Source organism: Primulina eburnea, chromosome 14 (genome assembly GCF_022965805.1).
Source record: "Primulina eburnea isolate SZY01 chromosome 14, ASM2296580v1, whole genome shotgun sequence".
Lineage (NCBI taxonomy): Eukaryota > Viridiplantae > Streptophyta > Magnoliopsida > Lamiales > Gesneriaceae > Primulina > Primulina eburnea.
The window spans coordinates 2776216-2896598 of NC_133114.1; the positions used below are offsets into that span (position 1 = coordinate 2776216).

At 34.0% G+C, this 120383-nt stretch overlaps 13 protein-coding genes and 1 long non-coding RNA gene across 28 annotated transcripts; 9 read left to right on the forward strand and 5 right to left on the reverse strand.

Annotated features, from left to right (window-relative positions):
• Positions 1-1882: 1882 nt before the first annotated feature.
• On the reverse strand, positions 1883-4198 carry LOC140812375 (L-type lectin-domain containing receptor kinase IX.1-like). Its single transcript, XM_073170623.1, has one exon. The coding sequence runs from the start codon at positions 4102-4104 to the stop codon at positions 1978-1980; it is 2127 nt and encodes a 708-aa protein (XP_073026724.1). The 5' UTR covers positions 4105-4198; the 3' UTR covers positions 1883-1977.
• Positions 4199-14686: 10488 nt separating this feature from the next.
• On the forward strand, positions 14687-17496 carry LOC140812083 (uncharacterized). Of its 2 annotated transcripts, XM_073170280.1 has the most exons (5): positions 14687-14830; positions 14947-16147; positions 16491-16570; positions 16674-16938; positions 17008-17496. In XM_073170280.1, exons 2-5 carry the CDS (start codon positions 15400-15402, stop codon positions 17268-17270), a joined length of 1356 nt encoding a protein of 451 aa, XP_073026381.1. In that variant the 5' UTR covers positions 14687-14830; positions 14947-15399; the 3' UTR covers positions 17271-17496. The 2 variants fall into 2 exon arrangements, with proteins under 2 accessions (XP_073026381.1, XP_073026380.1); XM_073170279.1 differs by lacking the exon at positions 14687-14830 and having other exon boundaries at positions 14837-16147.
• An 887-nt stretch (positions 17497-18383) lies between these two features.
• On the forward strand, positions 18384-25154 carry LOC140813112 (uncharacterized). The gene is made up of 8 exons (XM_073171545.1): positions 18384-19195; positions 19529-19654; positions 19724-19921; positions 20199-20423; positions 20512-21630; positions 22031-22318; positions 23148-23592; positions 23923-25154. Exons 1-8 carry the CDS (start codon positions 18575-18577, stop codon positions 24783-24785), a joined length of 3885 nt encoding a protein of 1294 aa, XP_073027646.1. The 5' UTR covers positions 18384-18574; the 3' UTR covers positions 24786-25154.
• A 736-nt stretch (positions 25155-25890) lies between these two features.
• Positions 25891-26928, reverse strand: LOC140812829 (uncharacterized). Its single transcript, XR_012113763.1, has 3 exons — positions 26738-26928; positions 26317-26398; positions 25891-26159 (listed from the first exon to the last, which is right to left on the reverse strand). It is a non-coding gene; the product is annotated as an uncharacterized lncRNA (long non-coding RNA).
• A 3891-nt stretch (positions 26929-30819) lies between these two features.
• Positions 30820-33777, forward strand: LOC140812657 (protein TUNICAMYCIN INDUCED 1-like). Its single transcript, XM_073170988.1, has 4 exons — positions 30820-31102; positions 31202-31549; positions 32528-32885; positions 33142-33777. Exons 1-4 carry the CDS (start codon positions 30947-30949, stop codon positions 33609-33611), a joined length of 1332 nt encoding a protein of 443 aa, XP_073027089.1. The 5' UTR covers positions 30820-30946; the 3' UTR covers positions 33612-33777.
• A 10374-nt stretch (positions 33778-44151) lies between these two features.
• Positions 44152-62197, forward strand: LOC140812377 (squalene monooxygenase SE1-like). 4 transcript variants are annotated; one of them, XM_073170625.1, is made up of 8 exons: positions 44152-44588; positions 45402-45513; positions 45635-45812; positions 46020-46188; positions 46312-46530; positions 61212-61487; positions 61581-61859; positions 61984-62197. In XM_073170625.1, the coding sequence occupies exons 1-8, from the start codon at positions 44349-44351 to the stop codon at positions 62086-62088; spliced, it is 1578 nt and encodes a 525-aa protein (XP_073026726.1). In that variant the 5' UTR covers positions 44152-44348; the 3' UTR covers positions 62089-62197. The 4 variants fall into 4 exon arrangements, with proteins under 4 accessions (XP_073026726.1, XP_073026729.1, XP_073026727.1 ...); XM_073170628.1 differs by lacking the exons at positions 44152-44588; positions 45402-45513; positions 45635-45812; positions 46020-46188; positions 46312-46530 and adding exons at positions 59093-59422; positions 59794-59908; positions 60067-60241; positions 60324-60486; positions 60612-60830; XM_073170626.1 differs by lacking the exons at positions 44152-44588; positions 45402-45513; positions 45635-45812; positions 46020-46188; positions 46312-46530 and adding exons at positions 59096-59422; positions 59794-59908; positions 60067-60241; positions 60318-60486; positions 60612-60830.
• A 13-nt stretch (positions 62198-62210) lies between these two features.
• Positions 62211-69742, reverse strand: LOC140812476 (LL-diaminopimelate aminotransferase, chloroplastic-like). The gene is made up of 9 exons (XM_073170744.1): positions 69526-69742; positions 69363-69433; positions 68775-68842; positions 68402-68518; positions 68024-68095; positions 64144-64206; positions 63743-64063; positions 63395-63601; positions 62211-62651 (listed from the first exon to the last, which is right to left on the reverse strand). The coding sequence occupies exons 1-9, from the start codon at positions 69609-69611 to the stop codon at positions 62358-62360; spliced, it is 1299 nt and encodes a 432-aa protein (XP_073026845.1). The 5' UTR covers positions 69612-69742; the 3' UTR covers positions 62211-62357.
• A 2067-nt stretch (positions 69743-71809) lies between these two features.
• LOC140812228 (uncharacterized) lies at positions 71810-86063 on the forward strand. 4 transcript variants are annotated; one of them, XM_073170451.1, is made up of 4 exons: positions 71810-71959; positions 84381-84597; positions 85026-85299; positions 85569-86063. In XM_073170451.1, the coding sequence occupies exons 2-4, from the start codon at positions 84429-84431 to the stop codon at positions 85900-85902; spliced, it is 777 nt and encodes a 258-aa protein (XP_073026552.1). In that variant the 5' UTR covers positions 71810-71959; positions 84381-84428; the 3' UTR covers positions 85903-86063. The 4 variants fall into 4 exon arrangements, with proteins under 4 accessions (XP_073026552.1, XP_073026551.1, XP_073026554.1 ...); XM_073170450.1 differs by lacking the exon at positions 71810-71959 and adding an exon at positions 83711-83903; XM_073170453.1 differs by lacking the exon at positions 71810-71959 and adding an exon at positions 83711-83903 and having other exon boundaries at positions 84405-84597.
• Positions 71872-78282, forward strand: LOC140812227 (uncharacterized). Its single transcript, XM_073170449.1, has 9 exons — positions 71872-71991; positions 73241-73316; positions 75483-75649; positions 75767-75879; positions 76584-76662; positions 76742-76975; positions 77107-77196; positions 77286-77478; positions 77663-78282. Exons 3-9 carry the CDS (start codon positions 75506-75508, stop codon positions 78013-78015), a joined length of 1206 nt encoding a protein of 401 aa, XP_073026550.1. The 5' UTR covers positions 71872-71991; positions 73241-73316; positions 75483-75505; the 3' UTR covers positions 78016-78282.
• Positions 86064-86780: 717 nt separating the features above from the next.
• Positions 86781-92563, reverse strand: LOC140812226 (DUF21 domain-containing protein At2g14520-like). The gene is made up of 11 exons (XM_073170448.1): positions 92196-92563; positions 91293-91369; positions 91126-91209; positions 90217-90330; positions 90048-90134; positions 89703-89842; positions 89537-89624; positions 88400-88473; positions 87696-87823; positions 87110-87375; positions 86781-87019 (listed from the first exon to the last, which is right to left on the reverse strand). Exons 1-11 carry the CDS (start codon positions 92371-92373, stop codon positions 86975-86977), a joined length of 1281 nt encoding a protein of 426 aa, XP_073026549.1. The 5' UTR covers positions 92374-92563; the 3' UTR covers positions 86781-86974.
• Positions 92564-94672: 2109 nt separating this feature from the next.
• On the forward strand, positions 94673-98978 carry LOC140812641 (probable pectin methylesterase CGR3). Of its 2 annotated transcripts, none has more exons than XM_073170962.1 (7): positions 94673-94864; positions 95507-95642; positions 95953-95992; positions 96269-96310; positions 96896-97270; positions 97751-97806; positions 98633-98978. In XM_073170962.1, exons 2-7 carry the CDS (start codon positions 95523-95525, stop codon positions 98783-98785), a joined length of 786 nt encoding a protein of 261 aa, XP_073027063.1. In that variant the 5' UTR covers positions 94673-94864; positions 95507-95522; the 3' UTR covers positions 98786-98978. The 2 variants fall into 2 exon arrangements, with proteins under 2 accessions (XP_073027063.1, XP_073027064.1); XM_073170963.1 differs by lacking the exon at positions 94673-94864 and adding an exon at positions 95397-95419.
• A 1502-nt stretch (positions 98979-100480) lies between these two features.
• Positions 100481-102605, forward strand: LOC140813283 (uncharacterized). Of its 7 annotated transcripts, XM_073171786.1 has the most exons (4): positions 100493-100637; positions 100890-101003; positions 101144-101236; positions 101347-102605. In XM_073171786.1, exon 4 carries the CDS (start codon positions 101415-101417, stop codon positions 102444-102446), a length of 1032 nt encoding a protein of 343 aa, XP_073027887.1. In that variant the 5' UTR covers positions 100493-100637; positions 100890-101003; positions 101144-101236; positions 101347-101414; the 3' UTR covers positions 102447-102605. The 7 variants fall into 7 exon arrangements, with proteins under 7 accessions (XP_073027886.1, XP_073027885.1, XP_073027883.1 ...); XM_073171782.1 differs by having other exon boundaries at positions 100489-100735; positions 101144-102605; XM_073171781.1 differs by having other exon boundaries at positions 101144-102605.
• Positions 102606-102736: 131 nt separating this feature from the next.
• Positions 102737-104824, reverse strand: LOC140812988 (uncharacterized). Its single transcript, XM_073171384.1, has 2 exons — positions 104032-104824; positions 102737-103670 (listed from the first exon to the last, which is right to left on the reverse strand). The coding sequence occupies exons 1-2, from the start codon at positions 104628-104630 to the stop codon at positions 102965-102967; spliced, it is 1305 nt and encodes a 434-aa protein (XP_073027485.1). The 5' UTR covers positions 104631-104824; the 3' UTR covers positions 102737-102964.
• Positions 104825-115075: 10251 nt separating this feature from the next.
• Positions 115076-117954, forward strand: LOC140812477 (uncharacterized). Its single transcript, XM_073170745.1, is given in 4 exon segments — positions 115076-115376; positions 115542-115840; positions 115843-117696; positions 117874-117954. Coding segments are annotated over 4 exon segments (2427 nt in total). The 5' UTR covers positions 115076-115183.
• Positions 117955-120383: the final 2429 nt, after the last annotated feature.

Below are 120383 nucleotides of genomic sequence, written 5' to 3' on the forward strand. Positions count from 1 at the left end.
GGTAATAACAACACAATTTGTTTCTGGATGTTCGGAGACTTGAACAACTCCTACGTCATCCCTTCTTTCACGCAGATAGGATTTTCACTAAAAGAGTTTGATCAAATACAAATCAATGTACTGACCCACTTCAGTTTGAACTTATCACTTTGCCAATACTGAAACTCTTACAATACAACACTTTTACAGATCGTAACTGATCTTAGCACAATTTAGAAATTCTATCAATCTATTACAAGGTGCTATGAAAGCTCAAGAGCGTAGTCTAGAATACTACTGATAAGCGTGAGCTTGATTCCTGAGTGTGAGCGGATATTTTTGTAGCGTAACAGCAAGTAAGATAACTGAGAATGCGATAATGCTTCAGCTGCTGCCTTCGACTATTTATAGGCTTCCCTCTCAACGGTAACATTAAAGATATTTGAATATTCTAATCGTTGATTGCCACGTCGATATATCCTGACAATAGTACACTGTTCATTTCTGAAATACCGCGAGCCACTACCAGTTGCAGATGGCTGTACTATATGTCGGTTGTCGCTGTCAACTGAAGACGTGTACAGCTGAGAGATCAGCTAGTAAAGATCAGTTGACGAAGAAATATACTTTAGTTGAAGCGATCAGTTGACTGATGACGTGTTCAGTTACGTCGATCAGTTGGTCCAATTCAGTTGCTAGAATCAGTTGGTCAATCTTTTGTCAAACGCCGGAATTTCGTTTCCAACATATTTGTTATATGTTTTTTAATTAAAATATTTATTATGTGTTTTCAATTTTATATAATTATTTTAAAATAATAATTTTTGCATACTTGCATATTAAAAAAATCATATATTTTTTTTAAAAGAACTTTTTGGGTTGGTCAAGTTGTTTTGAGCTTGGGTTTATATGTTTCGGATTGGTTAGGGTCGGGTAAGGGTTGAGAAAATTTTGTAATGTCCATGCTTCAACCTAACCCGAACCCGCCGAATTGACACCCATATTGTTGTCAATAAAAAATAGAAAAAATCATATTTTTGTTTATCAAAATTTTAATTAATAAATAAATATTTTTCAAAATTTTTGGCAAACCCATATGTGATACAGATGAATAATAAGGATAGTGCCCACATAGGTAGGATCTCATTAACCGTGAATAAGCTATTCTCTTTTAAAATTCTGTTGACCACTAAAATTCTCTTTTTAAATTATGTTTGCCACTAAAATTTTTGAATGATAAAAATTTTTTGCCACCATATCAAAAATGAGTTTAATTTTAATTAATAGAATACATGTTTAATATTTAAATTTTTTTAACACATTTCACACTATTTAAATTTTTTGATTAGCTCAAAGTTCTCTCAATTGTTTTTTTTTTATTTAAAAAACAAATACATTTTACACTATTTAAATTGACAAATCACACACAATTACACAAATATGAACTTTTGAGTTGAGGTGACATACACTTGATTTGAGTTGAGGTGACATAACTGTTTTTTTAAATAAAAAAAAAACAGTTACATTTTATACTATTTAAAAGTTTTATTGTTCGTATCTTGTGAGACATATCTCTTATTTGAGTTATTCATTAAAAAGTATTACTTTTTATTGTGAATATCGGTAGGATTGACCCATCTCACATATAAGGATTCGTGAGACCGTCTCACAAGAAACTTACTCATAAATTTATTGTGTTTGGATAAATTGATTTCAAATATATTTTTTAATTGTGGAGGAGTAAGATCATAATCTTTAAATCCACTTCTTTCATTTTTATTCCGATGAATTTCAAATTCAACCAATGTCTAAATACAACCTAACAGATTTTGATAATTTGAACATTCATGGAATGAGTTTCTCGAATGTGTGGCAATGTCTATTACGACCAATTCAATCAATATGGACATAATATATATTTATATATTATTATAATCAAGCACGGGGTTTGACAACGTACTCCAAATAATTAACAATTTTTTTAAAGAAAATTACACCTCAAGCAGTTTTAAGCAACGCAGTAGATGGATGATCAGAACCTGCCGAAGAAGAAGTGGTAAAATTTGAAGAATTACTGTATTGACTGTAGTCCAGAGAATCACTCCCGCTAATACTGTAATTCACACCAGAATTCGTAATCATGTTCGTGGAAGGACTGTAATATATCGGCACCGGCATCATTGCTGGAAGAGCGGGCAATTGAGCCTCAAAATTCAGCACATTCATCGCCTGTCGTATTGTGGGCCGATGCCGATTATCTGGATGAACACACCATAGCCCCACAACCAGCAATCTCTCCATTTCTTCACCATTTTGCTCGATTCCTAGATCTTGATCCACCGCGTCGAGTATTTTCCCGGCACCGTAAAGTTTCCACACCCATTCCACTAGTACAACTATATTATTTTCTTGAAATCCGACATCAATGGCCTTTCTACCACAAGTGATCTCTAACAAAACGACCCCGAAACTATATACGTCGGACTCTTTGCTGGCCCTGCCGGAGATCACATATTCGGGTGCCATGTACCCTCTCGTCCCTGCCACCATCGTTGTTTGTGACCCTTTGTCGTGATCTACGAGTCGAGCTAGACCGAAATCACCGAGTTTGGCATTGAAGTTTGAATCCAACATGATGTTGCTTGACTTGATATCTCTATGGACTACACATTGATCCCATTCCTCGTGTAGATACAACAGAGCCGAGGCTAATCCCTGCGCAATTTTGTATCTAACTTCCCATGTCAACACCGAATTATGTTTAAAGAGATGTGAATCTAAGCTCCCATTTGGCAAGAACTCGTAAACAAGGAGGAGTTCACCTTTTTCATGGCACCAACCGATGAGTTGGACGAGGTTTCTGTGTCTTAATTGACTAATGATCTTCACTTCTGATGCGTACTCTTTTAGCCCTTGTTGGGATCCCCTTGATACCCTTTTTACAGCAACATATGAATTGGTTTCTTTCAAGAAACCTCTGTAAACTCCACCAAATCCTCCTTCTCCGAGCTTCAATTCCTCTGCAAAATTATGTGTTCCACGGGCCAATTCAGCATACAAAAACTTCTTGGCCCCGGTGCCTCTTTGAAATTCGTTATCCATTGATGGGTCTATAGAGTATGCATGTGTATCTCTAGATTCCTTCTCATACTTTTTCTTCTTCAAGAAACAGCCAACAAATCCCAAAGCAAGAATTAGAATCGGCAATCCAACGCCTAATCCGATAGCTAGTCCCAGGACTCCACGCTTCCTCTTTTGCTTTCCATCTCCAATATTGTTGATCATGGGATCGGGTAATGGGCTCGGGGCTGGCACATTAGGAGTAATATCAAGTGTTAAACTTGAATAAAAATCCCAAGACTTAACAGTATTTCTCTCAAATAATCTTCCTGTTGCAGCTGAAAAGCCAAACAGAACTTTTTCAGGCATGTAATCTCTAAGATCAATCACGCGGCTGAGGCTACCATGTGCGACTGTGTTGCTAAAAGAATTTGTAAAATTAACACTGAGAGTCTTCGAACTGCCATTGTAGCTAATCCAAGCTTCATTTTCCCTCCCAAGAGTAATATTATTCTGCCAATCAACGGTTGCAATAGACACCATGGAATTTATATTAATCCCGACATGTGGGACAGATGGATCGAAATAATTTTGAAAAGTATCGAATTCAACTGCAAAAAATGACTCCGCAGATGAATTTGAATAATCATTATCTGTATTAAGGCCTATTCTTCCACCACCAGCGATAGTGTTTATGGATGAATACGAGGGAGCAAGAAAAAATGTGATCCCATCCGCAAAATCTGATCTCCCATTAGAATCTATCACAAAAGAAAAATGGGTCGAAAAATCACACAAATTCCCCGACCTCTTGTCCCACAGATGCAGTGGCTCGATATAAGTGGCGCGACCAATTCTCGATGCCTGTGAAACATTGAATTCATTCGGGGTGAGCTGAATCCCTTGGGGTGAGATGTAAGCATCTCCTGTGGTGTTGATGAAGCGATTGTTCTCGTGAGACCCGAAGCTGGCGAAGTTGAATGATAACGAAACCGAAAGAGTTGCAGGGATAACGGAGAAGAAGAGGAAGAAGATGAACAAGATTTCAATGGTTGCTGGTTTCATTCTCTTTTTGGGAATCTAAGCTTCACCAATGGCGGAAATGGGCATTGTTTTGTTGCTGATATATTACTTTGTTTTTGGTTTGATATAATATATAGCTTGTGTGTGTTGATATGAATTCAAGCTGTAATTCGTCTTCTAAGCTTCATCAAAAGGCAGTGATTTTTTTTAATTAATTAAAACAAGTTACTATTATTTAATAGTATATCTCACGGTCTCACGAATTTTTATCTATGAGACAGGTCAACTCTATCGATATTCATAATAAAAAGTAGGCAAAAACTTGTGTGAGACGGTCTCACGGATCATATTTTGTGAGACGGATCTTTATTTGGGTAATTCATGAAAAAGTATTACTTTTTTATGCTAAGGGTATTACTTTTTATGGTGAATATGGGTAGGGTTGACCCGTCTCACAGATTGAGATCCGTGAGACGATCTCACATGAGACCTACCCTAAAAAGTAATACTCTTAGCATAAAAAGTAACGTTCTTTCACGGATTACCCCAATAAAAGATCTATCTCACAAAATACGATCTATGAGAGCATCTGACACAAATTTTTATCTTTATTTAATTATTAGAGATGTCTCTATATTTTGATAAAATATAGTTTTATCACGACTTTTCATAAAGTCTTCTAAAATATCCACATTGGTGTCTTTGAATGTTCAAACCAGCGTTAACAAACCACTCGTGATCAAAAGTTTGTACACTTAATTTTATTTTTATTTTTATTTTTAAACGTATCATTGGCGAGTGTTTTGCGCGTGCTTCCGGTCTTCCTGAAAGGACACCCCATTTTATTTTATTTTTTTTCAAAACAAAATTTATATTCATAATAAAAATAATAGAAAATCTAAAATTATATAAAAAAAAAAGTAAAATTTCAAACGATTAGCTAACAATTAGTAATAAAAATAATATATATATATATACACTCATCAATTTTCACAAATTATTTCATTCAGACAAACATATTATTACACTCACAAAATCTTATATCTATTATCTTCATCATCTTAATTTTCTTTGTAATATTTATTTCTATAATATTTTTTTATCTGAAATGAATGAAAATATTAGATAATTTTCTTAGAAATTTTGTGAATTTTCCAAACATGGAGAAAATAAAATATATTTTCTCAAATTTCACCAATTCCACCAAATTATCAATATTTTCGATTTGATTATTCTATGCAAATGCAATATCCACATAATTTTCCAAATTAGTTTGTTTCATCATTTTTCATATCGTCTTCTTTTTCATCGATTTTCTAATCTACGACTCACCGATATGCCTAATACATCTCTGACGGAAAACGAACCGTCAACTCCGACTTCTATCCCGAAGATTGAACTGTCTGAACGTGAATTCTAACTTAGCTCGCACATTTTGAGAAAGCGCATTTGAGATGTTCCAAGCTCGATAGACAATTGTCAGATTTCCAACTTGTTGTGGGTACATAAAAAGTTAAAACATATAATGTTAGTATGCATTATTTTGCACAATATGATTGTTGAATATGAAGGGGATCGCGTGACAAATTCGTACAAACGATTAAGGAGACGAACCCGCACAACTTCTCCAAGGCTTAAACCGATGATTACATGATTCTCTCTAAAAAATTCTGAACTACGTGAAAGTCAAATACATCACCAACATTGTACCAATTTAGTTCAACATATTTGAAAATAATAGAAACAAAAATTCTTAAATCAGTATTTTACATATTTCGGACGTTTAATTTATATGTTGTTTTTTGTTTTATGCAATTGTGATTTTTTCTCCTTTTTTTGTACTCTTCATTTCAAATTTATGATAAAAGTTTTAATTTTAATTAAATTACACTTTTAAAATAAGATGAAATAATTTTCAATTGTAAAATTAAAAATTATATCAACATATATTTTAAATAATAATAGTTTAATGGGTGTAAATAAAATTGAAAATGTATTTATTTAATGCAGGTTTTTTTTAAAACTGGGTCGGACGGATAGTTCTAACCGGTTTTACTGGGAATCGGTCACTAGTTCGATCCGACCTACTCTATAAAAGTTTTAACAATCAAAACTGATAATGTATCTGTCGGATCGGTCATGAACTTGTGAACCAGTTTAAAACAATATTTTTTAAATTTTTTTCTTATATATATTTTTAAAAAAATTATTTTTTATATTTTAAATTTTGTTTTTGTTATATATACATATAAATAATTATATGTGTATATATATACATATATATATATATATATATATATATATAATTATTTGGGTTTTGAAATTAAATTATAACATTTGTTACTTCCTCATGGGCATAAATCACACAACCCAACTACCCCTGTATAAAAAATAAAATTATAACATTCGTTAAATAAAATAAAACATAACATTTGTTAAGTGGGGCCTCTTGCGTAAGCGCGTTAAGAGTTATGTTATTAATTAATTAACATAATTGATTAATTAATTACTGAATAATAATTTTATGATTACCTTTCCCAACTCTAAGCAACTTTCCTTAAAATAAAGTAAATAATTGAATGATGAGCGAGTTTCATGTGAGACCGTCTCACGGATCTTAATCTGTGAGACGGGTCAACCCTACTCATATTTACAATAAAAAGTAGTACTCTCAGCATAAAAAGTGATATTTTTTCACGGATAACCCAAATAAGATATTCACCTCACAAATACGACCCGTGAGACCGTCTCACACAAGTTTTTGTCTTGCAATGATACTCACGAAAGATATAGAAACACATCTAGAAACACCAAATATAACCTTATATCGGGAATGTTTTTATCTTTATTTAAATATCACATGAATATCTCATATTTTTATGAAATTTGACATATATATTGATGATACAAAGAATAATCATTGATCACTTCATACGAGAATAAATATTTTAAATGTAACATAAAATAATCCAAATATAACTTTAAGAGATAAATTTGTAAAATATTTTTCTTTTAGAAATGATTAAATTAATAAATTATGAAAAAGTAATAAAATTAAAAGTCATTGTTTGAAAATAAAAGTGAAAATTTGAATTTTTCTAAATGAATGTTTATGATAAATAAATTATTGTAATACTATTTTTTTAATTAAACATAAAAAAATATAATTAAATGAATAAGACTACTCTATCTCTTCAAATATATTTATTTACCGAAATACCATAATCATTTTTGAAAAATTAAAATCAAATGAGAACAACTTTGATAGTTTGATTAAATTAAGCAAAAACTAACACATACTCTAAAGTTAAATAACTCGTAAAACTGATTATTTAAGTGATTATTGAATAATCACTTTTTATAGGTCGCAAAAGCTCTCTGAATAAGGAGTCTGTCTTTTGTGAGACAGTCACACGAATATTTATCTGTGAGACGGGTCAACTCTATCGATATTCACAATAAAAAGTAACACTCTTAGCATAAAAAGTAATGTTTTTAATGGATGACCCAAATAAGAGATCTGTCTCACAAAATAAGATCCGTGAGACCATATCACACAAGTTTTAGCCTTGAATAAGTTCAAGATTATATATTAGTTTTTGTTTAATTTAATCAAACTATCAAAGTTGGTCTCATTTGATTTTAATGTTTCAACAATGTTTCCTTATATTGACTCCGAGCCTTGAGGTGCAAAATGTAGTAGCTCACTTCATTCAATGCCATAAAAATAAAATTAAAGTAAATTATAAATTTTTTATAATATTTGAGCACATGATCTAACTTGTAAATTAAAAAATATTAAAAATTGGGGAATGGGATTTGTATTTTGTTATCTGAAATATATATCTTGTATTTACACGAGCTAACTTGTATTTTTATTTATATGATTTCTTGTTTGTATTAATAATAATGAATAATTAAGAATAGGGTCCCAGCATCATCACAGCGGAAGTTACATTAAGTTAGCGCATGACCATTTTAATTGTATCTTCTAGCTTTTCTAAAACAATATAATTTAATATTTTAAAAATTAGACAATGTTTAATTTATTAAAAATTTTGAGTCTTTAAATTTTAAATTTTATCTACTATTTGTAATTATTAGTATTTTTTCGAGTAATACGAAATTTTGACGACAAAAGAAATATTTTCTTAACCTAAACAGCTTAATTAGTCAGTCATACATTTCAGCTTATATTTTACATGAAAATTTGAAAACTATAACATCATTAAAAAAAGAGAGAGAAGGAAAATCACCTAGAATATGTCTGACTCCCGATATATTTAGGGGGTGTATTCAATCTAAACTTTTAATGATTTTTTTTAAAATGTGGACTTTTGTGGAGTTGATGGTTTTTGATTGACTTTTATAGAATCTCATGGAATTGTAAAACATATTTCATAAACTTTTTTTTCTAAATTTTTGTAGACTTTTGTAAACTTTTATAATTGTGAGTTATTTTTTATTAATTTCTTTTAAATAATTATTGGACATGTATAACCTATTCAATTTTAATTTTTTTTATTTATGAAAATGTAAATGAATTTTACTTATTTAAATGTTAAATAAATTTAGTTTGTGAAAAACGACAAATGAACTATCCAATTTATTGAAATCAAAATTTCAATTCTTTATGTCAATTCAACATATTAATGAACAATATTTTTATAAGTTCATAATAAAATTTTATTAAAATGAACAATCAAAATAATAAGTAGTTCTTGAGATAGCGTATTAGTTCTTGCTCGTTGTTGTTCTTGAGTATCAAATAACTGATCAAAGTTGTCATCTCTATAAACTTGTGCCGATGAAGACAATTGAGCTTCATTATCTGGTTCAATTTTTTTTAGAGAAGTTCAATTAAAGGACCATCTTAATTAATTTGGGAATGACAATCAAGAAAATAAAACTCTAAAATTAGATCCTACACTGAGAAAAAACTATGGCTCTTAAATCATTTACTGTATAGCATAAGAAAGAATAATATGAATGCTGAAGTACTCCTAAGTTTTTTCAATAATCATACTGATTCAAGAAAAAACACAATTCATCATATGTCGGATCATTCATCATTTTTATGAGATGAAAGAAAATTTATGAAATACAATAATCATAATGATTCAAGAAAAAAACAACAATTCATCTATTTTTACACATAAATATTGGCAATATAATAAATTCAAGAATGACCAATCATACCTTTGAATAGAAGAAATTTTTTTGAGAGGGTGAAGAACCCTAGAGATGGCTTGAGATAGAAGAGAGATAGCGTATTTTTCAAAAAAGAAAGTCCATCAAAATCTTTGGTATAGGTGGAAGAATATTTTAGATTTTCTGCAATTGTACATAAGGCTTCAAGGTTTGTACATTAATAATAAAATAAGAATCCTTGAAAATCTATGGATTTTTTGGATACCTCTTGACTTTTGGAGAGTTTTAAAAAGTCAAGTTTGAATACCACATGACTTTTTAAAACTCTACCAAAATCCATGTTGAATACCACTAAACATATATAGAGTCATTAAAAGTTTAGATTGAATACCTCTAGATTTTAAAATTCCATAAAAGTCATTAAAAGTTCATATTGTAATTTATCTGTCAATGTAGATAGATTTATGGTTAAGATTGGAACTTGGACCTAACTCAACTCCAAAAGCTAGCTAGGGAGGATTTTCCAAGTCAATATATGTAACTCCATAGTTATTTATCCAAACGCCGATGTGGAACAACAAACACACACCCCTCCCGCCCAGGAATGAACATCTGGAGCGTGAAGTTTACAAATGACCCAATTATGGGCAGAACATGTGACCCAATTATGGACAATACAACACATAACCGTGGAACCTGGGCTCTGATACCATGTTAAGATTACAACTTGGCCATAACTCAACTCCAAAAGCTAGCTCAAGGGGGGAGGATTGTCCAATTTCATATATGTTACTCCGAGGTTATTTATCCAACCGATGTGGGACAATAACATTCATAATCTGATTTTATGATTTCTCTGGGGAAAATCACAAAATTCAAGCTATCAAAATGACACCAAATTTGTCGTGAAACACCATCCATCCAAAGCGTTGGTGGCGGACGAAGAAATGTGACCAAAGGAAGCATAGGTCACTATTCGTGCGGGCCAAACTTCAGTGAACAATCCATTCAGAGAAAGAAAAAAATGATTTCTCACTTCTTTATTCGTGAGATTAATCAATTCTGTTTATATTTACGATAAAAAAATAAAGTTTTTCACATAAAAGTAATTTTTTTCATTTGTGACCTAAATAGAATATTCATCTCACAAAATTAACCCATAAAATCGTCTCATATGAGTTAGTGTGAAAAAGAAAAAACAAACAAAAAAGACAAAAACTTGTGTGAGACGGTTTCACAGGGTCGTGTTTTATGAGACATATCTCTTATTTGGATCATCCACGAAAAAGTATTAATTTTTATGCTAAAATTATTACTTTTTATTGTGAATATTGATAGGATTGACCGTCTCATATATAAAGATTTGTGAAATTGTTTCACAAAAGATCTACTCATGAAAGAATGCCCAGCACCAAATTATGTACATGCAATATATTATTGTGTCGTTTAAAATTTGATCAAAATTATCCTGTCAACTTCGAGTCCTCTAAAATATCTTTCGTGGTAAAAGGGAAAATTGTTTTCTATTGAATGAAGGATCCAATATAGACTTTCCCCAATCAAGGCGGCTTCAAAGTGCTTTAAGGAACAAAATAGAATGTATTCGTTTCATCCAATGATGATTTTAGTTACTTTGACGACATCGAAAGTTGTTCTCGATTAGATTTAATAAAATCACACGTGAATGTATTTGTTCCATTTCATTTTAAAAAGAAAATAACAATCCATAGCCGGTGTAAAATTCGAACCTTATTTGAACTAAGAGTAGGTTTATTATGAGAGAATCTCATTAATTTATATCCATGATACATCGATCAGTTCCATATCTAGAACAAAAAAACAATGTTTTTATGATACTTTTTCATGGGTCGAATCGGATCGAAGAATCGGCTAAGAAAATTGATTCATGAGACGATTCAACGAGAGTTTGTGTGTTTAATTAAATCAAAGTAAAAAGCATGAACTAAAAAAAAAAAACAAAACAAAAAACAAATCCCGGGTTTTCGCAGCGGATTTTGGTCCAACAATTGTCGAGGAAGATTTAAAAACTAATTAGTATGACAATAATTAGTCTGCGAATAATAAATATCAGAATTAGAATAAATAGTGAAACATTTATTTATCTGTATATTTTTCATAAATTTTTTGACAATTGTGGAGGGCCTGAAATTGTATATGACTTCTGACAATTCGGACAAGAGAAATTAACTTTGACCAGCAAAAGTCGACAATATATTTTTAACGAGAAGTGATTAAAATGATATGAGAAGTTGATCACCTTAAATTTCTATATTTTGTTTATCAAATTCGAAAATGATCCTGCTTAACGAACCGCTGAGCTCGAGCTATTATCGAGTTTAATAATATTAAAATTAACCGAGCTTGAGCCTCGTAATAAAATCCCGAGCTTGTATATACATTAAACCACTGAGATGGAGCAAGATATTGTTCAGCTTAAGTCAGATTATTTACATCTTAGTTGGAGGTGGAAAAATATGGGGATACCGGTGAAGAGAAAACTGAGTATTGTTGCGAAGTTGAGTCTAAAATGGGGTAGATGAGATTTTAACTATGTGGGTATTACCTTAACTTCATTTCAACGGATAAGATTTTGTCACACATACAATTTCTAAAAAAAAAAGTGGGTCCTATATATATATGGACAAATCTTGGCCATCCATCCTATCATGAGGACAATATCGACATAGGTATGATTAAATAAACCCTCAAATAGATGGTCAATATTATAATAATGTCCTTGTCTAGATTTTATATACAAATAAAATTGAGTGTATTTAAACCCACTCATTAAAATGACTAAGTGATTTTTTTAAGAGGTTAATATATTTGATGCTCACTGAAAATTTAGGGTCTGATTCCAACAAGTGACACTAGTCCAGACACATGCTTCGAATTTGACCTGAGCCTGAAATCGCGAAAAAGACCGTTAGAAGGGGGCCAAGAATGTGTCCCGGCATAGCCCCTCCAACACTCAAGTTAACTGGGCCTATCATGGACCTTCTATCTTAGTTAGGGATGGGCCAGAACCCACGATCCGGTGTGGGCTCGATTGGGATGGACTCATCCATGATGCATCAATATTATTAAATGATAGAGATTTAACTACTCGTGGTCGATGAAAAAAATTATAGTAATTAAGTTACCCAATTTGGTGGTTAACTATGGAATTCATTTTAAGATATGGTTATACAAATACTTGTGAACAAATAAAATCAAACAATTTTAATGTTAATTAGGAATCAAATATACCATTTAGTTACGAGGCAGCAGGCGTATAAGGGGTTCATAGTTAATATTTTAAAAGTGGGTCTCATGTCAATTTTACTCATATTCACAATAAAAAGTAGTACTCTTAGCATAAAAAGTAATACTTTTTCATGGTTGACCCAAATAAGAGATATGTCTCACAAATACGACTCGTGAGACCGTCTCACACAAGTTTTTGCCATAATTTAAACAATAAAATAATATTTTGAAATCTAATTACAAAATTTATACCAAAATAAATTTTTTTTGGAATATAAGTAGAATTGACATGTCTCATTCGTGATATTGTCTCATAAAAGATTTACTTATACTTAATTGGCCTGCTTCATAGACTTATCGGACATACCTAATTTTTAGCATCAAATGCTCGTGCAATTAATCTATACAACACACAATTTAAGTGAAAATAAAAAATCCACAATGCAAAAACATTTTTTTCCCTATAATTCAATTATACAGAGAAAATTTAGATAGAATTTTACTAATATCCTTTTACATAACACTATATCTTTCTGAAAAAATATTCACCATTTTGCTCGGTTCATAGATCTTAATAATAATTTATATTTAAAATCATACGAGCTAAATATTTTTCTTTTAAATATTTTTTCAGTTAAAGTAGGTATAAAACTCTAACAAAAAACTATCCCAAAAAAAAAAAATACTCTACAAAAAATAGTTTATCAAAAATGGATGATCACATAGTAAGTTTTTAAAATAAATACCATGAAAAAAATTTAAAAATATATATATATAAAAAGCATTATGAAAAGCCGGCTCCGAGCCCCTGAATTCTCACAAATTTATTTCTATTGATTGGAAATATGATAATTTGATTTCAAGATTATTTGTTTTCTAACATTTAAAAAAACATATTAGAGATCGACCAACATTACGATTTAGTAGACTACATAGATTTTAGAATAGGGAGTAGAGACTTTTTTTAAAAAAAATCTGAATTCGGTAGACCCATAAAAAAAACTTTAGAGGAGAGGTCCTCTGAAATATGCGCAAAGGGTCTATCTAAATTATTGGTGGAAAAAAATATCGAATTTTCGGTATACTGTGATTACCGTAATGAAAAAAAATATCGAATTTATCGAATTTTCGGTATTCCGAAGATTTCGGTACGATACGGTAGCAATACCGAATTTTTCGGTACTATAATAATATGCAATTTGAAAATTTCAGTGTATATCAGAATACCAAAATATTGAAAAAATATACAAAAATTTTAAAATATATAATATTTTAAAACAATAAATTTATAAACATTTTAAAATGTAAAGTTTTTTTTCGGTATAAAACGGTATATACCGATATAATACCGAAATGTCAGTATACCGTACACTTTCGGTATAATGAACATGCTAGTTATATGTATCCAAATTTTCGACATGATATCGGTATGAATTTTCTAATATCGTAATTTTCGGTACGGTACGAGATATCACCCCTAATCGAAATATAGCATGCTAAATTTCTTGTTTGCTGAATTTTAACACTTACTTATTTTTATGATTTATAGCATGTCAACAAAACTTATAAATATACAACATTTTATTTATGAGTAAAAATATTATATGGTTAATTTTTTTTTAATTCTTTAGAGGTGAAATTTTTTTAGTTAACAAAATTACACTTTTTATATTTATTAATGGAAATACACCTCTACATGGCGCCATGACAAATTAAATTTATACATTTACTAATACTTTATATATAAAAAAAAGAGTAGGTCTCTTGTGAGCCAGTCTCACTAATCTTTATCTGTGAGACATGTCAACCCTACCTATATTCACAATAAAAATAATATTCATGGATGACTCAAATAAGAGATCTCACAAAATACGACTCGTTAGACCGTCTCACACAAGTTTTTGCCATAAAAAAATACAAATTGAAAAGAGTTGAAGCATGGTTATGAAACATAATTTACCTTATCTTCTTGTTATTAAAAGAGTCGAATGACTTTAAAAAAATATATATATAGTCAAGGGTAATTTTTCCGATTATAAACAAAAAAAGTAGAAAAAATATATATATATTTTTATCACAAATTTATATGTAAATCTTATCCCGAAAATAATAGGGAAGTTATTAAAATATTTGTTGTAATAATATTTTTTTAAAAAGTTTTTAGCTGCGTATATAAAACGTGAGCATTAAATACAGATCTGAGGTTGGGGGTGTGAAGAAACTTCGAGGAAATAGTGTTTCTTGAGTCTAGAATATAATTGAATCTGTCCTAGTCCCGTGTGGATAGCAGTACTATTTGTCCCCCGGCCAGAAAATATAGAAATACAACTGGGTTTTCGTATTTTCGGGGGTATGTCTGTCTATTATTGATTGGAAATAGTCTATTTCAAGATTGATTTTTTATTGTTTCGGATCGGTTTTTTTGGTGGGTTTTCGATCGTTCTCAATTGGGTTCTCGTTTTTCAGGAGTTTTGACTTTTAAATTTCAAGTCGTGGTGGCAACTAAAAAGGTAAATCCTTTGATTTTCTGCATTGAATTGCGTCGACAAAAGCTGAAGGATTTGGCTTTGTTAAATTTATCTTTGATTGTTGCTGAGGTTGCAAGTCATTTGGATGGCCGGTGGTTTCTTTTTCTGTTAAAGTGATGATGGAAGCTTGGGCTTGAGTTTTGAATTATTTATTTGCAGATGTGCTTTCTGGACTTGATATTGGTATATCTTGGGGATTTACGGTTGTTTCTTTGATGATCTAAAGTTTTTGTTCCGACATTTTATCCAGAAGTTGGCATATTATCTTGCTTGTTAAATGCATATTAATTGAACTTTGAAATCGGGTGCTAAGGTTGAATAAGAAGAGTACATTATTGGAATTCTTTGCTAGTTTCCTGTACTTATCAATTAGTGATAATTTTGGAAGATAATGGATCTAAACCATATGAATGGAGAGGGGGAGGATCCAGATAGAGAACCACTAGCGGGCAGAAATTCTAAAGAAAGCCATTTTAACCTCTCCCGTTACCCCGGTGCCGTGAGACAGAAAGCTTATATATTCGATGGTGAAGGGAGTTATTATAACAAGGAATGGGATCTTATGGAGGGTAGAGGCAAAGAATTCTGTTGGTATCATGTCGAGCTTCCGAAAGGAAACCAGAAACTTTCACAATCAGCACAATATCTTATTGACGTTCTTTGCCCGCCCTTGAAGCTTCAAGACATACTCTCACTCGTTAGCAATGGACCCTTTTGTGGGTACGTTGATGGTGCTCTGGTATTCCGAGTTAATTCACCTGGTCCTGCTTCTAGTAAATTTACGTTTAGAATTGCTGCAAGAGTTACTGAGCGTTCGATTATTACAGTTTCTTTGGGTCGTGTTCCGAGACTGGGATTCTCGCCAGTGTACGAGTCTTTGCTGTCGGAGATTCCGGTTGTGGAGAGTCCTGGTTATGGGAATACAGAGCAGAAGGATAGGGGTGGTGGGATGGTGATTCAAGAACATGTTCTTGATTTTCTTTTGACGATGAATCATTCTGAGGAAGCTGATAATCCTGTTCCTAGAAATGTTTCAAATCTTGTTGTTCATATAATCGATACTCATGTGGATCAACTTCAAGATGTTGTTTCCAAGCTTGAGATTGAGATGAACTCGATCGAGTTCGAACTGGACAGAGGTACATTTTTTTCGAATGCAATATGTGAACTGATCTCATGAAAATGCTAATCTTGGTCTGTCTGTGGAATCAGTAAATTATGCATATTTTGTCGATCTTCTGCCGCTGGAGTATGTAGATGAAACTAGTTCTCGTGACTGCATTTGGAATTCGATTAATAATGCTGCATAAAGTTTTCAATGTTCTTTTTTCTGCATCTACGTGCACCTAACACACACACACACACACCCTCTCTTGTAATTATATGAAAACTTTCACAAACAATAAGATGGAAATTCGATTTTCATTTCAATTTTTGGAGTATCATTGCCTTTGTAATACATAATTTTTGATCTGGTTACAGGTGGTTTTGCTTTGAAGAAACAAATGTTAGATGACAGAAAATTTCCAAAGTTGCATCTCGACTTGCAACGACTATTACAGGTTCTCAACATTTGATACATGGTCAAATGAAGTTAGTGAAGAGGCCAAATTCTGATTCATATTCTAATTTCATTGATCTTATCCATGTTTTACCAAACTACAGGTGATTGCACACGGTGAGCAAGTATTCCCTCGAGTTAAGGAGAAATGTTCATCAAAAGAGTGGTTTGCGCACGAAGATGTAAACGCCTTAGAGGAGTTGATTGGACGTATAAGGAGACTGAAGGAGAATGTTGGGTTTATCGCAAACCGTATAACAGCAATTCAAGCCGGCCTCGACAGCTGGCAATCCGAGCAAATAAACAGAAAACTATACTATCTTTCTTTCCTTTCCATCATATTTCTTCCATTATCAATAATCACAGGAGGTCAGTTCTTCACCTAGCTCTCCTTTGTATCTTTTCCACACCCAGTAATTAGTTTCTTTTCTTTTTCAGTCTTCGGGATGAACGTGGGAGGAGTTCCATGGACCGTGCAACGAGATCCAGCTTTGAAGGACGGCTTTCGCAACGTGATGTTTCTCTGTTTTACAATGCTAGTGATTGTTCTCTTGTGCTTCATTTTCCCAGCTCTCTATAATCGTATAACCGAGTGGCGTAGAAAGGAGGTCTTGAAAAAAAGTTATTCTTTAACTAAGAAATCCTACATCAGGACAACTGGGGTAGAAAGATCTGAAAAGGAAGGATACTTGCGGCTTTAGGCCTTAAATTCATCAGCCTTTGTTTTCTGGTAAATTTGTGTGCAGATAGCTTCCGTTCCATTATTTGTTCTTGAATTTCTTTCCATTTTTTTCAGAATTTTCCAGAATTTGGAGGAGACTGTAAGATATTTTAATGCATGAATATATATATATATATATTTCTTCTGGTTGATCGAAAACTTGTTAGAAATTTACTTGAAAATAAGAAGACAGTGGCTCGTTCATAGACTCATCCTCCCAGTATTCCAGTTGCCAGCCAGATTCTGTCATGAAAATAATAAATAATTTTAATAACACTCTCGTCAAGTTTGTTTAAATATAAGAAAAGTACAAATTTTAGAAAGAGGTAAAAATTTACGTGAGACGATGTCACCGTTCGTATTTTATGAGACGGATCTCTCATTTGGGTAATCAATGAAAAATATTAATTTTTTTGGTAAGAATATTATTTTTTATTGTGAATTACAGTGAGACCTTCTGATAAAAGACCTACTCGTAGAAGTATATGGAAAGCAAAAAGTTTTCATATTTATTTATTATTTTATATAAATCGCAAGAAATATATATTATTTAAATATAATTGAGTATTTTTTAATATGACAAACCTAATAAATGTAATATAATCTCTATTATATATCTTAGGTTGAAAAGTTTGATGATTAATCATGGTTCAATTTACCAAGGATCAATTAATTTTTTATTTTATTTTTTATTTAAAGGGTCAAAAAAATATTAAATCTAAGTCATGATGAATAATAAAACGTTTCATCGATTTAGAGAGTGTTAAGTTCAGCAAATACCATAAAATTGTTTAATGAGTAAAAAAGTGTTGGACGATCGAGAAATCTTATCCGATTGAGATCAAAAAAAATGTATATGGATAATAAATCATAATATTTTGCTTAAATAGTTATGAAAATATACTATTTTTTTATGAAAGAGTTTAAACTATTTAAATTGAATTCGAATAATTTTATGTGATTATCAAATTAAATATATGTTTAATGATAAATAATTATTGATAATAATAATATTTTATTATTAAGTATTAATTATTATTGTTATTATCATTAAAAATATATTATAATATTTGTTCTGAAGAGCATATAAGTTCATCCCTTTGGCCGAAACCCTCAATTTTCTCCGAAGACCCTCGACCGCCACCCTCTCCAACACATCTCTCCTCCACTAATCTTCCCCCCGCCGCCTCTGCTTCCGCGTAAGATCTTTTTGCCACATTTCACTTATTTCCACTTATCAGAAACCCTAATATCTACAGATAATTGTAGTTGTGATTAACGAGAATGGGTAGCAAAAAGAGGGAATCGAGTTCCATGGAAGAATCTGGAATGAAATTAACTCCTGAGCGGAAAGTAAACTCAGGAACTGAGAATCCCAGTGCAGAGCCATTAAAAAAGAGAGTCAAGATAGGAAAGAAGGGAAGTGAAGGTGTTGAAAACCATGGTCAGGATGAAGCTAATGCTGCGTTAACCTCCCCGAAAATTCACAAACCCTCTACGAATTCAATGGAAACCAAAAAGAAGAGGAAATCTTTGGACAAGGAAAGGCACATGGCCGAGAGGAATGGCGAGTTTGTATCTGAAACGACGAACTTAGAATCAAAAAATGAAATTTTTGAGAATAATAGTATAAGTAATAGTAGTGGCGGGATATTGCCCGAGTTCCACATTGGGGTATTTACTGATTTGGCAGCCGCGGATGCAAGCATCCGGGAAGCAGCTGCTAAGGTATTGGCTAGAGAGTTGAGTGAAATTCAGAATGCGTACGATAAGTTAGAGAATAAGGATGAGGTGGAGGATAAGTCGAAACTGGAAGCAGAGAAGGATGATGGCTTGAATAACTGCGCCCCTTCATTGAGGTATGCTGTCCGGAGGCTTATTCGCGGAGTATCCTCATCAAGAGAGGTTGGTTGTCTTTTATTATGTTTCTCATTTTGTTTCTTGTCTTATTGATTGTAGTCCTTTTTTAACCATAGCAAAGCCACAATCTTTGTGTAGGATGGACAAAATTGAAATCCTTAAAAATGAGGGAAATCCTGGATTTGCATAAAAAATATGAAGTTGTAGAAAATTTAGGAGTGAAGTTGGCACTTCTTGCCTACTATGGCTCTGCCTCTGAAAAACCATATTTCTGCCTTATGGATGATGTTTGAAAGCGAGGGAAGAACCATATAACCTATCTCCGGATGAAATTATGCCCTTTGTTTAATTACTTGTTTTTATTTTTTTCTTTTGCAGTGTGCAAGACAAGGATTTGCGTTAGGCCTCACAACTTTAGTTGGCACAGTTACTTGCATTAAATTGGAGTCATTGTTAAAGCTAATAATTAACTTGTTGGAGGTCTCCTCGTCTATGAAGGGGCAGGTAGGTTAATGCCCTTGATTTGGTAATTGAGATTTGATTTCTCCATGTAAAATTCTCTTGGTTTTGTAGGAAGCTAGAGACTGTCTGTTGGGTCGTTTATTTGCATATGGGGCTCTTGCAAGATCAGGAAAACTTACTGAAGAATGGATTCTGAATGCTAATACTCCACACATCAAAGAATTTACTAGTTGCCTTATTGCACTTGCTTCTAAGAAACAGTATCTACAAGAGTCTGCCGTTGCAGTTATATCGGAAATGGTTGGGAAGGTACGTCATCATTTATAACTATGAGGAGCAATGTGTTTCTCGATACAAGAGTAAACTGTTTCCCTTGCACGTTGTTTATGTGATATTCAATTCTATAGGTTCCTGTAATATGGTGGCTCATGGTATGTCTCATGAAATTAAATCTTAAAATGTATTCTTCCTTTTTAGCCATGCTACTTTCGAATTTCAACCCTTTGCCTTTTCCCCCCTCAAATTTAATCAATGACAGGTTTGTTTATATTTCCTCCATCTAATCATTTTTTTATATGTTGTTTAGCTACCCGTTGAGGCACTGTCGAATCATGTTGTTGATGCAGCAGGAATTCAGGAGTGGTTTGACAGAGCAACTGAAATAGGAAATCCAGATGCCCTGAATCTAGCTCTTAAAATTCAAGAAAAAGTTAATGTCGAGGGTAAATTTGGAAAGCTCCTGCCGTCCCCCTACTGTAAAAGTGCATTCTTTGCTGCCGATCATCTGTCCAATATTTCTATCTGCTTAAAGGTGGTGTTCATTTTCATTTATTTATAATTTTTATGCCTCTGAGGCCAAATTGAGTGTATATTAATATGTTATCCATTATACATTGTAGGAATCTTCCTTCTCTCAGCCACGGGTGCATAGTGTCTGGCCTGTTTTGATAAGTATTCTGGTACCTGACTCTTCTGATATAGATTCAGCCTCAGGTCTGAATACTGTCAAGAAGCACAAAAGAAGTCGCAGGGGTAGCTCTGTGGAAGAAGATGTAAAAAGAAATCTTAGGTGTTTCTGTGAAGTGATTATTGAAGGTTCACTTTTACCCTCATCCCATGATCGCAAGAAGTTAGCCTTAGATGTAGTACTGCTTCTATTTCCAAAAATTCCTGCTTATTGTGTCCATGTGTTGTTGTCCTACAATGTTGTTCAATGTCTAATGGATATACTTATGGCAAAAGATTCCTGGCTTTATAAAGTTGCTCATCATTTTCTCAAAGTACTGTCAGAATTTGTCATTCATGATGATGTCAAGAGAGCTGAGGTTATTTTGGCTCTTCAAAAGCACAGCAATGGGAGGTTTGATTGTGTTACCAAGTCAAAGACAGTAAAAGATTTGATGGCAGATTTCAAAACTGAGTCTGGCTGTGTTCTGTTTATTCAGAATCTGATAAACATGTTTCTGGACGAAGGCAACTCTTCAGACGAACCTTCAGATCAGAGTCAGACAACTGATGACAATTCAGAGATAGGTTCCATTGAAGACAAGGATGCTGTAGGGTCACTAGGAACTTCTGAATTTCTTAAAAGCTGGATTGTGGAGTCCCTTCCTAGTGTTTCAAAACATTTGAAGCTAGATAAAGATGCAAGGTTCCGTGTACAAAAAGAAGTACTGAAGTTTTTGGCTGTTCAGGGTCTATTTTCATCATCACTTGGCACTGAAGTAACATCGTTTGAGCTACAAGAAAAGTTTAGGTGGCCCAAATCTGCAATTCCTAATACTTTGTGCCAGATATGCGTTGAACAGGTACAACTGTTGCTCGCTAATGCTCAGAAAGGGGAGGGACCTCATTCCGTGGCAAATAGTATTGATACAAATGATCTTGGATCTTACTTTATGCGGTTTCTTAGTATACTATGCAACATCCCTTCAGTTTCTCTGTCAAGGATCATGAATATTGATGATGAAAAAGCTTTCAAAAAACTGCAGGCCATGGAGAGCCAACTATCAAGACAGGTACTCTGTCCCCGTAATAATTCATATTGTTTCACATGATAGCATGATATTCAAGAGGATGACTTCACTTGAACATTTTATTTTTACTTGAACTTGTAGATTTTGTAATATTGTGTTGGGTTCTGTAATTTCTCTTTCCATTAATTTTATTTTTTCCTTTTCCTTCTTTTTGGGATGCGTGATTTGGGTTTTTCCAACTTATCGAACCCTTCTCTTTGTCTATTTTATTTATTATTTATTATTTATGATCAGAAATGGAATTTTCAATGCGTTCCCAGAACTCCACTCAAGTGGGTTTTGATTATGTTGAATCCTCATTTTGATTGCTCGCATGATGTTTGAATAGATTGGTGACGCCATTCATCACATTTATGGTTGTTCACATATTCCACTGTTGTAGGAGCGAAATTGTGGTCTTGGCATGGATGCAAATAAATTGCATGCTCTGAGATATTTGCTTATACAACTGCTGCTTCAAATCCTACTCCATCCTGGGGAATTCTTTGAAGCGGCCTCTGAACTTGTCATGTGTTGTAAGAAAGCTTTTGGCTCTTCGGATCTTTTAGGGTCCTCCAGTGAGGACGAGTCAGATGGGGATAATGCTCCTGAGTTAATGGATGTTGTTGTTGATACAATGCTTTCTCTATTGCCGCAGTCATCAGCTCCTTTGCGATCTGCTATTGAACAGGTGAGTAGCAGCAGCACAAACCATGTCTTTTGACACTTTCTTACTGCTTAGTTGGTGGAAGTTTCAAGTTATTCTCCTTGTTTTCCTTTAATTTTCTTGGAAACTATCGGTCTAAATTTCTTATCACACGGGAGATAACGTGTCAATATTTTTTAGGTGGAGCAGTATTATTCAATGAATTTATCTATTTTTTATTAATACTGTAATATTGTCTGTCACGTTTCAGCCCCTGCCTACCTGCAGTCATTTTTGTTTTCCAAACCTTTTTTAGCTCATTTATTTTATTATTCAAGCATAAATGCTGATTAATAATAATTTTCGTGGAATACACTTCATGTGTGCTTATATGATGCTCCACTTGTTTTACTGTCAATAAATGTGTGCAATGTATGTAGAGTTATCATATAGTTGTAGCATTTGCGGTAAACGATAAAATGATTGACATTACAATGAATTATTTGTCCAAACAATCACATGTTTCTTTTAATGATACTTCATAGTCTACGTGTGAAGTTGGCTGAAGTGAACCGATAGACATGGTGAAGAGGTACAGCATTGCCTGATAATTATGCTATCATGCTATCATATTCCTTGAATAATCTTTGATTTCAGTATATAAGGAACACATTGACCTGAGCTTTTCTGAGAAATGAAAATCTTCATATATTTGCATTCCTCTAGGCTGTGCGAGTATATGACCGTAGGCTGGAGTATTATTTGATGTTCTCTTTTTTCTGTTGCTTGGCCTTGAATAAATTGGCACAAGGATATTCAGCCTAGCCTTGTTGCTTTTGTTATTTATGGAATAATAATTGTTATCACTTCACAGGTTTTCAAATACTTTTCTAGTGAGGTCACGAATGATGGGTTACTGAGGATGTTGAGGGTCATCAAAAAAGATTTAAAACCTGCTAGACATCAGAATACGGATGATGATGACTCAGATGACTCAGATGAAGAACTTCTTGGTGTTGAAGATGCGATGGAATCTGATGAAGCTGAGACAGCCGAAACTGTAGACACCGATGAACAGACTGACGATTCTGAGGCAGTGGTAGGGATGGAGACCATTCCCAATAAACTTCCCGAGGCTTCTGATGATGATTCAGATGATGGGATGGACGATGATGCAATGTTCGGGATAGATATTTATCTTACAAGAATATTGAAGGAACGGAAAAACCAAGCTGGAGGTGAAACAGCCCATTCTCAGCTGGTGCTCTTTAAGCTTAGAGTTCTGTCTTTGCTGGAGATTTATCTACACGAAAATCCAGGCAAGCTTAATTATACATCGTTATTAAAACTTTGCGTTTGCTTGGTTTGGCCTTACCATTCTTCTTACTAAGACTTCTTTCTATTTATTTTATAATTCATTGGTTGGTGATTCGATTATACAGAAATAGTTGTCTGGATTTGATCGATCTCTTTGTTTTAACTTTGATTTATCCTGAAGAGCTGTCGTATAAGATATGGATAATAGAGATCATTGGGTTGATCCAAAGTATCTTTTGATCTACATCCTTTATATTTTTTATCCTGTAACTTGTATTACATGAATGGTTGTGGCGTAAAAATATTGACATCTTTCACCTTCTATGCCACAGGTAAAACAGAGGTATTGAAAATGTTCTCAAACCTTGCTCAAGCATTCATTAATCCACAAACAACAGAAGGTAGCGAGCAGCTTGGTCAGCGCATCTGGGGAATTATACAGAAGAAAATTTTTAAAGCCAAGGACTATCCCAGAGGTGAGACAGTGCAGCTTGCAGTGCTTGAATCACTTTTGGAGAAGTACTTGAAATTGGCAGCAAAGCCATTCAAGAGGAAAAAATCTGCTTCGAACCCATCAAAGAAGAAGCAATCTGCTTCCTGGAATCGGTATAAAATGATCAATTCACTTGCTCAAAGTTCGACATTTTGGATGCTAAAAATAATTGATGCCAGAAACTTCTCAGAGTCTGAATTGCAAAAAGTTGGTGATATATTTAAGAATGCTTTAGTGGCCTACTTTGATAGCAAAAAATCACAAATGAAGCCGGACTTCCTGAAAGAAATATTTAAAAGACGGCCGTGGATTGGTCGACACCTGTTTGGGTTCCTTTTGGAGAGATGTGGTAGTGCCAAATCACAATTTCGTCAAGTTGAAGCCCTGGATTTGGTGTCCGAGATATTAAAGTCACTCCATTCTACCAATGCTGATGAAGATGGAGCAGAATCCACAAAAAAGATGTTGAAAAGCCATCTTCCAAAACTGTGCAGTTTGATCAACCATATGGTAACCAACATGCCCGAAAAGCAGTCAAGACGAGCTGATGTGCGAAGATTCTGTGGCAAGGTCTTCCAGATTTTAACTACTTGTAATCTGTCCTCTAGTTTCCTCAAAGCTTTGGAACCAGACGGTCATGTTTCCTGCGAATCCCAACTTGGCGACGTGTTTCTTGCTCTAAAAAAACGAGAACAGCAATAAAAATGGTATCTTGGCGGTGGCGAAAACTGTATTCTTGCTATTTCTCGGATTCATTTTTCGGGCTCCAATAATTCGACAAACGTATGCGCTTATTGGGATAGCTCTTGAGAGCAAAAGATCACACAAATGAATACCAACTTTCTGAGAAAGATATTTAAGAGACGGCCGTGGATTGATCGTCCCTTGTTTAGGTACCAATTGGAGGGATGTGATGGTGCCTACTTTGGCATTTTTGTTCTTTTAAGGGCCATAAATTTTGATTATTTGTTTTCTCCTGGTGAACCTTTTTGGTTTGGATTTGTGTGTATCTCCTGCTGATACATAACACTTTTGGATACTTGTGTTTTCTTATATTTAGTTTTATTTATCTTTCAAGTGTGTTGGGCTTGGGCTGAAAATTAACACAGATTTATGACTCGTGTCTAAAAATTAATATTAGAGACAATATTATAAAGATTGAGTTCATACAGGTATAATCAATTATCTTTCTTTCGATATAAATACTAATGTTAAAATAACGATGATAAAAAACAAAAACTTGTGTGAGACGATCTCATTGGTCGTATTTTGTGAGATATATTTCTTATTTGAGCCATGAAAACATATTAAATATTATTTTTTACTAGGATTAATCCATCTCACAGATAAAATTCGTGAGATAGTCTCACGAGAGGCTTACTCATGATAAAATAGAACAACAATAGGAAAACATATTTATGTTGATTCCCATTATATTTGTTTTATTACATATCTAGTCTCATATATTGTTTGAATAATTCTGTAAGGTTACAAGTAAATTTGAATAATTTGATAATATTGATGAAAATATCATGTAATAAACATATAATGTAATTAGTGGCTTTATGATACAAGTATCTACATATCTACCAAACTAAAATTAAGTTATTTAAAAAAAATTCTCCCTTAATAATATTTTTTTTAGAACTTTGTAATCTGTGGTACTTTTGCCACTTTGTTGGATTTTTTATTTTGATTATTATGTCATGTTATAATAATATATAATTCCACATGCCTCATCTATTGACATAATTCTTAAGACATGTGATTTTTATTACTTTTATTGTAAGAAAATATTTTTGTAATTATTTCACTTGGTCTATAATTTTTTTTATTGAACTATTTACACCATAAACCGATCATACAAACAAAAGTGAGAAACCAACCCATCATCCATTCTAGAAAAAAGAAAGAAGAAATACATAAGAATTCTAAAATTATTTATGTATTTATTTATTTATCTGCCTTATAATAATATCAATAATATAAGAAAAATTATGGTCTTCGGATCCTCAACAAGAGCCTAAGATGTCACAGCACTCCTCCACGCAGCAACAGCAACATAACGCCGCGAGGCTGCCAGAAGTAAATAAATGTAATGAATATATTTTTAAAATTAAAATAAAAGATTAAATTATTACAACAAGAATTTATTTTAAAATACTAATAACTATTTTTTTTTTTTTTTTATAAAAATACAAACAATCAACCCAAAAAATTTCGATCAACCTACCAGCCTTGCAAAAATCCCATCTTCCGCCTCGGCGGCGCAGCTGCGTACTGCGGTGCCATCATCGGTTGTCCATGATAACGACCTGTTTTAACACACCATTTGCATGATTTATATCCCAAGAAACATCACAGAACATAGAAGAATATTCGCAATTCTGTGCATAAACGCACGAAATAACGCACGAGAACTTCACAGGTCTTTCTTATATTTCTCATTAGCAAATTTAGTATTTTTCATCGTATATTGCTAATCGTGCTACAATTAAAAGGAGCCAAATTTAGCTGCCAACACTACATTAGTATTCGATCAATTATTACTACAACCTAAAGGTATAAAAATGTAATCTTGTCTTGCATAAAACAGAGCCCAAAACACCAAGAAATCAAGAAACAACAACCGAAAGGGTGGATTGAAAATATACCTTGAGCAGGGTATGGATAGCCATACATCGGTTGGTCCTTCATCTTCTTTCCCATGATCAATAGATATAGATTGCAGTTGGATAATGGTAAATCCCGATCAAAATCAAATCTTTTCTTGTTTTCTTACAATGGAAGAAATAAAAAGATTATCAAAATTGTCGTATCAATGTTAGGGAAGGATTCTAATGTGCATATATATATATATATATATATATATATATATATATATATAGGCATAGATGTGACAAGAAAGCTCTAGAAAGAAGTCGTAAATGCGTGTGTATATATCTATATAATAACAGTAATAAGTCGGCGAGACAAGTGGAAATGTGTGCGTGTGGCAACTAAGAAAGATTGGAAATGGGTCGGTCTTACTTTGCACCTAAGGTGTCAATTTGCATTTACTTTTTTATTTATCATGTAAGAGATCATCGCCAATGGGAGCTTATTTTATGTCATATCCGAGATGTTTCCCTCTCAATTCGGTAACTTAAATAAATAATATATAATATTTTAAAGACGTGTTCTGCGTGTACTTTCATTTATGTAAAGAAATATTTTTTTATTAACTTAATATGAACAATAATATAGAATTCAAAATAATATATCAAAAATTATTGTCGAATTATCATATAATATAAATAACACTAAACTCACTCACCAACCTTGAAAGTTAAAGAAATGTGATTTTACCTGCTTCAATTGTCTATCTATTGAAATCCAGACCGATGTACGTTGTACTCTTCTGTAATACGTACGTTACCAGAAAGCTTCCTCCTTTTGTACATTTCCAATAACTGGATTGGTGCTTACAGTGATCAAGCACCTGGTCTTCTTCTAGTGACCGAGTAGTCTTCTTCTTCTTTTGATCATCTTCTACATAGCACGTCTCTGTATTGCTATCGAGAGTGATGTTATCGAGACCAAATGGAGACGAATTTGACACTCCAGTACCGAAGATGGCGTTGCAGACTCATTCTCATTGCAGCAAAAACTTGTGTGAGACGGTCGCACGGGTCGTATTTTTATGAGACGGATATCTTGTTTAGGTCATCTATGAAAAAATATTTCTTTTTATTGTGAATATCGGTAAGGTTGACTCATCTCACAGATAAAAACTCGTGAGACCGTCTCACAAGAGACATACTCTCTCAAAACCAAGATCCTCTAAACTGGCCCTTCTTGATTCGTCTGAATGGAATGTGGATGCTTCTGGATTATGAAATTCACAAGGAGAAGGAGGCCCCATGAAAAATTGATCGTCTATCATCGAAAAATATTCATGAGGATAATATATGGAGGTCGATGAGCATTTTTCAGATTAATTGAAAATTTTGGAGGAATCTGAAAATTATGGGTACGTCGTGGTACATATTGAATATTTGAGAAATTTTGAGAGTATTGGGTAGGACGATAGTTAAAAACCCCAAAAGTGTAGATTGTGATAGACTAAGGCAATGACATGATGCTTTCATGTTTAGTATATTGATGTCGGCCACTAATCTTAATACAAATTTAATTCTTTAATTTTCGAGAATCAGTATATTTTTAATTTTTTACATGTTAAAAAAATATTTTTAAATCACATTCAATAAAATTAATGAGAACTAATTTTTTTAAATTCAGTAATTTCGTCTAAATCTACATTCACAAGCAATTTTAAATATGTTATTCAAAATTTAAATATGAATTCTGAAATTTTGAAACATGTTTCAAAAATTGTGCTCCGCTGAAATTATTTTATTAATTTAAAATTAATGACACATATATATAGATGTAAAGTTAGTATAATTAAAAAATTTCATCTATATTTTAGATGAACTATTTTTAATTTGGTGTTATTTTTGAGATCTAATATATTTATTTCAATGATAGTATAAAATCATTTTTCTCTTCAATATATTAACTTTAATCTTAGACCAACCATTCTCGAATTATTATAGATTATTATAAAATAATCGTAAGTCAATTTAATATAAACTATCATTTTTATTATTTTTTTATTCATGCAAAATAATATAAACAAGAAAAAATTGTTAATTAACATATTTAGAATTAAAATATATATATGAAATTTGACATACTTAACAGGAAAATTTTGTTTGTTAAATTACTTCAAGGCCAAAATTGATTATGGAGTTGTTAGTAGGCTATTATTAATAATCCATGTTAAATAAATTTATATTAAATACCAATTACTATTTTTTTTATACTTGAATAAATTTATCTTGTGAGTTATCATTATAAATGTTTCTTTTAGAATTAATACTTTATCTCCAACATAGATCATTCTCTTGAATTATGCAATAACATTAGATTGATCGTGACAAGGCTCGGAAATCATGTTTGGAAGGAAAATTTCTTACTGGAAGTAATGCATGTCATAAAGTGTTTATTCCAAGAATGTCATTGACGCCTTCTTATCTAAGGCTTCCTTTTAAATTTCAACAAAGATAGTTCAGTATTCTTTGATTGTATTATATTCAATGATAATCAACAAAAGTCAGGGGCAATCATTGTCTCATATAGGACTTTTTTTAAATAACTCTGTTTTTAGTCATGGTCAGTCGTACGTTGCTGTATCCAGAGTTATGAATCCTAAGAGTCTAAAAGTTTTGATATGTGATAGTGATAGCAACCCGAAAATTCAACAACAAATGTTATATTTAAGGAAGTTTTTCAAAATTTGTAATTTCTTTTTGTTTTCTAATTGTATGATCTATAATCCATTTAGTTTATTGATATTTAAATTTATACTATTTATTGAAATTAAAACCACATTAGAAGTTTGTATCATGTTTATCATTTTATTTTGTTACAGTTATTGTTTTCTACATGGCACATAAATTTATTGATAAACACATTATGTCATGTCATTCATTGTCTAATACAAGCGTGATATTAATTTTCAGCCAAAATACAATAATGGCTCTTTTATTCAGTATTTAATTGTTAAGATCTATATATTTATGAAAACAATAAACATTTCACTTTGATAAAAAGTCAAGTTATAGAGAAAGTAAACAAATTATCATATATACTAATTTTAATAATCAATTAGATAAAATAATTGTCCGTGCATCGCACGGGTGAAAAACTAGTACTCTCTCAAAACCAAGATCCTCTAAACTGGCCCTTCTTGATTCGTCTGAATGGAATGTGGATGCTTCTGGATTATGAAATTCACAAGGAGAAGGAGGCCCCATGAAAAATTGATCGTCTATCATCGAAAAATATTCATGAGGATAATATATGGAGGTCGATGATCATTTTTCAGATTAATTGAAAATTTTGGAGGAATCTGAAAATTATGGATACGTCGTGGTACATATTGAATATTTGAGAAATTTTGAGAGTATTGGGTAGGACGATAGTTAAAAACCCCAAGATGTTGGGATCGGTTTATAAAAAAATATTAAAAACCCGGTTGCAGGGGTTTATTTCATCCTACTCATGTGTGCATTGCCCTCATGATAGGATGGATGTCTAAGATTTGTCCATGCATATATAAGACCCATTTTTTTTTGAAATTGTATGTGTGACAAGATCTTACCCGCTAAAATGAAATGAGAGTAGTGCCCACATAAGTAGGATGACATCTACCGATTGCAGGAATGAGGTTTAGCGGGTGATTTATAAAAATATAAACCCTTCAGTGTTGATGCCCTTATTTGAAACACCGATGAAGTGCTAATTACTTATTAGATGTCTAATTTTTTTTACGTCTAATAGCTGATTGTCACTTCATCGATGTTAATATAAATATCATATAAAATATATACAATGTTCAAGAGTAATATTATATATACGACCAATTCATGTGAGACCGTCTCACGGATCTCAATCTGTGAGACGGGTCAACTCTGCCCATATTCACAATAAAAAGTAATACTCTTAGCATAAAAAGTAATACTTTTTTATGGATTATCCAAATAAAGATCCGTCTCACGAAATACGACCGTGAGACCGTCTCACACAAGTTTTTGCCATTAATAATTTTTAAATCATAGAAAATTGAATACAAGTTTCCATTTATCAAAATGTGACATATCTCTCGTTAAATAATAACAAAATTTCTCCGTAAGAAACTTATAGCCATTGGCTTAATGGTAAACGTGGGTCGGTGAAGAAGAGCAAATCACACAATTCCTCTGCTCGTATTTGATCCACGGTAGAATTTGTGCGAAGGAGAGGAAGACAATTTTTTGATGTTATTACATTATAAGTTTTCCATGGAATCGCGGTTTCGATCGCCGTATCTTGCTGCATCGTTTTGTTTGGTTTTGATTTTAATTCGAGTCTCGTCATCTGCTGCCTCGGTTACCACCCAAGATTTCGATGCTGTGTATCCTAAGGCTATTAAGGTAGGAAACTTCTGGATTTTCGTTAATTTGATCGAAATTTCCTCCTCTCATCGGAATCCCATTGAGTTGATATTTATTTAATTTTGTTGTTTGGTATAGGATTTGAAGGAAACCATCGTGAAAGGATTAGGGTTCCAATCCGACGAAATTAAGATATCAGGTTTCGATTTGAGGGACGCTTTGGTGGGGAAGTCAGTAGCATATGAATTCGACGTCGAGATAGATAATCAAGTTTTACCCTTTAAACTGTTGGAGGATGTGAAGCGTTGGGAATACGTGGATCTGCCCATTTTTCAAATGGAAGATCCGAGAAAGCCCGGGTACGAAAATAGGCTAGTGGACAGGCGGCGACTGGATGATCAGATGCCAGTTCTTGCTCCTTTTCAATTGGCGGGTCCAATGGAGCTCTGGATTCAGGATGCCAAGGACATGAGAATTTCTTTGCCTGTAAGTTCATGTTTTTGGGGATTGACAAAAGTTGCTTCTATGAAATTTGATCACTCAGCTTTGAGCAAACGTGCATTGTGTTTTATCTTGTAGGACTAGGTGTGACCTATATACTGACACTGTGGTTGGCAACCCAATTTGTGGGATTGAGGGATGGGATTCAACTTCCTATTTTTATGTTTTTTGGCAATTTGAGTCAAAATGGAATTCGGATTTGCTTAGATTTCATGGGAGTTCATAGGATTTCAATAAGAATATCCAAATCCCATCAAATTTGATAAGATTTGATGGGATTTGGAATTTAAAAACACAGAATTACTCTTTTATCCAAATGAAATATAATATTTCATTCATCTATCATCACTGGAGAAAAGTGTGACACAACAATCAAATAAACAAAAAAAATACATCATGATATAAATTCAATGCAATTGACACAAATTTGAGGAGATTTACGTGTATAGTCGGCGGGAGGAGACTTATTATCAAGATAGTAATAATATAATTCATTAACTTGTATAATATAAAACTAATTATCATGAATCATCGTTTGATTCTTCAAATCATCTTCCCTTTTTATTTGGTTCTTGGGGATTCCACATCATGCTCGTGTTCGGTGGTTGAATTGGAAAATGAACAACTCATCTTAGGATAAAATATGATATTTGATTATGCATTAGATTCATTGATGAATTTATTGATGTTTTAGATTGTTTTGGTTTCTTTATTGATAATTTTTCCGCATTTGTGGCTAGAGGAATCGATTTTTCAACTCGATGACATTATGAACACTCGAATTTCCGTTTTTCCTATTCTAGATTTAAAGGTTTTTCAAATATGGAGCTTTAGTCATTAAGTTGTTGATTGAATATTGTTTAATATCTGTCACATTTATGGATATCTCTTGCAATTCAACGTTTCTTTTCCTCTTCATTATACTGACTTCACTGTGATCTTTTTGGTTAAAATTTTATGCAGCATGATGTGGATGCTGGTGTTCTAAAGAAAGTAATCCTGGCAGATGGTGCGGTGGTCACTGTAACGGGTGCTAGATCAGTAAGCCTGCGGAATCCTCTCGAGCTTCCACTTCCATTGAATCGAACAAATAATGCTTTTGCTTGGGGCCTTTTGACTCTGGCAAAGCATCTGCGACATGCTGCTTCTTCCCCCAATGGTCCTCTCGTTTCCCTTCGAATTGTTGGCCCGACATCACTCACGTCCCCTTCTTCATCGTCCTCGTCTTCCACTAACAAACTCAAGCTTAAGCGCCTTGCCCCTGGTCTAGTTGAGCTTTCCTCAGCATCAAAGAGAAACTTCATGGAATCAAACAATATGGGTGAGTTTGGATGTAAAAGACTCAACTTTAAGAAGTAGTTATTATTGAAGGTGACTTTCTTAACTAAAGTGGAACCAACCGCGCCTATATTTAGATATAATAGTTACCAAACATTTTAGAAAAGGGAAAATGAGGCACAAGCTGGGAAATATTTTTTGGCTGCTAGATCTCCAATATTGTAACCAATTTTACAAGTTGCGACATCTTAAAGAGCGCTCTCGAAATAATTATGCTAACAAAATGCACTCTGTATCAGGCATTGATCTCAAAGGAGAAGCAACTGCTCTTCTCGCACCTGACCAGTTTAGCACATTGTGGCCTGTCACATCCATTAATGGCTCGAACTCGAACTTGCTTGGTTTCGAAGCGCTGCTCTCTTCTGTTTTGGGCTCCAAAGCTAACAAGGAGGGTTCCTTTAAGCTTTTGAAGGCTGATGTAGCTGCCCAAACTTTTGTAAAGATAAGTTTTGGAGTTGAGAAGAAGATAAAAGACGGGAATGAATTCTCGTTTGAGGGATTCCCAGAATGGAGAACTAAGCCTAAGTCTGTAATGATGCATTTTGAGGTGTTGGCTAAGGTTGATGGGAATAAGGTTGTTCCAGAGAAGGTCGTACAGGTGAATCCTGTGATAGCAGGGGATTCTGTGGCAGCCAACATCCTTAACGGTAACACCTCCATGTCGAAGATTCCTATAGTTTATACACCTCAGAATCCGTTCTCACTTTGAATTCTTATGGAGGATGAGATTTTGTCGAGGAATGTAGTAAATTGTAATGTTGTTTTCTACCCCTTTTTATGTGAAATGTAGGATTTATAAGCCATACTCCCTTGTATGAATTTTAAAGGTGTAAATGAAAATTTTAATGGCAAATATGTATATCTTGTGGTTTGTAAAGCTGGTGGCGTAACTCTAAATCGTTATTTTGATAATCACAATTGGTTGTGTTGTATAATATATGGGAGTAACTATGTGTCATACAACATTATAAAAAAAAACTATTAAAAATTGACTTAACATGAATCTCAACCCATATCCATGCACGACTATTGATCATGAGTCATAGGTTGGTCCAGATCATAGCTCATGCTCATACATCGCCATTCACATCCCTGGGAGATGGTTTTTTCTCTCTCTCAACACTCGAATGCAGGACTTAGATTCTTAGAGTGTTGGTACCAATTAGAAGTGGTTTTTTTTTTGTCTCCTCCAACACTCGAACTCAGGACCTCCAGCTAGGAATTTATGTACTTAAGTTTGAAGGTCCTGAGTTCGAGTGTCACGGAAGCGAAAAAAACCACTTTCCAGTTGTAAGATATTTTATGAGTGACAATGCATGTGTATGAGATACTGCTCATGGTTAATAGTGGTACATGAGTACGAGTTGAGACTCATGTTGAATCAGTCTATGGACCATGATCATTACAATCCACTTGTAGAAAAATTAAGAAAGTGATGGAGTAAAATATAAATCAAACAAAAAGAATAAATCTATTTTCTGCTATATATCTTGTTTATTGATCAACGAGCTTTTTATAGACATACACACCAACGAAAATAACCATAAAAATAGAAACAATACTTGATCACTAATAATAAATATGCAAAGATAAGTATTTCTTGTAATACTTTATTGCTAATCAACCACAACTAACAGACTTCATCTGACTAGGCAGATGACTAAAACTTTAAAACAAGTTTTTTACAATTTCAACAATCTCTCCCTTAAATTGATAAGGGCAACACCGATTTAATAAGAGCACCCTCCCTCAAACCTCTTCTGTAGTGCGTTAGTACCAACTAGCTCTGTTAGTTTCTGAAATACATGCAGATTGAGAGACTTGGTAAACATGTCAGCTACTTGGTCTTCGCTTCTGCAAAAGATCAGATCAATTGTTTCATTCTTTGTGATGTCTCTTAAAGAATGATATTTCACATTAATGTGCATGCTTCTTCCATGCAGGAACGAATTATTTGATAGTTTTGTCTAAATTATTATCATAATAAAATGCAATAGGCTCGTGATTCTTTAATTTAAGCTCTTCAAGAATTTTTTTCGACCAAATAGCTTGACATCCGCATAAAGTTGCTGCAACAAATCCAGGTTCAGTTATTGATAAAGTAACGAATGATTGCTTCTACGAAGACCATGAAACAACTCTCATACCTAAGAGAAAATCATATCTTAAGTGCTTTTTCTACCGTCTTGATCTTTTGCATAATCACTATTACAAAAGCCATCAGATCTGATTGTTCTCCTTTCTTATAGTAGAGACCAAGTTCTGTTGTTCCTTGCAAGTATCGTAAAATCCTCTTGGAATTTAAAAGATGCATTTCTATAGGATTTTCTATGTATCTTTTAAAATCCTCTATGGGAGTACTTGTACAATTGCATTTTTTTTATCTTTAATCTTCACAAAACTTCTCAAACATAATTTTTGGGAAACAAAAATCCTATCAATAGATTGAACTACTTCAATACCAAGAAAATAATGTATACATATTAAACTCAACCGTTATGGACTCCTTTAAATTTTCAAACATGGCATTATCATTACTAATGAATATAAATCAACATATAATCAAACAATGAGCATTTTTCCATCATCTTCAAATTTTGTAAAAAAAATGGACATTTTTAAAAACACACCTTAAAAAATATGTCTCAATTCGACTATATCATGCTCTTGAGACTTGCTTTATCTTATACAAAATCTTGTTCAATTTATACATTTTATGCTCATTTCCAAACATAATATAACCAGGAGGTTGATCGATATACAATTGTTCTTCCAAGTCTCTATGTAAAAACGTCGATTTCACATGCAATTGGAAGATAGACAATGAATATTGCGCTGCTATGACAATTGTCAATCTGATCGTATCATGCCTTGCAACTAGACCACAATTTTTATAGTTGACTCCAAACTCTTATTTGTAAACTTTTGCTACCAAATGTGCCTTGGATTTGTCGATTTCTCCATTTTCTTTCAACTTAGTCACTTCATACTTATTGTTTTTTGACATTTTGGAAGCTTTCTCAAGTATTATTTTGACATTTTGAAAGCTTTCTCAAGTATTATTTTTCTTGATGACTGCGATTTTAGCATCGTTGCTTTTCACCATTTTGATTCTTTGACGGAAACTTCGAAAGCTAATGGGGGTCAAAATATGAAAATAGAGCAAAATGAAAAATGGATTTTCAATTTGATTAATAATTGTTACATCATAATCTGTCATCCATGTCGTGCTTCTTCTAACTTGTAAAGAGCTTTGTTCATTTTTTGTCTCATTGGCTGAAATGTGTTGATTGATTTTTGATTGTTGCTTGTTCTCTACAGATTGTGCATTATCTAAAAGATATTGCATTTCTTCTCCATTTTCTCCATCAAAATTAACTTTAATTTGTCGTCTAAAAATATTTTGATCATGAGTCCAGCATTATTCTTCATAAAAAATGACATCACGACCAATAACAATTTTCTTTGTGATGGGATTGAATAATTTGTATGATTTCGGGTGATCACTAACACAAAGAAAAATACAATTTTCTATTTTGTCATCAAGCTTTTCTCTTTTGTGATATGGAACATGAGAAAATGCAATACATCCAATTATTCTGAAATAATCTACACGTGGTTTCTGCCCAATCCATGCTTCCTATGGTATTAGGCTTGTCAAATTGGGTCAGGTCCGTCGGGCGGCCCGGCCCGTACTACAATAAAATTGAGCGGGTTGGGTTGTTGATAAAATAGCAGTCCGTTTGGAGGCAGACCATACAGGCTGAGAGCCCGTTTGGGTTGTTGGCAAAGACAGGGCGGGCCTAAACGGGGCGGGCTGGCCGCCAAATTAGGGTAGAATTTTATACTTTTAAGTTTTATATAAAAATTCCTATTTCTTCCTTATTTTTTCTCCTGCGCCTGACCTCCATCACTCTCGTAAAATCTCTATGCTTCTATTTTTTTTTGAAGATGTTATCCTTTCCAGGTTCCTCCATTTTCTCTAATGTTTAACTCGAACTAATCCAGCTTTATCGAAATAATATAGTAAATAAAGTAATTATGTGTATTGTTGAACACATAATATTTTCTGAAATTTACAATCGTCTGTTTCCTCGACTTTCTGTTATTTTCCAATGTTTCTCACTTTTTAAGAAAAGGAGGATGGTAAGACCTAGGTGCCTTGTGCGGACAAACTCTTAAGATCGTTAATTTTTGTTTTTTTGTGAGGACAAACCCTTAAGAAACTGGGGAAAGTGTATACTAAAAAAGATTTGAAATTCACCTGTAAAGGTTTCATTGTATTTACGGTTGATGAGATTACATGAGTTAATTTTAGTACATGTGTACGATGAAATCTTATATGAATTAGAATAAGCACTTATCTTTTTATAGATTATGTTGATTGTTGTATGCTTTCAATGTCTCATTTCAATGTTTTTAAGTATTTTATGAAACTATTTGACTGAAATATATTTTTATTCTATTTTGTAATTCTTAAAAACATTAAAGGCTTCAGATTTTTCTAGCAGGAAATATACCAAGTTTTCCGACTATAATTCAATGAATATTATAAAATAATGTTTACTGCCATTTGATATCGGATTAATGGGCCTGCAAATATCGGAGCGAACCAACTCCAGCACCTTCTTTGCTCTCCATGATTTTCCTTTAGAAAAAATATCAAGTTAATTAGAACCGTCCATGGTTCTGAAGAAGCGTAGAACTGCAACCGGAACTATTTCTAGAAACTGGAACAGAAAACCGCCCGGACGGCTGGCCCTACCATCCGGGGAAAGCTAATGTAGTGGCAGACGCATTGAGCAGAAAAGCAGCAGTCGTCACTCAATTATCACTCCCAACTGTTCAGTCATTGCACAAATAAATAGGTGTAGTGTCTTGACTTTGTTAATTTTTTTGGACAAAGTTTATTTGAAAAATAATTTTTTATTTTCGAAAGAGTCCAATGTTTCCAGTCAATGGCTTCAGTCCGAACCAGTGCGTCTCGTCAGGGGCGGAGCCAGAAATATTACTCTGCCCGGGATAGAATTTTTAACTCTATAATCTTTAAATATATTTTAAATTCATCTACCCGGGCTAATATCATATTATTTCAAAATTATACAAAATTTACATATAATTTTTTTAAAAAAAAATTGAGCCACCCGGGCTAAAGCCCGGGTTTGTAAGTACATAGCTCCGCCCCTGCGTCTCGTGTAACTTTCTTTTGGTGTTTTGGTGTAGAATTGCGTCCCTTCGCACATAACCGTGGTTCTCATGACTTATCACAGAAGGGTGCGTCTCATGACTTATCGCAGAAAGGTGTGAGACTTGGCTTATGTAACTCACTCTTTAAATAGTTTTTTTGCAGGCATTCAGCTCACACTTTTTGTATATACATTTCGTTGCAGCCATTTCTCTCCCAAACTTGAAAGTTAAAGCAATAATTGTTCGATGACATCCATAATTTGTAGTGCAGCATTTCTTGTTGCCTCAACTCGTACTGTTCTTTGTTCCAAAGATCAACAGAAACACAGAGAACAAAACTTGTTTAATTTTAGGTTTTAATCTACTAAATTTTCAAATTTTTGTTTCGGTAACTTTTAAATTTTGACTATTTTGATCCAATTATTAATATTACATCAAACAAATAAGCAATTTTAAATGTTATATCAGTATTTTCCAATGTCATATCAACACTCCGATGAAATATTACTAAAAACAAAAAAATCGAAGTTAGCGTACCAAAACGTAATTTGGAAAACTTAATGAACTAAAACTCAAAATAGACAAAAATTAGCCAATCAAAAAAACTATTTTCCCTAAATTATATTCTTCTATCATATAACCAGATAATCATATATCAATTTACTTAGTTTGAGTGAAAAAATAGTCAATGTTGTATTAATTATTTAAAAATGTATTTTCCAAAAATAAAAGGAAGCACGCGTCTCATTTTCCGAGAGAGACTCCCATAACTCTATTTTGTTTAAAGAATATGATATCTCTCAACATAATCCAATTCTTCGTAATAAATATTATATTTTAATTGCTTATATTATATTTTACAGCATTAATATATTCACATCTACGGCATAACAAATTTTTGCATGAAAAGACATCTATACCGATTTTATGGCATAACAAATTTTTGCATGAAAAGACATCTATGTAGAACTTGGACAAAAACTATACCAAAATAAAATGGAAAAAATACGAATCAGTAAACTAAAATTACCAAACATGAAAAAAAATGTTAAAGTTCCTATTTCATCTAAATTAAATGATGATTACGCATATTTAGATAATAATATATACATTAATTAATGAATGTGTTGATAGATAAGAGTTGCACAAAACACGCTTTTGTACAGAAACACAACTTTCCCTTTTAGTTCAAGTATAAATAGGAGTCTTCTTCTTTCTTTCCAATGTAATTCAGAAATATTTTTTGCTTCAGTAATAAAGTTCTCTCATTCCTCGATGAGTTCTTCGCACATTTTAACATGGTATCAGAGCCATCTCGATTTTTTTTCTGAATCGTTGCTTCGCATCGTTTCTATTTGAGGATCTCAGCACCAGGATTGTTGATTCTCTTGATTGGAACTTCAATTGTTCTTGTTTGATCTGCATGTACCTTCCATGGCGGTTAATATTAGCTTCAACGATCCTCTCTACATTCACCCGTCGGATACTCCTGGTATGTGCCTCGTTAATGATCACTTGACAGGAACCGACAATTATGGAGTATGGAGTCGAGCGATGCTCATCGCATTGCGTGCCAAGAACAAAACTGGATTCATTGACGGTACGTGCACAAAACCTACTCTTGAACAATCAACTTTGCACCAATGGGAAAGGTGCAATGCACTGGTGTTGTCGTGGATCATGAATTCCGTTTCGAGAGAGATTTTTGGGGGAATTGTTTACGCAGTTGATGCTTCTACTGTTTGGACTGATCTTAAGGATCAATATGATAAAATCAATGGTTCAAGAATTTTTGCTCTGCACCGAGAGATTGGACGGTTGACACAAGCCAGCAACACTGTATCAAGCTATTATTGTCGTTTGAGGCAGCTCTGGGATGAATATTCGTCTTTGGTTGTGCTTCCGTCATGTGAATGTGATACTGCGAGGAAATACATTGCACATGATCAACAACAAAAGCTTTTGCAATTTTTGATGGGACTCAATGAGAGTTATGCCCAAATTCGGAGCCAAATCTTGATTATGATCCCTCTGCCTTCTGTTGGCCAAGCATTCTCAATTATATCTCAAGAAGAATCACATAGGTCCTTATCTACGGTTGAATCGCCTTCCACAGCTCTTTTCTCTGTACAAGGCAAACTGAATAATCAAAAGAGAGACACATTTACTTGTGATTATTGTCACCGGATTGGTCACACGAAGGAATTTTGTTATAAACTTGTTGGATTTCCTCCTGGTCACAAGCTGTACACAGCTAACAATGGTAAAAAGGGACAAAGTGGCAGAGTATACAAGGGTGTTGCTAGAGATGCTAGAGATCAGAAGCCATATGCAAACTTAACAGATAGTGTACCCACAGAAACTTCACCAAACACTCATACAGAAGCCACTAGTCCCGCCTCTGCTTCAATATTCACATCAGCCCAGTATGCTGAAATTATAAAGATGCTAGGAACATACAAAGTCCAATCCCCAACCGAGCCAGTTGTGAACATGGCAGGTACAATTTCTAATTCAAGTCTGGCATCCCAGTGGATAATTGATAGTGGTGCCAATGCGCACATGCTCGGCTGTTCTAATATATTGCGCAATTCTGAACCTACAATGACTTCTTCGAGGTCTGTAAGATTGCCTAATGGTAGCAAGGCTCCTGTCAGTCGGATAGGTTCTATTCCTCTCAATGATTCCATCACCCTTGACCACGTATTGCATATGCCAGATTTTAACTTCAACTTACTCTCCATTTCCAAGTTTACCAAGGATCACAATTGTTTTGTTACTTTTTACCCCCACTTTTGTTTGTTTCAGGACCTCAAGACTGGGAGATTAATGGGGATTGGTAAAGAATTCAATGGTCTTTATCACCTTGACACCAGATTCTTTTCCAGCTCAAATCTCAGTCTAGTATCTTCTAACCAATCTATTAATTCTGCTTGTATTGATTCTGTTTGTAATAAAGGTTCAGTGATTAGTGTTTCTGATGAGAATTTTGTTTGGCATAAACGTTTGGGGCACATGTCTATAACTCGAATGAAGTTGTTGCCATTCATGCATAAATCTGTAATCCTTCCTCATTGTTCAATTTGTCCCATGTCTAAACAGACAAGACTTCAATTCCCTTTGACGAGTTCATCTAAAACCTCTTACTGTTTTGAGTTAATTCATGTGGATATTTGGGGTCCCTTTCATACGCCAACACATAACGGGGAGAAATACTTTCTTACAATAGTGGATGATTTTTCAAAAGCTACTTGGGTTTACCTCATGCATTTTAAAGTTGAGGTTTTACAAATCCTTAAAGTTTTCTTCAAGATGGTTCATACTCAATTTTCTGCCCTTATAAGAACCATTCGAACAGACAATGCGAGTGATTTCTTCAAAGGTGAATGCACCGCATTGTTCAAATCCTTAGGGATAATCCATCAAAGTTCTTGCCCATATACTCCACAACAAAACGGAGTTGTTGAACGCAAGCATAGGCACATACTTGATATAGCCCGGGCCCTTCGTTTTCAATCTTCCTTGCCATTAAAATTCTGGGGAGAGTGTGTCTTGACTTCATGCTATCTCATTAATCGTACCCCTAGCCCATTAATTCATAATAAGACACCGTATGAAATATTGTTTCATAAAATCCCCTCCTTTGATCATATTCGTGTTTTTGGTTGCCTATGTTATGCCACTTCTTTAACTCCCAGAGATAAGTTTGCTGCTCGAGCACATGCTTGTGTGTTTTTGGGTTATTCCAGCACTCAAAAAGGGTACAGAGTCATGAGTCTTGATGCTGGAAAGTTTTTTGTTTCAAGAGATATCATTTTCCATGAAGATATCTTTCCTTTTGCCACGCCAGATCCGCCTTCACCTATTTTTCCTTCAAATACAACTTCTGATGTTGAGCCAATTGCAACAGATTTGGTTGAGGATACCTCTCCTACTGATTCTGATCTTATTGTTCCTCCAGCACCATCTCTTGTTCCTTCAGTCTCCCAGCCACAAAGAAGATCCGTGCGTGTATCAACATGTCCTGTATGGACCAAGGATTATTCTTGTCCTACATTATCTCACAGTAATCTGGCCACTTCCAAATATCCCCTCCATCACTATCTAGCCTATTCCAAGTTCTCACAACCTCACCAAAAATTTCTGGCATGCCTTTCCTCTGACAGGGAGCCTAGTTCCTATCATGAGGCAGTCTTAGATGCTAGATGGAAGGCAGCGATGGATTTAGAACTCGAGGCCTTAGAGTCGAATCACACTTGGAAGTTGGTTCAGTTACCGATTGACAAAAAGGCCATTGGTTGTAGGTGGGTATATAAGATCAAACGACATCCGGATGGGACTATTGATCGCTTTAAGGCTCGCCTTGTAGCCAAGGGATACACACAACGAGAAGGGATAGATTATCATGATACCTTCTCCCCCACGGCTAAGATTGTCACCATACGTTGTTTAATAAGTGTTGCTGCTGCAAAAAGGTGGCCTCTTTACCAAATGGATGTGACAAATGCTTTTCTTCAAGGGGATTTAGACGAAGAGGTGTATATGCAAGTACCACCTGGACATCACCTTCAAGGGGAGCAGCGTGTGTTTCGATTGCTTAAGTCACTCTATGGTCTTAAGCAGGCTTCGCGGCAATGGAACACCAAATTTTCTAATGTCATGAAGCAAGCAGGCTTTGTTCAATCGGTTAATGATCATTCTCTTTTTACTAAGCGTGAGTCTACTCATATCACGTTATTGCTAGTCTACGTCGATGACATTATAGTTACTGGGAGCAGCGAGAAGGCTATTTCTGATCTCAAGAATTTTTTACATTCTCACATTCACATTAAAGATCTTGGTTCGTTGCGGTATTTTCTAGGTATTGAAGTTGCCCGGTCCAAAGCGGGGATCTATCTCAACCAACGAAAGTATTTGTTGGAATTGCTGAGTGATTCGGGTTTGACAGGTGCCAAGACATGTGATACTCCTGTTGCTCAACATCAGAAATTGACAAGCCATGAGCTTGATGAGTTGAATCAGCAAGTTTCTTCTTCCAGTGTCAATGATGACTTATTGTCCAATTCTGATGCTTATAGAAGGCTAGTTGGTAGACTCATTTATCTTACAATTACGAGACCGGATATCTATTATGCGGTACAAGTACTTAGTCAGTTTATGCATGCACCCAAGAAATCTCATATGGATTCTGCAGTTCGCGTCTTACGCTACCTGAAATCTGCACCAGGGTTGGGTATTTTATTGTCTGCAACTAATGATTTTTCCCTACATGCTTATTGTGATTCTGATTGGGCAGCATGTCCAATTACACGTCGTTCAATCACCGGTTATTGTGTCAAGTTTGGAGACTCTTTGATCTCCTGGAAATCTAAGAAACAAAACACAGTGTCTCGTTCCTCTGCCGAAGCGGAATATCGAGCAATGGCAAGCACCGCATGCGAGGTTACATGGATAATTGGGTTGCTTACAGATATGGGAGTAACGCTACTTGCAATCCCAACATTGTACTGTGACAACCAAGCAGCGCTACACATCGCCGCAAATCCCTTGTATCATGAACGTACAAAACACATTGAAATTGATTGCCACTTGATTAGGGAGAAGATCAAGAATGGAGTCATCAAAACCGCACATATTTCTACCACAGAACAACTAGCTGATATCTTTACTAAGGGACTGAGTCGGGAGCAACATTCCTATCTACTGTCCAAGATTGGTGTCCTCAACCTACACCAATCTTGAAGGGGAGTGTTGATAGATAAGAGTTGCACAAAACATGCTTTTGTACAGAAACACAACTTTCCCTTTTAGTTCAAGTATAAATAGGAGTCTTCTTCTTTCTTTCCAATGTAATTCAGAAATATTTTTTGCTTCAGTAATAAAGTTCTCTCATTCCTCGATGAGTTCTTCGCACATTTTAACAGAATGAATAGGTGACGATCAACTTACTGATATTCACAATAAAAAATAATAATTTTTCACATATCCTCACAACCACGCCAAACTAAAATCCTCAATATGAAGCGGCGGAATCCAAGTTTGGAAGCAATGAGCAAATGGAACCGTTTGTGGTTGGTTGGTGCTCACATGTTACACATGAGAGGAGGAAAAGGAATCCCAGCATTGCACATTTCCCTCTAATATATATTTATCTCCGCTATATATATCTACTTCAATACAAAAAAGATTAAATTTTTTTTTTTGGAATTGTCGATTATCTGTACTAATCTAAATTTTGATCGATAGTGAAGTGGTGGCGATGGATGATCAGTATATTTTTGGTGGTTTCTTTGCTTTGTTGTTTGGGTTCGTTCTGCTTCTCAGCTTGCGTAGAGAGAGTAAGAGAACCATAGGGTCGACGAGGATTGGACGTAAAGGTTGGTGCAATGAGAGCTCCGACGCCGGAGGTGGTTTAACGGCGGAGGCTGGCGGAGAGGCTGACATTATCATTGTGGGCGCCGGTGTGGCAGGGGCGGCTCTGGCTTATACTCTTGCCAAGGTACGAGGAAATAACTGCTTCTAGTTTGCTGTATTTTCTTTTCTTCTTACTTTTTTGATGGTGAGAAAATCAGCTGGGTCATTGCATTTTCAGATGATGGATTTTCTACTAGCGATTTTTACGGTTGATAGATAGAATATTTATGGCTTCAATTGTTGAAAAAATGCTTCTGATTTGATCATGTTGCTGTTTTCCTACATTTAACTAGAGTCCATGTTAATACACGGGGAAATTCGATGCTACAACTAGCACTATGTTATATGATATCTGAGAGTTCCGTGAAAAGAACTATATCGATATTTAGAAGATTAGTAAATAAGATTTGAACGTTAGCTACGGCCTGGATGCGAAAGTTGATGGCGCTGACGACTTCAGAGTGCAGAGTTTTGGTCACAAAGTGATTTCATTATGGTATCAGATTTAGGAGTTCTTGGTGCATTAAATCTGATATAAGTTTATTAAGTTGGTCTAATACGCTTATTTTTATGTCTTTGTTGTCTAGTATGTATCAGATTAATGTGCTCTTGTATGACTCGACTAAGTTCAAGAAGATATACCCAAGTTTGCAGCTTATATTTGAGCAGATGTGGCAAAGTATAAAACTATTACTGTATGGACTCCCATGAGCTATTGAATTTTTCATTCATATTTCTTCTACAGAAACAAAGATTAGAATATTTCCAGAAACTCATTTTGGTGTTATTAATGAAGCTAATATATCGAAGCATAAATATTTCACGATAAACTAGAACTTGATCATTCTGTGACATTTTTAAAATCTACTCGTTTTCATCATTTTATATTTTATTTCAGGAGGGTCGCCAAGTTCATGTGATTGAAAGAGACTTAACTGAGCCAGACCGTATAGTCGGGGAACTTCTACAGCCTGGAGGGTACCTAAAATTAATTGAGTTAGGCTTAGAAGGTAACCTTCAGACAGTTTGATTGCCTTGAAGTTGAGAAACTTTTGCTGTTATGGTACCGTTTGGTTGGCTCCGTTTATTTAAAATTTAATTGTCATGTGAAGTAACTGTACCTGAAAACAGATTGTGTTGGCGATGATATTGACGCTCAACGAGTTTTTGGATATGCACTTTACAAGGATGGTAGAAATGCCATGCTATCTTATCCCTTGGACAAATTTCACTCACATGTCTCTGGGAGAAGCTTTCACAATGGCCGTTTTATACAGAAGATGAGAGTAAAGGCCAGCTCTCTTTCGAAGTATATATGATTCCTTTCTATTAATTGACTGTCACCTGCAGTGGACCCAAAAAGCTCGACGATAGGAGAGAATTAAGATTTAAAAAATGTTGCACATAAAAGTGTAGATTTGTTTATAAGAGGGGGTTTTACTATTAGTTGCATTCCCCTGGTTATTACTTTTCTAGTAGTCTGATGTCATTTTTTGTTTAAATATTGTTTTTACAGTGTTAGCCTCGAACAAGGAACAGTGACATCCTTGATTAAAGAAGAGGGCACGGTTAAAGGGGTGCGATACAAAAACAAGAATGGTCAAGAAATGTCTGCTTACGCTCCTCTAACCATTGTTTGTGATGGTTGTTTTTCAAACCTGAGACGCTCTCTCTGCACTCCCAAGGTGAATAAGATGTGCCTCGAGGAAAATTCGAAGTAGCCTCATGTGCCATTCTCTGTAGTTTTCTTATATCTTACTTCGTGAATGTCCTTAAAGAAAAAGGTCCTTTACATGGTATGATCACAGGTGGAAAGCCCCTCTTGTTTTGTTGGTTTGGTTCTGGAAAATTGTGAACTCCCATTTGCTAATCATGGGCATGTTGTTCTTGGAGATCCGTCACCAATCTTATTTTATCCGATCAGCAGTACTGAGATCCGTTGTCTGGTTGATATACCCGGACAGAAGGTGCCTTCCATCGCCAATGGTGAAATGGCTAATTACTTGAAGACGGTGGTGGCTCCACAGGTACTCTTCATGCCCGAGCTTCAGTGAATCTTGAACTTTCATCTCACTTCTTTTAGCAAATCTCGTTTCATCAAGACATTGAAATGGATACCACTTCTCATCCCATTTCAATAAAATTGATGCTACGTCTCATCTCATTTTGTGAATGAGACGATGTGTGCCAGATTTCAACGTTGAGGCGAAAAAAGAACGTTCTTGGAAATCACAGAGAAAGCTAGGGGAGCAACATTATGGTTTAGCTAAACTTATCGATCAAATGGCAAGAGTAATTTAGTTTGGTAAATCGAATTTTGTTTTTTTAAAATATCAGAAATTTCCATTTAACTTTGGTTACTTTAAGAATCCAATAAACTGAACCAAACTTGAGAGAAAATTTAACTGTTGTAGCAATTTTGATTTGGCTAGTTCTACCAATTCAATTTAACTTTGTGTGCTCTGATTGTCTTTAGCTCGATCAAATTGTTTGGTTCCAACTTAATTATCGAGCATTCTATCCCAAATTCGGTCTCAAGTAGGGTGTTAATTGGTCAGGTCGGGGCGGTTCGGTTTTCGGTTTTTTTTTTTCATTTTCGGTTTTAGAAATATATAATCTGATATCCGAATCATTTACCTTCGGTTTAGTTCGATTTTCTGTCAAAACAGTTAAGTTATTTTGGTCGGTTATCTCGGTTTTCGTACAATTATTTAAATTAATAATATAAATATATTATAAAATATGTTACATTTTTACATGATTTATTAAATAAACAATAATCAACTAAAAATTATTCAGAATATTCTTCATTCACTAAATATCATTCTCAAAAAATATATAATATAAATAAAATTATTACTTTAATGAAAATTCAGTTTTTTGTTGGTTCGATTTTGATATATATAATCCGAAATAGAACCAAAAAAACTTGATTTTAACATTTATATCTGAAGTACAAAATTCGACTTTCGGTTTGTTTTGGTATTCGGTTTTTTCCGTTTGGATTTTCGATTTTTTGTGTTTTATCCGAAGTTTGAACACCTATAATCTCAAGTTCGTAAGCTCATATATATTAAGTACATTTCCATAAAATATTAGAGCTCTTTCAATTTGAAATATCAAAGTTCGTTAATTATAAAAAAGAATTAATTCCACTCAAAAAATATCCAAATTATGATAAGCTCGACTTAAGTTCGAGGGACAACAACATTTTTGTGTTGGAATTTTTTTTTCCCTAAAAAAATCATGTTTCTGCACGTATATAAACATGATAAACAAATATGCGGAAGCTAAATCGAGCGTTAGCTCCAGCCATTAAATCATCTTTAAGTATTCTGATTTTCCTCCGATTGAAGCCTTCTAAATACTCCAATCTCTCTATAGATTGTGTATTATTCTGTATGAGATTGTATGTTTAGGGACCTCAAATGCTTGTATATATAAGCGTCTCATATCATCAACGAGTTTATTGTGGGAGCTTGATTGTCAAAAGAAGAAACGTGTACGCATCTCGATTTTCTAAAGTTGAGACAGCGTACCCAAGTTTTGCCAAAAGATGTAGGCAATGGCCGTCGCCAATTCCTACACGATACTTCTTTTAACATGTGTAATATTTCTTACATTCTCACACTTGACACATATATCTCATTTACTATAGGAGAAAACAAAATACATGAATCATGGCGATCGGTTCTCTAAAAGCGAGTATGATCTTCCATGTATCACAATGCATTATGTCTCTCAAATCTGTATAACTTAATGAATAAACCCAATGTTTATTCGAGGTCCAACTTTATTGATATTTTTCTCAAGATAACTGAATATGTACATAACTAAATATGAGAAATATCATAATTGAATGCGTTTCATTATCAAAACCAAATGTATATAACATGAATTATTATTATTATGGAAACAAATCCATCAGTAATTACCATATGATCCTTTAACATCTGAAATTTGCATGCCTTTAGGTTAAAAGATCATCAATTCAGTGCTAACGTGTTCAATGACCACTTTATTAACACGTTCTCCAATGGTTTAAAATACATTATGTCGATATACTTAATTCGACCACCGCTTTAGTCACAAAGGTCATAGCCGAATTGCAGTAATATAATCTTAATGGCTTAGACATAGGATCCATAATTCTAAGTCCATAATGAAACTCCTTAAAATATACCACACAACAGTGCTTCAATGACGAATTTTGACTCAATAGTGGAAGTAGCAAATCACTTTCCAAATTGTCAATTCGTCTCACATAAGCATGTAAAACTTTAATACCATAAAGGTATCCCAAAACATTTTGCAGCTTTTTTTTAGTGGTCAAATACTTATATTATTCTGATAATAATTAAGCTCCCACTAAACTTCTGATATTCATAATGGTCCACAATATTCTCAACAAAATTTAATGAAGAGATAACATTGTAAAACCTGAAATACCACTAATGTGAGACATGTTTCAATCCATATCGTTTTCTTCTTGAAATATTAAATATTCATCATCACTAGAGAATAATTCTTTATGTTGTTCGATGTTGCCTAATGAGACTTTATTTGTTTTGAAGACTCATCTAAAAATGAATGGCAATTGAACCAACTTTCAGACTTCATTACTTGCTATTGAACTCTTTTATCATTCAATATTTTTATGAGCATTAAGAACTACAAGATCATGATCAACAATTTGTGGAATTTATATGATTGATTTTACAACACACTTTTTAATTAGAGGATGTTGTGAATAGCAATCAATACATATAACTTGTGTGGATGAATGAGCATCATAATGATCAATATTCTGAATTTGATCGCTCCCACTAATCAAATCATTCTCAAGAAATTTTGAATATCTTGATTCCACAACCTCATGATTTGCGATGAACATGTATCTGTCATAGTACCTTGTACCCTATATCATCTCATATTAATAGTGCTCATTAAGCATGTATGAAGAATAATCTTCAATTTCACACTTTAAAATTATAAACTTGAATTTTAGAAATTAATATCAGAATAATAGTAATATGCTGTAAAATTAATGAATACATGTTATTGATATTAAATGAAGCAATAAATCATATGTCATGTTTTACCCATGTAAATCATGATATACATATGAATTACTAACATAAAAATTGTTTGTGGACTAATTTTTTAATTCAATTAGATTCATATTACTTAATGATATAACTATTGAATTATATTCAATTCTTAATCCATGTAGATAAATTAAGAAAATAATTCAATATTTTATCCTAATTAATTATATTTAACATAATGAAATTTCTTGTGGGATAAATTTCAATGTTCAAATATAATTAATTATAATTTATATTCCTTATAACCAAATGTGATCCTCATAATTTATGTATAATTTTAATTCAATCAAAGATGACGTGGCTACTCTTCAATTAATTAAAATCATATGAATCCTTAGGATATTAAATTCTTTATGCATAAAATATTTATTCTTCATAATTATTCATCTCAAAGTATTATCAAAATGATGAATAATTTTATGTAATTTATGTCTGTTATAACTAAATGTGATTAAAAAATTAATGTATAATATTAATTCAATTAAAGATGCTATAGATATTCTTTAATAAATTAAAATTATACAAATCACTAAGACATTAAATAACAAATTTTTAAATATTTATGCTCTTAATAAATGTATTTCATGTGATCTTCAGCCCACTTAATGTATAATTTTGCATAATTAAGGGTGATGTGGTCAAACCTTAATTATTTACAATTAAACGGTTCACTAGACATAAATTTTGATTTTATAAATGTCCTTTATGTGATCTTTAACCGACTTAATGTATAATTTCTCATAATTAAGGGTGATGTGGTTAAACCTTAATTATTTAAAATTATACGGATCACTGGACAATTTTTTTTTATACTTAATAAATGCCTTTAATGTGATCCAAATCTGACTTAATGTATAATTTCTCATAATTAAGGGTGATGTGGCTAAATCTTAATTATTTAAAATTATACGGATCACTAGACAAAAATTTTGGCTTTACTTTAATACTTTATATGATAATTATTTAGTAACATAATCAACATTTTCCAAGAGTGATCCCAAGAAAGATAGGTGGTGCTAAGGCCCTTTAAATACCAAACTCTTAGTCAGAGCAACATTCCTCTGGGAGACCAGTGACAAATCAAGGTAATTTAAACCGATCTATGAAGAACTCCCCTAGATCATGTTTTCTTACGTCGTGATATGAATCTTGACACGAATAAATAGCAAACACGATTAAAAATAAATCGCACCCTCTACTCAATTACGATAATAAGATTCGTATGTTTTTCCCGATCTTTTGAATCAAGTATTATTGTGTTATTCACCTCTAAACTACGAAAGTCTAGCAACAAATAAACACGGAATAACAATCGAAAATTAGAACGAACCTTCGAAGAACGATGCCTACGACAATCCGCACAAGAACGATCGACAAACGCCACAAAGTTATAAACTTTGATAAATTTGATTTGTTTTAACAAAGCTAAAGCCTTGAAAAGTTGAGAGAAAAATCTCACAAATTTGATAAACTCAAAATAATATGTGTATTGTGTCTTGAATTTCGTCCAACATAGTCTAGATATCAAAAGATACCATGAAATCTAGTTTCCTAACAAAATAAAACTCTAAAAAAGGTAATTTTGTCGCGTAGAAAACACTAGGCACGGACCCCGCGCAGACCTCCGTGTCTAGGTCCGTGTACATACTGTAACTCATCTTCAGTCGGGATCAAGGGACACGGACCCCGTGCTCACCTCCGTGTACGGGTCCGTGTAGGCACTGTATTCGCCAAATACATAGGGCACGGACCTGGCACTGGAAAAGCTCATCTCAGGTTGTAAAGGACACGGACCCCGTGTGTAGGTCCGTGTGCAGGTCCGTCCAGACTCGGTCAGCTCCCCCAATGCTCGAATGACATTCCGTTGGCTTCCAAACGTACTCCCATGCATCACGACCCCTTCATTATTTTGCTCCTCGCACGTGAATCCATCTTCTTTGCTCATACTCCCGTGCAAGGCTACCACGATCGCATCATCCTCCCCTTCTTGAAAAGGATTTGTCCTCAAATCTTGCCCCTTGCACAAAAACGAAGCAAGTTAGTAACAACTAGGAGGATATTATCAACATACTTACCTTTAAGCGCAAGTTTGTAGATGCCATTTCCCACACGCGCCATCAACGTTTTGATCCCTAACTCCATGGCAACATTCACTATCAACTCATCAACATCAATATATACCAAATAATAAATGACATAAAATGATAGAATACCGTTAAGTATCACAAAAATCAAGTTCCTCCCCTTCTTAGACCTAGTCAACACAAAAATGAAATCCATACACGTGTACGACCATAGCTCACTAGGAATAAGACATAGTTCATGCATGTCATAAGAGTCTATCCCAAATGTCAATCTCTTATATGCAATGCATGTTTCACAATCCCACTCAACATACCTCTTCATATGCAACCAACACATATAATCATGCATTTTATCAATGATGAAATCATAACAATATGCATCACTAGCGGGTAACTCATAAAATGAACATGACATGAACAATTTAATCTCCTTGAGGATATATTCATCATGAACATAAAAATTCTTATATTCACTCACCATCCTTCCAAATACATCATCAAACAAGTATGAATCATGCCAATAGGACACACTAAATATCTCATGTCCACCACGTTCTTTAGATCCTCGAAAATGACAATACAAGGAACTAAGGTAACGAAGAAGGTCATACCTCATATTCGTTGCGGTGTCAACCACCTTTACCTCGCGATGATTGCTTTCGAAGTCATATGGGTCATCCCATGGCTTTCCCACACCATCTATACTTGCTCGCCTCCACATCATGACACCACTAGAATCCTGCAAAGAAAAGTTAACAATGCTCGGGATTGAACCGGCGATATCATCACAATATGGATAAACCACTTTGTACAAAGGTGCATGTAATGGTTTATGCAATAATAAGCAACTCTCATCCTCACTCTTTTCACTTCTTTGGGCCATCAAATTATTTTTCTTTTCTTTTTCTTTGGCCTCTTTTTCTCTCTCTTTTTTCTTTTCTATGGTCATCTCACTCTTTTGTTCATTCTTTCTTTCGACCATATATTTTTCTTTTTCTTTTTCAAAGGCCATCTCACTCTTTTGGACACTCTTTTTTTCGGCCTCATCTCTTTTTTTCTTTTTCAATTGGTCCTCAAGTATTTGTTTTGGTGACAAAGGTAGTAATACAATTGGTTCTTTGTTTAGGACAAATGAGTACCTATTCTTGAAACCATCATGTGTTACCTTCCTATCGAATTGCCAAGGTCTACCCAACAAGATATGACAAGCATGCATAGGCACCACATCACACAAAACCTCATCCACATACTTCCCAATAGAAAAGGACACTAGAACTTGCCTATTTACTTTCACCTCCGCACAATCATTCAACCATTGAAGTCTATATGGTTGAGGGTGCTTTAGAGTAGGCAAACTCAACTTCTCCACCATCTCACAACTAGCTACGTTGGTGCAACTTCCCCCATCTATAATAACGTTGCAAACCTTTTCGTTCACAAAGCACCTAGTATGGAACAAGTTCCCCCTTTGATTGGTCTCCTCCTCCTCGACTTGGCCAATCATGATACGCCTAGTCACCAATGATTCTCCTACAACCGCCTCATATCCCTCATCGGGATCCTCCAATGCAGGAATATCATCATCACTACCCTCGCTTTGGGCTCATACTCACCATAAGCATTCAAAACCATCACCCTCTTATTAGGACATTCACTAGCAATATGACCCAACCCTTGACATCTAAAGCATTTAGTATCCCTAGAACGATTAGAGGGAGTTTCAGATTTACCTTGGACTCCTTGCTTAGGTGCCTCTTGCTTAGTGTCAAATCTTGGCTTGGCCTCCACTTTATTTTCCTCACGCTTCACAACATTGGATTGCCAAGAAGATGATGCCCCTCCGGTTTGATTGGTGCGGCCCACTCCTCGCCTCTTGAGTTGTTGCTCCACCTTTATGGCCATTTGCACCATTTCGTCTAGGTCTAAGTAGTGCCGAAGCTCCACTTGATCTTGGATCTCCCTGTTCAAACCACAAAGAAAACGAGCCATAGTTGCTTCATTATCCTCCTCAGTATTTGCCCTAATCATGAGTACTTCCATCTCCTTATAATAGTCCTCAACACTCTTCAACCCTTGCCTCAAAGTTTGTAACCTCTTAAACATCTCCCTATAATAGTGGTTAGGCACAAACCTCTTCCTCATTACACTCTTCATCTCATCCTGGGTCTGTCATTATACTTTCTTTTAGTGGTCACTAATTGATCCCACCAAATGAGAGCATAGTCTAAGAATTCAACCACCGCCAACCTCACCTTCTTTTGTTCGGAGTAGTGGTGACATTCAAATACGAACTCTACCCTCTTTTCCCACTCTAGGTATGCCTCTGGGTCAGACTTCCCATGGAACGATGGAATTTTCATCTTAATGCTACACATGTGACCATCTTCCCTAGTCTCCTCATACCTACCCCGCATGGCTTCTCTTCTTCCTCTCCCAAATCCTCTATCTCTTCCATTCCTACCCCAATTCTCATTTTGACTCTCATCGCCTCCTCCTAGATCATACTCCTCGTCATCTCTACCCAAATCCTTAGGCTTAGGTTTATCCCCACTAACACTAACCTCAAGTTTATCCAACCTCTCATGCAACGACTCCATTTGGGTCGTCATCACCCTACTAAAATCCCCAAACAACGCATCTAGTTGGGCATTGGACACCCTCGAATTCGAACTATCTCCTACCTCCCTCTCCATTTAATTTCAAATTGGTACCTGCAAGAAAAGGTTAGTAGAAAAAAATAATCCTCACCCAAATGCTCACGGTCACTCCAAAGAAATTCACTCGTCTTTTCTCACAATTTTGTTTGCTCACAACAAATACTCACCGTTCACTCCAAAGAAAAGTCACTCGCACTCAAGTGTATCACTCAAATTTTGAAAGCTCTCTTGGAAGTGCTCAAGCTTTGTATTTTGAGTAAATCAAACAACCAAGTTTCAACTTGTGAACAATTACAACCGACTCCCTTGGACCGTGTAAACACGAAATTCGAATATAATATATATATATATATATATATATATATATATATATATATATTTTGACTGTGAGAGACAATTAAATATGACTCTCTAAAGAAAATAGAACAAGATATCAAAAAGAATTAATGGTGAATTTTCGGAATTTTTGTACTCTTTTTTTTTTTTAGTACTACTCGAAAATCCCAAAAAAAAATCACCAACAAATTTCGAGAATCACAGATTCACGAAAAAATTACGAAGAACGATAGAACAAAACAGATCTGAAAATAAACGAAGAAATAATACAGATCTGCAATTTAAGAACAAGATAATTTACTTGAATTCAATAAACCTAAAGCTCTGATACCAAATGATATGAATCTTGACACGAATAAATAGCAAACACGATTAAAAATAAATCGCACCCTCTACTCAATTACGATAATAAGATTCGTATGTTTTTCCCGATCTTTTGAATCAAGTATTGTTGAGTTATTCACCTCTAAACTACGAAAGTCTAGTAACAAATAAACACGGAATAACAATCGAAAATTAGAACGAACCTTCGAAGAACGATGCCTACGACAATCCGCACAAGAACGATCGACAAACGCCACAAAGTTATAAACTTTGATAAGTTTGATTTGTTTTAACAAAGCTAAAGCCTTGAAAAGTTGAGAGAAAAATCTCACAAATTTGATAAACTCGAAATAATATGTGTATTGTGTCTTGAATTTCGTCCAACATAGTCTAGATATCAAAAGATACCATGAAATCTAGTTTCCTAACAAAATAAAACTCTAAAAAAGGTAATTTTGTCGCGCAGAAAACACTAGGCACGGACCCCGTGCAGACCTCCGTGTCTAGGTCCGTGTACATACTGTAACTCATCTTCAGTCGGGATCAAGGGACACGGACCTCGTGCTCACCTCCGTGTACGGGTCCGTGTAGGCACTGTATTCGCCAAATACATAGGGCACGGACCCCGTGCCTGGGTCCGTCTGCAGGTCCGTGCAGGCACTGGAAAAGCTCATCTCAGGTTGTAAAGGACACGGACCCCGTGTGTAGGTCCGTGTGCAGGTCCGTCCAGACTCGGTCAGCTCCCCCAATGCTCGAATGACATTCCGTTGGCTTCCAAACGTACTCTCATGCATCACGACCCCTTCATTATTTTGCTCCTCGCACGTAAATCCATCTTCTTTGCTCATACTCCCGTGCAAGGCTACCACGATCGCATCACGTCGCCTGTATAATTATTATTCAACTTAATTATCAACATTTATGTGAATCTTTATAAGCCAAAATTTTTCATTAAATAACTTTATATTCACATTTTTACTTTATATGAACAAATACGTTCCCCATCGGTTTTCTCTTCAATCAGAGTAGTGATTTTACATGAAAATGTGGTCTCCTCGTCAGTTTTTCTCTTTATCAGAGCAGTGATAAAGTGAGGATTATTTGTTCATTTGTGAACATCTGAAATATTTTATTTTAAATATTATATTCACATCTTACTTGATATGTTCATTTTAAATTATAAACAACTTAATATAATTTAATATTAACATAATGTGAATATTGATGTACCAATTATTTTTCAATATTATTTGAATTTTAAATTTCAGGAATAAATGCAAACATAATATTAAATTTGCATGTACACATCAAAACACTTAATCCATAATATTTGACATTATATCTAACATGCAAAAATAATTTCTTAACATGTATTAGAAATTAGGTCGAACTTAGAATTATATAATGTGTACAAATTATTTAACCAAATGCTATATGTATACCGAATTATACATATAACTTAATAACACATTAATCATTATTTATTTATTATTATTTAAAAAAAAATTACCGACAATTTTTTATACCAAATAATTGTCAAATTGTTGGTCTCGCATTAATTAATTGTGGTTCTCGCATTAATTTAAAAAAAATGTTAACTTTTTTTTTTTTGAAAAACTTTAATCATAACTTTATTTGGTCTTCTCTCAAGTAGGCAACTTCACGTGGCTCATAAGAAAATCATTAAATGACTCCATTCGCAATAGTTCCTCATGCACGATATAATTGAATTCATATGCATTTGATACATAATTCGTCTTCAACCTTCGACAATTTCTCTCATATATCAAATTTCAGAAGCCTTCTTCGATTTTCAAGATTTCAATCGAGAACAAAATTATAAGGTAAGTTTCTTAATATTATTATGTCCGGTCTTTAAATTTTAAGTTTCTTACGTAAAACTTAAAATTCTTTTCCAAAATTTCATGATATGAAAACAAATATTTTCAAGGCAGATGTATGTTGCTCTGATACCAAATGTTAGAATTTTTTTTTCTAAAAAAATCATGTTTCTGCACGTATATAAACATGATAAACAAATATGCGGAAACTAAATCGAGCGTTACCTCCAGACATTGAATCATCTTTAAGTATTCTGATTTTCTTCCGATTGAAGCCTTCTAAACACTCCAATCTCTCTATAGATGGTGTATTATTCTGTATGAGATTGTATGTTTAGGGACCTTAAACGCTTGTATATATAGGTGTCTCATACCATCAACGAGTTTATTGTGGGAGCTTGATTGTCAAAAGAAGAAATGTGTACGCATCTCAATTTTCTAAAGTTGAGACGACATACGCAAGTTTTGTCAAAAGATGTAGACAATGGCCGTTGCCAATTCCTACACGATACTTCTTTTAACATGTGTCATATTTCTTACATTTAGACCTCATAACTTACATAATTTTCATTTTTGGTCATATTATCCGTCAATTCACGCTACGTTAACTCTCAACGAGAGCATTATGAACCCAAGAGAGGTATCATCTCAAAAGACTTGTCTAATGAATGATATAAACTCATGTATCTACACGCTACTCTTTCTTAATTTTAATATTTGATGTGGTACATTTGTAAAACACGACATATATGGATAATTGTACATCCTTGGACAATGCATTTCAAACGAGTTTCTTCGAAGCCAATATACATGCATAATGCATGAAACTACTATGAACATTAGACTTTCCCAACATCAAAAATACCATTATATATTTTCTTTTTACGTTTTCTATAATACGTAGAAACATCGAATTGAATATAATTTTATTTTTATTATATTTTGAATATTTTCTTCTGCAATTCAAATTTATAGATTTGAATTAGATTCTTAAGTAGTATAGATAAGAGGCAAGCATTGAGAATTTATTGCAACACCAAGTCCCCTTTATCAAATGATATGCATTATGAGTCCAAATTGCTTACTCCAAAATTTTATTTATCAAAACATATATCTTTGGAAATAAATACAACATTTTAAGATTATTCGAACACACATGCATTTAAGAGAGTGTATGGAATCTCCAAAAAAAAAATATTGACAAAACATTTTCCCATATGGCCGAAGACCTCAGACATTTTTTTATAACAATTTGTGTACCACCAACCGAAATTTATCATATATATTGATTATGAAAATTTAAAAGAAGAATGTTACGGAGAATGATTTAGAGAATGTTGCAAAGATTTTTTTCGTGTCCTCCGAAGGCACTCGCTCTCGCAAAACAGCAGCCACGAGTGACAACATCGGTCTTCTCAAGAATCTCATTGATGAAAACGGTGTATTTTTACCTCGGTAAACCTTAAATCCAAGAGAATCAAACGCGTACCCTATTATGCTATTGTTTTCCTTGTAGAAGCATACAACCTCATGCATGGCCTGCGGATAGAGAAATTCATGTTGCTCTTTCGAAGAATGGACGGGCTTTCAAGTAAAATGCATTGTTAATTTGCTCGGCGCCATATCAGTGCTACGACGAAATAGGATTAAAAATCAGAAAATAAAGGATACGCCAAATTTGACGAGTCAAGAGGATGAAAAAGAGAGAACTCCACTTAAAAGGATGTGTGTGTTGAAATAATAAATATGAAAATAAAAAATAAATTGGAGACCGAGATTTAGGTGGAAAATCACTAAAAATTATCATGGTAAAAACCACGGACAAGATGAAAGGAATTCTACTATAATATTTTATGGTGTACAACTCACTTTCTAAAGATAACACACACTCTCTTAATACAGGAGAACAAACACTTCACAAATTATAGAACTAAACACTTAATGCTATAAGATGAGAGAAAACTCGAAGAAATGAATGATTTCCGAATGAGATCGGAGGAGGGAGCTCTATTTATAGAGCTTTTCGTTCGTGTAAAGACACGTATAAAAAACGCATCTTCCGTCTTCTATTGGAAACTTCCGCTGCACAAGTAGCCAACCACCACTTTGTCTGATCATCCATTTAATGAACATTTAACATATTGCCGACATGCATGTGTGAGTGAGTGAGTGAGTGCGGTGAATGAAACTAAAATAATAAAATGGAAACGTTTACGGTTGATTGGTGATCACACGTCTTGCATGAGAAGAATCCCTGCCGTTGCTGCACTGCACTTTTCCTCCATATATATCAACTTGAATACAACACAATAATATTTCTTAGAACTATCGATCATCTGTACATTTGATCGATTATAAAATGTTGGTGGATCAGTATATTGTCGGTGGTTTGATTGCTCTGTTGTTCGTATTCATTTTTAAGAGAATCATAGGGATGAAGAAAAGATATAAAGATAGGTGCGTCGACAGCTCTATCACGGCCCGGCATGCTGAGACAGGCGGAGAGGCTGACATTATCATCGTGGGTGCTGGCGTGGCCGGGGCGGCCCTGGCTTATACTCTTGGCAAGGTATAAGAAAGTGATTGCTCCCTGTTGCTGTGTGTGAGTGTGTGTGTTTTTTTTTTTTTTTGGATCGTGAGAAAATATGCATCAAATTAAAATCCCATACACACTTTAAAATTGTCTAAAATGCTTAATTTTTAGCTGTTTGTTGCCTAATGTCATGTTAACGCACAATTAAGCAATTCGAATATTACTTTGGACCACATGTATTCAAGTTTCCAGGTTGCACTTGAGGTGAGGAGATGTGTTAAAGCATAAACTATTACTACGTGCATGGACTCCTAACAAAGCTAGAGAAAAGTTTTCATTCATATCTTCTTCTTCATAAACAAAGATTTTCGGACAATATTCTATGATCATCTTTTGATATGAAACAGCAGGAGGGTCGCCGAGTTCATGTCATTGAAAGAGACTTAAGCGAGCCAGATCGTATAGTTGGGGAATTTCTACAGCCTGGAGGGTACCTAAAATTAGTTGAGATGGGTTTAGAAGGTAACATCGTACCTTGTCGCGTCAGCAGTTTTTTTTTTTTTTTTTTTCTTTTCGAAGTTTGGTCGACCTCGCATCAGTTCATCAGAAACTTTTTGCATTTATATATGGTAATGCAGTTTGGTTGGGTCCATTTATTTAAAAAATTTAACTGAACCCAGATTGTGTCGGCCATATCGACGCTCAACGAGTTTTTGGATTTTCCCTTTACAAGGATGGTAGAAATGCAGTGCTATCTTTTCCCTTGGAGAAAGTTGGCTTAAATTCCTCCGGGAGAAGTTTTCATAATGGACGTTTCATACAGAGGATGAGAGAAAAGGCTGCCACTCTTTCAAAGTATAATTTCATAGATCTTTCTATTATTCGCTATATTCGATTACTCTTACAATAGTGAGACATCATTTTGTGTTAGTATTAGACTAGAACAAGGAACGGTGACGTCCTTGATTGAGGAAGAGGGTGTGGTTAAAGGAGTGCAATACAAAAACAACATTGGCCGAGAAATGACAGCTTATGCTCCTCTAACCATTGTTTGTGATGGTTGTTTTTCAAACTTGAGACGCTTTCTCTGCACTCCCAAGGTGAATTCAGATGTGCTTTGAGGATAAAATTGAAGTAGACTCTTGTGTCATTATCTTGAAATTTTATTTAGGGAACGTACGTACCTAAATGAAAAGGTTATTTGCATGACTTGATGTGATTCTAGGTGGAAAACCAGTCTTGTTTCATTGGTTTGATCCTGGAGAATTGCGAGCTACCATTTGCTAATCATGGCCATGTAATTCTTGGAGATCCGTCACCGATCTTGTTTTACGCGATCAGCAGTACTGAGATCCGTTGTTTGGTTGAAATCCCCGGAAAGAAGGTGCCTTCCATTGCCAACGGTGAGATGGCTAATTACTTGAAGACAGTGGTGGCTCCACAGGTATTTCATGCCCGAGATTGCGCAAATCTTGAACTTTCATCCAACGTTTATAAGTAAATCACTAGAAAGGATATCACTTCTCATCCCATTTCACAAAGAGAATAATAAATGAATCACTTTGATCACTCTTTCGATTAGGTTGGTTATGTGCAAGTTGAATTCGGTAAGTTCTGTTTCTGTGAAAATTTCAGTCATTTCGAACAAAGTTTGGTTCCATCATTAATAACAAAATGACCAAATGCACACGCTGACTTCTTACTCGTTAAGTATGAAATGGAATAAAAAGTGTTGTGGTTTTCTAACTTTCAATGACACAGAGGTTTCATTTCCTCACATGGCATGAATTCCTCATGAAAACTGACTAAAACGATGTTAATTCAGATTCCACCACGGCTGCGTGATTTCTTCAACGCTGCGATTGATAAAGGAAACATAAGAACCATGCCAACCAGAAGCATGCCTGCGAATCCTCATCGCACTCCTGGTGCACTTTTGATGGGAGACGCCATTAATATGCGTCATCCTCTAACCGGAGGAGGAATGACAGTCGCTCTATCAGACGTCGTCATTCTTCGTGATCTTCTTAAACCTATACATGATTTACGCAATGCAACTACACTAACGAAGTATCTTGAATCCTTCTACACCCTTAGGAAGGTGACTTCAAGATTATCAAACTTCATTATTTTCCTAACTTAATAAATTTTTACTGGTTTTTGACCAATGATTTTATGTGTTTGTGGTTTGTAGCCTGTGGCATCTACAATTAACATATTAGCTGGAACTGTTTACAAAGTTTTTTGTGAACCTCCAGACCAAGAAAGGCAGGAAATGCGACGAGCATGTTTCGCCTATTTGAGTCTTGGAGGCATTTTCTCCAATGGCCCTGTGTCTTTGCTTTCTGGTCTGAATCCACACCCTATAAGCCTCGTTCCCCATTTCTTCGCTCTTGCAGTCTATGGCTTTGGCCGATTATTGCTGCCGATTCCTTCTCCAAAAAGGATTTGGTTGGGAGCTAAATTTCTCTTGGTGTGTTCCTTTAATGAATGACTATCACAAATCTAGCTTTGTTTGTTCATCATTATTCATAAAAAAAGTTTTAATTTTTCAAGACAAAACACTAATACCTATTTTCATGATTTTCAAACTACAGGGCGCATCGAAAATTGTTTTGCCAATAATAAAGGCAGAGGGAGTCATACAAACGCTCTTCCATGCTACTGTTCCAGCGTTCTACAAAGCTCCCCCGTTTGATTAAATCATCACAAATAAAATATATTGTCTAACTATCTGAAATGGAAAAAGGAAAATCTTTCTTACGTACTTGTTCTATTTTTCCCTTTTTCCCCGAACAGAAATTTTTACCTAATAATTATCAAATTGCCTAATAATTATCAAATCATCAAACATTTGGAAATAAATACAACGACATTTTTAAATTATTAAGACACGGGTGTTTAAATGTATCAACTCTGATTCTCCAAAATCAGGATCAAATGGCTCGAACCAACGTACCTTGTCTGACTGTTACTTGTACAACTGCTTGAATCTTTCACAGGCTTCCAAAACATTTTCCCTGTGCCCGAAGGCACTAACTCTGATAAAACCTTCGCCACCAGGTCCAAAACCGCTGCCAGGAGTGACGACAACATCGGTCCTCTCAAGAATCTCACTGAAAACATCCCACGAGCCTTGGCCCGGAAAGTGTACCCAAACATACGGTGCATTTTTACCTGCGTAAACCTTAAATCCTAGAGAATCAAATGTGTCGACTATGATACTGGTGTTTTCCTTGTAGAATCCCACCACCTCATGCATGGCCTGCAGATAGAGATTCATGTTGATCTTTCAATGAATGGATGCGCTTTTTTCATGTAGAATGCAATTTTGACTTCAAAGCTATAGTGATGTTGCATTGTTAATCATGCATCACCTATAGTTTTTTGTTCTATAAGTACGCTCCAAATATCACTTTTGGTCTTTGCAGGAATCAATCAATTTTCTCTTTCGGGGCTTTTCAATTAATGACTTTTTAATACCTAATAATTACGCTCGATGTTTATTCGGTTGATTTACTTTTCTTGTCACATGTCAATGAGACGTGAGGATATTTCAAATGATATAAGATCTATCTGTAGATAGAGATTTTATACTGCAATTTGTGCATAATTGTTTTCAAAAACCAAGTGCGTAAAATAGTTCGACCAAAACCTCAATTAAAACACCAACTCAGCAGTTTCGATTCAGTTTTCTAAACTGCAATTTGTGCATAATTGTTTTCAAAAACCAAGTGTGTAATAGTACGACCAAAACCTCAATGAAAACACCAACTCAGCAGTTTCGATTCAGTTGGAAGGTGAATTAAGTATCAGAACGGTATTACCGTAACGAAATTGAGTGATTTCGAGGAACAAAAAAAACAGTTGGGGCAAAAAATTAGGGCTATAGTCGATAACAATAAGCGCATACAAACAGGGCTAAAAATGCCATGACTCTATAGTTACAGGAGCAAACTCTTAGAGGGTGTTTAATGCATGCATCTTAAAATGAGAAAAGGGACTAACCTTAATGCCTTCAGGCGAAACGCAAGCCACACCACCAGCTTGGGCAATGTTGGATGCACCATTGAAACAAGTACAAACGATGCGGTTGAAGTCTTTTGCCACAGGAAATCCATCAGAATACAGGAGCTCTTTTGGAACTGCAGTCCAACCAAGACGAACTCCAGTGAAACCAGCATACTTGGAGAAGGAAGAAACTTCGAGCGCAACCTACAAGATGGTTAAAAAAATCCGAAAGACAACAGTCACAACACAATGTCTAAGCCAACGTTAAGGCAGGAAATTAACAAAGACCAAAAGAATAGAACTAATATGGAAGAATTACATGCAAGAATCAGTTTCCAAACTAACCTCTTTAGCTCCAGGTATTTCAAAAATGGATCTTGGACTATCATCAGATACATACATAGCATAAGCAGAGTCATAGATTATGATTGATCCATTTTCTTTAGCAAACCGTACAAGTCTTGTGAGCTGGTCTCTTGAGGCAGCATAACCAGTCGGATTATTGGGTGAACAGAAAAATATGACATCGGTCCGACCAACGGTGCATAAATCAGGGAAAAAACCATTTTCTGGGGTGCATTTCATGTATTCAATTTTTTCAAACTGCTCAATGTCCTTCTGAAATAGCCCAGTCTGACCCAAAATTACGCTTGAATCCACATACGCCTACATTACAAAGAACAGTTTTTTAATCTATAAACCATACTATTGTGTAATAATATCTAAGCATTCATTGACATATTTACCGGGTATGATGGGTCTCGCTCGAGCGTCCTTCCCACTTCCCTCCCGTTGCTTGATCGCTTAATCTGTTATTTCACGGGAGCAAACATTGTACCAAGGAAAGCCGGGAACAACGAGGTCAGAATTATAGATTTATACATTATCGATAAAATGTTGAATGGGTTGGGGGCTATACCTGCGATTCCGGTGGCTTCGATCATCCTCACACATATGCGCTCTGTCGCACATATCAACCCCACCAAGAACAAGCGCCCATATGCCCTCTTTCCGATCATCATCTCCAGGATTTTAGCAGCCCACGGCATCGATCTCACCGGCGAGACGTCCCTCGTCCCCACTTCTACACAGATGCTCACCCCTCAGGCTATGCAGGGGATGTATTTCATTTTCAGGCAGGGTGCTTGGTATCGGAACCCTGAGAGTCGACATATCGACCATCATCCCCGTGACCCACCGGTGCCTCCCCCTGCCATCGATGACCGCGCCTGGGATGCCCGTGGGGAGGAAGAAGCGGCATTGGATGCCCGAGCTAGCCCTAGAGCTGACGTACCCCCTAGACCGCGCAACTCGCAAGCCCGGCGTCACTTTTACTCATCCGTACTCGACTGCATGGACGACATCCGAAACCGCTTAGCTCGTATCGAGCAACAGTCTCCCGACGCCTGTGCCCCACCCTGGGAAAGAGCTACTCTCGATGCATTCATGGACTTAGAACTGGGGTCAGACGATGAGGAGTAGTTTTATTTTAGACTATGTGGAGGATTATATTCATTTTGTTTAACTTCGAAATTTCGTTCGTTGTTATTGATGTTTTGGGACATGCTGTTTATGTTTATTATATTTTGGACTTTATTGGAGCGCTTGCGTGTTTTCGTCTATTACATTTTACGGTTTTTGGTGTATTCGATGTCATTCTTTTAGGATTTGCTTTTTCGACCTCTTTCTACCACGTACTCGACATTTTACCAGGGAAGTATTTTTGTTTTCACATTCTTGATAATTCTTTTTATTTCGTTTTACACTGAGGGCAGTGTCGTGGTCAAAGTGTGGGGGTGGGTCAGTCTTGTTACACATCGTTGCACAACACTTAACAACACTTTTCACGTAGGATGGAACTATTTTTAGACTAAGAACTCTTGTTTCACTTAATAATCGGATTAATTTGTTAGATTTTGGATCACCCGGAAAATTGTTTCATGCCTAGTATTGAGTGAGAGGAGTCGTAGTTTCAAGGAGAGAGTCTAACATGAACCAGTTCTGTATCAACATTTTGTTCAATGCACGTGGTCAAACTTTTACGCATTGATAGTGAATTGGTGAAATGTGAACTTAAAAAAAAAAAAAAAAAGAGATTAATTGAACAACGATCCCTAGAACTTGTCTGATTAGCCCTCGAAGCGAAAATACGAACGATGGTGACTTAGGGATGATTTAGGCGATCTTTGGACCGTTTGAGCCTTTCAAGCCTGACCGATACATCATTCATTGCCCCTAGTAACCCCTTTTGAGCCTGAAAAAAATCGAATGGTGTGTGTCAATGACACACAGTCAGCCCCCATTCGTCAGTTATTCAATGTCCCACATCAACTACCTGAATCTTAGCCTATACACTTTTTCCTACCTACATGTGAGAGAAATAAAACTCCTGTGCACATTGGAATGTTTGAATTACTCCAATGGATTGAAGAATTGGGTGAAGGAGTCGATGAATTTTTATTCATGAAAAAAAAAACAAAACAAAAAAAAAGAGAAAAGAAGAAGAAAAAGGAGGAAAATGTATAGTATTGAAAACACCCGAAAAAATCTGTGGGTGAAAGTTGGTGGACAATGAGAAAGAAAAGGAGACGCTAGAGCTCTGAAAATGATGAAAAGACAGTAACTGTTGACGAGTCGAAAAGTGAATGAATGTGCTACAAGAATAATTTTTATTATATCTCACTTTTGATTCCCCTATCTTTTATTGTAGCCGTGAGCCTTGGCCTTACGTTATAAGCTTGAAAAGACCTATTAACCAGGTCATTGTCGTTCAACATTTAGTAGAGATGGGTATGAAAGTCAAGCATATGGGGCGTTTCGATAACAAATGAAAATAAGTGATCATGAAACCAAGTAGCTGGAGATGAGTACGAGTCGGACCTACACACTACACACATCTTGTTCTGTTGATCCTTACTGGGTAAATGTTTGAATCTTGAACTGCAACGAAAACGAATCTTGTGATATGCGAAGTGTGATCTTTTGACCGGGAGTGAAAGAGTTTAACAAATTGAGAAGTTTTGACTGTGTCACCTGAGTTCTAAATCTGAAATATTTCTCATCTTTATCTTTTGTCTGATTTGTTCGAGGACGAACAAAGGTTAAGTGTGGGGGAGTTGATAAGCACAAATTATATAGCAGTTTAGAGATTCTATTTTGTCGTATTCGTGCTTATCTGGCATTTTTTATTCCGAGTTTCGCGCTTAATTCGTCTCATTATGGCTATTTGCAGGTTTGACCAAAAGATGGTGAAAGCCAAAGGAATGAAAGAAAAGTCAAGCTCGCAGTGCCATGTCACGAAATACCCGGAAAAATAGGAAAACTTCACAAGAGATCACCCGGACCCAGAGGACGGGCCCCGTCAAAGGGTCCGTGTACATCAACCCCAAAGAAGACAAAAACCGAGGCTACACGGACCTGTTGACGGACCTCTACACGGGGTCCGTGTCCCTCATCACCCGAGAACCCAACTTACAGTGTGTGGACGGATCTCCAGACGGACCCCTACACGGGGTCCGTGTCAGCCATTCTCGAGAAAGAAAAAATCCAGAGTCTACACGGACCCCTCTCCGGATGCAGGCACGGAGTCCGTGTACACATTATCAGATCGAGATTTTGGCGAAGATTTGCTCGTGAATTGGGAAGGAAATAAAAAGGAAAAACCTAGACATTTAATGGGTTGTTGAATTTTCGAGAAGGGAGCCGACTTTTGGAGGAGAAAAGGCGCGACTTTGGGACTCTTGAAGACGGCGAAGACTTGGGAGAAACGAGAGAAAAAGACAGCGCAATTTACACGCAAGATCCACGCACCATCATTGAGATTTCTCTTCTCTTTTATTTTCTTATTTTTAGACATGAATTCAAACATTAAATTTGATTTTAGTTTTAAATTTATGGAGTAGTTTTTCTTGTGATCGGGACCACGATAGGGACAATGACTGATTTTGTTTATTCGTTGGATCGTTTAATTCATCAGTTATTTCATGTTATTGATTAATGTTTGCGTAATTTTCGTGCTTTTGATTTGGCCAATTAATTGCATGTTTGTTGTTCGATCTTGACTCGAAAGGGAATAGATTGGAATTAGCTTCAAAAATATTAATCAACACACGGTTAAACCGACTAGAAATAGTATTCGGTTTCAGTGTGCGATTTTAGGCGACAGATGTAATTCTATCGTTGATGCATGCGTTTTTGTTTAATTAAATTCAATTAGAAATAATTGGACTGTTGAATGAAAATAGGATTATAAATTCTAGAAATAGATTTATAATTAAATTAGAGGATTACATCGTGACTTCGAATAATTCCAGTGTTTGAATTTAATCAGAGTTTGTTACCGTTGTGTGTTCCCGATCATTCTATTTAAATTTGAAAATCCCGCGTTCCAAGCTTCTCTGATATTTGACTTAGTCATCAAATTAGCATAAATTAGTTTAAAAATTCACTTAGTTGAAATAACAATCAAATCGCTCGTTATTGTTTGCCTAGATTAAATAAAATAATTGAATCTTAGTAATTAAATAATAGTCTCTGTGGGATCGATACTTAGACTGTTCGTCCATTAATATAACTTGACCTAGTCCGCTTGCTAGAATTAATCCCAACCGAATTCGTCGATCATCAATCACCAACTTTTTCTCCTTGTTCAGCTCCATAACCACTGTAACCTTCTACAGTTGACAGCCCATACGATCGCTGACACAGATTGCAAAACAAAGGTTCCATCAACTCAAAGAAAAATCACGTAAATTTACATATAAAAGACAGTAACCAAAAAATAGAAAGACAATATCCAGCCAGGAGAGGCTTTTTTCTAAATAACATGATTCTTCCAAAATTTTCTACATTAGTAAATTTTCAGATACAGAAAATAGCCACGATAAGACTACATTAACTTATTTGAATAAACCTACAAATTCCGAGTGCTTTTCTTGGAGTTCTCTGAAAACTTGACGATTCATAATATTCAAAGAGCCCCCTAAACATTACTGCAATCAATACCTTCGACATGGCAGAAGTTATAACTTCCGGAATGGGCTCGGTGGTGTCCCCAATTCCAAGGCTGATTACCTGAGCATCAGGATGTTTCAACATGTGTGCAGCTTTTCTTCTGGCAATCTAATACAGGGATAATGGTAAAAAATCTACATTCTCACTCAAAAGCAAAAGTAGAAGGGCAACACATATATAAATTTTTTGAGCTAACGAAAGGAAGAACTTCACTTTACTCAATTTAATCCACCAAATAAATATGTGATGATACACATAGATATCAAGTCATCACATCATTTGAGAACAAATCAATTTTTAACCAACAGTCGTAATGCTTCAAAAATAGCTAAGAGATAATCAAGTAAAGGAGTCAAAACAGCACCTCCGGGAAGAGGTAGCCAGCTTGAAGTTTAGCCATGTTTTCGTTGCGAGATACTTCCGTCTTGTAAGCTTCATCAAATGCAGCATTGGTAGTCAGAATAACTGAATATAGAGTCATATACTACGAGCAGATCATATTTAATAAAACAAAACACGACAGAGAAAACACATATATGCCTGGACGAGACAAGTAAAGCATTTGAAGAAAAGTTAGTGAAAAAAATTGAACCCCAACAAAAACATTTCAAACAGCTCTAATAGATTAAACACAGAATAAACCAAAACAAAAAGATTCAAAAGCCTTGTATATTGAAAAATGCCATAAAAATGTCAAAAATTATCCAAAATAAGAACGGAGAAAACCACATTATACGACCAAAGATGTTAAAATCGAAGAGAAAACAGAGCATGCACAGCAAGAGAATTGGCGATGAAAATATTGATCATTTTAATTTTTTAAATCGAAGATAAAATAGAGCATGCACCACAACAAGAGAACTGGCGATGAAAATCTTCGTCAAAAGAGCACCACCGTATTTAAAAACAAAAGAAAATATATTATTCTTCAATAACCGAACATATAAATCACCTGTTCTCTCAGGCGCGGCAACACATTTCACGACCGCTTTAAATTTTCCAGGAATCGAAATTTTCGTGGACCTGCAACCAAATAACCACAAAATAAAATCGGAAACTGTCTCACTTGTAATAAAAAAAAAACCCTAAAACAAGTAAAGAAAGAAACTTGGTACTTGATGTTCTCGAAGCTGTAGTTCGCGATGAAACTGGAGGCCGAAGAAGCCATACATGTGGAAAGATTCTGTTGAATTACAGACATTTTCAGAAAGCATCCGGGAGAACGTGTGCACTGGCGAGCAGTTTGGCAGAGAGAGTGGTCAAGCGAAGACCAATTGAAGTGAAGCCGACATTTCTATTTTTGAATATATGGAAATAATCTGGGCAGGAACCCTAGTCACTAATGTAAATGAATTAGAAAAGTTTAGATTTAGAGAAGTAAGCGACTGGAGCTGGAAAATATTTGATAGTATACAAACTTATCGAATTTGAGTCGAACTCAAATATGTTTAATCTTTTTCGAGCCGAACTAAACTCGCAAACTATCAAACAAAATAATTTGATAATAAATCTAACTAGCTTTAATATTTAATTAATATAATTATATATTATATAATAATTTTTGAGACTTTCGAATATTTATTTTCGAACAATAATTCAAATAGTTTATGAATATCTTCGAATTTTTTTAACTGAATTCGAGCTTTAATTTGAACCAAATTCGAGCCAAAAATTTTAAAATTTTCGAACTTTGAATCGATCTTGAACTCAAATAGAACTAATTCAAGCCGAATTTGAAATTAGTACTGTAAGGTCCGAAATTAAGACGACGTAATCCAACTGCATGCAAATCTAAGAAATATGAAAAAATGGTTAATTAAATGATTTTGATTGCTAAACTGATTATGTGACACGTTTATGTAATGTTTTAGTAGTTTTTCTACATACATGTATTAAAATGTATTTTGAAGGATTATTCGAGTTGCGATCGAGGAACGGAGACCGATGGCTGAAAAAAATAGGAAATGTTTTTATTAAATAATTATTTTTAATTATTTAAAATATGAGTGATGTTTTTTCATATTTTTTGAAAATAAGGGGTTTTGATGAGATTTTATACGTCGGAAAGTAAATTTTATCGGTGTTAGTTTTTCAACAAAAATACAAACGTTTTGACAACCCGACTAATAAATTCACAAGCTTATTTAAACAAAATTATTTTTAAAATTTTAATTAAGCACTAATGGACCTAATTAACCTACCTAATGTGCCTAAGCTTAATTAGTAACTTAATTAAGTATAAAATACTCAAAAAGCCCAACCCCAAACCCTCAAAAACACATGTCCACTTTCAGATTTCTCTCCCAAGACCCTCCCCAAGTTTTACACGACACACACACACCTAAATATTCAAGAGAAAATTTGAAAGCTTCAAGGAATTTCTAGTCAAGGTTGTCGTCCCCGTTCTTCGCAATCGTCAACGTAAATTCGTGCGTTAAATACGCAAAGGCACGCTATATTCTCCTTTTTACACATCATTCACACCATAGCAATTATTTAAATTTAGTTTGCATGGAAAACAAGTGGGGACTTGAAATATTTTCGATTTTATGGCATATGTCACTTTTTGAGTTTAAGTTTGATTAATTTTAATATTTTATTAATATAATATAATTATATATTAAATAATAACTTTCAAGATTTTCGAATATTTATTTTTCCGAACAATATTTCATATAGTTACGAACATTTTCGAATTTTTTTAGCCGAACTCAAGTTTTAATTTGAACCGAATGCGAGCAATTTTTTTTTAACATTTTCGAACTTTGAATCGATCTCGAACTCAAATGGAACTAATTCAAGCTGAATTTGAAATCAATACAAAGGTAAAAGACTAATTGAATTTTAAAATCAGTACAAGACTAATTAAATAACAAAAAAATCAAAATCATCTAATTGGATTTTATATATTTACTCTAATCAGTATAAAGATAAAAGACTAAAAACAAAACAAAAAAAAATGGAAGTCAAGGGAGTTTAGTGGGGAAAGATATTAATCGCTAAATCAAAAAGATTACATTTAAAATAATATATATATATTAATTTATCGATTAATTAATACTTCTTTAAATTAATAAAATTTTATGGTCTTAACATTATTAATTCATAAATGTTTATTATATATAATATAATCTAATATTTATATTCAATATTATTTCATCTATTCTTTTAAAAATCTATCTTTGTTCATTAAATATATTGCGTATTTTCAAAATTTTATTTATCCTATTAGAATATTCATTAAATATTTGTTTGAATACTTTATTTAATACGTGTGAAATCACTCTGGGCCGGGCCTAACTTGGTATTATTTTCTAACATTGAATAAGCCCAATTATTTACAGGAGCAATTTGGGTTCTCAAATAAGCCCAATTGTCATAAAATTTCCTCGCTGTTCATACTATTTGTGAAATCCTCGCGAATTCGAAATTATATCAAGAAGAGATTTTTCTAGGGTTGTTCAATAATTAATTCTCGCGAAATTGTTCTGATTCGTTTGTTGTATAGGCAAATATATCAGTTTCCAATTGCGCAATTTTCCAATCAAGGTCAATCCTACGTGCGGATTTTCATCAATCAGGTTCAGATTCCCCCTTTCATTGCTTCAAGAACCCTAGTTTATGGTTTCCGCTGTATTTTGATTTGGTTATTGACTGCGCATCAATCTGTGTTTTGGAGTTTTGGCGATCGTTAAGTTAGATCACAGAGAATTATTTACTTGGATATTGTACATTTTCTTCTTGTCCTCGATTTTGAAAACGCACATTCCGAAAATTGGCGATTGAGTTTGATCGATTTCGTTAGTTTTCGTTGTCAAATTCCATTTTGTAGCTGATTTTTAATAGTGATATATTTATAATCTAAGGCTTACAGGAAGTCAAGAAGCTAATAATTTAACCTTATGCGTTAAATTGTGTTGTTAATGTTTTAAAGTGTTATTCCATCTTTTTTTCTCACACCGTGTAAAGTTTTCCTAGTTCTTGATGGTCCTATATGGGTACTTTTTATAATTTAAGGCTTACAGACTGTGTAAAAAGGTAATTGAATTGCTTCTATCTTAACAGAATTCTTATTTTTTGTTTGGAAGCTTGAGCGACTGTTTTTGTGTAAAAAGGCAAATAGCGACGGTTTTGTCAATAACCGTCACTAATTGATTATAAATAAATACAGCACATTCCCGTCCATTTTTCTCAAACCCGCTTTCACTTCTTTCATAGTTTTTTCTTGGGCGATTTTACTCTCAACTTGAGGTAAGTTTTTTAGCTTTAATTTTTTTGTTATGATAACGAATTTTGGTAGCTTGTAGTCAGGTCACGATCTATCTGATTTTTTTTGCGTGAACAGTGCTCCGATATCTAAGCCCCCAGTTTGTTTTTCTCGAAGATTATATTGTTTCGACACGAGTTTTTTCTCATCCCTATTTGGTTTATTGTTTTTAAAATTGTGTATCATCCTTTTTTGGTTATTAATTTTTTAATTCACTTGGAACAAATTCCTCTTACAATTATCGTGTGTTCCTACTTTGCATAATACTGCTTTTATTGAACTGAAAAAGATATTTTCATTTATGTTAGTTTCAATAAAGTTTTTTATTTTAGTATACTCAATCTATGTAAGTTTGAATAAATATTTTGTATAACATTAATATTTTTTTTATTGGAAGATGTGTATCATTGTGAGAATGGCTTCTTCTTGAAGCCAAATCAAAAGTTGATTTTTTGTTATCGAGCTTGTTGTTTTTTGTATTGATGATGACCTCTTATTCAATTCTAGCTGAAAGTGAGGGAGGATGGTCAATATTTTATTCATTAATTTTTTTTTATTATTAGGTGTTCAATTTCAACCATCTCAGTTGTCTCAACTCATATACGTTTATTGAATTGTTCTCCTACATTGCAACACTAGGTAAAAAAAAATCTAAATTTTTTACTTTTATTAGCTCATTCATGCATTCAAAATTTTAAATTGTTTTTATTTTTGGAAAAAAAAATCTTTTCTTCATGTTGTTTTTTGTCTTGCAATCAAATAAAAATAACTAAAAGAGCTATTTTATTTTATGTTTTTGGTTTACTATATAAATTTAAATTTAAATTGAGATCTCTATGATTGTGATGCCAAAAGAGATAATACTCTAGTAAATTTACTATGTAAACTTTTGTATAATATTTCTCCAAATACTATTTTATTGATTTTCCAACACCTTTTAATTTTATTTGGTGTGAAAAGTTATATATGATGGAGTTTAAAATGTTATTAATTGTATGATTTGTTTTAGTTTTGTTCTGGGATTCTCTTTGAATAGCTTGGTGTATGTTATTTAAAAAAAATATGATGGGTCTCCCACTTTGTTTTTCTCGAAGAGTATGTTGCTTCAACACGAGTTTTTTTCTCATCCCTATTTGGTTTATTGTTTATAAAATTGTCTATAATACTTTTTTGGTATTATTTTTTTAATTCACTTGGGTCAAATTCCTCTTACCATCATTCTAGTGCATATTTGTTTATTGAAATTTAAATATTCATATTCCAATTAGTCCATTATGGTATTCAAATTCGGGAATTGAACATCATCAAACCTTGGGTTTTTTGGTACATGAAAGTGCAATAAGCAAATTATTTGTGATAATATATGCAATTGCAATAAGCAAATTGAACAGGGTGCTCTAAAGTTTGTACTCATTTATACTCTGGCATTGAGGCTTCTTAGGTTAATTTACAGTTTTTCACAACTAGCATTTTTCATATCTTTTTCGTCATATTTAGTGTATCAAAAGGGTCCTATTTTATTTATTTTTGTCTTTGGCTGTGTTGATGACAACCTTTAGTTTTTAAAAAAACTCATTTCTCATTTATACTCTGACAATGATGCAAAGTTGAGACCTTTAGGTATGGTTTCTTAGGTTAATTTACATTTTTTCATATCTTTCTCATCATATTCGGTGTATCCAAAAAATCCTATTTTATTTATTTTTGTCTTTGGTTATGTTGATGACAACATTTATTTTTTAAAAAAAAATCAGTTTTCACATGTTAATGACAACCTTTAGTTTTTAAAAAATCTCATTACAACGCTTTATAATTGATTGTTATTGTTTTATGTTAGGATTTGAGTTCTGGTGAGATTTTTTATTTTCAAATACTCCAATTTATAATGCTTGGAAACATTACAAACGATCAACTAAAAGGAGTTTGCCAATTTCTACTTTCTTTGCCACGTATTTAGCAAAATACTTGCAATAGTTTACATTTTTTTCTGTCATATCAATTTTTTATAGCACGTATTAATATATTGTTCTGTTTATTTTGTATGTTTATGTTGTACCATGGTATGATTCGATAAAATGAATATTTTCTTATTACGTTAGACTAGAGTGGATTTGGCTTATGCATAAAATGATTAAAGATAACTACAACTTTAATTGTTTTTTGTTCTATTTATTAGCTGAATGTAGAACACAAATTTTAGGTTTTTATATGCAATAAATTTTTGTTTGATGATATTCTCATATTTTTTGGACAATCTTTTGACTGTTTGTTTACTTCTTTTACATTTAAGTTTATCATTATTTCACATGAGATGATATTACTGCTTCAAAAGAATATTATTTTTATGATCAACGCCTATATCATGTGAGATAACAAATTGAGTTTGGCATATTTATTTAAGTTTTGGAATCTCTTGCCTTTCATGGATCAAGTACAAAATATTTTGGTGTCATGGTGTTGTAATATCATGAATGTTTAATATATTAGCCTTATATATTCATGACACACGCAACACGTGTGCGTCGGTGGCTAGTTATTTTATTATTAAAAAACTCATAAAGCCCTAACCAGTAACCCCACGGCCCAAATTTGCGTCTCCCGCCTCTGCTCCGAGCCATCCCGGGAGAACACGTACACAAGTCAACACCAGCTAACCACATAAACTTCAATTTGCATCTTCGTTTCTTCCCATTTGGACTTAAACTCGACTATCCCCGAGCCATCTTCTCAATTGCTGCTCAGAATCATTGCAGCTTCTCAATTCCTCGAGTTCTTCTGTTTGAGAAATTTGGGCTTTTTTCTTAGGTGCCAGAGACAGATTGAAGCATATGGCTACAGATATTGAAACAGTTGAGCAGAGATTGAAGTCGTTTCTGGGTCAGATACTAACGGAAAGAGGCATTCTTGAGAGAATTGTCTATAAACACAAAAACCAACATCGAAGATGCTCTTACTTTCAATATTTGCTGAAGGTCTTTTTCGCTCCGCGTTTTGCGCTTCCTTATGAATGGGTCTTGGTTTGAAGTGGCGAGTTTTCTTTCTTTTGTGTAATTGTTTTGTGACGTATTTTGTTCTTTTTTAACGGGTAGGTTCGACGAGATTTGAACCTTCTGAAATCAGTGAACTTGGAGGAGATATTGGACGCCTCTTTCTTGGTTATCAACGGGAATAAACCACAGCAAAAGGTGCAGCTTTTGGAAAGGTCTTATATTCGTTTATTGCTGTTTTCTTCTATGTATTCTCAGTTTTTCTTATTTCTATACTACTTCCATTGAATTCCTTATATGCTCCGGTCTTACAAATGCTCATCCCCTTTGAGTTATATTATTTGTTGGCGACCCTTGTGGTTTTAAGTATGTACTTGTGAATTCATATGTTATTTTCGTAGGCCATTTTTATGGTCACTGGCAATTATCCATTACTGTTCTGCTTATAACTATTTACTTGTGTAATGTATCTTGTGAGTGTACTTAGCTAATCAATTTGTTAGCTAATCAATTTGAGCAGTGATTTATTAGTAGTTTGGGAGTTTGGATCGGGGTTGAATTACACAGTTTAAGTGATTGGGTCAGGATATTAGTTAAAGTTTCTAGTGTAGACACTATATTTGGTTAAGGCTTCTGTTGTGTTTCCCACTCTTTTTTGTAAATTCTTGTCTTGGTGTATGAATATTTCACTAGATTAATATAGTTTTGGAAGGAGGACATCTTAAAACTTATTTATGATATACTTATTTCTTATCATATGCCAAGGAGAATAAACTAAACTACAACAAACTAGATTATTCATTTTCATCTGTTGGTAATGTAGTTAAAGTTTAATTACTAATTCTTTGTATCTGTTGATCAATTTTGCATGTGAAAGGAAATTCTTGTATAATATTTTTTGCTGTTTTTGCGTCTTCAGTTTGAAGAGGAGACGGTGTGACGGTGGCAAATACAATTTTTTGGAGAGGCTCTTGGGAGCTGCCCGCTTACTGTCACAGGTTTTCCCTTCAAACTTTCAGTTTCCTTTTATCGGACCAATGTACTCTTAGTCGTAATGTAGACTATGCATTATTGCAGATGGTTGAGCCCCTGTTGAGGGCAGCTATGTATCCTTTCATTTTGGTGTTTAGTTTAGCCTCTATCCTCATATGTAGTTGTGATGTGCATGAAATCAACCAAAATGTTCTTTGTCAATGTTTTCTCTTAACAATTCTAAGGGAGATATCTACACTGCTTGCTCAATCATTTTTTATGAAGTTATCCCTGACTACATTGGCCGTGCTTGCGCGCGTTCGAGTATTAGTTCAACAAGTAAGTATAACTATGTATCTTACAGCACACACACCTAGACTTCACCGCCTTTAAGAATCTTTTTGTCATATTCATCGCCTTAATCATAGAAAAGTATTTTGGAACATTGTTTGCCTTGATTATGTACGCAGGTACTTGTTGATGCTGTTCTTGTCTATAATTATGTTTCTTCTCTTTCTCAAAGGGAACATACTATAAAATTAAACCAAGAGGGATTTGAGGTTAGTCTGCTTTAGTTCATGCAAAAGAGATCTCTCTCATGCAACACATTCATTTTGATTTCGAAAGTTGCTTTCGATACATGCAACAGCTATTTCGAGAATATTATCCTACGAAGATGGAAGCTACCGTGACTTTAGACTGCATTTGGCAAATAGATAAGTATGTGTTAGTCGAGAGGACAGATGAAAGTGAATCAAAAAGTCAAGAGAAGGATGGCGAAGAAAATGTTTTCATACAGCCATCAAATATAAAATACGATAATATTGAGGCTTTCCTTGGAGGTACGTCCTCTAAATCAATGTGATGTATTATATGAATACATTATTCAATGACGGGTTACAGAAGTTTTCATGGACCTTTAGTGTTCCTCTTTTCCTTTCCTCTTCTTTCTGTTGAATATCTTTCTTGTAGCTTAATGTATTTGGTGTGTTTGCATGATGTTATTTCCCTTTTTTATTCGTGTAGTAGATGAATCTGATCCCATAGATGTGGAGCTTGTTTCAGCAGAACCGATTGTTGGTGAAGAAAGTTCAGTGAACCATCTTGAAACGCATGTTCAAAATGATTCACATAGTGCTGGATCATCGAGTTTTAATTTGGTTTCCCATAAATCTGAAACATGCGGTGAAAATTTGATGGAATATGATTCATTAACTGCTAGTAGCACGGCTCCTCTTGTTAAGCCTGTGAAACATAGAAGCCCAACAAAGAAGAGTGTTGCATTTGTATCTGTTAATCCAAGGAGAACACCATTAACTGCAAATCAATCGAAGTTTCAGCTGAGAGGAACCGAGAAGAGTGGAGAAGATCACTGCTGAAATTCACAAAAATAGTCTTTTCTGAGGTGAATATACATGAAATTGAAGTTATATGAGATTTTGATACAAATTTAATTCTCAAGCATCATTAAGGGACATCATATTTTTGTAAATCTAATTTTTATTAGATTGATTAATTAGCTTTCAGTCATGTTAAATTCTGTTTTTTTTCTCGTGTCTTAAGATCCCTATTTTATCAAAGGTGTGCGCTTCTGGGCTTGATCTATGTTACATTGGTATGTTATACCATTTCAGTGATTTTATATAAGATTATCCATTGATGTTATTAGATTTCACAACATTTTTATTTGAATTCAAAACTTTGATGTTTTTACGACATATTTGTGTGCAAATGATATCAAGGTTGGTACCATAGTTGGTGTGAGGTTTTGGATTCGTATGAAGATCTCAAATTTGGTATATATGAGATCTCAGATTCAAGATTCAAAGCACTATGAGCCCGTTTGGTATCAAAAGTTTTGTGATTAAAAAAGTGCTTTTTTAAGTTGGCTTTTAAAAGTGTTTTTTTAAGTCAAAGTTATGTTAATATTGTGTTTGGATGAATAGATAAAAAACATTTTTTAAATTAATAAATGTGTTTAGATACATATCATTAAAGTGCTTTTATAAGGTTATTAAAAAAGCTAGTGTAAGCTAGTGTAAAAAGCTCTAAAATAGGCTTTTAAAAAAGCTCTAAATTCAACTTAAATAAGTGCTTTTTTAAGCCTTAGAAGCCCACCCAAACAAGTTAAAAATTTAAAAAGTACTTTTTTAAAAAAAAAAGTGCTTTTTTAATTATAGTTTCTTATACCAAACAGGCTCTATATCTCCTTAATCAAAAATATGATATGGTGTGACGGATCTTTAATTTGAGTTACTCATTAAATGTTATTTGTATTTCAAAAATATTATTTTAAATATGAGTATAGTTGACGGTTTGTGAGAAGTCTCACAATATGCTTAAATATGAGCAAAAAATTAAAGTTTGTGAAATTTCACAAGAGATCTATGGTATTATTATTTATGAGAAGTTTTGACCTTTATACTCAATTGAAATTATAATCAACAGCATAAACCAACAATTGAGTAATGGGTCGGTTAGTCTTAAAAATTCAAAAGTTATTAAAATCGCTCTATAAATTACAAAATATCCCCAACACAATATTATTAAAATAAAGTTAATTCTCCTTACGGAGTTTAAATGAGTGATTGTGTCGAGATATATTAGTTGAAAGTTCTTGCAACAATACAAAAAAAAGTAAATTACCGACTGTTTTTGGAAAACCGTCGCAAAAAATAGCGATGGTTTTAATTTTATTACTTTTTTGGTTCCAACTTAATTATCGAGCATTCTAACCTAAATTCAGTCTCGAGTAGGGTGTTCATTGGTCGGGTCGGTTTTTTCATTTTTGGTTTTAAAAATATATAATCCGATATCCGAATCATTTACTTTCGGTTCAGCTCGGTTTTCTATCAAACAGTTCGTTTATTTTGGCTGATTATCTCGGTTTTCGTACAATTATTTAAATTAAGAATATAAATATATTATTAAATATGTTACATTTTTAAATGATTTATTAAATAAACAAAAATCAACTAAAAATTATTCAAAATATTCTTCATTCATTAAATATCATTCTCAAAAAATATATAATATAAATAAAATTATTGATTTAATGAAATTTCAGTTTTTTGTTGGTTCGATTATGATATATATAATCTGAAATGGAACCAAATAAACTTGGTTTTAACATTTATATCTGAAGTACAAAATTCGACTTTCAGTTTGGTTCGGTATTCGGTTTTTTTCATTTGGATTTTTGGTTTTTTCTGTTTTATCCGAAGTTTGAACATTCATAATCTCAAGTTCGTAAGCTCATATATATTAAGTACATTTCCATAAAATATTAGAGATCGTTCAATTTGAAATATCAAAGTTCGTTAATTATCAAAAAGAAATAATTCCACTCAAAAAAATTCCAAATTATGGTAAGCTCGACTTAAGTTCGAGGGAGGACAACATTTTTTTTTTGAATAGAAATCTTTCCATAACTCAAATAACCGACAAGTCTCGGGTTACAACATTAATGAGCCATGAAAGAAGAAAGCCGTCAGTCCATTCAAATAACACAGAAGAAACTAGAGCTCGATGAGCTAGAGCATGAGCGACGTTGTTAACCGTACGCCTCATATGATGTATCGAAAGAAAAGACTCATCCTCAAGCATCGCTCTAACTTCGGAAGCCACTCCGCCGCTGTGATTTAGATCGAAATTCTCTTCTCTCACCGCTTTAACCGCTACCAAAGAGTCAGAGAATATGCATACGTTGTCCAGCCCAAGCCCCAAGCAGAAGTCCATTCCCATCCTTATAGCCAGAAGTTCTGCACAAACCACACTTCCAGGAAACCGAATCGGACAAGCTTTCTCCCCAATGACTCTCCCCTGCGCATCCCTCACTACCATCCCCACACTGTATTTATCTCTGATAGAATCAAATCCCGCATCGACATCGAGTCTATACTGGGAGTTCAGTGGAGGTGCCCATGTAGTACACTGATTCTGGTTCCCATCCGCTTCCGCCTCCCCATGAAGCCGTCGAAGAGTCCTGAAGCTATCCATCACACCATAAACCCAACTCACATCCAATCCATTTAACTGCCCAGCGTTGTCATATATTCTTTTGCAGATTTCAGCCCATATAGCCCAACACAGATAAACGAAGGATTCAAAGTCATCATCATGTGTATTCTTCCTCACAAATAAAATACAATCCAGGAAAGAGGCATGGTTGTATTTTTTAATCCAATGCCAAAAAGGAGTATTTTTCCAAATATTTTTAATAACCGGACAAAACAAAAGACAGTGACTCGTAGATGCATAATGGAACTGACATAATAAGCACGCACCGTTTGTTGTAACATGATGAGTTGTAAGATTTATAGCTGTTGGAATGAGATCATTCGAAGCCCGCCATAGGAAAATACGTATCTTTGGAGGAATACGTAGCTTCCATAGGTTCTTCCACCACAGCATGTTGGGGTGACTTAACTGGAAAGAAGGTGGGGTCAGGCTATTTCGCTCCAAATGATAACCATCTTTAACTGTGTACTTGCCATTCCTTGTTCCTGTCCAAAATCGAATATCATTGCCTCCCAATCGATTTAATGGAATGTCAATAATTGCCTTTGCAACATAGGGAACAAACTGTTGTTGAATTGCTAACACATCCCACTCTCCCTCATTTGTAATAAAGTTACAAACTCTGATGTTTGTAGAGTGAATTAAGCTCCTTGGACATTGGAAGTTCTGAATGGAAGGAATCCATGGGTCCGTATGAGCATTGATGTGCTGTCCGTCACCCACTCTCCAACATAACCCCTTCTTTATCAAATCCCGACTCCACAATATAGATCTCCAAATATAAGATGGTTTGTGTCCCAATTCTGCCTCCATTATGTCCTTATTTTTGAAATATCGAGCCTTAAGAACTCTTGACATCAATGAGTCCGGTGATTGAATAATCCTCCACACATGTTTAGCTACCAATGCTTTGTTAAATGCCGACATTCGTCTGAATCCCATACCACCCACACCTTTTGGTTTGCATAATTTGTCCCAGCTCATCCAGTGCATCCCTTTTTTCCCTTCTTTATCTTGCCACCAGAATTTAGCACACATTTGTTCCATTTCATGACACAAATTAAGTGGCAATTTGAAACATGACATAGCGTAAGAAGGGATCGATTGTAGGACAAATTTTATCAGCACCTCCCTACCACCCATAGAAAAAAGTTTCGCAGACCAACATTTTATTTTCCTGGCCATTCTCTCCCTCAGGTACCCAAATTGTAGTCTTTTGTTGCGCATAGAGAATGTTGGTAATCCAAGATATAGATCATGTCCTTGAACCACTGGAACATCAAATACCCTTGCCATTTCGGCCACCTCATGATTAGATGTTCTAGGGCTTACAGTAATTCTAGATTTCTCAAAGTTAACTGCCTGTCCCGAAGCTTTCTCATATTTTTGAATACAACTCCGAACACCCAATCCATCCGCCCGAGTAGCCCTAAAAAATATAAGGCTATCGTCCGCAAAAAATAGATGTGAAATGACAGGACTGGAATTCGAGACTTTTACTCCTCTAAATATTCGATTTTTTCTGTTTTATCCGAAGTTTGAACACTCATAATCTCAAGTTCGTAAGCTCATATATATTAAGTACATTCCATAAAATATTAGAGCTCGTTCAATTTGAATATCAAAGTTCGTTAATTATCAAAAAGAAATAATTCCACTAAAAAAAAATTCCAAATTATAGTAAGCTCGACTTAAGTTTGAGGGAGGACAACATTTTTGACCTCACGACTTACATAATTTTCATTTTTGGCCATATTATCCGTCAATTCCCGCTACGTCGACTATCAACGAGAGCATTATGAACCCAAGAGAGGTATCATCTCAAAAAACTTGTCGAATGAATGATATAAACTCATGTATTTAAACACTACTCTTTCTTAATTTTAATATTTGATGTTTGTAAAACTCTGACATATATGGATAAATGTATATCCTTGGACAATGAATTTCAAACGAGTTTCTTGGAAGCTAATATACATGCATAATGCATGAAACTACCATGAACAATAGACTTACCCAACGTCAAAAACACCCTTAATATATTTTCTTTTTACGTTTTCTATAATACGTAGAAACATAAAATTGAATATAATTTTATTTTTATTATATTTTCAATGTTTTGAATATAATACGTAGAAACATCGAATCAAATCGAATATAATACGTTACAGAAGATTTTTCCGTGTCCTCCAAAGACACTCGCTCTCGCAAAACAGCTGCAACGACTGACAACATCGGTCTTCTCAAGAATCTCACTGAAAATGGTGCATTTTTAACTCGGTGTGAAGATCCAAAAATTTTGCATTACAAAGAGACAAAGTACCAAGTTGATTTTAGTTTTGCATTGAAATGAATTATGTCATGGAGAAGAATAAATTTACATGCAACCTTTAGTATGGAGGTGGAAGACATAAAGTCACATTGGTGATTAATGTCATAAATCATGCAATCTTTGGTACGGAGGAGGAAGTTCTAAAGTCGCATTGGTGTCTAATGACAAATGAATTAATGAAATCACACCAAAACAACATCATCAAATAATATGATACTAACACCAGTGAATTTATGATCGCTAAATCAAAAAGATTACATTTAAAATAATATATTTATAATTAATTAATATTTCTTAAAATTAATAAAATTTTATGGTCATAACATTATTAATTCACAAATATTTAATTATATTTCTTAAAATTGATAAAATTTTATGGTCTTAACATTATTAATTCACAAATATTTTATTATATTTAATCTAATATTTATATTCAATATTATTTTATCTATTCTTTTTAAAATCTATCTTTGTTCATTAAATATATTGCGTATTTTCAACTATTTATTTTATCCTATTAGAATATTCATTAAATATTTAATAAAGGTTAAATGATTTTTTTTTTTTGTGAATAATCTTTTTAATACATGTGAAAATTATATATTCAGCGACATTACTCTGGGCTGGGCCTAACTTGGTAATTATTTGCTAACATTGAATAAGCCCAATTGGTTACAGGAACAACTTGGGTTCTTAAATAAGCCCAATTGTCATAAAATTTCCTCGCTGTTCATACTATTTGTTAAATGCTCGCCAATTCCAAATTATATCGAGAAGAGATTTTTCTAGGGTTGTTCAATAATTAATTCTCGCGAAATTGTTCTGATTCGTTTGTTGTATAGGCAAATATATCAGTTTCCATTTGCGAAATTTTCCAATCAAGGTCAATCCTACGTGCGGATTTTCATCAATCAGGTTCAGATTCCCCATTTCATTGCTTCAAGAACCCTAGTTTATGGTTTCAGTTGTATTTTAATTGGGTTATTGACTCAATCTATGTTTTGGAGATTTCGCTGTCGTTAAGTTAGATCACAGAGAATTATTTACTTGGATATTGTAAATTTTCTTCTTGTCCTCGATTTTGAAAACACACATTCCGAAAATTGGCGATTGAGTTTGATCGATTTCGTTAGTTTAGGTTGTCAAATTCCATTGTGTAGCTGATTTTTAATAATGATATATTTATAATCTAAGGCTTACAGGAAGTCAAGAAGTTAATAATTTAACCTTATGCGTTAAATTGTGTTGTTAATGTTTTAAAGTGTTATTCCATCTTTTTTCTTACACCCTGTAAAGTTTTCCTAGTTCTTGATGGTCCTATGTGGGTACTTTTTTATAATTTAAGGCTTACAGACTGTGGAAAAAGGTAATGAATTGCTTCTATCTTATCAGGGATTCTTATTTTTTGTTTGGAAGCTTGAGTAGCACCAAGTTTTAGATATGGATTTGGAAACAGAAAATAGAATTGCTGCCATACTTTTGAAGGAGGCAGCGGAATTGCGTCGTCAAGCTCAGTCCGAAGGTACTCTTACCTATCTTCGGCAGCCCGCCGTTAGGAGTAGACCAAACTCCCGTTTCTTGACAGCAACTGTACTTGGTGTGCAACAAGGTTAGATTTAATAACGAATTTATTTGATGTTTATTTTCTAAATCTGTGAGGACTATGAATATTTAAAAGCTTTTTTTCAGATTTAGTTTTACCTTGTTTTCAACAATTATGGGAATTTTTACATTGCATTTAAGGAATCATAGTTATTCACTCATGACCTATGATTGTACGGGGTTCACAGATGAAAGATTATTTTTTGTATTTATTTCAATTATTTTAATACGTGGCGCATTACTGGGTTGGTTGGTTTTTTTGAATGTGGGCGGGAAAAAAAATTATTAATCATAAAAAATAAATCATGCACACATAGACGCTCTGAGAGTGCGCCTAAAGGGAGTAGTGCTCACTATTGATTCCATAGATCTTTTTTTTTGTTCTGATGATAATTTTTGTGTTTAAATAATCTCTCTTTAAAATGTTATTCCTAGCCAATCGTGTTGTTGAGGTAAATGAGATGTGGCGTCTGAGGGAGAAACAGCTGGAGCTGGACTCTAGACTTAGAGGGAAAAGACATGAAAGTGCCAGTGGGAGAGGTCGTGGTGATATTTTTGTATCTCAAAGTAGTTCGAATACTAGCCGCGATGAAATGGAACCAAATGCAAGTGCTTCAGATTCATCCAAGACAATAACTTTTCATGATCGAATTTCAATTGAAGGCGAAGGTTTGAAGGATGACGAGGTGGATGAGTTTTTACAATCAAGGTCTCTTTTCTCTCTTATATGTTTTAAACGGTAGTGGATTCAACAATTTGGGAGAGGGAGGCAAAGGTGGGGCCACTTTGTAGATTTTTGAAGGGTGGAACTTGTTTTAATGTTTATTTTTTTAAAAAAAAAAACTTAATTATATTTCTTGGCAACCTATGGCCCTCACTCATTGCTGGATATGATTTTTTATATATTTAATTTGATGGGACGATTATTTTCACAGAGAAATTTGCATAAACTCGGTACGTTTTCTTTTAAATTTGCAGGACCAAGCGAGGCAGGGGTGCAGTTGGCTCAAGAATGGATGAAACCGGTCCTTATCTTTCTTCATCTCCTGATTCTAGAAGATTTCTATCAAAAAGCCCTGACGAGGAACTTGGAAAACGTCGTGTTTTGCTTGGCCCAGAAAAGCCTGTTTCACTAAAGTATATTGAATCATCAGATGATGAATCCCTTCGAAGTAAGAAGTGGAAAGCAAAGAAGATGGGCCTAAGCAAGCATCACTCCAAGAAACACAAATCAAGAGAGGAGTTGAAAGATAAGACTAAGAAGAAGAAGAAGACGCGGGTGGAAGAGAAAAAGAGAAAGCATAGCATATGATAGTTTGTAACCTAAGAATTGTTTCATATGGTTGGGACAATTCAAACTTAGCTATCATGTATCGATCTCATTGATATTTATATGCATGTTTACTACATCGAAGAATGTGCAGAACTATTTTGTCAAAAATTTGAAGCTGTTGATTTTTATCTTTGATTTCAGCTCAGAACCTCGAATGGCATTTTGCAAAAGCGCAGGCCGTGCTTTGGAGGGGGTGAATCTTCAACTTAGGAAAATTTTAAATTTCTTAATTAGTTTTAATGAATTTATAAGCTGCATTCTTATAATCTGCGTCATATCGTCTTTCGGGACATGCAACGAATATAGTGAAAGAATGATCAACTTGTGTTTCATATTGTTTCTGACGTTTCTCGCGCTGTGCAGCCTTGCTGCAAAGATATGTCCTCAGGTTGAATATTAGTTACATATTTTGGTTTTTTTTTTTAAGATATTTTTTTTATAGTATTAGTTATTTACCACCAAAAACGATATCAGGTGACTTTTATATATTTTAATGATACGGGATGTTTTAAGCTTCAGAAAAGCTGGCGTTTTCGTTACTTTGCATCTCAAGCATAAAATTATGTTTATTTTGAAGAACATATGAATTGAAAATGATGATCCAATACGATTAAAAAAAAAAAACAGCTAAAAGTTGCATTTTTGGCTAACAATTTAAAAAAGAAAAGAAAATGCAACATGATTTTCGTATGTAGAAATTTAAAGTATGTGTTTTGGAAAACAAACCTCGCCATGAGTTTGCAGTACTAGTGGATGAAAAAAGAAAAGTCAAAATTTAAAGTTCCTAATCATGAAAAAAAAAAAAAATTTAGAGCACCATGTCCTATCTTCATAAATAAATAAATAAAGAACCCGACAAATGAAATTTGCTTCTCAATTTTGTCATTTTAGCATTTCAACGTAAACATTTGATAGACAATGCACACATTACAAGTTTTACAGACAATGCACACACATTACAAGTTTTACAAACATAAAAGTTGCAAGTAAAATCATTTCTCATGAAGATACTTTCTGTAATATTTACCGCGTTGATGTACAACCTAAAATATTACAAATCTTCGACATGATGATCAGTTTCATCGAATATCTCCTCCTGCAATAAATCAGTCAAAATTTCAAATCACACAAGCTAAGAACACATGAAAAAACCCAAGGGAATATAACGTACACACCGTTACTTTACCTGCAATAGCTCTTCAATGACATCTTCCATGGTTATTATTCCGACAGCCTCTTCTTCTTCGGGGATTTTTGGCAGAGGACTTCCATCTATTTCCAGGATGTCCGAATACATGTTCTCTGTCCACTTCTTGCTCTTTTGAGAAACGAGAGGATTGTTAGCGGTGTTTGGTGTGCTCTTCCATTTTTTTATCGGTATTTTGGTTTTGGAACTTTTATCCGGATAAGGCTTCTCACGGTTAATGTCTATTTTCACATCCTTGATAGAATCTAAAATAGAAACGAGCAATCAATTACATCATTAAGTCAATCATGTAAGTTAAATCAAAGCATGCATCTTAGAACAATAAATCTCGAAGAATATAGAATAACACCAATACGTAGTAAAATTTGAATCCAAAACCCCTACATGATCTCGAGGCCTCAGCCATCAAAATATATCCTAATTATGAATGCTCTGATGGTTTTTTCTTCAAACATTACACATATCCCCAACATTAGAGCCAAAATTATTTATGCATCAGGCTGACTTTAAATATGAGCAAGCAATAGTTTCCAGGTAATTTCTCAGGAAAACCAAAAACAATTACTTTCTGAAGCTCCAGCACTAGCAGAAAGGGCCGTCTCTTTGGTGTAGTGTCGTATAACAACAGCCATGTGACTGTGACCCTTCTGGAATTCATTCAAGATATCATATAATGGCATGGTTTCCGGAACCCTATGACATAATACAAAAGCAATATAAGTTGTATTATCATTTTCTTATCTGAGAAAGTTTCAGATACATTTATACTATCATATCTAAAGAGCAACCTGACGCATGAGATCCTTATATTCATATGATAAAGTCCAAAAATATTAATCTAATTAATGCACAATTAAAGTGGTCAGGTGTCGTTCAAAATATTAAAAGGATTTTCTATATAAATCATGAATTCAGTACTAAAGCCAGAACCAAAACATGTGCATGTGTGTCCATGTCTGTATACAGAGAGAGAGGATCATCAATACAGAACCAAATGTTTCCGTAAAGTGTAACCAGGTGCACACATTGTTACTAATTTGTAAGCAAAATGCATAGGCGTATAATTAGGAAATAAACTTGTCATCAGCACATCTCATTTTTGACAACAATCACAAAACACAGAAAATTCAGAAACTTGAGGCAGCTCAAAATACCTGAACATGGTATTCTATGTGAAAACCTTGGTGAGGCAGTGTCTTAATTTTTTATGGCCGACACGGTCTAAATTTAGATTCATAACATATTCAAAGTCTCCGACCAATAAGATACCTTGGAATTCTTCGTATAGTGACGCTCTTTACTGGGATTTCATCCTCGGGACGGACGGTTAACAAGTTTTTGACCTACAAACTCAGAAACCAACAAAATATACTGTTTAAATAATCTTAGGTCAGCCATAACTTGTAGGAACAACCATTTCAATATGCCACTAGGCGGATTTAATGATGTTGGAAAGTACGAGCGAAAAACTTGATGCATTACTTCATAGCTGGAAGCATACCAAGGAGCTGTTATGAGTTTCAGTAATTTAAAACTACGGACAGCTAGATCAAGAAGTGCCACTGTATGAACAGAATTCATGATATGAAGGCCACAGCAATCGACCTCAATCTTCAGAATAGCAGACGGTATAATGAAACCTTCACATTAAAACTTCCTAGGTTTTCCTTATCAAAAACTAGGATTGAAGCAGCTTCTCAAAACTTTTGGCGGAAATTCTTAGATTATAATCGATGTTTCTATGAATGAACAGATACAATAAAAAAATCCAGTTAAGACTGAAATCAGAGAAATCCCAAATACAGGGCTCATGATTAGGTAAGTAAACCAGTTGCTTTTAGATCAAAGTGGAGCTTTGCTAGCACACTTAAAGAATTGTAAAGAAATGCAGAGAATCTTTCAGAAAATTGTCGACAGTGTTCGACAGCAAAAGTCATAAAAAGAAACATTTTCTCCATAAGTAATCAACATTAACTGATTAGATAGTGGTACTATGGCGGTGCCATTTGAACCTGTTAGCTCTTCTAAATGCAGAAGTCATAAATAAACATTTCCTCCATAAGTAATCAGCATTAACTGATTAGATAGTGGTACTATTGGTGGTAAAGTTTGAACCTATTAGCTCTTCTAAATGTTGACATCTATAACAACCAAGAACACGAGCAAATTCTAACACCGTTATTGCGCGATTACACCGGAAAGAAATTCGGATTAACAGACAATACTATAGCAATGTCAAGCAGTGGTGCAGCATAAAATAGCTATGATTTTAAGGTGTGGTAACTATTTACTCAATGAAACTGCACGTGAAGAGGAACATGTAACTATTTACTCAATGAAACTGCACGTGAAGAGGAACATGTAACTATTTACTCAATGAAACTGCACGTGAAGAGGAACAAGTACCAGAACAAGCCCAATGATGTTTGTGGGTTCCTCAAAGTAGACAGGAATTCTGCTATTTCCTTTTGTCAAAATTAGATTCATCAAGAACCTTATAACAAATGCAAGTGTTATTGTTAGTATTAGCAACTGAGAGGATCACGTGGCTACATACAAAAATATGCATCACCTGTCAAGCTTTGCATTTATATCAATTGCAAAAGTTTCAGAAATTGGAGTCATAGCATCACCAGCAGTTTTATCACTGAGTTCAAGTGCCCCAGCAATGATTGTGGTCTCATCATGCGTGAGTTCTCCACCTTTACCTGCCTACATTTGAGTGGGCATTAGCTTTAGAATATCAGGAAGAAAAGTAAAAAGACCCTTATAAGAAAGTCAGCAAAATGACTCAGATACAGGCATACAGCACAAGCAATCAACTTAAAGAAAAAAAAACCACGATTTTCAAAACACAAAGAAACGGAAATGAAAAATAACATATTCCACAAATGTTGAATATTTATCTATCCGATACCTCGTTGCCATGTAAATTAACAAGTGTTTTCAACTCAGCTCGACGAAATAAAGCTCTGTGACCATGTCCAAGCAGTAAATCTAACAGCTGGAAATCAGACAACATGTATTGCAACAGTCTTTGTCTGAAAATGCATATTCGGAAATGTACAGAAAAACAAAAAATATACCTTGCTTATTGGATATGCAACTGGAAAACAGATCCAGACAAGGACGCGAACTACTGGAGCCACAGCTGCACCAATAGCAAGTCCATGTCTAGAACAAACAGATTGTGGAATGATCTGATGAGACACAATCAGTTCATGCATATCATTCATCTAGAATCTTGATATTTTCTTCATGCTAATAGTAACTTGAAAGTAAACAAGAATTTAAGGTTCCGTGTAATCTTTCATATTTAGTATGTAGATGCTTTACAAATTTTTTTATTTCCAAATCCTTCATAGCTGTATGCATGTAAACTTATGCTTTCCCTTTTAAGCAACCTTTGCTTATCCACCAATTGCAGAATGACACATCAAGTCTAGGACATTTGCATCATATAAACCTTCTTATATACTGTTTGTCCTTTCAATTCGCCACATCTGAAGAATCACATATAAACTTGTGATATCACCTTTACAAAACCTTTTTTTCTCCACCAATTCCCGAATTGCACATCAAGTCTAGAATATTCGCATCATATAAACCTTCATGTTTGCTATTTATCCTTTCATTTTGCCGCAACTAAAAGAATCCCTCATTTTTACTCTCATATTTTGGTACATCTTCAACAATCAACACCCTTTCTCAAATTTTGGAGTACTAAATGTATTCATCAATGTTGATTCCATCATCAACTAAATCCAGTAAGCCCAAGTGCTCATCCCAAACATGTAATAAAAGACCTAAAAATTCTGAAATATAATTGAACAGGATCATCATTTTTATCTTTTATAGAGGTGACTGCAAGTGTCATTGTAAGTAAATCTCTAGTAAAGGACATCTTTGCTAATTAAACTATAGTCACAGGGCTAAGCTACTTAAATCTAACAAAAAGGTACTAGTAGCTAGTTAAACAACTAGAGACGACTTACCTCACCAAATAGCAATATTAAAGTTACAGAAATGAGAATTGCACCCCAAGCTGCAATTAGACCATCAAGTAAAATAGGAAGTGCCTGCGAGGAAAAACAACTCAACAAATAAATCCTTTTTGACAAGATTCAATAACTTTATGAACATAATGCCTTCACTATTTCACCTCCATCGCAGCAGCATTGCAGAGAAGCAGTGTACAAAGCAACAAATGTTGTTTTCTGACAACTGGCAGTATCTTCACTGTTATGAAAAGGTGATAACATAACATCAATATCCATACGATCAACATCCAAAAATTAAAGGGCGCACAACCAAATGACTGGCAGAATTGTAAGCCATTATTGCAAAAATCTTTTACAAATGTCCCTGTTTGATATCCAATTGCTTTTTAAGTATCAATTTATTTTATGCAAACTCAAACAAGTGTAATTTTTACATCAAAATCATGACTCGGGCACTACTAACACAAGAAAAACTTTTCTAGGGTAGCATGAATGGAAGTAAATCAAAGTACAGGAATTAAGACGGAGAGCGATATGACCATGGCAGCATAGCTTCTTTTTACTACTAATACTAGTATTATGATATGTATACTTTTTTATAAGAAACTAATTTCAAGTCCTTATTTTGTTATCCAAGTAAACATCTTCGCACCAAAAGTGTGATTTTTTCAAGCACAATAAATCTTATCTTCTAGAACAAATGCACAAAATTTGTATCAAGGAATTAGAGTCTCTGAATCGCTAGTATGAAATGAATACTTCCACGCAAAATTGTGTACACAAAAAAATTTCACTAGATTTCAATTCTACGAACTGGAGAAACTGAATTTAAAGGAATTACTCCACATTAAAGTCCTGCGAAGTGCAAACTACTTTATTCGACCACTAGTTCACCCCAAACAAATTACAAAACGGTGATTCAACACAAAGCTCCAATAGCAAAGAAACTCCCCACAACCGTAGTTAATCACAAATTCAGCAAGCGGGTAACTTCAAACACAAAACAACAACAATAAAAAAAGGCAAAAAGAACATCAAGAACTTAGACGGGGGACGAAGATTACAGGCATGCCGACTGTCCCTTGGAGTTCCGGACTTGGCAAGCACTTCGAGATCAACAAGGCTGAGCGACATTAAGCCCAAAGTAAGCCCGGACATGAGGCCCGCAAACGCCACCAAAAACACGATCCCGGCAATGTGAATGAAGAATTCCGTCCCACAACATTCGAACTCCACCGCCATTCAACAACAGAAAGGCGCGCGCTAATTCAGCTGCTGAAATGTGCAACTGTTCACTTCCGATTATTATTATTTCGAACGGGGAATAATTGGATTCGAGGAGAATATTACTGTGCGGGAATCGGAGGGAGGACAATCGCAGTGGCATGTTTTATAAGCCATAAAGCTGACGTTTGGACATGAATGCATCCGGTGCAGTGATAAATGCTACGGTTCTCTTCTTTGTTGATATGATTTAACTCAATCAGTGAATTTAATATAAAAAATAATGAGTGGGTCTCATGTGAGATCGTCTCACGGACGGGTCAATCCTATCGATATTCATAATAAAAAAAGTAATATTCTTATAATAAAAAGTAATATTTTTTCATGGATTACCCAAATAAGATATCAGTATCACAAATACGATCCGTGAGACCGTCTCACACAAATTTTTGCCAAAAATAATATATAATATTTGTAGGCAATAAAAGACAAAAACTTGTGTGAGACGATCTCACATGTCGTATTTTGTGAGACGTATCTCTTATTTGGGTCATCCATAAAAAATATTATTTTTTATGCTAATAGTATTATTTTTAATTGTGAATATCGGTAGGGTTAACCCGTCTCACAGATAAATATTTATGAGACCGTTTCACAAGAGACCTACTCTTAATAAAATTGAATATTTTAAAAATTATATAAAAAAAATTTAAAAATAAAATATCATGATCCTCATCACTCATTTTGGTGTGTAACTTCAACAAATTGGTTTTGGTTATTTTTGCATCTTTCCTGATTAAATATAGTAATAATAAATGTATGTAGACAATTTATTAACGTTGTCGTAATAAATAGGTATACACAAAAATTATTGTTGTCGAAAGGTACTTGTAATATAATTAGAGGTACATTTGATGAATTGGATTTCAAGGTATACAATTATTTAGGAAATTGCAAAAAAAAAAAAAAAAATTGGTTCAAAGTTGGTTTATTTTTTATGTTAGTTTTTTGTGATTTTGATATTCAAATTTTAGTTTTAACTCTTTTTTTTTCTTGTAATTTTAGGTCGTTGATTTGACGTTAGTGTGATATTGTCATAGCAATGATGTGTCCAAGTGAGATTTAATAACTTTCACAATAATATTGAAATAGCAAAATACAAAACCAAAATCAACCAAAAAATGAAGAATATAAAACTCGTTATTGATAATAAAAATTATCAAAATTACAAATAACCAAACATAAAAGACAAAAAAAAAAAAAAATTAACCTCAAGTATCTGTCATAATTTGATAATATTGATTTGATAATATTTTATGGTTCCAAACGGATCGTTCGATCCTACTTGTGGGGTGTTACCCCCACAGAATTTAGATGGTTCAGATTTAGCCATATTTGTGATTTAAAAAAAATAGTGGATCTCATGTATTTGTGGTTAAATCTGGACCCTGAATCTACAGTGCCCCACATGTAGGGTGAAATATTCTGTTCCAAACTTTGAGTAAAAAGTAAGGATTAAATATTTTTTGAGATGGTCTCACGTATCTATTTTCGTAAGAAATGTCAACTCGGTTCAAATTTTAAGTGAATTTATTATTATTATTATCATTAGATATTTATTTTTCACGAGTCAGGTTGAGTTTGAGATTCGGAAGATCTTACGACAGGAACCTTAGGGAAAAGTAAAAAATAATTAATTTTGTATTCGAATGTTATTCAAATACGTCTCTTACCCAATTGAAATAAATTATAAATACCAGGATGTTTCATTAAAAATTAATTTAAGTTCTAATTACCCATAATTTAGTTATTTTAATTTTAAATTTACTTAATTTGACTTGTTGGTATATTGCTTTGAAACAGTTTTAACTACTCGATCTTATTACAACACATTATAAATTTAACAAGTTATAAATCGAATTTAATATAATACAACGACAATTAATAATAACATAATAAAAATTAAGAAAATAATTTTATATGAAATTATTTTCTGGAAATAAAATAAATTATAAGATAATATTAATAAAAAAGTTTAAAGCCTAAAACTTGTGTGAGACGGTCTCACTGGTCGTATTTTGTGAGACATATATCTTATTTGGTCATTCATGAAAAACTATCACTTTTTATGCTAAGATTATTATTTTTATTGTGAATATCGGTAGAGTTGACTAGTCTCACATATAAAGATTAGTGAGACCATTTCACAGAGAACTACTCAAGTTTAAAATATTATAATGTGATTTTTTTCCCCATAATTTGATAAATTTTCAAGCTAATATAAAACCCGCTGATAATTTGATTAAATTTTCAAGCTAATTAATCTAGTTTAAGTATTAATGGTACTTAATTTAATTTAATCCATACGTATAAAGTTAGAAAATTAATCGACTAAAAACCAGAAAAATAAATAATCATCAGCGAAATAAATTCCAGCTCTTTTCTATGTCATTTCCCTTGTGATCAAACGAGCAGATCCAGATCCCACATCCACTTCTCGCCATTTCAGGTAACATATAATTCTTGCTTCATAGATTTTATGGTCCCCTTCTTTTTCGAGAAGATGCGACGAGTTCTGTTCTGTTCTTGAAGTTGTGGGTTCGTTTTTTTTTTAAATGATTCAGTGAATATGAGAGGTTGAGATGTGAATTTGGGTGAAATTTGGTTTTATTTCTGCTGAATCGTGGATTTTCCGGAACCCCGTATGCGATAAAGTGTAATTAGCTGTTTTCTTGTTTTCCGTTGCTTGACAGTTAGGAATGGAAATTAATCTTGGAATTTTATTGCGGTGGCAAAGCGTGTTAGCCAATCTATATATAATTCGACCTTTTGAACTGTATTATATGTATATGTGGCCTGCTCTGGCTGCATTGAATGCTTCTTCTGTGTCGGCACTGGATATTTCTTACCATTAATTTGTCAGAAATTTATTTTGCTTGAGATGGTTTGAGTGTTTGTGTCGTGTCTAGTACATTTTAAGAATCTTTTAGTCATGGAGTTTTGGAAAATGAGATCAGATGTCTCATTTATACGATGCATTAGTTGAATGAGATGCATCATCATGGTAAATACTTTTTTTTTTAATTTATGTTTACCGTGATATTTATTGGGTTGAAATTTATGTGTTGCTGCCGCAAATCTTGTTTTGCAGGATATTATTTAAAACAATGTCTAGAAGACCCGGTCCTTCTCGTCGATTTGCAGATGGTGGCAGCATTCCTTTAGTGGGTTCATTGCACTCAAAATCTCGTCCATCTCCGATATTATCTATTGGCCTTCTTGTTGTGGTAAATATTGGTTTTTCCATTATTTATTTCTTACTAGTTCACTTCCCGGCAATATGTACACACTTTTGGCATTCACAAGCATGCCTACGATCCTTTATTGTGATACATACACACTGTAGTACAATTTATAATATTAGCATTTCATGTGGATCATAGAGCATAAGGCTGATAGATGCCACTGATTTCTACATTTTAAGTTCTTTACGAGTTCTGATGATGGCCCAGCTGGCAGACACAATCTTTTTAATTTTCTTTGTTGCGAGAAAACTGATGAGGTACCTACTTACCTACCTTTTTTTGTCATTTTCAGGGAGCGCTATTGGTTGTTGGATATGTGTATCGTGATTCAGGTCTGTTGTTGATCTTTCGGTTTTACACTCACCCGACACATCCTAGCAAGATTCATCAAATAATATTGTAGTTTATTTTCTCATTATTTCCTTTTTAGCTGAACTTTTATGTATTGTTTTTTCCTCAAAATTTTGATGTGGTGGAAGTCCTGGCGGAATGGGAACTTTATCCTTAATACCTCCTTTCATTCTCGTAAATGATTTCCATTGAAAATTTTAGATCACGAAGTTCATTATTTTAGTGAGATCTAAGTTTTAAATTTGTTTTTTTGACAGGTGGGAGGAATGGCGACATAACTGCTTTTAATAGACTTGAAGGTAATTTCACGTGATCTAAAATTAGCTGATTCTGTCTTGTCAAGAGCCTCTAATGCAAATCACTATCATTCTGCATGTTTAAGATGCAAGGATGCTCACTTTGGTATTAGTTACGAATGAAGGCTCTCTACCAGATACTAATCTTTCTCGTAACATATAAAAGGCAGACATAATGGTGAAAATAAGTACCGCTTTACAACTTAGTACCTATATTTCCTTGTTAGTGGATCAGTACCAGGCAATGCAGGCGTACCTATATAATGTTCTGTTGTATGTAATGCAACCACTACAGCTGCAAGTTTTTTTTTCCATTTAGGAAGTCTCAATTTGTTTGGGCTAAGGAGGTGTTACTTAACTTATTTTTACTTAGATCATGAGATGATGTTTCATTGGTTGATATCCGTAGGTAAAGTCTGCATATTTTAATGCATCTGACATTTGTTTGATTCCCATTGTTGATGAAAACTAAACTACCTGCTTGGCTTGGCTTCCTGAACCGTTTGTGTATCTATTCTGCTTGTGATTCCCTTTGACTTTGTGGAGATAAGCTGCAATTTTTTAAATAACTAAAGCATGTATATGCAGGTGGTGTTTCATGTTCATCAGAAACCCAGAGATTAATCCCCATTCTTAAGAAAGCATATGGCGACAGCATGAAGAAAGTGTTGCATGTAGGTCCTGAGACCTGTTCGGTAGTCTCACAACTATTAAAAGAAGAAGATACTGAAGCATGGGGCGTGGAACCTTATGAGCTAGATGATGCTGATGCAAACTGCAGGGCTCTTGTGCGCAAAGGTGTTGTCCGTGTGGCTGATATCAAGTTCACTCTTCCCTACAGGCCAAAGTCATTTTCTCTTGTCATAGTGTCAGATGTACTGGATTACTTGTCACCCAAATACCTAAACAAGACAGTTCCAGAACTAGCAAGGGTATCAGCTGACGGTTTAGTTATATTATCTGGTAAGTCTCCATGACTGATTACTAATTACATTGCTCGTAGGGGAAATGTTTAAAATTTGAGTCTGAGCTGACTGCATTGGTTGTTTTCTTGAATTTGTCTGTATTTAAAAATTCCTTTTACAATGGTTTTTATTCTAACATGGAAAACCTCTCATTCAGCACACTCTTCTGGCAAGAGTAATATGAGAGCTTATCAACACTCTTCTGGCAAGAGTGATCCAAGAGCTTAGTAAATACTTGAAAATGGGGATAGCCACCTTTTACGCTCCTCTAATCCCTCCTAGCAGTGTTTGATCCAAAAACGTCGTGTATGGGGTGAAACTAAGCACTAGAATATCTTTTAATTTTAAGATAAAACATTTTTATCTCATGTATAGCATACAATAATTTACGAACATAGGAAATTTTTACAGGGAGGGGACTTGATCATAGCAATATTTTGGTGACGAGTGCTTTTATTCAAATTTCTTGTTCTTGCAGGGTACCCAGGTCATCAAAAAGCTATAGCGGCTGAGCCGTCCAAGTTTGGTCGTCCTGTAAGTGCCGCTTTTTTCCTTCTACTTGGTTTACTGTACATTTATCATCATTTTCCTGCAAAAAATAATGGCCATAAATAGACTAAGGCTGATAGAATACCCGAGAATCGACGGTATAAGCATGAATTTTTTTAGCTTCTAACAATTCAAATTCCTGGTTGACGTACCATTTACCTCTTCGGCAGATACTCCAATTGGCCTAATGTTTTCTTTTTCGCTATATATGCAATTCATTGATTAATGCGACAGATAGTTGTTGACTACAGTTTTCTCTTATATCGCCCATAAAAATCAGAGGATAAGAGATTCTTATTCGTGAAATTTTAAGCTCCAAATTGTTGAGGCATTGATGTTTCATCCTTGGTGAATGTATTATTTTTCATAAGCATGTAATTCTCTAGTGTGAGTATGGGGAATATGTTGCAAGAATGTTTGAATTTAAGGCTAACTGTGAGTAGAGCTGCAACCGAGAGTCCAAACTTAATTACAGTAATATACCAAGTTCATGTTAGTTTACGTCACATGGGGAGGGAGAGATGGAAGTAGAAACACAGGGGAATGACAGAGTAAGGTAAACAATTATTTGTTTAGAGTGAATAATAACTTGAGAGAGTGACAAGGAGAGGGAGTTGTTTGTTCTCCTTCTTCTTTGATTGGAATGGACTGTAATTGGGGAGGATTACCTTTCTTTCAGATTAGGCATACTTTGTGTTTCATTTCTGTTGTGGCATCACCAACCCATCTTAACTGAAAACGAACTATTGTATAGGCAATTTTCTATACCTCAATTCTTGCGAACTTATCATGTCAAATTTCATTGTAACAGGCGAAACTGCGAAGCTCGTCTTGGTGGATTAGATTTTTCATTCAAACAAGCTTGGAAGAGAATGAAGCATTTGTGAAGAAGTACGAGCAGGCTGCGGCCAAGAAATCATACAAATCGGCGTGCCAGATCTTCCACCTCAAACCATTGCATTGATAATTTTGATTATGTAGGTTGTATTCTTTGTGATAATAGGTGCTAAATAAATAGCATCGTTAGTTCATATAGATTTATTTTTTACAAATTGTAATTGTGGAAAGTGTGTCACCTCGTTTTATTTCATATGTCTGAGTATAAGAAAACAACAATGTTGTATCTTGAAAATTTTGACCGTCTGGTTTCTGGTGTACCTTCTTGTTGCGGTAGTGTAATATCTCACCGGTAATGCAAAACCAATAATAATTAAAACTAGTACAACGACGCACGCGTTGCGTGCTTGTACGATATGTTTTTATAATTTATTTGATTTATATTTAAATGAGGATCAAAATATATTTATAAGAAATAATGAGTGGCTACATTATAATTTTGATATATGAACTAAAAAATAAATTAAAAAAGAATAAAAAATAAATTAAGAAACATAGGTTTTATCCACTAAACTACATGTGACTTGCTTTTATTCTTTAACACTTTATTAATATATATAATTAGTAATGTAGAGAGTGGGGGTGAAGGGTATTTTAGGTATTTTAAAAAACAGACCAAGGAAGTTACTCTAACCTACTCAGCCTTAATAAATAGTAAGAGAAGTAAGAGATTACGAGAAAAAATAATAGCACATTCGTGGAAACATTTTGAAAAAATAATCAATATTGACTTCTTAATAAAATTATATAAAACAAAAATTAATGTCAACGATCACACAATTTTACAAATATATAATGTTTAGATAGTGTTTGTAAGAGCTTATTTTAAGTATTTTTAAATTTTTACGTATAAATTTCAAATATTTCATTAACTAGAAACGTAAAAATATTTAAAATAAATTTTTGCAAACACCACGAGTGATGAGATGACATTTATATGTATGTGTGTGTGTATATATTTGGAATTTTAGTGTTTTTTATGGCGAAAGTAGTTGCCAAAACTATCTCAATTATTTTATCAATTAATATGATTAAAGCGATGTTTTTTTTCGTATTTTTTTTTTGGAGCAAAATGTTTTTTAGTGCCAAATATTGCAACCGACAATTTATTTGGTGACGGGGTTATCTAATTCATGCCAATTGAGTTCGAAAAATCGAATCTACCTAGCTTAAAAATCATTTTTCAATTGATTTTTTAAGTACAATTAAAGTAATATTATATGTATTTTAATTTATACGAATTACATAAATATTTCTGAACAAGTGACAAAATTATCATACTTGACCTTATTTAATGATTTAAAAAACTAACTCATATATTAAAAAAACTCGTAACTTTGGCACAATATATTTGTATTAAACACTATATTCTTTATACAAAATTTAAACTTGTAAAAACAATAAAAGAAAGTTTTGATAATTTAAAAACTAACTCAAATATTAGAAAATTTTTCGTTATTAAGTTTGCTAGTTCGTTATTATGGATATTTATCTCATATACATAAAAATGAGATTTAATATCGACAAAAATTTGTGTGAGACGGTCTCATAGTTCGTATTTTGTGAGACAGATCTCTTATTTGGATTATCCATGAAAAGTATTATTTTTTATGCTAAAAATATTATTTTTTATTATAAATATCGGTATGGTTGACTCATCTCACAAATAAAACCTAATCTTTAATATAATACAAATAAAAAAATAACAATTTTTATGTCATAAAAGAAATGATATTAAAAAACAAAATACCCTTTTAAAGAATTTAGCCAACTTCCAACTATTAATAGTGATCGAATGAATGACCCCATTGAAGAGAGAATTATACTTCAGAGTTTACAATGGAATCCTTAGTTTTCTGATTGCTGTATTCTTACTACTTCTGTGGCCCACTTGAAAGAATTATTCTCGTTTTCTTCAGGTATTTTTGCTTGCAAGCTGCATCCGCTTAATATTTGTTCGTGAATTTTCATGGGGATTATTGGGAAGATTTCCGTGGTCTCCATGATTCAATTATGAGTACGAATCTTTTTCTTGAAATGGGTTTTTGGCATTTGATTCTTTTTTTTTTTTTGAGCACTTGTGTATCGCAAAAGTTGATGTTCAAGCTTTTGTAGTTTCTTCGTTGATTGGATTTGAACTTAACGTTTGTTTGTCTCACTAAAACTGCCAGATTTTACTGTTAGAGATTATCTCAAGTGTTCCTCATTGTTCAGAGCTTACAGCAAAATGTTTAGAAGAAAAATTGTATAATTTTTAACGTTCTGTAAACTCGAAAGGTTCATGGGTGAGACATGACTTGTATGTCGTCCTCTTTACATTGGAAACATCATGAATTTCTTGTTTCAGTTGTCGATGTTCTGGTTTTCTATACGTACCATAAGATTTTTTTTTTGTGACTTGGAACCCGTTGCCGTTATTTTACAGTGCACAGGGTAAACTAGTTTTCAAATCACGTTAGTTACGTTAATAACACTGGACAAGTTCCGTGTGACAAGTTCATCCGAAAAAGTATTGGTGGTAAAAATCGAACTCTTGATTAAGTGTCGAAGTTCTCTATCATCTCGGACATCCTTTGAGGCTACCATAGATTACTTTTCTCGTAAGAATGCTCCTTGATGTTGTGGCAGGTTGTGTTTTAGTCGGTGGTGAGAAAAGGGTAGTCAGCTTGATAAAAGAACGGCTTTTGGAAGTCACTATGTACAGGCAGGTCCCGAGTACGAACCAGAGGTTGAAGGAAATCAAGGTTAAGCATGTCTGGAAGATATGCTTATTCCTTGGTGTTTGCTTCTGGTTAATATACCAAGTGAAGCCTTCCCACGATGAGAAGAAAGGATTTGATGAAAGTGACGTGAAAGGTTATCTTGCTTGTGGTCATAGTAACAGTTTTGTAAAACTCGGGAGAAAAGGTGTCCATTCCCGAGTGGAGGAAATGACCATGGAAGATGTAGAAGAAAGTAAGCATGAAGAAGATGGGCTAGAAGACATAAAAGATCAAGAAAACGGGAGTGGTGGAGATGAGACGTTTGATGCTGAAGTTGATCGAGAAAATTCTGTCCATCGTGAGAGGGAGGGGGAAGAAAGTGTTGAGAATGAAAATGAAGAAAAAGATTTGGAATATATTAATTATCAAATCGAGAAGGAAACAGATCATGATGGAGATGATACAAGTTCGCATGAGGCACGTGAGGAACATTACAAGGCCGATGATGCTTCTAGTGCTGTGAGTCATGAAATCCAAATGGCTGGTACGGGAAATGAGAATGAACATGACGAAAATTCGAAAGAACAAATTGATAACATTCTCAAACATGAATTCGAAGAGAACAGTGAGGAAACCGATGAAGGTGAGAAGAGGAAAGAGTTGGAAGTGGAAATTGGTGAAATGGTTAAAGATGATACAGAGTCAGATGTGACTTACAATGAAACCGAGGAAAATATGGGGTCAACTCATCACTTGGAAATGAGCGAGTCTGAATCAGAATATGCTCCTGAAACCCTCACCGAGGATACATCTACAGAAGACTTGAACCTGCAAGATACTGATCTAGAGAAAGCCAACTATTCTACCTTAAATGTGGATAATAACCATTTAGACTCCGAGTCCACAGATCCCGATGAAACCAGAAATCTCCAAGAAATTCAACAGGATTCAACAGACTCATCTGATTCATCGGACTTCTCAGAGGAGAAAGAAACTGAAGGTACAAACAGCGAAGATGCAGCATGAGATATGAAAATATGAGTCGAGGGGGGCTCTTTCTGTATAATTTTTAAACCGTCTCTATAGAATTCACTCTCAACATTGCTGGTAAAATACTGGCAAGTTTGAGCATATATTGATTCTGCTATATCATATATCTTGAATCAAAATTTGACGTTATTACAAAACGACCTTCGTATTTTGATTTCTTTCTTACGGGCTAACGAAAATCTTCAGCTTTTGTTTTAAAATTGTAGAGTATTGTGCAAAAACAAAGCTGGTCGGTCCTCCCTTAAGAATAGTTCTTGGAAGCCAAAGCATAAAAACTTATTAATCAATAACATAATGTGAACCTATCAATTAATGTACAAATGATTATATGAAAGCAAAACAAATCAAGAAAACAGACGGCAGTTAATCACTTCTGTACACACTCTTGAAGAATGAAAATTTGAACAGGCTCTTAGCTGTTGCAATGAATTGAATGCAAATCCGATTTCAAAATTCAAAATCCAACTGCCAATACAACCCGATTAGGAATCTAACTAATCAAGATTGGCTTGTCTCAGTTCTTTCCTGAGCTTCCGAGAAAACAGCTTACAAGCGTCCATGCTTAAATCCATGGCAGCAGCCAACGCCACGAAAACTGCAGCATCCTCTGTGCAGGTCACATGTTGCGCCCCAACTTCCACCTCTGGCTTACTACACTTGCCGTTTCCCTCCACTGTAGATGACATCACGAACCCTCTGTACAAAAAGTTCGCCCAAGATCCCGATCCGGATGTTGACCCCAACTCGGACCCGGACCCCGACCCCGAACTGAGATCAAAGCTACTATTAGGACTAGTTATTGGAGTTGGACCGTTACTGATATCTATACTGAAATTTCCTCCATATTTTGTGCTGATCGAGGAATTTGCAAGTTGGATCGAGTCCATGCCATCGTCGGGTATGAGCTCAAATCGGTAGCCAACTTCTTTTCCCTGACGCCAGGCCTCCAGGCGGCCCCAAGGCTGGAATGTGCTGTGGCCTGGTCTAAGAATGAGCCATGCTCCAGGATTGGATTTGCTGACGCTATTAGTGCCAGGTGATGGAACAAATGGTGTAACCATCGATGCAGCAGCCACAGGCGATCCCGAAAGGTCGTGTACAGTGATCGACCACCCTTTTCGTTCTTCCGGGACCACTTCTTTTCCTTCTGTAAATGCACTGAGACAGCTGGTTGAGGTACTTGGTTCCGACAGTGATGATCTAATTTCAACAATAAGCCAAATATCAAGATTGCATTCAAGAAATAAGAGCTTACTGGAAATTAAACACACATTTGTGGACTTCATTTCAGGTATCTATCAGATATAATTACCCATTTTCAACCTGCTGTAAACTAAATTAGAATCTTCAACCTCGGTGGACAGAAATCAATCCATTTAGAACCTTTCAATAAGAGGTACTAAAATCAATCAAGAAATAAGTGCTGACTGACAGCTAAGACTTGTTCAAATTCAGATAGAGTTACCAACTCAGACCAACCCCTATTCGAACAAAAAAAAGGATCTTGGGTACTCGTAAAATGATTGATCTAAATAAAACTAAACCAAGCAATTACGTTTACCTGGATCTCAAAATCCTCTCCCCGGAATTCCTGAACCCGAACTTGCAAGTAAAAACAGGCTGTTGCACATGGCCATTCACCTGGAAAACCAGCGGACTGCACTCGGGTTCCCCATCGAACCGAAAGACAAATCTCGGGCCGGGATCGGCCCTCACATTCATATGCAATTTCATCCCCGAACCACCAATCAAAACCCAACCATTCTGAATCACACTTCTTCGATTATTCCGATTGTTTTCCATAATACTCCTCAAATCCAACGGCACCACAACGCGCCCCAAGAGCTTCACACCCTTGATAAACCCACAACTGCCATTTCCTCTAGTACTTCTCCTGTAAATATCACACTTGAGACACGAAAACTTGCTCGACTTCTCCATCAAACTCTCCAATTCCGCCTTCCTTAAGGTGAGACAACCCTGAATTCTGCTCTCAAACGGGCCGCTCTCCGCGGCAAGGACCGTGACATCTGAAACCTGGGTCGGAAACCCTTTGAGTTTGAATTTGCAGAAAAACGAAAGGGACGAGAGATGGGTTTTGTCCGGAAAACTCAACGCCAAATTGCCCCAAAAAATTCGAACAAAAGAACATGGATCCATCGCTACCCTCTCGCCAAAACTCCTACTAGCTAGTAACACGGGCAAACAACAACGAACTGGATTTCTTCCCAGAAGAAGATTTGTACTAGAATGATGTCATCAAGGAGAAGCAGCGCATATATTGGGATCGTACAGCGCAATGGCAGCAGGTGGGTGGGGTACGACAGGCTGGATAGGGGGGAGGCTTGCATGGGCATGCGTGCGATATGAGTAGGTTTGCACGTACGGTAAGTGCCAGCGATGAGTTACACATATCTGGCGATATTAACTGCACATACACCCCTTCAATTTATTATTATTATAGTAAAATATGAGTAACAATAAATACAATTAAATAAATATGATATTTTTTGTTAGATTAATCAAATTATTATTATTATTATTATGATTATTTTTAATGAAATTGAACAATCATCAAATAGTAAAAAGATGTTAGTGTACAAATATACTGGATATCTCCGATGAATACTATAAAGACAATAATATTATAACATCGAACCAACTAAATCAATACATGAAACGTATCACTAGCTCCTGGAATACACATAAAGATGTGGACTTTGATATTCTTGATAATTCATACAATATTAGTTTCTTCTTCTTCGAATATGACTCTATTCCTTAAGCTCCAAATGTGATAGATCGTAGTAGCTTGCGCTACACATCTTTGATAGTGTGCAGTTGCATCTTTTAGAACAGCTTAAGGCGATCCCATAAGCTTCTTCATGTCAAGCCACTCACGTACAACATTCCAAATGCACTTCGAAACTAGACAACTGAAGAAAATATGAAGTAAAGATTCGGCATCGACGTTACAGACCACAACACAAGATTGGTCAATCATAAAATTAAGTATATCTCGAGTAAGCATTTTCCGACATAACCCATCAATGCTGGTCATATAAATGCTAGACTTCAAGAAGTTAACTTTCAATCCAGACATATCTCGAAATTCATTCAAACAATTTATCAGTAGAGAACAACACCTCGAGACAATGACAACAAATCATTTGCATAAGAAAGATCAGTAATATTTAGATTACCACATTTAGGGTGAAACCCAAAACCAGATGATTACATAAGAGTTAGTGATTCTTGTTGCTGACAGTAATCTTAAACAACAATAGCTCAAAAATAAAAATATGAAAATTTATTTTTGTTGAGTTGTTTTTATTATTTTTTTCTTAAAAAAAAGATTCTCGACCTAATCTATGTAATCGATATTTCAATTTTAAAAAAAAAAAATACTTATTTGTTGTTATAAATTTGTGAGACAACGTTGTAATGTAATAAAATAACTTCTGACATAGACTATGTATTTACAAATAACAAGGAACTCACAAACATAAAAAAAGAATGCAATAAAAGTTGTTGAAACATGGGATGACAAATATTCAAAATATACTAAAAATATGAAAAATACTCAAATATGAAAGATTGAAATGTTGCAGATCATTTGCAAGTTCGAGCAATCCATAGAAGTTTGTTCACTACCTACTCCAAACCACGATTTCCTCCCGTGAGAAAACCTTATCCGACTTATTCAAACGATTCTGACTATTAGACGAGCTTCCATTATAGTTTGTCGACCACTTCATCCTTACTCTGATTGAGCCTGATGAATCAGGCTTGCACAATTTTAGCTCTAACAACTTCATTTATTCTAGATTTGTTATTTAAGCAATCTATATTATTAAATCTGTTTTATATGAATGAAATAATTAAATTATGATTAACAACATAGGCTTCATAAATATCTATTTATACATTTTTTTATTCATTTTCCAACCAATTATATGTTTACATTATTAATTTAATATTGTGGATCACGTATAACTTTACATTATTTCATATCTACTATGTGAAGCTCGTATCTCTATTAAATTGAGCTTCTAAGTCCTATAAATTTTATTCAAGTAGCTATCAATATTTTTATAAGGAAAAAAAAGAATTAAAAAAAGAAAAATAAGTGGGGCTTATTTGCAATTTGATCCTTCTCTGTCAAATACTATTTTATAGGTGTTTTTTTGGAGAAAGGGATTTTGTCGTTTGTGGAGTGTTGTATGTATATTTGTCCAGCTGGGACAGACTTAAATGCCCAATTACTACACAATAATATAATTTAATTTAATTTAATTGGGAAGCAGCCGTAATGATTTTTAATCAATTAAAGTCCACTTTTCTTTTTTGAAAAAATATCGATTTCAATTTAATAAATATATTTTTCGATTGATTTAATTTTCTTGATTTTGAAGTCTTAATCTAAGGTAAGTGAGATAACTTATTCCATGTCATCTCTAGTTGACTGAAGAAATATTAGGAAGTAACGTAAATTATAAAATGTCAAGAATTATCATACTTAGGCTTTGGTTGGAAAGATAGGATAAACTAATGATTAGTACGTAAATAATAAAGAAAATGATTGTGGTAGGATTGTAATATATGGTGTAAAATAATATTATGTTTGGTAAGATTTTTAAGTGTAGGATAATTTTGAATTTATTGATGAAAAGACGAAATTGCCCTTCCTCTTCGCGACGGCGACAGTGGTGGCGGCGGCCGGCGGCCGGGCGGAAATGGTATGCCGGAAAAGGTCGGCGGGTGAGATGGCCGGAAACGATTGCCGGAAAATTACCGACGGATTACGAAAAACCGTCGCTAATAGCGACGTTTTTTGAAAAACAGTCGCCGATCTTGTTTAGATCGACGACGGTTTGTCTCAAACCGTCGCTATTAGCGACGGTTTTTTACAAACCGTTGCTAATTGGCTGTCGTCAGGTGTTCGACCGGCGGTCGGCAGTTCGTCGCCTGTCGGTCGGTGGTCGGCCGCGGGCGGCGGTCCGTCGGTGGTCGGCCGGCGGCGGTCGTGGAGGCGGCGGTGGTGGCGGGAAGTGGTGGTGAGTTTGAATTTAGGAGAAGGGTAAAATTAGAAAAATAGGAGGTATTAAGAGTGGGATAAATAATCCTAGGGGGTGAGGAGGTATTATTTTAACCTATCTAATATAACTTAATCATACCTAGGAGGGATAAGGTAGGTTTATTTAAAAATGAACCAAACGCTTGATTGGGCTGGATAATTTAGTCTATCCCAGCTAATCCATCAAACCAAACGGGGCGTTAAAGTTGTTGTTAGGATTGAGACGTAGATTTAATTCAACACTAAAAATTAGTTTGGGGGTGGATTGTCCAAGTTCATATATGTAACTCTCTCTTATTTTATCCAGGAATTAATATTTGGAACGTGAAACTTATAAATGACCAAACTACGGGTAGAATGGGTGGTCCAATTACGTGCAGTCTAATACATAACGATGGAATCTGAGCTTTGATACTATGTTAAGATTGCGATTTAGACCTAACTCAACCTCAAGAGCTTCACGCTCCAGATGTTCATTTCTGTGTGTGAGGGGTGTGTGTTCGTTTGTCCCACATCGGTTGCAAAAAATTCTTGGGACTTGCATATATGGACTTGGACAATCATCCTTCCTAGAGCTAGCTTTTGGAGTTGAGTTAGGTCCAAATCTCAATCTTAACAGTAGTAAACATATATAAATGCAAGCGAGCGAATCCAATCGTGTTAGAGTCAATTTCGAAATATATATCAAGTTTGAATTATCTTAATTTTAATCAAAATTGATTCGAAACCGGAAATTTGTACACGATTAATTGAGATCAAACATGACTGACGACGTAGCTTGTTTTGAGGCGAGCTTCATCTAGAGCACAACAAAAACTTGATTTGATTGTGTTTGCCCAAATAATAAATTAGCAGTTTTATTCATGTGTTTGTATAAAAAAAATTTGTTACAAATGTTCAGTATTTTTGGAGTTTAATACGTAAATAATTGAGAATTTTAGGGGAGATATTTTTATATTGTTGTTTATAATATGTGGGAAATATATTTTTTAGTCGATTAATTTGATTATTTTGAAATGTAATTTTTCTATTTAAAAGCATGGCTTCCTCATTTATTTATTTTATTTTGTTTTATTTTTAGCACTTTGGCTCATAACAATTGAGTGGACTATTGATGAGCTAACTAAATTGGACAATTACACCTTAATTTGCGGGAGGGGAGCTATTTATTGGGTTCTCTTGTCAAAAATTATTAATTATTGATGAATTGTTTGCCTCGGGAATATAATACGTGAAACGATGTAAAGTTTAAAATATTTGAGATGTATAATTATTCTTGAGTATAATCTTTGATAAATTTATAAATGTTTGCTCTTATAATTGACGTCAGAGTCAAGATCATGAGTTCGATTCTCATTAAATGATACAAATGCAATTATTGGAAAATAGATTGTTGATATGCAATATTATCCAGTTGGGAGAGCAATCGAAACGTAATGTTTAGACCGTTGTAAAGTTTAAAAATTTTTAAATTGCATTGTTACCATCAACTATTATTTTTGATAAAGTGACAACGTTCGATCCTACAAATTCCAATCATGGGACATAAAATAAAGAGTATGTCTCTTGTAAGACGGTCTCACAAATCTTTATATGTGAGACGAGTCAATACTATCGATATTCACAATAAAAAGAATATTTTTAGCATAAAAAGTAATGTTTTTTTATGGATTACCCAAATAAAATATCCGTCGCACATAATACGACCCGTAAAACCGTCTCACAAAATTTTTTGCCTAAAATAAATTATAAATGTTGGAATAATATTTTTACACTAAAAATTTGCACTTCGTTTTAGCATTTTATTTTCTTAATAAACAAGACATAGTATTTTTTTAATCTATTTATATCGTCAAATAGCTTTAATATTTACATATATGACTATCTTTTTCCATTAGGAAAAAATAAGAACGTACCTCGAATCTAAATTATTTTACAAAGTCAATTACAGAGACATAATTAGAAGATATATCATATTGAAACAAAAAAAATTAGAAAATAGTTGTCATATATCCAAATGAAACGATTTTCTTTTACATTTATGGTAATGTTTTTTTTAGTGTTCGGGTAAGTCTCTTGAGTTCTGTAAGACAGATCAATGTGAATCTACATATAATGAAAATAAATATTTTTAGTATAAAAAATAATATATTTTCATAAGTCAAGTCGAGTCGAGATCTGTATCATAAAATTGCTCATGAGACTGTCTCACAAGATTTTTTCTGTTTGTTGCCGGGCCTGATGGAAAAATGTTTTTTTTTTATGTAAATAAAATCTATAAACTTTATATACCATGATAGTTTCAAATTTCAAAATAATAGCGATGATATAATTGTTTTAAAACCCTACTATTCATATATGTAACAACATTGACAAACAAAATATATTATACAATATCCATACATTAAATAAAAAATTAGGCTTAATTATAATTTACCATTTAATAGTTGTTTGAATTCGTTGTCGAACGAATGAAGTAAAATAATGAGTAGACTTTTTTTACCAAATAATTAGATGACCTGGATTGCCATGAAATGAACCAAAATTGACAGCTAATTCACAAAAATTTGTCAATGGTATTTGTTTTTATGTTTGAAAATCCCAACATTTATCGACTATTAATTTTGTGAACACTTCTTAAATAACCATTAAGATTATTGGTCTAGCAACATAATTATATTAACACTAAAAATCACAAATCATCACCACATATATAGAATATCATTTATGAGTAGGTCTTTGTGAGACGGTCTCACGAATCTTTATCTATGAGACGAGTTAATCATACCGATATTCATAATAAAAAGTAATACTCTTAGCATAAAAAGTAATATTTTGTATGGATGACTCAAATAAGAAACATGTCTCACAAAATATGACCATTGAGACCGTCTCATGGAAGTTTTTTACCTTCATTTATTAATCATATCATAAAATGTAGAAGAAAAGGAAACATTCGTAACCGTTGGATTGAATGATTTAATTTGATCTAGAAATCCAAAGAGAAAAAAATATTCAAATTAGTGAAGAGATCAAAATATTAAAAATCAATTATTATAAATAAATGGCAACCAAGTATAAGATTTTCAAATCCATTAATTCAAAAATCATCCAAAAAATTGCGTTCTTTTGGATTAAATTTTTTATATCCAAATTCGGATTCGAACCTTTGTCTAAAGACAAGAAAAACCATAAGACGATATACATTAAGTGCATCTATGCAAAAAATAAATAACGAGGTGTCTACATGGTATGAATAATGAATACTAGAACATGTCTCTTGTGAGACGGTATCAGGAATCTTTACCTGTAAGATAGGTCAACCCTATCGATATTCACAATAAAAAGAAATATTCTTAGCATAAAAAGTAATATTTTTTCATGGATGACGCAAATAAGAGATCTGTCCCACAAAATACGACTCGTGAGACCGTCTCACATAAATTTTTGCCTAAAAATAAGGGTTAAGGGTCCGTTGAGAATTTCAACATGATATGATTGAATCATGTTGATTTGTTGTTCGTTTAGTTGCCTTGATAAGATTGTTAGATAAATAATTATGATTATTAAAATATTTAAGAAAAATATAGAATAATATTGAATAAATAATAATATGTTTAGTTTCATTGATAAAATTTAAAATAATATGACAAATTTTATTTTTATAAATAATCAAATAAAGCTAAATAAATGAAGATATGGATTTTACGATTGAAATCATGTTGATTTATAGTTCGTTTGGTTGTGTAATGATGATAAGTTACCCCAATTATGAGTTCTCTGAAGCTTTTTTCTGTAAACGAGTTCACTCTTAGAAATTCCTCAGACTTTCCTATGCTTCTTTATTCATAGAATATCATCATTTACCTGAATTCCTACCTCCGGGATTAAGTACTTGGATTCTTAGAATAGAAAGAATCTAGGTGTTTAAAGCTGAAGGTCTAGGTTCGAATGTTGAGAGACGCGGAACCAATTGGTACCAAAACTCTTGAAATCTAGGTATTTAAGCCTAGACACTCTTAAAGGTTCCCCAGTTTCGGTTCAAGGTCGGACGATTCCAAAACCAGTTGAAAGCGATTCGAAACAGGTTTCGGTTCCAAAGTAAAAATACTAATTAATCATAAAAATAAAATAACTTGAATATTGATTTTTACAATTGAACATCTTAAATTCATCATGATTTATTAAAATGTATTTTGAATACTCTGGATCTTCGTCAGATATTGGGCTTTGAAATTTGTATATCGCTCCAGGGTCCTATTCTTATTTGCCTACAAACCAATCTTGTAGGCATGTCAGTATGTTAAGTGTTTATGGTTTTAAATTAGTTCTTTTTTCACCAACAATTTTTCCACATATTGAAAATGCTGATTCAGAAGCAAACTCGAAATTTGAACGGCTAGGCTATCTCTTGTAATTGCCGTTGATACTAGATACAATTCAAAATTTACTTTCCACCAATAAAAAACATTTAATTTTTCTGTAGTATCAGTATATTAGCTTAAATAAATTTGGATGACATTGTAATTTTTTATTGTCAACGAACTTTTGTTGTTTCAAATTATGAAAGAACTTAGGTACTCCACTTTGGCTTTTATATTTCGACCTCTCCTCCAGCTGCATACTCGGTTCAAGATCAAAGAACTCTTGGAGATAATGTATGATTGACTTCTTTTGATCGTCAACATTCTTCGAAAGAAATTTAGTATAATATTCAAAAAAATATGTCTAACTCACCTTGACTTTGTGGGGTGTATTCAATTAAGAGTTTTGATAACTTTTAATGACTTTTTCAATGATAGACTTTTATGGATTTGATATATTTTTATTGACTTTTACAGAATCTCACATATTTATAAACAAATTTATGTGGATCTATATAGACCTTTTTACAAGATTTTTATAGACTTTTGTGCAGTTTTTTTTTAATATAAAATTTTATAAATTTTGTACTTATTCATAACATATTATTTTTTATTAATTTTTTTAAACCAATAATTAATTGACATATATAACATATTCATTTTGAAATTATTTTTTAATATTTATATTAATAAATAATTTTACTTATTTAAAAGTTAAATCATTTAATCCTTACATGTGTATATATGTGAGTTTGTATACATATTTGTAAATTTTATAAAATATATTAATTGATTAATATGTAACCTTGTTTTTAAATTGATAATATACATGTGAAAAGAATATTATTTAGTATTGCGTGAATATAATTTTGTATAAAAATATCGTAGCTTACATATTAATTGAAAATGCTAAAATTTATTTAAAAAATCATGGTTGTTACGAGACTATTCAATTAATAAGAATCAAGCAACATTTTTTTTGGATCATCTTTTATTATATTGAATATTACATTAATTTGTATAAATCATAAATTAAAAATCACAAAATCAATTTTAGAATTCAAAATTTCCTGCGATATTAAAATAAAAAATTATTAAATGAACAATCAGCCAAAAAATGAAAAATTTGAAAAGAAAAGATGAAAATATATATAGAGATTTTCAGAAAAAATAAATAGCTTGTGTATGAGTTACAAGTTTTAAAAATCCATCCAAATCTTTGGGTTGAATCAAATACAATTTTTTACAATTTATAGTTGTACTTTAGGCTTTAATGTTTGTATGTTAATGAATTTCATTAAGTTATTAAAAGTTTATGGAAAATTTGAATACCTATAGACTTTTATAGAGTTTTTAAAAGTCAATGTTGAATACCACTTGACTTTTTACAACTCTATGAAAGTCTATTTTGAATATCACTAAAATTTTATGGAATATATGTAAAAGTCTTAATTGAATACATCTAGACTTTTAAAATCTATAAAAGTAAATAAAAGTCAATAAATCTCCTATATTGAGTACACCCCATTTTGATTTGGATCAAGTAATATTGCTAATTCATGCACAATTGATATATTCTCCCGATATTTTAAAATTTATTTTTCCATAATTGAAAAAAAATCATGCATAACAATATTATCATGATATTCAATGAATTTATAAAACATATTGAAAAATAAGGACAGAAAATGGTGTTAATACTAGAAAATTTTTCGGTTGTTTCTTTAAAAATTTCTAACAAAGAAACATAATTACTCAAAATATTTCAATTATCGCCGGTCATCATAAAGACTCTACTGCAATATGATTTTAATATAGAGTACCTAAATATTGAAAACGTAACAATGTATGAATCAAGTAAAATAAAGAATTCCATCTAGTTTTAACAAGAAGATGAAATGTTTTAAATTTAATCATGTTTGATTCGACTATTGTTTTTCAATCACGTCCATGTTTTCTTTCACGTAATAATATCTCACATACTTTGAATTTTTTCTACGATAATAGACATATGTTCATCACATACATATTTAATGCATAAATAGATAATATGACATGTATATCTAACATGAAGTGAATTACTATCTAAAATCGATTTTTAATGAATCTTTTAAGTATTTAAACACAAGAGAATGACACTCACATTATCTAATATGATCAATATTATTTTATTTTGTACCTCATAAATCTCAACAATATTTAAAAGAAATCTAGCTACAATGTATGGATTGTATGACGACTCTAAATGATCTAGCGCTAAAATTATTTTTTGAACAGTCCAAGTTTCATAAATCGAATGACATGTAACAACAAGATAAGATTCGTATTTCAAATTTGTCTAAATATCAGTTGTCAAACTAACTCTACAGAAATATTTGAAAGATGCGATTTTAGAGTTTCTCTTTATATTACTTATAATTATCAAAAAAATATTTCTTAAATGTGTGTCTAGAAATATTGTGAATATCAGGTTGAATAAAATTAGTAAATTTAACAAAACCTTCATGTCCAGCTATTATAAAAGGTTGACAACTTTTTGTAACAAATTTAACAATGACTTTTCGAGAAATTTTTTTTGTAATAGTGAAAGCTTTACCACTTGAACGATTAATTGGTTTTTGGGTTGGTTCCATACCGAATGATTGTATAGTATCATGGTCAGGTTTATGTACATTGACTAAATGTTTTTTCAAAGTGCTAGTACCATTACTCGTTTTGCAAAAATATTTGGTTTTTGCAAATTTTCACACGACAAAAGAGTTGTTCGTATATTTATTTTCAATATCGAGGTGATCCCAAACTTTTCTTCACTTTTCTCGGGCGGTCGTCGTGCTCGTTGTCATTGTGTTACTTGCTCGGCCAGACAATTGTGTCCCTATAAAAATATGTTGCATTGTCGTTTATAATTCATATGATTTCAAGTTTAAAATAAAGTATCGAGATCGATATTCAATTGTAACAAATTTATGACTACCTAAAATAAACGATATCAAATATACATTGAGAAAAAAATTAAATAAAACAAGTCAAAAGCTGGAGAACAAAGATAAAGATAATCCAATCCAAAGGCTCTCTCTCTTTTTTACCCAAATTCTCAATCCCAACGGTCAAAATTGAACATTCAAAATTAAACCCGTGTTCTTTGTTCGGTAAGTAGCCGTTACGTCACATTTTCGAATCAAATTTCAGAATCATAATCATAATCAAATCGATTCAAGATCTTTTTCCCCCCTTCTTTCCATTCTGATCGTGAAGAAACTCTCGTCTCTCCAATGGCTACTCTTTCAAACAGATCTCCTTCCCCAAATGCATCCAGGCCGAGTAATCTCAACCCCAATTCCAGAAATCAAGAAAACAACCCTTCAACTAGGAAAAGTTTCAGTGGCAACAATCCTTTAGGAAAACACTCTATTCTTACTAATCTGGGGAGATTTTGTCCCGCCACCCCTGCCAATAGTCCATCAGGTTTGTTTATATTCTTTTGAATTCACTCTTTTCATTGTTTTCATTTTTTGTGTCTCAGAATTATTGCGCCTTCTAGTTGTTAGCTTCTGGGTTTTGTTACGAATAATACTTTATTTTCAACTTTCAGAAGTGGGTTTTGATTGTTTGTTCATTTGTGTTTGGAAGAATCTTCAGATTTTGCAAGAAGATCGGTGGGAAAAGAAAGCTGCGTGGCTTCATTTTTGAACGTTTGTGAAGAAAAAGAGAATGATGAAAAAGATATGAATTTCAAGGCTGCAAAAATTCGGGCTCCGGCCAAAAATTCCAAGAATTTCATGTCACCTACTATTTCTGCCGCCTCAAAATTTACCCCATCTCCAAGGAAAAAGGTCTTGGTGGAGAGAAATGATCCTGTTCGAACCTCAATGTCCTTATCTGAAGGAAAAGCTATGTTTTTCTCCACCTCGTCCAACGATGTTTCTGAAATTTAGAGCCAAAATCTGACCTTGGATTTAACCAGAATCACTCCATTGATAGTTTCGTAGACGCAGAAGTTGCTGAGTCTCAGAGCAATGAGACTATTCCTGAAGATCCTGCAGTTTCCAAGCCTTTGAAAAAGGTGACATTTTTAGATGCACCTACAGGTTCTGAATCAGCAACAACTGATTCAGATGATAATTTTGTCCAATTGAGCTTGAAGAACAAGAGTTTTTGTTCAGAAGTTTCTCCATCCATAGCCCCCCTAGATGCAGATCCATCCATGCCTCCTTATGATCCTAAAAACAATTACCTTTCTCCAAGGCCTCGATTTCTTTATTACAAACCAAATCCCAGGATCGACATGCTCTTGAACAAGAACAGGCTGGATTCAGATGAATTCATGCGGTTAGAAGAAGATGGTTTTACTGAAGATACAATGTCTGAAACCATATCAGATTCCGAGAGCACAGAAGAATCTCAGGCTGAGGTTCTGCAAGAGGAGGAACGTGAGCTTACCGCTTCAGCTGATATGGTAGTAGGAGTAACCGAAATGGACGAAATGTTGTCCCCTGGTGGCGAACGGCCTGAATCTTTACCGGTCAGTTTGCCTTCTGCTGATGACATGCCAGAGAATTTCGCGCATAAAATTGATAAGAAACCACGGGGTTTCTCTAGATTGATTTGTGGCTCTATGTTTCTGATTTTCTTGATTGCTTTTGCATCAATTTACATTACTCATTCTCCATTACTTGATGAACTCGTTTTAAAAGATTCGGACTTCTCTGATTTTAGCGATCTTTATCACCAATCAAAGGAGAAATTTGATTGGGTTGCAAGACATATTAATCAGTTCCAAGTTGATTCCTTGTCTTTCATTTCTTCCCTAATGAAGAAGCTCAGTGAAGGAGAAACAATAGGCCCTTTGCAGTTCATGAATCTTACCGATCCTCAAAATAATATTTGGAATGAGGAACAGTTTCAGATCGATCAGGGGTTGATGGAGGATCTTGAAGAAGAAGATGAGTTTGAGGAATTTGCAGAGGAAGAATATGCAGTAGATACCGATGAAAGATTTGATGAGGAAATTGAAGAATATGACAAATTAGAAACTGAAGAAATCTCTCCTTATTTTGAAATATTTTCTGAATTAGAGCATAAGATTTCAGAAAATGTAGATGGTGAAAATGGAGTTGCCCCTGAAGATGATCAATTAACTCCTTCTCATGATCAAGAAAGTGAATTTGAAGCCAAAGATGTAGAAATGGAGCCTGAGATCATCGATGCTGAAAATTTCAAGGGTGAAACTGATATTGGATCTTCAGCTGATTCTGATGCTAATTTGTTGAACCATGAAAGTTCATTAGAAGTTGATTCGTCTGGTGACGAAACTGTCGAAAGCTCACAAATAATGGAGTCGCCACCTAAGACATCAGAAGAAAAATTTCTTACAAATTACATCATTGGCATTTCTTCCGTTTTCGTGGCTTTATCGACAGTTGCCGGGCTTGTATACTTGAACAAGAAAAAACCAAGTCTGGCCAACGTTGTTGTTGTTGCGCCAACCAAACCATTGATGGTTAAAAAACTAGACGATGAATTTGCAGGCACAGAGCACATTTGGCAAGAAAGGAGGCTATCCACCCTCACAGAGGTGGATTTTCTCGGTGGATCATGCCCTTCCGAAATCAGCAGCTTTCAAAAAAGTTACAAAGAGATGCAAGGAGCAAATGAAGTTCAAAGTTTGGAGAACAAACCGAAGAGGTATTCAAAAAGGGAGTCATTGGCTTCTTCATCAGGGTATTCCACGGGTTCGCAATCGTATGGAAGCTTCACCACATACGAAAGAATTCCTGCTAAACATGTAAGTAAAGAATTTGCTTCTAACTTTATCTACCCGTGATTAGTTTATTATGTAAGTAAAGAATTTGCTTCTAACTTTATCTACCCGTGATTAGTTTATTATGTAAGTAAAGAATTTGCTTCTAACTTTATCTACCCGTGATTAGTTTATTAATCCTAGTTATATGCACATTCGCAGGCGAATACAGACGAGGACGTGGAAGTTATTACACCGGTGAGGCGTTCTAGCCGTCTCAGGAATCAGATCACTTCTCCATGATAACATCTGATGGTAAAACAGAGCTTACAGTTTTAACTTGGTTTTAGTGATTGGTGGTGGTGTAAGTTTGAAACACTAACTATAATGGGTAATGTGCATCTATTGTTTCTCGACATGGTTTCTTATCATGCCCTACGCTTTTAGGCTCCCTTTCTAACAAAAATTTGGAATGCTTCATTTCTTTAAAAAAATTTGAATGTCATCATAGTTGTTCTTATCAGTGTTTTTATAACCGGACCGTTAATCGAACCGGTCAAGCCTTAAAAAATGGTTCAACCGGTTCAACCGGTTCCACCGAACGGTCGAACCGGATCAATAAAATTAATATTTTATTTATTTTATATAATAAATAAAATAGTAAAATATTGATTATTTATGTTTTTATAGTTTTTACTTAATTTTTAAGATGAAAATTACAATAAATATCCAAATAAACACCACTTTTCCGGTTTTTTCGGGTTTTCCGGGTTTTAACCGGTTTCCGGTTTTTCCGGTTTTTTCCGGTTTAGCCGGTTTTTTCGGTTAAACCGGTTTTCCGGTTTTTTCCTTATATCCGGACCGGTCAGGAGGCCGGTTCGCGGTTGAACCGGTCCGACCGGCCGGTCCGGTCCGGTTTTGAAAACAATGGTTCTTATAACAAACATCGTTTTTGGGATGGGTATTTATTCGGTCGGGTTTTTAATCATTCATATGGTGTTTAAAAATTCTAAAGTATGTGTATAAATCTTAAAAATGATAGTCTTATCACACAAGCTCTTGTGAAACCATTACTTTTCATCTTAATTATAGATCGAGTTAACCCGTCTTACAGATAAAAATCCATGAGACCATCACCGTTTCAAGATATATTTATTTACATAACAATATCATCTTTAACTATCAATACCTTAAAATTTTAGATTTTTTTAAAAGAGAGTATTCGTTGCGACATGGAATGTTAAATTTATTTGTATCGTAATAGGACCAAAAATAATACTCTTTATGGGTAGCTAATTAAATGAAACATGGGTGATATTCTTGATAATTTCAAGTGCAAGTTTTTCCCCACTTAAAAAAGACATTTATCGGATAAATCATATAATTCTCAAATACGTCTTGTCTTTACATTCATTCACTTTGTCATTCTCAAACAGAGTCTCCACTCCAAGATTCTGTACGAAATGCTCATCCTCAGAAATCCAGAATTGATAAAAATCAGCTTCTGCATTCATTTGGAATACAGTGCACATGCTTGAACATCCATCATTAAAGAAACTTCAGCACCATTACAATGTCCCATTTCCTCTCTCCACCATCCTGCGCCAGCTTGATTAAGGAGGAAACCGCCTGCCTAGCATGGCTCGACAAACGCAACCATTTAGAATGGATGTAGCCCAATCTTGGAGTGAACTATTATAGATATTGGTGTTCATCTTATTCACTGTTGATATAACTTATGATGTTCCGCTACGATGTTACTTCGTTTACTTCCCTGATATCCCAACAACTGCAATCAGATCGAGGTTCTCAAATACTACAGGAAGTCCTCGTATGCTCTGTGGTTGCAGCTTAGTCTGAACTTCCACATCAGAAAAAGCTTTCTAGACAATATTATGGAAGTGGTTCTTTAGTGTTCAGGCTTTGACGATTAACTCATTGGTAGCAGTCACAAAAGATGGAGGACAAGCAAGATGATTAGCCTTAATGACTCTAATTATCAACTTTGAAAAAGTAAGATGAAAAATCTTCTATTTGTCACCAAGATGTACCTATCGGTGTTCGGAGAGTCTAAACCAAATGATAAATCAGATGCTGAGTGGAACTTCGAGCACGAGCAAGTTTGAGGGTACATCGGACAATCTGTCGATTACAACGTGTATAATCAACATAAAGTGTTATACCTGTGGAGAAAATGGTTGAAATCTACGATGAGCAAACAAACGTCATTGACGAATTCAATGTTGTTTAAGAGCTAGAGCAGGAGTCCGTAAATTTGGCAACTCAAGTAACTAAGTCGGGTGATCGATAGTGGAGTAACAATCCACGTTACATCCTACACAAAAGGGGACTTTGGTGTGGTAAAGATAGGGAATAACGACTTATCCAGAGTCGTGAGAAAGTGAAATGTGAGCTTGACTACAGTGGATGACTCTACATTGAAAGACACCAATGTATGTGCCAGATATGCGCCTGAGTCTGATATCGGTCGAAAGACTCGATGAAGAAGGTTTTTGCACAACCTTCCGAAATGGGGTATGTAAAATTTCAAGAGGATCACTTGTGGTGGCAACTGGATTAAATAAGTTAAAGTTGTATGTAGTTCAGAAAAATCATTCTGAATGTGTGAATCATTCAAAAGTTCACCTTCTAGCAGAGCCGACAAAATTCTAAATCTAGTGACAACTCAACGGATTAGCTGAGAGGATGAATAGAGCTTTGGCAGAAAGAGT

Coding starts and splice junctions, on each gene's coding strand:
- LOC140812375 (XM_073170623.1), bottom strand. CDS start 4,104: ATGAAACCAGCAACCATTGAAATCTTGTTCATCTTCTTCCTCTTCTTC.
- LOC140812083 (XM_073170280.1), top strand. CDS start 15,400: ATGGATCTAAACCATATGAATGGAGAGGGGGAGGATCCAGATAGAGAA. Junction 16,571..16,673: donor ACTTGCAACGACTATTACAG/GTTCTCAACATT, acceptor ACCAAACTACAG/GTGATTGCACACGGTGAGCA. Junction 16,939..17,007: donor ATTATCAATAATCACAGGAG/GTCAGTTCTTCA, acceptor TTTCTTTTTCAG/TCTTCGGGATGAACGTGGGA.
- LOC140813112 (XM_073171545.1), top strand. CDS start 18,575: ATGGGTAGCAAAAAGAGGGAATCGAGTTCCATGGAAGAATCTGGAATG. Junction 19,922..20,198: donor TATCGGAAATGGTTGGGAAG/GTACGTCATCAT, acceptor TATGTTGTTTAG/CTACCCGTTGAGGCACTGTC. Junction 23,593..23,922: donor TTATCTACACGAAAATCCAG/GCAAGCTTAATT, acceptor TCTATGCCACAG/GTAAAACAGAGGTATTGAAA.
- LOC140812657 (XM_073170988.1), top strand. CDS start 30,947: ATGTTATTACATTATAAGTTTTCCATGGAATCGCGGTTTCGATCGCCG. Junction 31,550..32,527: donor ACATGAGAATTTCTTTGCCT/GTAAGTTCATGT, acceptor AATTTTATGCAG/CATGATGTGGATGCTGGTGT. Junction 32,886..33,141: donor CATGGAATCAAACAATATGG/GTGAGTTTGGAT, acceptor ACTCTGTATCAG/GCATTGATCTCAAAGGAGAA.
- LOC140812377 (XM_073170625.1), top strand. CDS start 44,349: ATGGATGATCAGTATATTTTTGGTGGTTTCTTTGCTTTGTTGTTTGGG. Junction 46,189..46,311: donor GCTCTCTCTGCACTCCCAAG/GTGAATAAGATG, acceptor GTATGATCACAG/GTGGAAAGCCCCTCTTGTTT. Junction 61,488..61,580: donor CCTTCTACACCCTTAGGAAG/GTGACTTCAAGA, acceptor TGTGGTTTGTAG/CCTGTGGCATCTACAATTAA.
- LOC140812476 (XM_073170744.1), bottom strand. CDS start 69,611: ATGTCTGTAATTCAACAGAATCTTTCCACATGTATGGCTTCTTCGGCC. Junction 68,519..68,774: donor CTGGCTACCTCTTCCCGGAG/GTGCTGTTTTGA, acceptor TCCCTGTATTAG/ATTGCCAGAAGAAAAGCTGC. Junction 62,652..63,394: donor TTTCGCCTGAAGGCATTAAG/GTTAGTCCCTTT, acceptor CTCTATCTGCAG/GCCATGCATGAGGTGGTGGG.
- LOC140812227 (XM_073170449.1), top strand. CDS start 75,506: ATGGCTACAGATATTGAAACAGTTGAGCAGAGATTGAAGTCGTTTCTG. Junction 75,880..76,583: donor AAGGTGCAGCTTTTGGAAAG/GTCTTATATTCG, acceptor TTGCGTCTTCAG/TTTGAAGAGGAGACGGTGTG. Junction 76,976..77,106: donor TTCGAGTATTAGTTCAACAA/GTAAGTATAACT, acceptor TTATGTACGCAG/GTACTTGTTGATGCTGTTCT.
- LOC140812228 (XM_073170451.1), top strand. CDS start 84,429: ATGGATTTGGAAACAGAAAATAGAATTGCTGCCATACTTTTGAAGGAG. Junction 84,598..85,025: donor TGTACTTGGTGTGCAACAAG/GTTAGATTTAAT, acceptor TGTTATTCCTAG/CCAATCGTGTTGTTGAGGTA. Junction 85,300..85,568: donor GATGAGTTTTTACAATCAAG/GTCTCTTTTCTC, acceptor TTAAATTTGCAG/GACCAAGCGAGGCAGGGGTG.
- LOC140812226 (XM_073170448.1), bottom strand. CDS start 92,373: ATGGCGGTGGAGTTCGAATGTTGTGGGACGGAATTCTTCATTCACATT. Junction 91,370..92,195: donor AAGGGACAGTCGGCATGCCT/GTAATCTTCGTC, acceptor TTTTCATAACAG/TGAAGATACTGCCAGTTGTC. Junction 91,210..91,292: donor GCAATGCTGCTGCGATGGAG/GTGAAATAGTGA, acceptor TTTTCCTCGCAG/GCACTTCCTATTTTACTTGA.
- LOC140812641 (XM_073170962.1), top strand. CDS start 95,523: ATGTCTAGAAGACCCGGTCCTTCTCGTCGATTTGCAGATGGTGGCAGC. Junction 95,993..96,268: donor ATATGTGTATCGTGATTCAG/GTCTGTTGTTGA, acceptor TTTTTTTGACAG/GTGGGAGGAATGGCGACATA. Junction 97,807..98,632: donor CGTCCAAGTTTGGTCGTCCT/GTAAGTGCCGCT, acceptor TCATTGTAACAG/GCGAAACTGCGAAGCTCGTC.
- LOC140813283 (XM_073171782.1), top strand. CDS start 101,325: ATGCTCCTTGATGTTGTGGCAGGTTGTGTTTTAGTCGGTGGTGAGAAA.
- LOC140812988 (XM_073171384.1), bottom strand. CDS start 104,630: ATGGATCCATGTTCTTTTGTTCGAATTTTTTGGGGCAATTTGGCGTTG. Junction 103,671..104,031: donor GAGAGGATTTTGAGATCCAG/GTAAACGTAATT, acceptor TGTTGAAATTAG/ATCATCACTGTCGGAACCAA.